Here is a 128,164-nt window from a genome sequence, read left to right as displayed (position 1 = left end):
TCTAACCTCCCTTTTTCTGTTCGTTGTACTACCAGTCGCCCACGCTCAAACCTCCGGTGTCCTCTTTGATTCCTTCGCTCCCTGGGTCCCCAGTCCAATTAGGCAGCGAACCTCATCCATTCTTTCTTAACAGTGCCTCTTGCAGCTGGCCCTTTCCGTTTCTGCTGCCCCTGTGCTCATTTGCACCCTTATCAACTCACATAGGACCACTGCAACAGCCTAATTCATCTCGCAGCTTCCTAATTGTCGCCGCGCTTCCAGACTTTCCAGTTCATCCCGCACGTTCTCTTCAAATTCATCTTCCTGAAACACCTGTTTGATCATTTCATTCCCCTGATCACTTCCTTAGCCTGACATTTAAAGCCCTCCACAATCTGGCCCCAAGCGAGCCTTCTCCTCCCAGATCCTCGGGCCCAGCCAGGGCGGGCTGCCGCTTGCTGGGCTCTCTGTGCGCTTCCTCCCGCTTGTCCCCCTCACTCTCTGGGGAACCCCCAGAGCGGCCTGCCCCTGCCTTGAGACTTCACTCTGATTAAACCTGCTATTTTTTGGAGCTAGTCCTGGCCACTCCAGCTGGCAGTCATTTCTCCCCCCAGGGTGATTGGATCCGTGCCCCTTTTCTGGCACTCAGCAGCCATATGAATAGATTCAGAAGTGACTTTTGGTCTAACGGTGCGTCCTCGTATCTTTTCTCATCTGCCGAAAAGAACGGAGTTTTTTACTAGTCTGAGCTGTCCTGCTGTTCGGGACGACTTGACAATGGCTAAAGCCACCTTCTGGGAAAGGCTTGCATTCTCCTCTTTGAAGGACGCCTCTTGAGCAGCCAGGCACCCTGGCCTCCCCTCTGTGTTAGGCCTGAGGAGAAGGAAGCAGCCCCGGGACCGGACAGCAACAGGGGGGCTGCCCGAGTGAGGTGTGAGGAAAATGCCACAACCGGGTCCCTGCACCCCAAAGGTCTTCCTCAGTGAGCTGGGTGAGGCCCTGCGCCTTAGCACGCTGTTCCAAATGCCACAGCGTCCACGGGAAGGGGCGCGGGGTGCACCCATCCCTCGGTGACTCCGGTCCCGGCCGCCTCCAGACCATGGGTAGTGGCCGAAGGCAAAAACGCGTGACTGTGAGCAACAGGGGGCTGGGCTCTCTGGCGGGAAGGCTTCTGAGAAGGATCTGGGGGGGCCTTGTCTGCACACTTAAAATGAGAGGGGTTTGCACAACGAGCACCTGTGCTTCCTGGTGCCTGGTGACGTTGCCACATCTCACTGGGTGTGCCAGTGGCTTTCTGCTGAGTCTAGAGGGTTGTTAGGTGTTGCTTCTGAGCCACATCTTTAATTCGAGCCCTGGAAGGTCATCCAGGATTCCATTTCCACACTGACTGAGCTGTACTCACCTCGGGGACAGGTCGTGGGTTCCACAGTCAGGGTTAGGAAGAGGAGTCCGATACAGCAGAATGGGGCTGCAGAGGAAGCAGGACCCCGTCCACCCAGGGATGTTTCGCCGCAATGTCCCCTGCAGGCAGTCCCCAGCTGCTGCCGTGGGTGCCGTAATGACAGTTCAGAGCCTGGAGCCTGCTTTGGATTCTGTGTCTCCCTCTCTGCCCCTCTCCCGCTCGCTCTCTCTTTCAAAAATAAATAATAAACATTAAAAAAAAATTTTTAATACAATAAAGCTATAGTTACATCCTTTCATGTCCCCAAAGCAAAATGAATACTCCAAAACCAGTCTGGCTAGAAGAGCCACTGGCCTGAATGGGCTGAGGCTTGGGAGGACTGAGCTCTTTTCCCTGACTGGTGCAGGGTAATCACTTTTTACGCTGATTCTGATTCAGAGATCACTGAGAAGCTACAAGCTAAAATAACAGATGACAGTGCTTTTAGGTAGGGAAAAAACTGGCTTTGCAAAGTCCCCAAACAGCCTATTAGCATAAACGTAAGAAATGGCCCCTTTGGCATTGTGAAGCCACTATCTCCTTCATGGACCAGGAGATCTTCATGGCCTTGACAGGCCCTTGCCCCACCCCAACTGCTCTTGCCCGGCTGGATCTGCCCCCTGCTCCCTCCTTCCTCCCCCCACCCCAGATCTGGCCCTTCCCCAGCATAGACAGTGCTACCTTTGTACCTTGAAGGCTGGGCTTTCTGGTCTACCAAGAAAACACCGTCTCCTTCCTTTCCCATTTCTAAACTAGAAGGAAAAAATAACAACCCTGAATCAGACTCTGCTTTCATGAACTGCATCCCATAGGGGGAAAGTCAGAAGGTGGTGATCTGCTCCGTTGGGGGCAAGACTTGTTTTCTCAGGCAGCGGCCAGGCACGATTCTTCCTCAGACACATGGTGTGTAGACTGGAACCGGGCAGCTCTGTGATAGTTTTGGCCCAGACTACAGGCATCAGCGTCCTGAGCTCCAGCTCCACAGAAAGGCCCCTTGTGCTCGTAATGGGGAGGGGCATCATCCACTGGACAGCCTGCGGGGCAGAGCAGGCCGGCTAACTCGTGGAAGGAAGACTTGGCAGAAGAAAGATCTAAAGCCCTCAGCCCCCAAACCTGGTGGTTTGAAAAGGTGTTAACGTGGCATCCGTCTCAAGTTAGTTAACCACTCTTAAAAGTAAATTCAGTAAGGGGCGCCTGGGTGGCTCAGTCGGTTGAGCGTTCGGCTCAGGTCATGATGTCGCGGTTTGTGGGTTCGAGCCCCACGTCGGGCTCTATGCTGACAGGTCAGAGCCTGGAGCCTGCTTCGGATTCTGTGTCTCCTTCGCTCTCTGCCCCTCCCCGACTTGTGCTCTGTCTCTCTCTGTCTCTCAACAATAAATAAATGGAAAAAAAAATTTTTTTGAAAAAAAAAGTAAATTCTGTACGATGTTCTGCTTCCAGTTCAAAGTTCTGCATGAGTTCTTTAAAGTCTTTTTTAAGCCATCTTGAAAATTCCTGGAGCTAACTACCTTAAAGTTGTGGTTAGACTGTACTTAGAACTCGGAGCTAACGTCCACATCCCAGAATTATGGATTCTCTTAAATGAGACACAACGTATTTTCTATGCAGCCAGAGAAATGATCTTTCATTGAAACTATCTCTGAGTAAGTTGCTACTTTTTCCCACCTCAAGACTCTGTTTCCCCACACATACGCCCTCCCCTCTCACCTACCCGCAGTAGTTTTCTGCTGGTGAGGGATTTGCAGCTCTCACCGGCTTGCCCTTCTGACCCTGTCCCGGCAGGTGCAACAATGGGGCAGTGCTAGAACAAATACCGAGGAAAACTAGAGACCCTGCAGGCAGTGGAACTCCTGTAAACGCTGGAGCTTCTGTGAGACTCTGGCTTCCTTCAGGTCCTTGAGGGCAGGTGCATGTGAGATACTCAGGAACTATTTGTTGTATTACCAAGTGGATTGAGCAGAAATTCACTTGAAAAGCAATCCTTTTCTTGTTCTGGACTGGAATTTTCAGTGTGCTTTCCATGCTGAAGACCGTAGAGAGCTCTCTGGCTGGTGAGCAGAAGGGTGGCAGAGAGGAAAAAAAAAAGCTAGGAATCGGCAGTTGGCTGTAAACTTGTAGAGAAGAAGGTCAGAGGACCCACTCTACATTTCCATGCATCCTTCCTTATTGGGCTCTATGGAAATTAATTCAATAGTAAGGAGTACGTATACGCCTGGGAGTGGGTGGAGCCATCTAGATGCACACCTGCCAGCAGTTTCTCAATTGGGTGCAAAATTGGTGGCATCCTGCAAGCTGACACAGCCGGAGCTGTGTTAGGATAGGTGCGAGGTGTGAGAGCTGGGAACCCCGTGATCCGGTCCCGGGATACCATCAGCCCGTTCCCTGGCACACTGCAGAGTTTTCTCCAAGTATGTGTCTCATTGGCCCAGAAGATGTACTTCCTGAGCTGCTTCTCTGGAACATGCTTTCTCCGGGGATAGCGTCCGTCCGTTCCACAGTTAGAGTCTGTGCCCCCCCCCCCCCCCCGGCCACACCAGGATCGGCCACACTCCTCCACTGCTGGTGGCCCTGGAAATTAGTACAGCCTTTTCGGAACATAACACCTGCACGTATATCTCTGTCACTCCTGCTGCATAACAAACTATTCCCCCAAAGCATCATTCAGTATCACTTTTTCCCGGGGAGCTGGAAGACTGACTCGTCTTTAAGGCTCGTTCATTCACATGGCTCGTGGTCGACGCTGGCTATTGGCCGGGGGCCTAACTGGGAATGTGGGCGGAATGCCCACACAGGGCTTCCACATGCGGCCTGAGCCACCTCCTAATTCCAAGAGCAAGTATCTTGAGAAAGGAGGGGGGAGATGGGGACAGAAGCATATTACTTTTTATAACCTAGACTCGAAAGTTGCACGTTTCTTCCACTGCATCCTGTCGATCGAGGCGGCTACAAAGAACGGACCATTTTCAAAGGGAGGGAGCCTAGATCCCACCTCTCAGTGGAGAGAGTATGTGGGATGGGTCATATGTTGATGTGGCCGTTTTTGAAAAATACGATCTACCACAAAGTGCAATGCCCACCTCCTGCGATATTAATACTCTTTGGCTCATCGATCCCAGGAAAATGTGTCCTAGGAAAATATTCAACAGGAAAAAAATAAGTTATGCCTAAAGATATTCATTGTGAGCATTTGCCTATTGATTTATCCATCCCCCCAGTAAATATTGTTTAAATTCTTTTGCTAGGTGCTAGGAATACAGAGGAGACTTAATATACCCGTTCTCCCCTCCCATGGTTTCTAGTCTACAATAGCTAAAAACAAAATCCATCCAAATGTCTAGTGATAGAACGGTTTAATCAATTATTGTACCTCAATTCTGTGAGATCTATCCTTGAATGAGATACTTACAGACTTATTTTGACCTCTTTCTAAAATTCCTACAACTCTAACAAGACTATGTAAAAAGATGGGGGAAATGTCGGGTAGAAGTGAAAGCAAATCGAAGTCGTACGTCTACTGTGGTTACAATTATGTAAAAATATGCATGCGGATCGCCAACTACAACAGAATATCCAAATGTGAACTCACTTGCTGAAACGGGAACGTGGATGATTGTTTTTCCATTTTCAATTCCCTCTCAATGGTATGTCGCTTTTACAATAAAAAAAAAAAAAAAAAAGTCCAGAAAGGGGGGTGGGGTGGGGGAAAGTGGTGCAAAATAGAATTTTACAGGTCAAAGGAAGAGAAGGCTCTGCTGAGTGAGAAGGTGAGGTGGGACAGGTGGCTTCAGCAGGAGAAAGCAGCAGGGATCTAGCCATGAAGACAGGAGCAGGGGAGCTGACTTTGGAAAACTGCAAAGCATCCCACCCGAGCCGTGTTTACCAGAGCCTGGGAAGTTGGGGCTCGAAGGAAAGGTTCACCTAAGGCTGCAGAGTTGACCGAAGAGACTCCGCCACTTTCTGAGCAGAGATTGAAGTCAAAGGTGTGCCCAAGGAAGATGCCCCTGCCCGCTGTCCCGAGGATGACAGAAGCAGGCAGGGAGGCCTGGGGGGAGGCTGCTGCCGAAGTCCAGGTGGGGCAGGAAAGCTTGGAGAGCGTTTGTGAAAGCAGGAACGGTCACAACGTGGTACCTTGGTAGACACAGCCCCCGAGACTTCGGCCTGTGTGGTTATGACGATTGCAGCGCTAATCGCGGAAATTGGAGGAAGAAGAACCGGTTGGCAGAAGAGAGATTTTCAACACGCTGAGTTCGAGCTGTTAACTGGGACATCCAGATGGGATGACAACAGATAGCTGGAAACATGAAGTCTGAATCTTAGGGAAGAGATCCCCTTTTTGGCAAAATAGCCTGAACCTCCCACTCGGCCCAGAAGGCTCTTCCCCCAGCTGTGTGTAACATCTGCTTCCTGTCTTCAGGAAGAGCTCTGCTCAAATGCCACCTCCCTGGACGCTTTCTTGCCACCCTAAAATGGCACTGCTGTCACCATCTCCCTTACCCCGCTCAGCTCTTCTTCATTGCACATACGTGAGATTTTACTTACCCCCACCAGCGCCCCCCTTTAGAGATGGGACGCCTGCGTCATCGTCCTGTGTTAAGAACTGCACGTTAATGGGCAACAGGGCGCCGATTCGCTCTTATGTGAATTTCCGTTATGAAATGATAATAACACATGGCATATATTCTTCTGACTCCAGAGCTCAGTCTAAAGATTGAAAACTTCTCTGCTCAAAAATACAACTTAGAAGAAAGGACACCCACCAACTGGTTTTTAAGAATGTCTCCTGCATAGCGGCAGGTACTTCCAGGCCTATCCCATTGGCCAGCCCTTAATCACAGGGACACATCAAGCTGCAGGGGAATCTGAGGAAAGTAGGTTCTGTCTGCCATGATCATGGCCATGGCCAGCTAATAATCCTAGCACTACAGACGAAGGGGAGGGGTTGGATGTTGGACAGCAGCAGCAGTCACTGAGGAGATGTCTATACAAACCCACAGAGCCTTGGCTGTGCCTGCCTCCAAGGGCCGTGAACATGGTACAGAGTCCATTGTCCCCTGGAACGGTGTTAACTCACCAAGGGTTTCCTAACCCTCTCCCTGGTCCCCAGGCACCGAAGATAAGGAAATGTTCAACATTTCTGTGTTCCGGATGCCAAGATCTGTAGAGCAAAACATTGCAGGGACGTCTACAATGCTTCTGCTTAACACTCTACGTATTTTTAGCCAGCACCAGCTACGTAATTTGTGGGACCCAGTGCAAAATTAAAATTGGTGGTGGGGGGGGGGGGGGGGGGCGGGGGACACGCCTGGGTGGATCAGTTGGCCTGACTCTTGATTCTGGCGTGGGTCATGATCTCAAGGTTCACAGGTTCAAGCCCCGCGATGGGCTCTGAGCTGACATCATGGAGCCTGCTTGGGATTCTCTCTCTCTGCCCCTCCCCTGCCCAAGTGCTCTCTGTCTCTGTCTCTCTCAAAATAAATTAAAAAAAAAAAAAATGAAAATGTGGGGTCTCTTGTTAAAAATTACCAAGAATTTCAAGACAGCCACGACAGAGCATTAAACCAATCACAAGGCCCTTCTAAGTGTGGGGTCCTGGGTGGCTGTCCAGGTGGCAGTCCTTTGACACCACTTCTGTGTTTAGCCTAGTAAAAGAAAGGGTGTGTGTGTGTGTGTGTGTGTGTGTGTGTGTATCTTTTTTAAGTTTGTTTATTTTGAAAGAGAGTGTGTGAGCGGGGAGGGGGAGAGAATCCCAAGCAGAGGCCGCACTGCCGGCAAAGAGCCTGATGTGGGGCTCAATCCCGCGAACCGTGAGATCGTGACCTGAGGCGAAATCAAGAGTCAGATCAACTGACTGAGCCACCCGGGCGCCCCAAGGAGCTCTTTAGATTGTGTGAAACACCACAGGCAAGCAGTGTTGGCTTTGGGGGCCGCTTCAGTTTTGGGGTGAGATGTTTTTCCTTGTCATAGCTTAGAAAGCCTGGAAGTGGCCTTGGGGATCAAGCAGCTGGACCGTCTCATTGTACAGAAGACCCAGAAGCCCAAAGAGGGGCTGCCCCTGCCCAGGGTCCTGCTTGGGCCACTCTAGAAGTCCGGCCTTCAGACTCCGCGGTGCCGCAGGAGGTAGTCGTTTGTCCCCATCAGGCCGGCTCTGTGGCGCCAGGCCACAAGGCATCGTTGACACTCCTGGGACCTCCCAGCGCCCACTTGGGCTAGATTCTTCCTCCAGCCTGTACGGTCAAAGCAGACAAAACCAGGAGGCTCTCTGTCCTTGGCTCCTTCTAGGGGATGTGCCACGAGTCCTCGGGAGCTGAATGGTGGCTTGAAGAGCTTGGCCACTGCGCTCTGATACTTACTTCCTCTCCACAGATGCCTCCGGGCTGGGCATCCGCGGCCTTGGTGTGGAGGTGGGCACAGAGGTAAGGGCGGGACGCGGCGCACCTGCCAGGTAGGTGCTGAGGGCTCGCCCCGAGGGCACTGGCCGGGGTAGAGGCCAGGCACGCCCTCCTGGTGGAAGCGGGAGCGGGAGGCGGGGGCCGGGGAGGGCGGCCGTGTGGGAGTCGCGCCGAGCCGGGGCAGGCGCAAGGGCAGATGAATGTGTCACGGGGAGCGGGGCGGGCGGGGTGTCAGATGGGCACGCTTGTCTCCGGGGGGGGGGGGGGGGGGGGGGGGAAGAAGGCTGCGCGAGACGCGAGGCGGAGGAGAGGGGAGCGATTAGCGAGCGGGCGTGAGTCACGCATCCAGTCCCCGGGCAGCGGCGCGCGCCGCGGGCTCCCCTGGGTGCGGACTCGGTGCCAGGCGGCGCAGCTGGCGCCGGGAAAGGTGCCAGCTTTCCTGCGGGGGCCTCGCGGGGTGGGGGCCGGAGCCGGGGATCTGATGGCCACCTGCTCCTGGCGTGAATCCAGAGGGCGCTGGTATCCGTGCCTGCGGGGCCCTGCCGGTCCCGGCGCCGCCACCACCCCCATCCCGTCGCGCCCCCCCACCCCCCGCGGCGGGAGGACAAAGCGGGGCCGCCCGACGGTCGCACGCGGCGGGCCCCGCACCGCAGGAGGGAAGGGCGCCCTGCCTGTGCCGGCGGAGGCCCTCCCGGCCAGGACAGATGCTGTCCCTGCCTCCCTGCCAGGCCGGGACGCCCAGGCCGGTGACCACCAGCTTCCCTGTGCCGTGCGGGGCCGAGGGCCAAAGAAATCAAGTGGTTTTCATCCCCGCCGTAGGCCGCAGGGCTGCCAGTGGCTCAGGCCTTCATCCTGAAGGCACCTGGGTCCCCACTGTGGCCCGAGTTTCTAGAAGGCTCTGTTCAGAGTCGACCGCTTCTCCCTCCCCGACGTGGGCCCTGAGAGGGGTGGCCGTGGGTCCGAGGGAGCCTGCCTCAGAAAAGGCACTAGGAAGGGAGGCCCGGGTGGCTCAGTCAGTTAAGCTTCCGGCTTCTGCTCAGGTCATGATGTGGCGGTCGGTGAGTTCGAGCCCCACCTCGGGCTGTGCTGACAGCTCAGAGCCTGGAGCCTGCTTCAGATTCTGTGTCTCCCTCTCCCTCAAAAATAAATAAACATTAAGCAAGAAAGGGCACTAGGAAGCCCCCCTTCTCCAGGAAGCTGCAGCAGCCCCAGCTGCAGGCCTGGAAGGAGCTTCTGTTCCTAACCTCTGCCCTCTAACTAGGCTGCTGCCCGGGAGAGGGGGGTAGGGAAACAACGGCCTCTCCTCCTGAAGGTCCCTGTGGCTATTCAGGCACCAGCTCCACTGGCTTCTCTCTGTATCCACGGGGTTACTCGGGGGTGTCACAGGCCGGATGTCGGCCTTTCCAAAACTGTACCTGTGGCTGCTGAGGAGGAGGGGGTCTCTTACACCCGCGTGGTCACGTGAGTTGGCTCCTCTCCTGAGAAGCTCCTCTGCCCTGGTTGGGGAGAAGAGTGGGGGGCACTGGCGTGTGTCCGGAAAGCTGAAGGTCACTGCCCTGCTTGGCCAGACCTAAGAGAGGGACGGGCCAGGCCGGTCTCACCCTGGCCTCTGTCGCCACTGCCTGACCGCCACACAAGGCCTCGGAAGAAGGGATCTGGCTACAAGACTTCGGTGTCATTTCCCCGCCTTCAATGTCAGTCAGCAAATTTATTGAGCTCTTAATATGCTCAGGGCCTCGCCGCTCTCACCTGCGGCTGATCGCTGCCCTTCCCTGTATCCATTTTCTCTGCAAAAATGAGATCAATACATCTCAGCTGAGACGTAAGAGGTTCTTTCACGGCAGAGGCCAGAACAATAGCCAGAGGCCTTCACCTTCCCGCGCAGCCCGACCAGCGTGAGGCAATGACTGAGGAGTGCACAGGAATCCCCCACCTGGAGGGAGCGCGGTGTGGGCAGGCTTCCTTCACACCCGCTGAGGTGCGGGGACGTGTGAAGGTTGGCCCATCTTCACACTTGGTAGCAGATGCCTCCCTGGGTCACAGTCATCCCCTGCGTGCGCGTGTTTTTGAACTTAAAAAAATTTTAATTTTACTTTTTTAAAGTTTATTTATGGATTTTGACAGTGGGAGGGGCAGAGAGAGAGGGAGAGAGAGCATCCCAAACAGGCCCCGCGCCGTCAGCACAGAGCCCGATGCGGGGCTCGAACTCACAAACCGTGAGATCGTACGTAACCTGAGCCAAAACCAGGAGCCAGACGCTTAACCAACTGAGCCACCCAGGTGCCCCGAGTGGTATTGAACTTTTCACGTCACCTCTGATTAGCCCCCTCTGCCTCAGCGTTTGAAACCTCATGGTTTATGTACCATAAATACGTATGCACAGCCGCTGGGGTGGTTTAGTCCTCGGGCCATTTTGTCGGTATATTTGTGTTTCCTGACCTTTTTAGAATATCCTTGAGAAACAGAACACAGTTCCTGTTTCTTTTGTTTCCTTTTTGCTCACCAGGGTCTACCGTGGGGTTCTGTACACAGCCGGTGCTGAACTGCTTGCTAAATAGTGACAGCTTAGAGACGGTCCAGAGAGACTCAGTTGGTTGAGCGTCCGACTTCAGCTCAGGTCATGATCTCACAGTTTGTGAGCTCGAGCCCCGCATCAGGCTCTGTACTAACAGAGAGACTCTTAAGAGGCCCGTGGCGGTTACTGGAGATGTAGTGTGCCCCTCTCTGCAAGGCCCTGTCTCCTCAGCACCCACACCTGGCTGAGGTGACCTGCCTGGGCCACCCGCCCTCCCTCACCCCCTTCACGACGTGAATGTGAGGGTGGGCCAGCTCCTGGCAGACCCACAGCAGAGCTGGGTGCAGCTGAGGCAGCCCAGCCGGCGGCCATCTTGCATCTGCGTGGTTGAGAGCTAGGTTGGATGGGCTCAGGCCCTTCCATCCCCACAGAACGGGGGGCACTGCTGTTGGGCTGCTCAAAGCTTATCCGGAGGACGCCAGACCTGAGTCTGCACCTTAGCTCCCAGGCAGCAGGATCGAGGGGAGGGAGCAGCACATCCTCAGAGCCCCCACCATACTCGTAGGCCAAGCGGCCCCCAACCCCCCAGGGAGCAAGAGGATTTGGGGGCTTTAAGGGTCCAAAGTCTTGGCAGGCTTCTTCGTCTCCCCACCTCCCAAGCTGGAGTCAAATTTTAATTGAAGCCTGCGAAGCACAAAGTCCTACAGAAACCATTAGGAGAGTCTTCTGGAAAATAGAGACTGACAAGAATCCCTGCAGGGAAGAGGATGAAAGAAATCACAGCTCACCAAGCCCTCTGGGCAACCAGTCCCCGGGGCACCCAGCAGACGGCTTCTCCATCTCTGTCGTGCCCAAGTCCTCTCCCAACCCTGATCTCATTAAAAGGAAACCAAAAGAGCTATATTATTTGGCTTCCATCTGGTCTCTTGAGACTCAAGGACTTTAATCAGTAAAATGTTAAAGAATAAAATAACTCTACAATAACAAGAAAGCCGCCAGCTGGCCCTTCCAGTGACCTTGCCAGAGTGCCTGGGAAATGGATCACACCATCTGGGCTTGACTTCCCTCCTGGGGAAGAGTGAGCAATTATGCCATTTTAGGATCCAAGTTTACAAAAAATTTATTTCCCCAAATAAGAAAATGTGTGCCCCCCAAACAGCTTGTATCTAATATATCATCTGCTTCCTGCATCCCACTGCCCCCACCCCAAACCAGCCCTCCTCTCTTCCCTATTCCAGGCCCAGAATTCCAACATGGCATCTTCGGGAAGGGTTGACAGTTCAAGGCACCACAGAGGGCTCCCTGTGAAGAAACGTGGACAAGTCTAAGAGCAGGAAATAAATTACACTGGTTGAAAAGATAAGAAAATTGGTTGAATTCCTCCTCCAGGTCCAAGTGTAGGACTTACCAGACCTCTTCCTGGGGCCATCTTGCTCTCATGGGGAGAACCTAAACTCAAATCTATGAAGGAAAGACAGAGTGGGCAAGGTGCCCAGCAGGTGACAGTTGAGAGAGAAGAGTGCTGGTGGTTCAGGCTGGGTCTCCCTTTTTCAAGGAGCCCCTGAGAGGGAGCTTCAGGGTGTAGACCTGGGAGGCAGCCTTTAAATTCCCACATAGCTTCCTCTGGCAATGGCCGACTAGCCCTTAACCCATCTGGTGTGTCCCTGGGAAAAAGAGGCAAAGGGGAGCGGGAAGGACTCCACCACAGTAGGCAGGGTTGAACCTGGAGCCTGGGGCTCAGGCTCTGTGCTCTGAAGTGCCGTGAGGAAGGGGCTCAGGCTCTTCCTCCCCAAGAGGGACAAGGAAGAGGAAACAGTCTGAGGTAAATCTCCCCATCGAAGGATATATTTTCAGCCTTGAGCCACTTGGCTGGCTCCCCCTCTCACCCCACTCCCCTCCTCAGACTCCTTTTCCACAGCCTGTGGAAGCCCATAGAAGCTTCTTTCATAGCCATGGAAGCTTTGCCCGGTTCAAAGGGTTAGGCACCACAAGCAGGCCCCGGGGGTCATTGTCATCTTGGTCTTTAGGGCCCTTTCTGAAAGAACTGGCCATCATCCTCCCAGGAGCACCCCAGACCGCAAAGGTTGGTGTGGCCCGAATGCAGTGGAAGAAGCTACCTCCCTGAAGGGTGACCTCTGAAGTCAGACCCCAGAGAGACACCCTCGTAAGGTCAACAAGGGGCTTTCAGGGTGAACAGGGCCAGTGAGTGGCACCTGGGTGGGGATGGGGGGATCCTGAGTCTGGGACGAGAGCTGCTTCCAGGCTGTTAAGTGTGGTGTCAGTTGCTCAGGAAGCATCTAACCATGGAGCTGTGGATATTCTGGCACTTTCCAGGTCACCCTGAGTTTCTTCTTATGTCTCATCTTCACAACTTTTGAGGGCAGGTTTTCTCATTTATTTTTTTTTATTTTTATTTTTTAACGTTTATTCATTTTTGAGACAGAGAGAGACAGAGCATGAACAGGGGAGGAGCAGAGAGAGAGGGAGACACAGAATCTGAAACAGGCTCCAGGCTCTGAGCTGTCAGCACAGAGCCCGACGCGGGGCTCGAACCCACAAACCGTGAGATCATGACCTGAGCTGAAGTCGGACGCTTAACCGACTGAGCCACCCAGGCGCCCCAGGTTTTCTCATTTAAAAAACTTTTTTAATGTTTATTTTTGAGAGAGAGAGAGAGAGAGAGAGAGACAGAGCGTGAGCGGGGGAGGGGCAGAGAGAGGGAGGCACAGAATCCGAAGCAGGATCCAGGCTCTGAGCTGTCAGCACAGAGCCCGACGCGGGGCTCGAACTCACGGACCGCAAGATTATGGCCTGAACCGAAGTCGGCCGCTTAACCGACTGAACCACCCAGGTGCCCCTTAAATAATAGGTGGAACATTTTTAGGGCGGTGAGAACACCATGTATGAGACCGTACAATGGTGGATACGTGTCATTACTCATCATCAGTCCAAACCCACAGAATGGGCCCCACCGAGAGTGGACCCCGAGGTAAACCACGGACTCTGGGTGATAACCACGTGTCCGTGTGGGTTCATCAGTCGCCACCAAGGTACAGCTCTGATGCTGGATGTTGTTGGAGGGGAAGGCTGGGGTGGGGGAGGGGAGGCACATGGGAAAATCTCTGGACCTTCTCAATTTTGCTATGAACCTAAAACTGCTAAAAAAAAAAAATGAAGTCTCTTAAAAACACACAGAAATACAATTATTAAGAACGATGACACCCAAGTCTCCACGATGCCCCCCCAACCCCCCGAGCTAGTTTCCCAATTCAGCCTCAACAAAGTACCACAAACTGAGACGCTTCAACCACGGGGAACGTATTCTCACACAGTGGTGGAGGCTCGAAGTCCGAGGTCAAGGCGTCCGCAGGATCGGTTCCTTCTGGGGGCGGGGGGGGGGGGGGGGGGGGGGGGGGGGGGGCGTGTTCCATTCCCTGCTTCTCCCCCAGCTCCGGTGGTTGGCTGGCAATCTCTGGTCTTACAGACGCATCACCCCATTCTCCGCCTCCGTGCTCACGTGCTGTCCTCCCTACACGTGTGTGTCTGTTCTCAGATACCCTCTTGTTATAGGGACACCAGTCATACTGGATGGGGACCCGTCCTAATGACCTCATTTTAACTCGATTACCTCTGAAAAGACCCCGTCTCTGAATATGATCACATTCTGAGATACCAGGGGGTTAGGACTGCAACCTACGTTTTAGGAGGTGGCGGGGGGCGGGGGGGACCCATTAACACCCACTGAAGACACAGCCTTGCCCTGACCTGTGGCGGCCGAGTGAGCGCCACATGGCTGTGTCGCTGTTCGGACTGCGTGTGTCCCTGGCGGTATTCCGGCTCGGAATTCTCACGGGTGATTTCACAAGCAGGCTGCAACTCACACCTGGCTCTCCCCATCTAGAGCAGCCTGTCAACGCACGGCGGGGTTAGACACATTTTCCAGGTGTCACGGGACGATGCAACACGTGGCAGGGTGGCCTTCACTCGGCAGGTGCAGCCAAGCCTCAGCCCGGCACATCCAAAAGGTGTCCCGGAGACTTGGGCGCTCCCAGCGCTTTTCTTCTCTTACGACGTCTCTGAGCCGCAGAACCCATATGCCAGACATTCCGCGGAGGCAATTCCGAGGCGAAGTGTCTCAAGATCTATCGCCCAAAACACACTTACTGTCTGACACAGCCATTTCTATTCCTCTTAGAGTCCCTTTTTGCATTGCTGACTCCCGAGAAAGCTAATTAATTATTGGAGACACCACTATGAAATTGACACGGTGATTAATCTGATAATCCCTTTTATGAAATTACCTCTGAAATGCTAACTTTTCATCTTTTGAAACTCACTGTGTAAATTACCCTGAAGATTACATTGTACCGGCTTTTGGCTCTGTAAATCTTAACGGCGTTTTTTTTGCCAAAAGCAATAAAAGCTGTCCCGAATTTTATCAGGTCAATCAGGAAAGAGGCAGGCAGGCAGGAAATTGAAGGTGACACACTGCAAGTGGGGGGTTTGCCTGACGGATTGGTAGAACCTGCTGTTGCCAGTTGGCTACAGGAGACTTTGCGCCGAGGAGAGGCACAGCGGTAGCCTCCTGAGGCAGAGGGACAGGAGCCCCTGGTCGCAGGTGTCGAGGCTCCTCGACACAAGAGCCAGTGTGGTTCTAAGCGGTGGTCCCTTCCCCGCTTCTCTGCACCACCATCCCTACGTCCCCTCCCAATGCACCTCCTGCAGTGGTGGAGACCTCTTGGTGCATGACAGAGACAATGCCTGCCCTCCTGGTGCTTCCATTCTAACAGAGGCAGTCAGACAATAAACAAGATAAATGACAAGTGACAGGGTGTGAAGAGGATAAGGGAGACCTGGGGGGGGGGGGGTTGGAAATACTTTTTAAAATATTTTTTTCATGTTTTATTTATTTTTGAGAGCGAGAGACAGAGGGCCAGCAGGGGAGAGGCAGAGAGAGAGGGAGACACAGAATCTGAAGCAGGCTCCAGGCTCTGAACTGTCAGCACAGAGCCCGACGCGGGGCTCGAACCCATGAACTGTGAGATCATGACCTGAGCTGAAGTTGGACGTTTAAGTGACTGAGCCACTCAGGAGCCCCTGGAAACATACAATTTTAAACCAAGGGTCAGGGAAGACCGTGTTGCCTCGTTTACCTCACCCTGGTCCTGCCTCGTTGAGATGACATTTGAATAAAGAACTGAAGGCGAGAGATTGGCCATGTGGATGCTGGAGAAAGAGCTTTCCAGGGCACAGCCAGTGCCATGGACCTGGCATGGAAACCTGACTGGTCAAGGAACAGCAAAGGGGAGCTGGAATAGAACGAGCAAAGGGGCAGTGGCAGGAGTTAAGGTCACAGAAATTTGGAATCCATGAGCCATGGAAAGAGCTGAGTAAACCTGGCACTCTGGGGTGTTTCGCAAGGGAAAAGCAAGTCTGTCGATCCTGTTCTCTGCAGGTGTTCCCTCCCAGCCCTGGGTCCTGTCCTGAAGGCGTCTTCCAGGCAGACCCCAGCGTCTAAGGGCCCACTCAAGAAGGGTGTGGACTGCACGACGTGTAGGTGAGCACTTCCCAGGCCTGTAGTCCCGCCGCCAGGGTTCTCGATGCATCTGCCCCGGGAAACTGAGGCACCTCCCTCCAGCTTCCCACAAAGCATCCACCTTCTTTCTGCTTTGCGGGGGCAGGAAGCTTACTGCCTCCCACCTCCTTCTCTCCCAGGTTTTCTCCCATTTCTGCCTACACAGGTGACAGCCGAACAGTGAACCCCCCACCCCACCCCCGCCCCCGCCCCCAGCCAGGAAGGCCCATGCCTGAGGTGGAGCCAGTTTCTGATGAATCTCTTATGAAGCCTGGAAACCAGAAGAGGTTTCTGATGCCCTCAGCGTGCAGGAGTTGTGGTCAGCAGCTGGAGTGACGTGGCGACAAATGGAAAGCACCTGTCCCCTGGAGGGGGGAGGGTGGGCACCTCCAGCTCACTCCGCAGCAGAACTGTGGGCTTCTCTGTTTCAGACAAAACCCATCTATGGCCTTGAGGCTCTGGATCCAGCCTCTGTGGCTGCCCTCCGGCTGAGCTGCCCCACGGAAGGATTTTTCTGGAAAGGGACAGCCAGGTGCACACTTGGGGAGGCTCTGAGATCTCCGCCATCCCTGTTTTCTGCCCCCTAGGTGTGGGGATGGAGCCACTGACCGACAGCTGTCACAGTAGCATGTGTGGTTGCTTTTTTGGTGTGTCCCTGGCCCTCCCCTGCTCATCTGCCACTGCACGGATGGTGCCTGACTCCTCTCCCCCGCTCCTCCCTCCATCCAGGCCCACACCGCGTTCCAGAACAATCCCCCACCGTGCGTCTGTGGAAGGGGCCGGTCTCCCTGTTGCTTTTCCAGTGAGCCTTTTCTTCCCCTGAAGCACATCCAAGAGAGCCGCACCGACTGCCCTCTGGGTTGCCATGGAAACGAAGCATTCTTCCCACTTCCCTCTTCTGTTTACCTTGGTCAGGGACTGCGGCAAAAACCAGCCAGTCGCTGTAAGGGGAGGGAGGGCGGCTGGGGGAGAGGGAGGGAGGAGGGGAAGGCAGCCGCTCTAAACCAGATCAATCCGGTTCGGAGCGGTTCCCCGCTCTACCCCCGAGAGGCTCTCCAACTAGGCGTGGGCCGCGGACGGCGGCTCCGCGCCCTGAGATCAGTGGAGAGGGTCTGGAGGCTACTCCGCACCCCCCGCCCCGGGCTCCCCGTCCGCCTGCGCTCTGCCTGCCCCGGCTTCCTCCCCGCCGGTGCGGGGGGTTGGCGGAGCCTTTGTCGTGCCGCCCGGGCTCGCCGGCCTCTGCTCGGCGGTGGTCGGTCGGTCACGACACCAGGGCGCCCGGCGGAGGGTGGGGGAGCGACGGGAGCCGACGTCCAGCCCCGCTCTGTGACCTGGCCCGAAGCACCCTCACCCTGCCCGCACCACTGCCGTGGCCTCCCGACCGAGGGCCCCGCTTCCTCTGGCACCCTCCCTCGGCAGCGGGGGGGACCGGTTCGTCCTCTCTCTGCCTTCCAGCTTCCAGTTGATCTTAGAATGAAAACCACACGATTTGCCCGGCTCTTCCATCATCTGCCCTGCCTGCCTCTCCTTGCTTCCCTGGCCTCCCTCCCGGGTTCCCGTCCTCCGGCTACGCGGCTTCTTCCCCTTCCAGAAGACGCCAGGGGCCGGGTTTTTGTCTTTGGAATGCTCTGGCCCCTTGATGTAGTGACATTCTCCCTCATGTGCTTTCTAGCTCCTGGCGCGCAGTCATTGCATCCTCGGGGAGGCTCTCCCTAACTTGTCCGCGTCCGGCCGCTCGTGCTTCTTCACAGCAGCTGTCTCCCTGCTCCCCGCCTCCCGTGGAAGCTCCCTGAAGGCAGGCGTGCTCCCCGCCGCCTGGCCCGGCCGGCTCCCGGCCCCGCGCGGGCGCGTACTAGGTGCTCAGTTAGTGAGCGGTCCGAGCGGGCGCGCGCCGGCGCCGACCCCGGCCTGCGCACCGCGCGCTCCCGCCTTCGGGCCGGGGGTCGGGCGCCCCCTCCCGGCCGAGCTCCGCCGGCTGCCGCTGCCCGCCAGGGGGAGGCAGAGAAGCCCCGGGACCCGAGGTCGCCGGCCCGAGGCCGGCGCGCCGCAGGGGGAGAAACCGGCTGCGGGCCTCGCTCGCGCGGGGGAGGCGGCGGCGGCCGGGCCGCCCTCGCCGCCGGCCCAGGGCTCCAGGGCCCCGGAGGGCGACCGTTGTGGGGCGGGGGATTGCAGGCAAGGCCACCCCTTCTCCGGGCTTTGCGGATCTGGGTAACTCTCTCTGCAGGCACGTCACTGCGCTTGGCTTGCCACCAAGTGGGGGTCAGCCCTCCAGGCTTAACATTCCAGTACCGCTTTGGCGGGGAGAAACGAAGCAGGGAAAGGCGCGGCTGGCGCTTGAAGGAGGCACAGGCTGGGTGGGCTCCGAGGTGGTGAGGTTGGCGGTGGGGGAGCAGGGCTGGAGTTCCAGTCCTGGGCGCCCCGGTGCACCCCTAGGTACATGTCACTCCGTGCAACGTCCGCGTTACCGTTCTTACGGATCACCTCTCTGTGGGTGGCAAGTGGGCCTCTTCCTTTGGGGGGGGGAGGGGGCAAGGGCAGTTGCTAGCATCCTGAGCCACGATCTGACCTTGGCTGTTGCAGTGCACGCTACCTTTTCCTCCAGGGTGAGGCTCAGGGAGTAAATGAGACCCCAGATGCCTGGCGGAGGCCGGAGCAAGTTCGCTCACTTCAAGTGGAGGAGCTCTTGTAGACATCCTTGGCCGTCGCAGGGAGAGCCACCTCGGCTCCGGTAGCCAGGCAGCTTTCGGTGGAAGGTGCAAGAGGGACGAACTGACCGGTGTGGTCTAAGGTGACGAGGACTAACAGCGGCTTTCTCTTTGCACAGTTGCCATGGGCACAGCCACCCTACAGCTCCAGGCCGGGTGCGGGCTCCTGAAATAGCAAGTGGCCGGAGCTCCCAGCTGTCTCTGTCCTTCTCTCCTTCACAGCCCTGGGCTGGGCTGGGCTGGTCACTGCCCCGTCTGCCTGAGCTGAGCTCGGTGCCTTCCTTCCTAGGAGCGCTGCGGAGGCCCTCCTGTTAGGCGGACCATTGGAAAGGAACTCAGACACACTCGTGTGTTTGAGGATTTGAGAAAAGTGTCTCCCTCTTCCACCGGAGACTTCGAGGCCAGACCCCAAGGCCTGTGCAGGATGGGTGGGTTTGCCGGGTCTGCTTTGTGTATCGCTCAGAAGCCTTCCACCTCCCCTCCCCTCACTGTGGAGTGGATGACAGAAAAAGCCTCTAAAATAATGTATTATCTTGCTTGATTTTATGAAGGGACAGGATGGTGAGGAATGGTCTTCGGGCAACAATTAAATCTTGAGACTTTTTTTTTTTTTTCCTCTCCCTCTCCTGGATTTTTTTTTCTCCTACCGGCTTCCAAGATGGGCTTTTAAATCGAAGATTTCCAAATACCAGTCAGGCTACCTCTTAATCAATGAAGAACTTAAAAATACTAATACTCCAGCCCTACCCTTTGAATCACCCAATTTTTTACAGCCTGATTTGGTCAGAACGGACCCAGATTCACAGTATCCTGAAAAAGGGCTAAATCGAAAGAGTCATGAAGGGTTCTGATTTATAAAGGAGAGAAAAGGGGGAAAAAATGAACAAAAACCGTGAACATACTTAAAAAAGCCAGCAGTCCCTGCTGTGGCCCTCTACACCTCCCGGGCCACCTGACCACTGTTAGCTCTTCTGGCTGTTTTTGTTTGTGTTTTCTGATACCTTCCTTTATGCCTCTAGTCAATATGCTTTCCTGGTTAGTGCTTAATTTGAGACATTCTGTATATTACCTTCCTGCCATGGAACATGAGGATTTAGCTCTCACCTATGTCACCCCACTTCCCTTGTCTCGTCCTCTTAGTTTCTTTGTTGGTTAATTTTGTAACTTTTGGTAAATACTTCGTCTTCATTCCCTGTGCCATCAACTGTAGAGAGCGAGAACGGTAAATACCTAGATCCTGCTTACTATGTGCCAGGCATGCTTCAAAGCACCTCACACATTATTGCAGCCACACGATAACAAGGACTGAGCCGAGAGCCGAGAGCCAAGAGCTAACCAAGCCTTGGTTCTCCAGCTCTCCAGGCCATCTCCTTCCAGCACTGTATTGAGGTAGCCGCTAGCTACGCGTAACAGCTTATACTTACAGAAATGAAAATTAAATGGAATGAAAATTGTAGTTCTTCGGTCACACTAACCACATCTGAAGTGCTGAATAGCCAGTGGCTACCACATACTGGACAGCGCAAATATAGAACATTTCCATCACCGCAGGAAACCATTGGTTTTGCGCTGGTCTGGAAGCTGGGCCTTTTATCTGAAGGTAAGTATGGAAACTGGATGGTTTTACCAAAGTCGTCTCCCATCAAGCAGTTACTACCGAAGATTAACTGCAAGAGAACTGTGGTCCTACTGTTCAGTTATCAGAGCTTCGTAATAGCATTTTGACAAACTAGAATCTTACACGTGTAACTGGAAGAACAAAACCACCCAAACCAACTAAGCCACTGAAACCTCTTCCCACCCAAGCTGAGACGGGGCTTAACTAAGAACCGAATTAGATACCAACAAGAGTTCATTTCAAAGCTCTGGCTGGTCTAAAGTCTAAAAGGCACAGGGTCCATTTCTTGCCCCTGATGGGCCTCAGCGGAGTATACTTCAGAAGACGTAGGAGAAATAAAGCAAAGGAAACGAGACTGCTCTGCGTAATGAATGTGCTCTGCGTACTAACTGTAACGTGGGCTGGGAAGCCCTATAAATCAGGGGGTAGAAATTGTCATGTTTTCCTCTGGTCGATTTATGGCAGAATATCGAAGATTACTTGTCCCAGGAAGGTATATTTGATCCAACAGTTTGTCGATGGAAACACTGAAAACTAAGAGGCATATGTGCGATTCTGGATGAGAGACCTTAAAAGTGACCAGACTTGGGAGTGTCCACACCTACACCGGACTTCAGAGCCTGAAGAAAAGCACTGCTGGGAGAGGGATCCTAGCAGAGGGTGAAGCGATACAAAGCAGAGGTTTTGGAGAAAGAAGCATCTGGAAGACCGAGGCAAGAACCAGGAACTGTGGTTTCATCCCCAAAGGACCCCCTGGGAAGGGCTCAGCTCCTCCTGGGGTTTTTTCCTTGACTCAGAGACAGTTGTGACTCTGTATGTAAAGATTCACACCTTCCCTTTGAATTCCCTGTAGCTCCTCCAACTCTTCAGAAAAGCCTTGACACATCCGTACAGACTCGGCTAGTGGGAGTTTGGGGAATATACAGAACGGGACAGGAAAAGGGAGTGTGGTCTGCCCCAGTCACTCGCTCCCTTGCTGGTGTCCTGAGGGGAAGAGCGTTCTGTTGAGGGGACGGTTGTAGGTCCAGGAGTCCCGGATGGTGAACAGAGAGAGGGACCCACGGCAGGCGGCGGTGGAAGGCAGATGACTCACAGATATTAATTACAGAGAAAAGTGCACCCTGGTGGGTGGGAAAGGGGTGGCGGAGGCGGGCAGACTGATGCTTACGTCATAGAGGTGAGCTCGCGTACACGCAAATCACCGCCCCACAATCAAGGTCGCCTTGAGCCAAATAGATTTGGATAAGATTTATTGATCAGATTGTTTTAGAAAACCAACAGCAAAACACTGACAAGGTACATAAATACAGATTGGACATTTTAGGGTAAATTCACTATTTTTCCTACTTGCTCGTAGGAGACCAAATAAGGTGGAAAAGCTGTCCTGATCATATGGCATGCACACCAGACTGCAAAAGGACTTCCACACTATTTAACAGGACTGTGGCAAATAGCTTTACAGTAAGGCAAGCATCGTGTGTGGCCTAAGCACACCCTGTACAAAGAGCCAAGCCCAGGCCTGCCCTCAGAGACTGCGTGAGAGGTTCCCCTTTCTTGCCTAGGTTCTTCCAGTCAGATCCTCACCGGCAGGTGCCTTTACAGGGAAATGCCTGGCGCTGTCCCTGCTCAGACTCTGTGTACAAGGAAGTGGCTTCAGAGAAAGTGTGTTTCTGATGCCTCCTTTGTATTCTAAATGTGCAACTAGTAAAACAGCAATCACTACAGCTCGGCGAGACTGCCTCTGACTCACGCTGCGCACTGACTAAGCAGGGCCTTTCAAAAACTTCTATAAAGTGAAAAAAAAATAAAATCATGAAAATTACAACGAAAAAGATGGTACCGCTTTTGAAGCACAACTCAGAACTTCTTTTTGTAACACCAGGTAAGAGAAGAGGTCGCTTCCCACCAAACCCAGCGACCTCAGAAGGGAAACCGCATCACTGGGCACGACCCGCGGCGGCACACACGGGAGGTACAGAGCTCTACGAAGCCGACCTCGGGCCCTGCCAACGTCCCTAGAGTCCCGAGGAATTTGGGGAACCAAAGCACTTTAAGCTAACAGTGACCAGTTTTTGGAGCTCGTGATCACGGGACCGTAAGCCCTCATCCGTCCTGGAGCTCAATGCCAGAACAATGAAGAGTAAGGAAAACGGCTTCTTGTGCTACATCAGAGTGCTGGCAGGTAGACGATTTATAGTAACGGTGCCACCTGCTAAACATCTGTAAGACCACATAAAAACAAACTGGTTTTACAGAATTAAGACCAACACGGACTTACAGGGTAATTCAACCTTTTCCCACATGCCAAGCTATATGGCTGGAAAAGGTACTCCCAAAGGAAAAAATAAGGCTCCTGCAAGAACAGAGGAAAAGCAAGTATTTGTCAAGAGCCAAAGAAATGTGTTCAAACGATGGGATTCCTTCTGCATCACACACAGCAGCTTTTTCTTCCTCTAGGTGCTAAGAGTTCTTTGGTGGTTACAGGAGAGACAGCCTAGAACTCGGGGCAGGAAAACCGTGCCGAAGCAGAGGAGTGAAGAGTTAACATCTCAACTCAGGATTACCACCCGTGGGTCCTAATTTCAGCATTCAACAGCTGTCGTCAAATTGACAATTACAGCTAATAGGGCTGCCTATATGCTTGCTGGTTTCTAGCCCTCCGTGACTCTTCGTTTTCATTTCTAACTACTTATTAGCCCTGCTCCACTGAAAAGGAGGTGCTTGTGGGAAAGGGGTAAGGAGGAGGAAGAATATAAATGGATCAATTGTTTGATAGAAAAGTTGAAACGCTGATTATCTATGAGTTTCAATTATCTGTGCTTTACTCTTGCTACTCTGGGTAACCGAAGGTCACCGTTAATAAACCTTTTGCTTAGAAATGTTAATGTTTATCATCATATGTTTAAATCTAGCTATGTGATGGACATGAATAATTTAGAGCAAATTTTTACACCATGTCACGAGGGCCCTGAAAACAGATTCTGCCAGTGGAAAGGATTTCAGTTTGGCCCCTGAAGAACAGTGAAAATTTCATTCTATTCTATATTGGTTAATAAGATTTTCCAGAATGTGGAAAATATTTTATTAAATGAAGAAAGCATCATTTTCTTCGTTTAACAAAGTCTTATATTCACAGATAAATTAGTATGTACATGGGAAAGCTGACAGTATTAAATATTAGATTTTAATTCTCCATTTAGAAATTCCTTACAGGTAGACTTCCTTTTTTCGTGGGCAAGAAATGTAGTAAGATAGGCAAGCGTGAGATAGTACAAAAGATGACTGGGGGAAAGTCTCAACTCTAACAAACCCAAGGAATAAGAAGTCTTTAAGAACTGGGGGAAGAAGACAAGGATTTGAAAATCCAGATTGACCAAGAGTTGGCTTACGCTAGCTGGTCACATCTCAAATTCTTGGTATAAGCTGACTCTAAAGGAATGAGCTGGCTTTCCCCAAGGCAGATTTCAAAAAAAAAAAAAAAAAAAAAAAGTAGTCTACCTGCTTTATAGTTACACCCTATATATAATCTGTATATATCCATATGTGTTTCTATATATTGCACTTGAATTTACAGGACTGCAGTAAGATGGCAGGGAGTACCTCAAAGAGGCAGAGAAGCAGCAGGCATAAACTTTCCTAAACCAAGTAACAGTGTCGGGAATTCAGGGTGCTGGTTATAGGGATACTAAATGGTCGGGGACCCCCTGTATAAAATTCTGCTCATCTACATTTAAGTCATCATACACACAGTCTCATTTGGCATCCAGAACATGTGCATATGTGTGGTTCTATAGCACTCAGAGCTGGTCATGCTACATCGCTTTCACTAGTGTTATATGAAAAGAAGACACTTTAGACCAAGGATATGTACTTTTATAAAAATGTCACACACAAGGTCTTGGATGTCGGGCCTCCAAAGTCTACCTCAAAGAAGACTGCCCTCAGAAGGCTTAAATCCTTTTTGCTAGCAAGTGTGGACTGAACTAGATGCTCTTTCTAGCTCTCCAGTGTAGCAAAGCTAGAGACCTGCTTATTTCCCAAGGAGCACGGAAGGGTAAGCACAGAGGCTGAGCACTGAGGCTTTGGTCCCTACGTAAATCCATGACCAAATACCCTTTCACCACCCTAGACCGCACAGCTTATTTAACTGGATATAGTCCACCGAATATCCAGAGACCAGGCTGGAGTCGTGCGGTAAAGCTTTGTTTTGAACTCATGGGGCTGTTCGACCTGACTTGCTCCGGAGAGAGCTCCTCACTGGAGTAAGCTTAGCAGTGGGCGGTAAGAGGTTAAATGTCAAACAGACTTGGTCATGGCAAGATGGGGGTGGGACCTCTAGAGGAGTTGCTCCTTGTCCTGCCTCTGCCCCACACCCATCATTCCCCCAAAAGGACCCAAACTCACAGGTGAGTGGTATCATAAGACCTTGCAGAATTTGGGCTCCATGAACTCAACCCAACATGGATGGGATGTTCTAATAAGGCATGGAAGTTAAGAGTCCAAGTCTAGAGACCACAGTTTTCTCTTCCCCAGAACTCAACACTGGAGGGTGACTTTTTAGCCATAACTCAAAGGTGATTTTAAATCCACACATGAGCTAAAGAGATCCCTTCTGGGATGAAGGAAAAAAGAAGAGTAACTTTAAAAGCTAAGTGAAAAAGAGGCACTTAAAGGAAAAATGTGTCCCAAATCTCCCGTCTGAGTCTCCTGTTGTGAGGTGACCAACGGGATGATCAGCACTGTGCCTTCTTGCATGCCTTCCGCACCTTTCGCACACCTGAGGACTTCCAAATGTTCACGTCTCAGTGACTTGCTCAACTACTCTAGCAGCCTGATGGCAAAGAAGTGAAAATTCAGGTCACTCCTTTTTTTAGAGTTAAAATACAAAACAAACCAGAACTAAAATGTCACACCAAAAAGCTAATGATCTTCAGCTTCATTCCTTCCTCATGCTAGTTTTGAAAACAATAGTTCTTTGGGAAGGATGGCCTGTGGCTTTTCCCCCAAGACCTTTTATCCAATAACTAGACAATTACTCACAGCACCATGCACATTAAAGCAGACAAAAAAGAGGCAATAAGCTAAGGGAAAAATCAAGGGCCAGTTGGCTTTCTAGAGATAAAACCCACTGCCTGAGAAAATGGCAGGTGCATGGCCCAGTGTTCAAGTTCTGAAAAGGAAACGGCCAATATGATGGTCAAAGCTCACAGCCTGGAGCTGAAGCCCTCCCCGCCTTGCTCTTTTCTGGCCTCTCACAAGCTTACTTTTACGCCCCATGGCATTTATGCCACATATTTAGGGTCTACAAGTCCCCCCACGAAGAAGTCAGAGATACTTGAAACCAGTTATAAGCACAAGGGAATTTCAAAACTGCCCAGAACAAAGAACTTTGACCACCATCAATTCCTTGATTTGAAACGTTCTTGGTGCCATAATTTCTAAGAGCAACAATAAACAGCACAACTACAACACACACACACAAGCTTTTTGACGGCCAAATCTAACCATTGCTGGCACCAGAAGAATGTGGAAAGAAATCACTGATCAAGAGTTGCTGAGCCGCCTGACTTTCCTCCAAAGTCAAAGGATGGGTTTGGGTATCGATGCAGCAAGATGTCAACCGGTGCTGCCATCAGATCCAGCCACGCAATTAGAGGCGTCTTGGAAAACAGTAAGGTTGACATCTAGGTTGGCATGTAACCTGCACAATTCTCAAGGTCAGCCTTCTTGTTGTTGTTATTGTTGTTGCTGGATTTACATTTTTTAAAATTTTATTTGTTTTTGTCAATGATGCTGCTTTAATTTGTGGAGCACTGGCTGACATGGTCATAGTTTCAGAGATCCTTTAAAAAATTCTTTATCTGATCATGATTCATAACATTGTTAAGGTACTTTCAGACTTTCCCTCAAGTCCATCCAGGAAGAGGGAGTATGGGAGTATGTGTGTGTGTTGAGGCAGGAGGGAGAAGAAGCAAAGAAAGAAGCACGAGGGAAAGTGAGATTGCCATAAACTTAAAACCAATTTACAGAAAGGCATCTGATGTATTTTCTGAATAAGGCCTTGATCAGGGTAACCAATTCTACACTGCCCATAAATAAAGGAGTCTCTTTAAATTAACATTTCCAGTATCAATGAACAGTCCAGAAATCCTCATTTCAAGCGCTCGATGAGTCCCTGTGTGAGTCCAAGGTGCAGAAGCTGTGTGCGGGAGAGGTTTGCTAGGTTGGGGAAGGCTGCAAGCAGCTTCTCCCATGCCAGTTCCAGCAGGCTCGGCACCACCAGCCAGATCTTAAACAGTGACCCAGTCCGTTTGTTTTCATGGATGTTCACCACTCCTCCATGAATGTACATGCAACCAGCCTATGAACAGACGGCAGTCAAAAGAGGACAAATTCAAATGGGAGAGAAGCAGATAACTTAGGCTGAAGAGTCAGCGACAAAATGCACAGTAGGCCAAATGGAGACGGGGCAAAACAAAAAGAATTTCTCACTGATCCCAACATAGTGCAGAGATCAAGAGGCGTTTAAATAATAAATGAGTTTACTAGGGGAAATCTGTAGCTTTTTTCTTTGTTTTTTTTTTTACTTCAACGAACATTAAAGTAACATTATATTAAGTATTCATTGTGCCAAATACTAGGAACACAAAGATGAAAATAAAGGTCTTTGCCTTGAGAAACTGGTGGGATCTTTAAGAACAAGGCATCGGGGGGATAGAGCTATCCTGCCCTTCCAGAAAACACCTTTTATGTCACTGCAGGGGCCTAAATGCCATGCACAGCATTTCTTCTATATTTATGCTGCTCTTTTAAACTGTGTATGATGGCTTTTCTCCCCTCTTCTCAGAAGAAGGGCTGGCTTTGTCTTGAAGAAAGTTTTAGAAACACATTCTTTATCCAAGGTTGGTAACATCAGAATCTTTTTTTCTCGCTAATATCACTGTAAAGACTTATCATCTGCAACTATGTAAGGAAGATATGAAAACAAGAACTTACTGGTGTAACAGCTGCACAGTGAAAATAAACTGGCTCTGGCATGGTAGCTGGGAGCTTCACCCATTGAAAAGTCTGCAGATTCAGCTTCCAGATGTCTCCCAGGATCACTTCTCCATTATAGCCCCCACAAATAAACACGTCTATCAAGAAGAGAGAGACCCATGATCACACCAAAGAAAAGAGTCACGGCCACAGCGTGTTTTGTAGATCACCTGGCAGGCTGACAGGGGACAAGTTCAGTGGATTCCCCCCTACTACAGACGGCTCTAGCCGGGTGGTCCTCCCCTGCTGCTGTCTTGTCCCTTGCTAAAGTATGGATACTATGCTGGGATCTTTGCTAAGGCTAAGGATGCAGCAAGCCTCTATGCAGGCCTCGTGTCTGGGTCCTCAAATTCAAATACCTGTAGGCACAGGAAGTGAATGAATGAGAAGGTCCAGGGAAAATACACAAACAGGAGATCCAGGGAAACAAATAAGAAGAGTGCACATGCCCTGCACCAGCTGACTGACACCATGTAGAGCTTAAGGTCAGCAACTGCCAGATCTGTTTTTATAAGAGAAGCTGGAAATCTGGATTTTTTTTTTAAGTGAAACACTTCGATTCTAATCCAAAAAAATTGCATACACATGTGAGCCAGACAAAACATAACTGCAGGTCACCAGTTTACAAATTCTTCTTTTAAATAATGCTCTGGAAAGGATGGACACCTATCTGCCCATAGAGACAGATGTCTTCTATGTAGACATTTAACCTGAGGAGAAACATTCGCTGCAATGTTCAGTTTGGGGCAGAAAAAGTAGTTCTTACAAATTTTCTTTAGCCAAAAGAGGATAGTTTGAAGCCCCATTGGATCTAAACAGTTTTTTAAGTTCTTTAAACCTTCTCCAAAATCAAAGGTCTTTCTTTTTTTTTTTTTTTTTTTTTTTACCGTCGTCATTGCTTTGTTTTTGTAAAATTAGGCAGTTATAACTGGACGACTTGTAACAAAGTCTACATAAACATTCATACTAAATGCCCCAAACTAAGGCTGAACTCCACTAGTATACTGCCTGGCCTCAACGAATCAAATGAATAGATGTCTTAATTCAGGTCTAGATCAGGTTTAAGCCAATACTTAATTAAACTACAAAATACACCGGAAACTTTTTGGCCTAAGATTCAAGAAAAGTTCAGCTCCAAAGCAAGGTACAGCTTTGCTTCTTCCAGAGGCAAAGCCGAACGATGCCACTATCTATAAATCCTACCGAGAAAGCAGGAGCATAATAAAATGTACCTCTGTATTAGAGATGGCAGCATGATCCCAGTGAAATCCAAACAAAACTGCCGAAAGGATACAGGCTATCAAATTCATTTACACACACCTTCCTCCCAGGGAAAATGGAAGGGGGTATACCAAACGATAAAGTAAGTTGTAAATTAAAAGACAGGAGGGTTGTCCAAAGAGGAGTCATTTATCACACTCGGATGAAGTAGCCTCAGCTGCTTTCTGAAGCCACACAATGCCTCTGTTGTAATACGGCCAAAGAATGAGCCAAGAGTCCTATTTGGCATCTGACAGAACACAGAATAAACTTTAGAAAATACCACTCTGAAGGACTCATTGTAATTTTAATACTTTGCCCACCAAGGTGTCCATTTTGTATGTCAAGATTGTTAGTATTACCCACCACAGCCACAGACACTGGTTGGGGGGAGGTGCTGAAAGGTCAGGTGGTGTAATAGAAGCTTACTTATCACCAATTTTTGAGTTCTCTGGTAACTGAGGGAACCCAAACACCCCACTAGGTTACTGGATGAAAACTGCTGAGAGAACCATAATTTTATGGGTTTCCCTTTAAGTTTAAACTATAAGAAGTAGACTCTTCTCAAAGTTATGCCCCCTTTAAGGAGCTATTATTAAGAAATAAGACATTCTCAGAGCACCTGGGTGGCTCAGTCAGTTGAGCACATTGATTCTGGCTGGGGTCACGATCTCACGGTTCAGGAGATTGAGCCCCACATCGGGCTCTGTGCTGACAGCATGGAGCTTGCTTGGGATTCTTCTCTGTCTCTCATCATTTCTCTCTGCCCCTCCCCCACTCACGCACTCTCACTCACCCTCTCAAAATAAATAAATAAACATAAAAAAAAGAAGACGTTCTTGGCATATACGATTACAAAAATGAAACTAGAATGTTCTTTAGAACACTTACCATTTTTTATTTGAACGCAACTGTGACATCTTCGGGCTGCAGGAAAACCTGCCAAACACATGAACACAAATAACCCATTATCCACAGAAAGAATAGAATAACGGTGATGTGCCACGGTGAAAGACATCCTATGAGTCACTTACTTAAAACAACCCCTTTGTTGCATTAAGCAATCATTGATTAGTCCTTCCAACCCTTCCTTTTTTCACATTAAATTAAAGCCATCGGAGTCCCATCATAACTACAATGCTCAGGTGCCAGGGGAACAAAACGGGGTTACTAATGGCCTTCCCAAGCCCTTATGCCCACAAAAAACAAGCGGACCTTGATTCAAAGTGCCTGCTTCCTAACCCATCCACATTTCCCTATTTCCACAGAACTCAACAATCCCCATTAAAAGTCTCTGCACAGTTGCGGAGGAAGCATAATTGGGCTAAGGAATAAAATAAGTTATAATACCAGTACAACAGATATTATACTTGTCATATAACTCAATAAAAGCACTTTTTCTCTTCTAAAATAAGTAAAAATATAAAGCATAGTTATTAAAGAAGAATGAATCAATAATTTAAATTTACCTATTTTTTCGTGGGGTTTTGTGGCAATTTCCTCCCATGCATTCGTTTCAAGGTTGTATGCATGGATCTTGGGGAGAAAAAGAGAAGATACACACACATAAATAACTTTAGCTAGCCTGAAAACTGAAATTTTTTAAATTTATTTTTTATTTTTTTAGAGAAAGAGTGTGTAAGCGGAGGAGAGGGGCAAAGGGAGAGAGCGAGAATCTTAAGAAGGCTCTGTGCTAAGCACAGAGCCTGATGTGGGGCTCGATCCTGGGATCATGACCTGAGCTGAAATGAAGAGTCAGACACTTAACCGACTGAGCCACCCAGGCACCCCTGAAAACTGAATTTTTAACAACAACCTGTAATAAACATGTATTCTTGGTTGAAAAGTCTTCGTTTCTTTTGCTTTTCTCTGATTTTCCCTAATATTAAGGCAAAAAACATTAAATGAAGCAGTTGAAAACTAGCAGATATAGGACTCCAATTTTTTAAAATCACAGAAAAAAAACGAAGTAAAAAAGTTGGAATTCTACAACTACCACATTTTTCACAACGAACGTGTGTATCATTTTTTTATACCAGAAAAAAGCAACTGTTCATAAGAAAATATGAGAATGCAGTTTTGACAAAACTTGAAAAAGATCAATAAGGTTCCAAAGCAGAGCAGGAGCTCTGTAGCCTAATCTAGATCTTCCCTGGGAGATGTGCATTTAGAAATGCCATAGGAATGGATGAATAAAAACCTTCAGAGTACAGCTTTCTAAAGTGAGTGATGCAGAGCCCTAAAAATACTGTTCTTTTTAGACATCTCACTGATGATGAGAGACATTCTGTGGGACATTCTGAGCAACGTGGCTCCAGTTCTCATCGGTTTCTCCATTTAAGCTACTGTGTCCTCCTTTTGGTCTCTTTCCTCATCCAGTTTGTGCCAGGATTCATTTTCATGTGTTTTTAGTGTGTGATCACTACAACTGTCGACTGGAAAGTGTAACAGAGGCATAGTTCGGCCTTCTGTTAACGACGAGCAGGTAACACACAACAGGTGTTAATGAAGAACCTGTCCAGAAATCTAAATATCTACAGTAACAGAATTATCTTGCTTGGTATGAAACATGCCTCTTCCTATCCTTCTCTCTCTGTCTCTCATTATTATTATTTTTAAATATACCTTGTTTAAGGAATAAGCTGTCCAGGAAGTGCCACCTCCCAAGATGTAAATCCTCTGCCCATCATGTGCAATTTCATGTCTGTATCTGAAAATACACAATAAAATCCATTTATAATAAAGTGAAAAATTATCTACCTAAGATTTAGCTACAGGATATTTTTATTGGATAATTATTCACAGTAAATTATAGAATATATATACAATGGATTAGTATGCTCCAATAAGAAAGTAGGTGTAGACGATGGTTAATATATTGGAAACTTCTTTTCGTGTCATTAACTAAAAAAAAAATGCTCTCATGTAAGAGCAGATAGGCTATAATCTCATTAAAAATTTATAGTTACACAAATACGCACAGAAAAGGACTACAGAGATACATCCAAAATGTTAACCCTGGTTATCCCTAGATTTAGGTTTTGCTTTTTTATTTTCTTCATTTTGCTTATCTGTATTTTCCAGATTTTCTAAAAAGTGATCTGTCTACATTTCATTAGAAACCCTAGACTATGCGCTTTTAAATGAAGATACTTATTTAATAGATACAAAGATATCAGAAAAATTACGCTACTCAGAACTGTGAATATGATGTGAAACACCTACCAGAACTTTCATCCAAGCAGTCTAGCTAGAAGCTGAAACAATTTATAATATGTCCATAAAATGATTCAAGAAGGCAACCATGTGAAAATGCTTTGAAAACTTAATCTATTTCCTCCTTTCCCTGAAGGCCCCGGTGCTGATAAAATAAATTACATCAAAATTATTCCAGTAGCGGTCCACCTCCCAAGTCCTCACACGGTAGTTCTACAATCATCAGCCCACTGACATACTGCAATAAAGTCTTCCTTAGCACCTCTATGCTATTTTGTTTAAAGGAAACAGAGTTAACTGCATTCATCTGAACAGAGTGAATAAAAAAATGTTTACTGTCTTTGCATTTAATATGTATTTTTTTAAGTTTATTCATGTAAGTAATCACTACACCCAACATGGGGCTTGTACGCACAGCCCTAAGACCAAGACTTGTGTGCTCTTCTGAGCCAGCCACGTGCCCCCACTGTCTTTACTTTTAAACAGGAGGGGAAGAAATTAAGTTTTTCATAGAGCTTACTGCTAAGAGGCAACTCCTATCAGGAAAGAAAAGTGAAAGGCCTACACCTGTTCCTAGAAGGCAACTAGGAGCACCATGTGATGTTTGCGTGCTTAACAGGGCACTTAAAATCAGTGGCCTCCCTCCTCCTTTCCACCCATCCATCCGATCAATATTCATTGAGTATTACTATGGGAACTGATGCCACGGGCACTGCGCCTTCTTCTGGGTATACAGCTGCGAGCAAATGAGCCAAAGAACCCTAATATGCAAGTTAAGAAGGGAAATCAAAAAAAGTAACTAGAAAGTAATTGTTTTGTCTGTAATATGGTATTTAATTACAATTGCTACCATTGGTTTCTTCTTCAAAGTGTTACTATCTTCTTAATGCAGAAAAACTGAGGTATAAAAGAAAATAACATGAGGAAAAAATCTATAGTTAATGGAGAAATAGCACTCCTTAACCAGAAGACCTTTCTTTAATGCTGAACTGGGATCTACCAGCCAGTTAGCTATTTTAACTAGGCTTTAAGAATTTTCTTTAAACCATATATTACCAATATTCTGAATAAAGTCAAATCTTAGCAAGAAAGAATAAATATGCTTTAATCCTAGAACCTTACCTCTCTTCTGGCAGATCACAGGATAGGTTGTTTGGTTTCAGTTGTGTCCACTCTCTGGTATTGAGATCTAATTTGTGCAGATCTGTGCTATAAATATAGCCAGTTGTCCCTCCAAAAACATAAAGGGAGCCATTGATGATCGCCATGGCCTGGAAAACAAGGAAATGTGAACACCACTGACTCATGAACACTTTGTTAAAGAATGTAAACTTACTAAATACCCCAAAATCAGACTTTATGAAATTCTTTTGTACTTTTTAACCTTCTAGAATATCAGACGTTTAAAGGATTAAAGATTTTAGAGAACCCAGAGATTACTTTTAGAAAGGTAGAGCTTTGCTCAACTGGAAAGCAGTCCTACCTAGATAGGCAAGAGGACTGGATGTTCCTTACGGGTCTTAGCCAACCCAAGAATGTATACATCGGGGGCATTAGCATTTCCATGCAAAGCTGCTTCTCTTTCTAAGCAGTATGAAGAAAACTGCTCTAAGAAGAAGAAGCAGATATGAAAATAAGCCACCAGAGCTCCTTAAGTAAAATGTCTAGAGTTAGCAGTCATAAAACTTCACATTTTCCACCAGATTCTTCTTTAGCATAAGCTCAGCTTTTGTTACGATCATGTTATCAGAGTTTAAATGCCTCCTGTGGTGGGACAGAGTTATCTAGGGTGTGCCTCTACACATAGCTCAGAAGGAAGGTATTTACCAGTACGAAAGCTGGCCAGCTAAACAAGAAGCCAAAGCTTAGCTGTTTTAAGCTTAGTCCATTACTTTCAAAGGGTCTCTGATGCTGGTAGGTCGCACCCTATCTTTTTGGATATAACTTTTCAAACCTAGGATTTGAAGCACGGCAATGTAACTAGAAACTCATCTCCACATAATCTGTGTTTTAGCTCAGATTAGTCTTATAAAAGTCTTGTACCAAAGTGCGGAGATCACCTCCTCTACTAACTTAGGTTAGAAAGCTCTCCACAGAATCGCATTGTTCTAAAGGTGGCAGCGTGCAGACCATACGTAGAGCCCAATCTCTCACTGGAGGTGGAGGTGGGGATGTGGTGGGTCCTGACACTGAAAAATACTTCCGTATAGATCTAGATCACGATGCCCAATTGGACTAGAAACAAAGAGTGAGGGAAAAAAAGGAAGGGAGAAGGCGAGCAACCAGATTTATAAATTACAGCTTTGTATCACAACTGAAAAATCAAGTATTAACCCCAGTGAATTTATTCTCTGTTAAAAACATGGAAATAATTATTCTGACATTGTCCCCCAAACTAGAAAAATCTGCAGAAATACATCCACCGTGACTGGCCACAGATTGGTACCTGTCCATATATACGACTGGGTTTCTTCCCACGACAGCTAAGTAAAGCCCATCTCTTATACTTCACGTTACACACGTGGACATCATTGCCGTTGCTCTCGCCAAATGGGATGCCTGTACCTCCGAATACCAACAGGTTGTTTCCATGCAGCACAACTGGGGAAGGAGAAGCACAAATTCCATTTACGTACTGGCTACCTGTAGTATGTTCCCACATAAACCCAGAATCGCTGAGAAACTGGGGGGGAAAAAAAAAAGCCTGCTTTAATGCTCTCAGAAGATAGTCCAAACCACTGACATCTAACTAATACAAAGTACTGCAGAAAAAGGTTTAATTCACACTCTATGGACTGTGTCATGTAGCCAGCTCATTGTTAGGTGTGTGACACGTATTCAATGCGTATTTGTGGAGTTCATGAAACACTGTGGATAATAATACTAAATGACACGAACCACTGCGGCTCAAGGCGGTTCAAGTACGCAGCAAAGCAGAGGAACATGAAGTATTATCTTTGTCTTAGCAAAGGCCCAGCAGGGCTCTGGATGAAGGGATAAAATGATCATTCTGTTTTTGCCAGGGGAATGAACGATCTCTACATTTTAAATTATGGTTTCTGTCACCTTAATCCTCCACCAGATAAAAAGAAACACCAATATCCTGCTGGTAACTTTGGTGTTCTTCTCTATATCTCTTCTGTTCCTGCCGCCACCACACACACACACACACACACACACACACACACACACACACACACACTCTTTCTCTCTGATGACAAATGCTCCCAAAATAGTGCTACTGTATTATTTCAATGGCATTTCTTTTCTAAAATCAATTATTCAGTTAATATAGAATAAGAATCAGCATGGGCTCTGAAGCCAGCTAGAGCTAGGTTTCAATTCTCATGTGACCTCAGGAAAGTTATTTAATCTCCAAATTAATCCTCACAACAGCCCTATGAGGTGGGAACTAATCTTATCTTCTCCATTTTTATAGCTGATGAAACAAGTGGAGAGTGGTTTAACCTTGTTGAACGTTTCCCAAAAAGAATCTTGCCAAGCTAGGATTCAATTCCAGGCAATCTAACTCCAGAGCCTGCACTCTTAGCCATTTCCTTAGGGCATCTCTGTAGCCTCAGTTTCTCTTTTTTTTTTCCCTTCCAAATTTTGATTTAAATTCTAGTTAGTTAACATATAGTATAATACTGGTTTTGGAATAGGATTTAGTGGTTCATCACTCACATATAACACCCAGTGCTCATCTCAACAAGTGCCCTCCTTAGTACCCATCACCCATCTAGTCCACCCTCCCACTCACCTCCCTCCATCAACCCTGTTTGTTTTCTATCATTAGGAGTCTCTTGTGATTTACTTCCCTCTTTTCCCCCACTTGCCATATGTTCATCTGTTTTGCTTCCTAAATTCTACATGAGTGAAATCATATGGTATCTGTCTTTCTCTGACTTATTTCATTTAGTATAATATACTCTAGCTCCATCCACGTCATTGCAAATGACAAGATTTCATTCTTTTTGATGGCTGAGTGATATTCCAGTGTGTGTGTGTGTGTGTGTGTGTGTGTGTGTGTGTGTGTATACCACATCTTGTTTACCCATTTATCAGTCGATGGACATACCTGGGCTCTTTCCACTCAGTTTCTCATTTGTACAATGGCAGTAATTCTAGTTTGTGCATTACGTAGACGTCGTTAGGTAAACAGATACTACACGTGAAGTACTTTGTTCAGAAGCTATCATTGCCATTATAAGCCCCATCTGTTGATCTTCTACTACATTGTGCTTAGCATACATACATATATATGAAACTTTATAGTGAACCCTCTGAGATATTACTAATCCCAGTTTACAGGTAAGGAACTTGACGCTAAAACTCATCAAGCAAGCAAATGGTACACAGCTAGATTTAAACTCAGGACTATCCAACTGCCAAGTGATTCTGAATCACCATGCTATAGTATTACCATAGTGAAAAGTCTACCCATTAACAGGGTTTAATCATATTACAGTATTATTATAAATTATGAACAAAAAACACGCGGCACTGAACCTGTTCTCACAGACATTGCTTAATTATGAAAGAGTCAAAAGTTCAGGACGGCTTGCACTCACGTGACATAGATGCCAATTCCCGGGGCATGTAGCCATCTGTGCCCATCTGGTGCCAGACTCCTGTAGCAAAATGATACCTCCAAAGCTCCCTGAAGAGAGGATAGTCTTCATTATCTGGCCCTCCAGATTCATCGTAATCTGGGTTATAACCTCCAAACACATAGAGGTTGGTATTATCTGCCACACAACGATGTCCACTTCGTGCTGGTGGAGGTCTGTGGCCTAGGAAAGAAGAGGACAGTCTTCCACAGATGGCCAAGCAGATTAAAAACACAAACAAAATTTGGTCATAATCATTTTAGCTTTAAGAGGGGATGGGGAAGATTTATAACGTGGATTTACTTTTTATTTGCTTAGGTTATTTTAGACATTCGCACATACTACTTAAGATAATTTTAAGGAGCTAGTCTCCATTTCTATTTCATACAACTACTTTCAGATTTTGGAAACTGTAAAAAAATTTTTTTCCAAGGGAGGAAAAATAGCATTATAAACTCAAGAAAATGGCTGACAACTTGAAATTTGCAAGAGAAGGAGGAGGGGTTTAATAATCCAAAAGCTAACAGGACAAATTTTCTTATTGCCTTAGAGGAGAACAAAAACACAGGCCAACTAAATTAAACTGAAAATATTAGAGAACTACATAAATATAATCACAAATGTGAATGAGTCATGTATAAATAAAAATACACACACATAAAACCTATGATTTGTCCACAGTATATAATTACACACTTAAAAAGAAAACTGGCTTTCAAAGAGTTATAGCAAAATTTAGAATTTAAATCCCACTCCAGACATTATGGCAGTCAACAAAAAATATCCTTATACTTATCTCAAAGAGCATCTTTCACCCTATTAAGAGCTTTACTAAGGAAAGCTATTTCTACAATTGATATTTGAAAGCTTTCTGAAGCTTTCTGTAATTTCTGAAATTATATCACCTAGTTCACTAAAAACGACTTCACAATTATTTTAGAGTAAAAAAAACCTAAAATTTTATATGGTTTCTATTATCCTTACAATTGTTTATACAAGTCTACACAAACCCTTACATAGCTATAGAACCAAAGATGCTTAAATAACATATTGGATAGAATAAGAAGCTACTATAGTTGTCTGTTACCTTAAGGACTTATCTAATTTCTTATATTAGGAACAGGCACTAGTATAATGTTAATTAATATTTAGGACGATGCTAGGCACCTAACAAACTTCTGTCATATAAAAAAACATTTATCAACCTAATATAAGCCTTATATATATATATTCTTAATCAAAATCCCACTTCCTAAGGTATAGTTTTAAATAAGAACTGAAAAGAAATTGCACAGATCTAAGAGAAACTAAAAACTAATGAACCATGAATCACCGAATCACTCAACTCCGACCTGTTAGTCCTGCTTGAGAATCTTTGATGGTTCCTTCCTGTTCAAGTACGGAGTGTTCAACTAGTGATTTAGGGCCTCTGATGACCTCACTTTGTCCTGATCTCTCACACTCCTGCCTGTTTAAGTTTGTCTCCCTGCTTGGAAAGGCGAGTGCTTCCCTTAGACCTTGGCCTGGCCTCCTACCCTTCAATGCCTACTTGTGGAAATGCCTCCAAGTCCAGCCCTTACAGCTTTCTCACCAATAAAACCCTAGGGCCCTTACAGTTCAGCACCCTACAACTCAAATGATAGGATATGCACTTTCTATAAGATTATGTAAACACATGAATATATTAGGCAATCTAGAATCAGTTAGAAAATTGACTCATGAGCCGTGATTTACCTCAAGTGAAGAACTCAATTTCTCGTTCTAGGAATCTTGAAATACAGAAAGTGTGGTGTGGAAGAAACAGCAAAGGCTCCTACAAATATCTAGATTTGAATCCAGGTTTTTTTCTAACTGCTACCTTGAGCAAGTCACTGACCCTCACTGAGTCTCAGCTTCCTCATCTGCATAAGGGGATATTATTCTTGTACCTCACAGATTTTTCATACTGCTATTAAAATGTTTATTAATAAAGTTTTATTTTAATGTTTATTTATTTTTGAGAGAGAGAGAGAGACAGAACGCACACGAGCAGGGGAGGGGCAGAGAGAGAGGGAGACACGGAACCTGAAGCAGGCTCCAGGCTCCAAGCTGTCAGCACAGAGCTTGACGTGGGGCTCGAACTCATGAACTGTGAAATCATGACCTGAAGTCGGGCACAACTGACTGAGCCACCCCGGTCCCCCTAAAATGTTTATTGGTTTAGATATGAATCTTCAACGTATCTGCAAGCTATTTGAAGAGAGAGAAATGTACTTGTATTCATCTTTCTAGCACCAAGCCTAAGGCACACAGAAAACACTAAACAAAAACTTACAAATTTAATTCTTCTCTACTCATTTTGTTAATGGTTTTTCTCCTCCAAATAGGTTATAAGCTCCTCAAGGGGAAAGGTCATGTGTAACAATTATTCCGTACTACCTCCAACACCTAAAACAGCTGGAGATATTTAAGGTACTAGAAGTTTCACTGATTTTAAGTCAGAGTAAACAATGACAGGGACGCTCAAAACAGTCCAGCTCTCAGTGGACTTTGATATAATTATACTTAAGAGATATATGATTTGGGGGGCAGGAGTTGGGTTACACAACGGTCTTCTCAAAATATAAATGTTTCTAAAAATTAGTGAGACAAATTTAGGGGCACCTGGGTGGCTCAGTCGCCCGAAGTCCGACTTCGGCTCAGATCGTGATCTCACAGTTCATGAGTTCAAGCCCCACACTGGGCTCACAGCTGTCGGCACAGAGCCAGCCTCAGGTCCTCTGTTCCCTTCTGTCTCTGCCCCTCCCCTGCTTGTTCTCTCTCTCTGTCTCAAAAATAAATAGTATTTATTAAAAATAAATATTTATTGAAAATATGTATATTTTAAAAATATATAAATAAATAAAAATTAGTGAGGCAAATTTAAAGAAAAAACAGAATTGCCGTGGTCAGCAGATGGGAACTCTAAGAATCTCTATAACGTCACTCACTTTATTACCTGCAGTCAACAGACAATTTTTTAAAACTGCTTTTGGACAGAAAGGACATACAGTCTATTCTAGGATTTTCTCTAAATGGCTGTACAGCAGATACTCCATTATAAGTTTATTGGCAACTATTTTTGTGACAACTATAACTCAAATGTATGAAAGGTTGAGGAGTTAGTGAAAAGACAGTTTTAGATTTATCCACTCGTTCATTAAGCCAAAAATATTATCAGATACTTGCTATGTACCAGGTACTGTGTAAGATGCTGGGGATACAGTGATAGAGAATGGAGACACCATAACCATTTCTGTCCTTTAGAGCTTGTAAAGGCTAGTCCTACACTGTCCAATGCAGTAGCCACTAGTCATATATTAATGTTGAGCATTAATTAAATCAATCAATCAATTAATTAATTAATCAATCAACATTAATGTTGAAATGAGGATGGTCCAAACTGAGATATGTTCTAAATGTAAAATGCCCACTGGATTTCAAAGACTTAATACCCATAAATGAATGTAAAATTACAAATTTTCGTATTGAATACATGTTGAAAAATTTTTTATATCCTGAGTTAAATAAAAGTATTATTAAAATTAATGTTGCCTGCCTTTTACATTTTTTTTTTGCTTTGAAATTTAGAAACAAATTTTATTTAAGATCTGAAATACAATTCCTAAAATATCAACTTCTCCAGAAAACTGTGGCTACACAATAATGCATTGCCTCTATCATGTTAGAACGTGCATTAGACTCAAATACAAAAACCATGAAACAAACCACCATCCTTCAACAATTTGAGCAGAGAGAGAATGCCTAAGGAACAACATCGATGGACTTGCAGAGGATGGGCTGTTTTACTTCAAGCACCATAAAGAAAAAAATTAAAAAAAAATTAAAAAAAAAAGAGCACAAATGGCCTTTTACATTTTTAATGTGGCTACTAGAAATTTTTAAATGTTGTGGTTCACGTAACATTTCTATTGAACAGGGCTGGTCTAACTCAATTGCTGGCTTTTGTAAGTAATTTCATTATCTATGCAAATTAAACTGTTGGGTAAAGAGCATCTGATCAATTTTTGATAAATATTAAACATCCTGTCAAGAAGTCTGATAGCCGGGAGTGAAGAGGTTACTCTTCTTTCTCTTTGGTCAGTAACTAGAGATTTCTTTGTACATATTTATAGCCCAAGAGTGACTAACATATCAGAAAGTCAAATTTTATTTTGAATAAATCATGGGAGTTTGTCAGGGATAATGTCATGGAGACTAAGCATTGATTTTCATTATGTGGGATATAGCATAGGCTCATCAACTTGACCGAAATAAAATCAGGTTTTAGATTGTTAAATAGTTCTCTGAATCCTCCCCCAAATTCTCCACGTGTAAATCCCACCTTCCTAAAAATGACCTGCTACTATTAAAATCACCCAGAGAACTAGGTTACCTGATTCAGGAACTTCCACTAGAAAATGTAAAAAACTCCAACGTGAACTTGTGTGCAGAGGTGAACTTCTAATATCCAGAAGGCAACCTCCAGCTAAGGCAGTGTGCACCTACGATGTCCGAGCCATCTTCTCTTCTGTGTGCTCACCCTGTCACAACAACTTGCTGTTTACCCCAGAGACTAAGCAGGAGCTTATGGTAACCAGGGAAATGGGCTTTAGTTTCCAGCCTAGAGGAAGGAAGAAGCTAGCTGTCCCCCATGAGGGGATAGATGATTAGGTTGCTGCTGTTTTCACCATTACAATATTGTAACAAAGCTTCCGTTATGTATATTGAGATGCAAATGTCCCAGTATTTCTGGGTCAAAGGAATATATGCTTTGATCTGTTACAGACGCAATGTTGTCATAGAGCCATACTGCTCTCCAAAAAGACTGGAACAATTTACACTCCAGCAATGATTTCTGGAAGTGCCTATTCATGCTGTCTTCAACCTCTTTCATTTGTGCCCATCAGAATGGTGCAAATTGGTGTCAGGTAATTTGTATTTCCCTGATTTTTACTAGTTCACATGTTTATCAGCCCATTTTATTTCTTCTTTGGGGAACTGCCTGATCACATCCCTTGCCTACTTTTCCATCTACTGAGTTTTCTTCTCACAGGTTTATAGAGATTATTATATTTCTTTCTTCCAGCCTGCTACTTGTCTCAATTTTGTTTATGGTATCTTTTAACAGATGGAAGTTTTCGTCTGAATCTTTCAATCTTTTCTTCTAAGGTTTCTTTGCAAAAAGAAACAAGGCTGCTCTGTATCTCATTTATTTCTAAATCATTATAAAATTATAAAAAATTCCCACTTACTTCTAGTAATTTTATAGTTTTGGCTTTTTATATTCAGAACCTGAATACATCCAGAACTTATTTTTGTGTATTATATGAGGTAGGGCTCTAACTGTTCCTCTCAAATGGATAGGCTGTTGCCCCCAAACCATTTATGGAAAGCCACCTCTTCTATACTGAATCAAAATATCACCTTTATCAGACACGAAATTGACATGTTCTAGAGTAGAATCAGGAAAATCCCAATTATCCAGGTCTAATCACAAATTTAGACACAAAATCGATTACTCTTTAAGAATGCACACAATCAATACAAAGCAAAACCACAAAATCTTAATGGCAAAAGCTTACAAATAAAATAGCATATTAACATTTATTGCTTAATAAGTCTATTACTTACAAGATGTAGCCACCTCTAAATGTTCTATCAAATATGTGTGGGGAGGCCATTAAAAAAATAAGAACTTTTACCGCTAAAAGTATTAGCTGGTTATAAATATCAAATAGCTAAAGGATAAATTGTTTAACTGGTCACTTTTTTCCAAATGTGAAGCTTTCCATTACCTCTGCCGGAGAAGACAGGTCTTCTGTTGTACACCTGGAAACCTGACAGGAAATCCAAGGAAGACTGAGCCAGCTAGCTCCCGCCCCTGACCAGCAACCAGACCTTTTTACTACTCCCAGAGTCCAAGCTGCTCAGGCAAAAGCAACCCATTCATATCAGCATGCAATATCACTTAGTTGTGTAAGCATTTCCTACCAAAGAGACTCTATGCCCTATACGAGATGTGTATGTAAATATTTGGCTTCTCAGGGCAGAGTAATCTTTAGCGTCTAAGATGGCAGCAATAAAATAAATTCGCTTTGACAGGTTCTGGTGTTATCATGAGTTAGTTTCAAGTGCTGAGCACAGCATACTTGAGACAGCAGTCACACTGTTCTAGGGATCAGTGGCCATGGGCTTCTGGGATCTGTTCAATTCCACTGTCTATTCCTATACCATTATCACACTGTCTTAATTATGTTAGCTTTGAAGTATCAATCGACATCTAGTAGGAAATTCCCTTTTGTGTTACTTTTTCATAAACCTCTTGGCTGTTCTTCTCCATTACTCATGTAATGAATTTTGAAATCAGTTTGTTAAAAACCTATAAGAAGTTCTTTGGTATAAGACACCATCTTATACAGATGATCAAAGTTAACGGGGTCATAATGGGACAAATCAACACCATGTGCAATGAGACGAGCACAGCATGACTTCAGAGTATTCCTACCAAAAATGCATTAAGCTGAATGTAAGGGACACTGCACAATATAACTAGTGTTTACTGTTCAAAAATATCAACATCAAGGCTGAAGATGAGAACTGAACGCAACACGTGATCTGGGATTTTCTTTTACTAAAAAGGATATCATCGGAATAATTGGCAAAATCTGAAAATAAGGTCTGTAAATTAGATACTAGTGTTAATTTTATCCATTACTTATAGTTTCCTATTTTGTGTACGAGTCTGCAAAGAGACTACTTGTTTTTTAGGAAAAGACACAAGTATTTAGGGGCAAAGGGGCATGATGTCTGTAGCTTACCCTCAAAAACGGTTCAAACAAACAATATGCATGTATATGTATACATGTGTTATACATATAGAAAGGGGGGGGGGATGGGCGAGGAGAGGAGAGAGAGAGAAGAGAGGGAATAGGATAAAGCAAATGTGATCAAATATTAACATTTGGAGAATCTGGGCAAAAGGGATAGAATTTTTTACCATTCTTGTAGCATCTCTGTTGAATCTGAAATTATGTCATGAAGGAACATAATCTCTAGCCTTTTATCCTCATCTTTTTTGATAGTCATCAGTAGTTTCATTGTTTTTATTTCTAAGTACTTTACAAATTTCCATATAATTGTGACTAGATATCTCTTTTATTTTCTAATTTGTTGCTGTTACTATATAGGAAAGTAATTTATCTTTGCAAGTTTAAATTTTATCCAGCCAACTGTCTGAACTCTAGTATTAGTTATCATTAATTATCTTGAATTTTACAGTAGACAATGATATATATGTTATTAATGACAACTTTCTGCTTTCTTTCCAATATATGTACCTTTTATTTTTTTCCTTGTCTTCTATTTTATTGGCTGAAACCTCCAGAATAAGGTTGAAGAGTGGAGATGATAGTAAGCATTTTTGTCTTATTTTTACTTTTTTTTTTCAGTATATGAAGTTTATTGTCAAATTGGTGTCCATTATTTTTACTTTAATGAAGATATTGGTAATGTTTCACCATTATATATATTTGCGGCTGGTTTCTTTTTTAACAATTTTTTTGAGAGAGCATGAGTGGGGGAGGAGCAGAGAGAGAGGGAGACAGAGGATCCAAAGTAGGCTCTGCACTGGCAGCAGAGAGCCTGATGTGGGGCTCGAACTTGCAAACTGCAAGATGATGACCTGAGCTGAACGAAGTCTGATGCTTAACTGACTGAGTGGGCCACCCAAGGTGCCCCTACAATTAACTGGGTTCTTATAGATAGCCTATCAATAAAATAAATTTTCCTTTTTTCTTGGATGCCTGCAAATGTTCCCTGCCAGGAATGGGTATGATTTTTTTAAATAAAATTTTTACTGAAATGTAACATAGAGAAAATTGCATAGGAGGGTACAGCTTGGTGCATTTAACATTTAACAAAATGAACACACTGAGAATCAAAGTTTATAAAATGCTTTTTTTGATATCAAGAAAAGCTTGTTTTCCCACTTTTCTGATTTTATTGAAATAGTTAAGCTTTCTTATTTTCCTTTCCTTTTTTCCTAGGCAGATCTTCATCCTATAACCTCTAATAATTTTTAAAACCCACAAACTTTGGTTTTTCTAACAATATTAAGAATAAACCACATATGGAAAGGAAGCTGGCTATTAACAGCGTTTACTTCTGCAGAGGGGAATAAAGTGGAGAATAAAGATATAAAGTAGGACCTTTGCTTTTTTAATTTAATCTCTTTCACTGTGAAATATAACACATGTACAGAACACATAAAACTATAAATGTGTAGCTTAACAAATTATCAAAAAGGCAATATGTAATCATCACCCAGGTCAAACTACTGAATACTGGCAGCGCTGAGACACCCCTTACCTGCTTCTTTTGGTCACAACTCCATCCATCCCACCTCCTTCACTTCTAGAGGAAATATATTTCCCGATTTTTATGGCAACTATTAAACTTGCTTTCTTTTAAAGGCTTTATCATACCTAAGTTTGCATTCCTAAACAGTATTGTTTATTTTGGCCTAAATTTGAATTGTATTTAAAAAAAAATTTTTTTTAATGTTATTTTTGAGACAGAGAGTAAGGAGGGGAGGGGCAGAGAGAGAGGGAGACACAGAATGCGAAGCAGGCTCCAGGCTCCGAGCTGTCAGCACAGAGCCTGATGTGGGGCTCAAACCCACAGACCGTGAGATCATGACCTGAGCCGAGGTTGGACGCCTAACCGACTGAGCCACCCAGGTGCCCCTGAATTGTATTTTAATAGAATGATATATAGTATGTATTCTTTCTGGGCTCTTTCTTTCATAACTAAGTTTCTGAGATTCATGCATGTTGTTGGGGTGAATTAGTCTGTTCATCTCCATTGCCAAATAGTATTACTTTGTGTGAATATATACCATGATTTATCCACTCTATGTTGTGTGAATGGTGATTTGGGTTGTTTCAAATTAGTGGTTCTTAATGCTGCTATAAACATTTTTGTACAAGTTTTCAGGTGCACAGGGGTCAGTTTGTAGGCTATAAATCTAGAAATGTAATTTCTGAGTCACAGTGTAAATCTTTACCTTTACTAGATAAGGCCTAACTGTTTACAAAATAGTTGGTATTGTCAGTCTTTTTAATTTAGCAATTCCTAAAGGTTTGTAGACCTCTTTTCATCATGGTTTTAATATGCATTTGTGTCTGCGGTGCCTAGGTGGCTCAGTGGATCAAGCATCTGACCTCGGCTCAGGTCATGATCTCGCAGTCTATAAGTTCGAGCCCCGCGTCAGACTCTGTGCTGACAGCTCTGAGCCTGGAGCCTGCTTTGGATTCTGAGTCTCCCTCTCTCTATGCCCCTCCCCGCTTACACTCTCTTTCTCAAAACTAAACATTGAAAAAATATGCATTTGTCTCATTACCTTTTTTTATTTATTGACCAACTGGATTTTTCTTTGGGAAATGCCTGCTCAAGCTTTTAATACATTCTTCTATTGAGATGTCTATTTTCTTCTTACTAATCTGTTAAGTTTGTTATATATGCTTGAGATAAGGACGTTCACTTTTCACCCTCCTATGTACTTCCGTATTATTTGAGTTTTAATAAACCCATATTACACCTGTAAATTCTAAAACAAAAAATCAGATGATCTTAAGCAGTTTCACTTTCTCCTTACCCCCAATTTGTTTAAATCACCTGAAATGCCACAGAATGTTATTTACAGGTATATCTATCTATCTATCCACACACACACACATAAACATGCACACATACACATATTATATTATCCTGTTTTTAGTTACAGAATGTTGTATATGTAACATATATACACACACATACATACACATACACGCATTTATATTATACTTCTACATTTTTATAAATCTTTTCTTAAAAATCAAACTAGGCTTCATAGCCCCTTTATCTGGACACAACTTTAAGTTTTACTGGTTTCTTTGCACACTGTTGCTTTCTATATCCAAATCTCCCTCTTTCTTGGATTTGTTTTCATTTTACTGGGAGTATCTCTTCAAAGTAATTTTCCAAAAAGGGTGTGTATGGTAAACTTTCAGAATTCTCATTTATTTTGACCCCCACATAAACATTAGTGAGGCTGGGTGCAGAGTTTCTGTTCAAAATAATTTTCTCTTAGAACACTGAAGCTACTTCTCTTCAAGCAAATCATGTTGCAGGTGAGAAATGCAACACCAGTCTTTCCATGTAAACTATTTTCTGTCTCTGGAATCATAAGGAGTCCACCCATGTACAGATAGAAGCTTTCGTTTGTGTTCTTCCTGCTTGTTCCTTGGTGGCCCCTTCATAGCCTCTTCATTTTAGGGAAATATTCTCCATTTCTTTATTTTCTCCCTTCCATTGTCTGCTCTTTTCTTCTGTAACTCTACAAAATGAATATTGACCACTTAGATTTGTCCCGACAGTATGAGTTTCTCTCATGTATTTTCTCTTTCGGTCTTCTTGCCTTATGGTCTCCACATTTCCTCTTTTATTTTTGTAAAAATTGGTCTTAAGACTATTATTGACCACTCCAACTGCATTTTTATTTCAGCAATCGAGACTTCAACACAGAGGTGCCTGAGTGGCTCAGTCAGGTAAGTGGCCAACTCTTGATTTCAGCTCAGGTCATGATCTCATGGTTCGTGAGATCGAGCCTCATGTCAGGCTCTGTGCTGACAGAGAGTACAGCCTGCTTGGGATTTTCTTTCTCCCTCTTTCTGCCCCATGCTTGCATGTGCTTGCTCTCTCTCTCTCTCTCTCAAAATAAATAAATATAAACATTTTTTTAAAAGACTTCAACACAGAACTAATTCTTTAATCATTCCTTTTTCTCACGGCAGTTGGTTTTTAATTTATGGGCCCAATTCACTCTTGATTCTGAGGAAACCTCCTATGATCAGAACTTCCTAAAGTTCCATTCCGCTTCCTCATTATCTCTGTTTTTCCCACGTCAGCTATTTGTTCATCTTAGTCATCCTCTTTCAAGGTTAGTCTCCTGCAAATGTCTGATGGGCCTGGATCACCTATTTACATTAGTAAGTGAAGGACCACATGGGTTAGTAACTGTAAGAGGCATGGGTTTCCTCAACAGTTGTATTACTCTGTCTCCAAGACTCCAAATGAGAGGTCTCTTTCACTGTGGGTCTCTGCAGGTAAGTGGTGCAGTGGAGGTACACTGACAGACAGGTTTCCCTTTCGAAAGAAGCTGAGAAAAGGTAAGCAGTTTTGCCTTAGGATTGCCAGAATAAGGCCGTATTTTGACGGTAGGGTCCTTCAATGTACGTCAATCCCGGATTGAGTTCCCTTTCTTTTCCTGCTCCTGTTCCACCCTCCTCACCCATCTATTGTGGAGGCACACTACCTAAAGCTCTGCTTTGTGCTCCCACTCTCTCTCCAGTCCAAGTCCATGGGAACAGGGCCTGCTCAACCATCCCCAAAGCAAATCCCCTAACTCCACCTGAAGAGCTGTTCTCGTAGCTTTATCCTAGGAACTAAAGCTGTTGCCAGAGCTCTGTCTATAGAGAGACGGAAGAAGGGAAGTGACTGTTTTGGAGGAAGTCCCTTAATTATTTGCCTTGATGTTCCATTTTTCCTAAACCTGCTCCCTACTGCCACACTTGCAGACTCTAGGCTTGGAGTTTCAGTAAAGAGGCCCTATGGAGAATTCTCTGACTTCAGCATGCAGCCGGAGCACCTATTTTGAGTTCCATGTTACTGTTTTGGTTTCTCGATCAATAAAATTCCAACTGCTTTCTATTACCTCGAAATTCCTTAGACTTTCTGGTATCATCAAATAATAATGAAAGCAGCTAACATTAATTCGACATTGGCTAAATATAAAAACTCCAAGTACTTTGCACACATTACCTCTCTCGGTCCTCACAATAACTCTAGAAGGTAGGCACTGCTATCATCATCCTTATTTTACAGATGAGGAAATTGAGGACAAAAAAAAAAAGAGTAAGGAACTTGCCCAAAGGCACACAGTTGGTAAATGGTGGAGCCTGGATTCAGACATAGATAATTTGGATTCAAAGCCTTTCTTTTCTACAATCACGATTTATTAGTTTTCTTATGTCTGTTTTGTCTTTTGCAATGATATCTAAGAAGTATAGAAAGATAAATGGGTATGTTTAGGCCATCATTTTGTAATGGAAACCCATTGTTTTTATTACACCAATATTGTTTTCACACCACACTTTAATTGGTAGAAATATCTTTCAGAGAAAATGCAGGTTCTAGAGAAGGAATCCAGTGACAGAAAACGAGCCCTTTGAAACTGTTAAATCAGAATCAACAGAGGTAATGCATAGGATTCCCAAAATGAAAGACTTAAAGGTGGCAACTTCAAAAGCATAGATTTTTTTTAATCTAAGAAAACGATAAATGACAGCATTTTTGTGTTCTCAACAACTCTAGTTTACTGCCACATCACCAGAGAGTTGAGAACATACGAAAATTTTAGTCCCATCCTATTTATTCCCTGACAGTGACCTTAATAATTCAATTCAACTGAAATACATATGATATGCCTACCACTTGCACTGTGCTACAAACTGGAGACAGAGAAATGTCAGGCACTGTCCCACCATCCCTGCCCTTGCAGAGCTTACAGTCTAACGGCAGGCACGGACAAGGAAACTGATGACTGTAATTCAGTGTGATAAGTGCTATGACACAGGCAGGTACACCGAGGGTGCCATCGGGGCAGAGCCAGGCCTTCCCAGGAACTTCCCTGGAAATAACTCTTAACCTGAGGGCTCAAGGATACGTTATTATTGGCTTGGGGAGATTAAACTGAATGTATCATGCTCTCTTCAAATCTGCCCCACTCTCCACCCATTTAACATGAGTAAAGAGCACAAAGGTCCACACAGAAAGCTCCTCTTCAATATTAGTCGAATCAAGTGTCATCAAATTCTACTTCCTTATATTTCAAATCAACTCCCTACTCTCCACTCCTAGTACAACTACCTTCACTGCAGTCTCCATCGTTTCTCACCCCAATAACTGTAATAACCTTGTAATTAATCTTTCAATTAAATATCTTCACTGGTTAAAAACACAAAATGATTCTGAAAACTTCCCTTGGGTTGTGCCCCACTTGATCTGGACCTTCTCCAGCTTCTTCTCTCCTTACTCCTTCCCCCTATGCTGAGCCCCCTATGGTTCTCTGGAGACTATGCTCTGTTTTGCCTAACTGCCTTTCCTTAAGCTATGTGGTCCCCATGGTTTGAGATGTTCTCCCTTGCTAACCCTCCCTTGCTAACTAACACCTACTCAGCGTTTAAGTACATCTCTTCTGAAAAGTCATCCTGATGGCCACTCCTCTGTCTGTGCTCCCCACAAGCTGAGTCAGGAGCCTCTTCTGTGCAATCCCATACCATGCTACCTCACCAGGACACTTATCACAAAGAATTACACTCAAATTATTTTCTGTAATTGTTTATCTGATTCTCTGTTATTTAGATACTGAGCTGATACACTGCCTGCTACACAGGAGGCAATCAAGAAATACTAAAAGAATGAAAGAATGAACGAACGAACGGAGAGAGTTAAGTCTGTGAAAGCTGATGAGAGAACCAAAGGAGATAATGGAGAGAAGGACAGAACGCTGGAGAAATGCCCACCTGTAGTGGGTAGGAAGAAAGAAGCTAGTGAAGGAAACAGAATGAACAATCAAAGAGAAGAAGAAAACATCTAGGATTGTACAGGAAAGTAACCCAAAAGAAGAGAAATATTTAAGAAGGTGCAGGTGGTCAACAGCATCAAACACTACAAACAGGTCAAAGAAAGCGAGAACTAAGACAAGACCACTGATTTAGAGGCAGTCACTGGTGACTGATGATGGTGATGCTGGTTTTACTCCCACCTCCCTCTCAGCACAGGCAGAGGCCATCTTCCTAGGCCATTCATTGTTGGAGGCAATTTAGGGCTTACAAAAGAACCGAAGATATGCAACTTACCTGTACTAATCTCTTTTTTCCATGACTGAAGAATGGAAAAACAGAATATTCAAAAGGAAATAAAATCTCACCCTCCAGATATAATGTTGGTTCAGTTTCCTTTGGTTTTTTTTTATGTTTACATTTGTACAAAACTGTATTATATTAAATTCTATATCCTAATTAAACAATTTCTTAATTGTGCTTAGTCAGCCCAAGTTAGCCTTCTCATTGTAAATCAATAAATTGGCATTTTAATTTATAAATAGAAAAAAGAAAAAAATGTTATAGAATTAGATGTGCCACTTGTTTGGCCACATATGCAAAAATGGTTTTGTCATATAATATTAAAATTATCTCTTAGTCTGTATCAATAAAATCATTATTCATTCTAAAAGGGAGCATAACACCCTAAGTATCTTATTTTGACCATTAAGTCCAGATTTCATTCTTTCCATGCTGTGGAACATGGCTGCTAAAAATAGATTAGGTACTAGATATAGAAACATCTATAGCAGCTGCAGGATTTTTTTTTTTTTTGGTAATAATCTTCAGTCAAAATTAGATATACTGGCTTATAAATAATTTAATAAAGTCTAAATCATCACATTAAGTATGCTTGTCTGACAATTTGCTATACCTAGAAAAACAGTGTGAACCAGTTTTCAACCCTCTTCTGAGATTCTTTTTCAGTATGGAGTATGTTCTGGTAGAAAAAATAAGAAATAGAAGGAATGCAACACTTCTAAAAGTAAGAATTACTAGGTCAAAGGATGTCAACATTTTTAAGGTTTTTTATATCATATAGCCAAACTGAATCCAGATAGGCTGTGTTAACTTTACACTTCCCTCAATATATGAGCTTCACGTCCCCATACTTTTGCCAACACTGGGCATTCTTATTTTCAGCCTTTAGCCAACCTCATACGTGAAAATGAGATCTTATTATTTTAATTATCATGTTTATGTAACAATAGTGAAAATAAGTATTTGTTCATATTTACTGATGCTTCCTTTTTCTGAATTGATTATTCATGTTCTTTTATCTATTTTTCTAGCGGGCATTTGCTTTTAAACTATTGATTTATAAGAGCTCTTTATATATTCATGGTAGTAACCATTTGTTACAAATATTTCCCCCTTTTAATCTATCTTGTTATTTATGGTTTTTGACATAGAGGTTTTTAATTTTTATACTGTCACATAAGTTAATCTTTATTTATTCCTCAGATGATATTTAGAAAGTTCTTTCCCACGCCCATATTTTATAGATTATTCACTCAAAGTTCTCTCTCATATGGCTACAGTGGAATAATACTGATATCAGTTAGATGATTTATTTCTACCACCTAGTACACATTAAGTGTTTCTAACTCCCTAAAACTTACAATTCCAACTCCAACAGTGGTCAATATGAGACACAGGTTTAAAATTAAGTTCTAGACTTTTCTTACTGCAATTTTAGCTGTTTAGACAATTTTTAAAAACCAGAGTTTTGACTTTAGAAAATTCAAAGTTCCCTTTAACCCATATGAAGCACAGATCTCTTGCTAGTTATCACCCACCTCTCAAAAACCTGTTAGGGATCCTTATGATGGGACAGGACTGAATGAAGCGCCTCCTAACTGGGTCCCATCGTATTTTCTTCTTACCTGTTACCACAATCATCAGCAATAAGTCAGACACATACAACACATGGCAAATAATACATAGTTACTGTAGCTATAAAGACAGAAAAACAGGAAACAAAACAATACTTGAATACAGAAAGAAGTGATGTAAAGTAGCATTTAACCCTGTTTTGGAAGTCAAAACAAAATTAAATTAATATACAAGCAGTGATGAAGGTATTCAACTCACCCCCAAAGAATACAAACAATATGTGCACCATTTTTCAGAATTCTGGTTCAACAGAACATGCATTCAATAATCACCAATGCCATCTTGTGGCAAAAATTCACCAGTAGCTTTACAAACAAATTAGAAATTATGACATTTTAAAAAATCAGTGAATGTCAAAAAAGGAGCACTGACTAAAATTAATTCGGCATAATGCAGGCTCCTGTTCTCTTCCGGGTTTGGTATTCTTTTATCGGTTATATGGTTAAGAGGATAAAGCAATGGGCACCATTCTTTGAATATGAAATAAGCAGATCTTGCTATAATTAAAATGTCATGGTGACAACCAAATAAAGCAAACATTTAATATCTTGGCACTTCCACTGGGAGAGAGAAAAAAGGAAATTCATCTGCCTTCCAAGGAAGCAAACCAGTTCCATATTAACCCCAATTAAAGCTTGTTTTCTTGTAATATAGTAGAGAAATACAAAGCATTATTGAACTGTTAAAGGAATAATTTTGTCTCTTTCCAAAGTTTTGATAGCTCCCAAAGATGGCTTTTACTGGCAATACAAAAAGTTAACATTTGTATAGAATTTAAAGTTTCTAAAGAGCTTCCACGCATGTTACCTCATTTGATCCTCACAACAATCCTGTACGGCTTCAACAGTTATTTCATGAGGCATCTGCTATGCCTTGAGCCCTCGGCCAGGCTCTAGCGTAGTGCAAGGATATGTCCCCTACCCTCAACAGCTCTTGGTCTTATGAGGAAGGCAGATGTCTAAACAAACAATTACATTACAGTGAAGTAACTGCCATAACAGTGGCCGTAAAGACATTTTGAGAAAGATGTTATCATCTTAATTTTACAAGCCAGGTAGCAAAGCGACTTAACGCCTCACCCAGGATCCAAGCTCAGCCTGACTTTAAAACCTGCCTTCTTTCCACTACACCACACTTCCCTGTCTCATATTCATTAGAAAGCGTATAGGTTTTGGGTTTGGCAGTTGCAAATATACTTAGATGGTCGTCAGCAAGGTTCTGGTACACAAATCCTGTGCGATGAAAAGGCATTACTGGTGCGTGCGTTACGCACTTCATACTGTGGAGTAGACAGACTCCTTGGCAAGGGGAAGAATTCTTTGTTTTGCAAAAGGGGTTATCTTTTAATTGTTTAAGTCTTTTAAATCAGCAATGCCCAAATCTTGGTCTACAGACCACTGCTAGGCTAAGGTGAAGATTCACCAGTCCAAAACAAAATGAGAAAAAAGCGGACAAGGTAGTGATTTTTTTTTTTTTTAAAAAGGAAAATGTTCCATTTAAGTAAATGGCCTGTCCTTTTTTCAGAGATTAGAAATTTTTTTTGATCAAATATGCTTCATTTTATGAGATGAAGGTTAGAGGAAATGGTTAGTTGGTTTTGGTTGAATTATTCTTTCTTAGAAAAACAGAAAATTTTCAAGTCTATGTGTATCCCCAAAATATACATATACATATATATACATATATATGTATGTATGTGTATATACATATATATATGTATATATATATTTTTTAATTACAAATTTATGACATCCAAAAGTCTGGAGAATCACAGGTTAAATCAATACAATTTTTGTTGATGACTCAGAAGTCCAACATTATAAACCACACTGTCAAAGGATACATAAGATGTATAAGAAACTTCCCTTGCCCTCAAGAAGCTTATATTCTAATTAGGGAGACAAGACAGACACATAAAACAATTAGATAGCAATACAAGACAGAATATAACAAGTGATTAGCTTAAAATTTGACATTTTTATGTATCAAAAGTGTTAAAATGTACATACCCTTTGACCCAGCTATTCCACTTCTAGGAATTTATTCCTAAAGAAACAATCACAGATGCATGGAAAGATGTATGGACAAAGATACTCACTATGATATTATTCATAATGGCAAAAAATTAGAAACACTTTCAATGTCCAGTGATAGGGGGATGGTTAAGTAAGTATGCTAAATAAACATACTTAAATATGTTCATATTTCACACACCACTAAAAAGTATATACAAGAATATTTACTAACATGGGAAAACATTCACAATATATTGCAAACAAAAAAATGCAAGTACAAAATAGTACTAGAGTCTGATACCACATTAGTAAAGAAAAAAGTGCTTGTATAGATTCACGAAAAATACAGGAAGGATGTACATCAAATTTTAATTGTGGTTAACTTTGGGTGGTTATTATGAATGATTTTTGGATTTTTCTCCTTAATGCTGGTCTTTATTTTCCAAGCTTTCCCATTGAGTAGGCATTACTTTTGGACTGGAAGAAAAATAATACCATATTACTTTAATTTATTTATGCTATGTTAAAAAAATACTGTAAAGAAACATACCAAAGCGTTAACAGTGGTTATGATTAGGGTTGAGGGTTATCATCTCTTTTATATTATCCAAATTTCTAGGACATATTTTATAATGGAAAAACACAAGCAAATTTAGAATGACACTGAGGGAATAACATTGAAAATGACTGAATCAAAGTTATAATAAAAAATGCTTTTGATGTTTTCTCAGAGCTCTGCCAAACATCTTTGGCCTCACTCAGCCGCCAACATGAAGTCTGTCATAGGCATAAGCTAATGTTGAGGTTATTCACACAAGGTAGGCACTGACTTCAGAACCCACGTTTTCTTCCTTCACTCAAAGATCAGAAAAAGAGAGAAACCAGCAATAGAGCAAATATATGCCGTTCCAAATTCATATAGATATGTTCCTGGTCTGAAGTTTTGCTCGTTAAAGCTTTCATTTGTATAAATTCAAACTGCCAATCTTCCTTCGTGATTGCTTCTACTCTTCAAAACAAAAACAAAAAGGATAATTTCTTCAATGATTTCATCAATATTTTATTTTTGCTGATTTTTGTTATTTTTTTAAAGTAATCTCTTCACCCAACATGGAGCTCAAACTCACCACCCCAAGATCAAGAGTCACATGCTCTACCGACTGAGCTAGCCAGGCACCCCTATTTTTTGCTTTTAAATGTTTTTTTTTATTAAATTTATTTCATTATAAAAATGACATAGTCATTGACTGAAATAGGCTATTAGGCCAAGCACATTCTCCTTTCTCCAAAGCCCAGCAAATAACACAAAAGCCATTTTAAATCTTTTTTAATTTTTGAATTTTTTACAAATCCATAATCAAAAGAAAGCAAGAAATGTCTTCGGTGGACTAACACTATCAGGAATCACTGCAACGTGAAAAACATAGTCCGATACACCCAGAGGAGAGGGCTACTGCAAGTGGTCAGAGCAGACCTCGCAGTAAATGAAGCCCAGAGGTGGAAAACAGCAGGAAGAACTGACACAATTTACAGAATTTACAGGTTGGGGGCCAGCACAGAAGTTACAAAGCAGATCAGCCTCTCCCGCTCATTTACCTCTTTGGGTCAACCATTACAGAACAGAGGTATTTGCTCCAGAGGGAAACGGTGGCATCAAAGGAGAGGTGTCCCTCCCCTCCCCGGGTAGGAACAATGACTATAAACACCGGGTCAGACAGACAGGACAGAGCCCTGGGTGGATACTAACTCCCAGGTAGAAGAGGGGACGCTCACACTAAAGAAGACCCTGGCAATGGTGGCTCCATCCTACTTAACATTTCATCTCTCCCCACAACCATTAAAGATCTGCTGCAGCAACAGATGTAATATTCACAGGAAGGCTAACTAGGACTCTCAAATAAAGATGAATAAGCAAAAAACCAAGACTCAGACATGAAAAAGACTCAGGCATGAATGCAACAAACAGAGGAACTCAGACTAAAGAGAGTTAACAAGTTAAATAGAGTAAGACCTTATATCAAGTATAATAATATCCTCAGAGATATGCAAAGTAATAATACATTTATTAAAAAAAAATCAATTGGAACTCTCAGAAATTAAATTTTGATCACCAAACTAAAAAACCTAGGAACCGAAAAGACACAGTTAAACAGCAAACTAAATTACTACAATGAAAGATGGGGCCAAGAAATTCACCAGAATATAGTATAGAAGGAAAAAGAAGTAGAAAGTATTTTCAAAAGTTAAGATATAAAAGAGAACTGAGCAATCTCTACCAAAATTCCAACTGCCCTTTTTCCAGAAATGGACAAGCTAACTGTAAACTTCATATTGAAATGTAAGAAACCGAGAAAACCAAAGCAATCTTGAGAAAGAACTAAATTAGAAGACTCACACTTCCTGACTTCAAAACTTACTACAAAAATACTGTATTCAAAACAACTTAGTACTAGCATAGGATGGACATAGAGATCAGTGGAATAGAATTGAAAGTCCACAAGTAAACCCGTACATCTATGGTCAACTGACTTTTGACAAAGGTGACAAGACCACTCAATGGGGAAGAACAGTCTTTTCAACAGATGGTCCAGAATTCTATATCTACTCAAACTCTCAATTGTGAGACTGAAATTAAGACATTTTTTAATGTACTAGGAAACAAAAATTTTGCTTCTTTCAGACTTCTGGCAAAAGAATTACTCAAAGATATATACTTGGGGCACCTGGGCAGCTCAGTTGGTTAAGTGTCCGACTCTTGATTTCGGTTCAAGGTCATGATCTCACGCTCCATGAGACTAAGCCCTGTGTTGAGCTTAGCATGTAGTACAAAGCCTACTTGGGATTCTCCCTCTCTCAAATAAATAAACTTAAAAACTTTACTTGGAGCTAAAAAAAATTAATCCAAAAACAACAAACAAGGTACAAGAAAAGAGTAAGGGGAGAAACCAGTAAGATCTTGAAGTTAAGTGCTGATTGGGAAAAGAACAAAACACAAAAGTTTACTAACATTCAAAACTCCAATCTTAGATGATATTGACAGGAATCACTGTGAGGGTAAGAAGGGGGTTGAGAGGAGGGAAAGCAGAAGAATAAAGTCTTTGCCTTGTTTAGAAGAAAGATGCAGAAAGTGATTAATACAGATATTGATAGAAAAACACAAATTTAGGTATTGTGCAAAAAAATTAGTAGGAGTACTAGATGGCTTCACTCCGAACATTTAAGGAAGATATATAACACCCATCTTACACAAATGCTGTCAGAGAATAGAGAAACTCACTTAGGAGACTAATAGAACCTTGGTATCAAAATCTGATAAAAACATTAAAAGTAATTACAGGTCAAAATCCCTTATAAACAGGCACAAAAATTCCAAACAAAATATTACCAAATAAAATCAAGCTATATAAAAGGATAATACATCATGATCAAGTAAAATTTCTTCCAAGAATGTAAGAATGATTTAACATTAAAAAATCAGTATAATTCGCTATATTAACAAAATAAGGAGAAAAACCACAACATCATTTCAATCGGTGCAAAAAAACCTTTGGATAAAATACCAAACTGCAAAAAAAAAGAAACTTAAGCTCACACAAAAACCTGTACACAAATGTTCATAGTAGCTCCATCAATAATAGCCAAAACCTGGAAACAACCTTCTAATGAATGAGTAATTTAACTGTGGTACATCCATACCATGGCATAAGGTTCAGTATTAATGAACTACTGATATGTGTAACAACTTAGATGGCTCCCAAGGGAATTGTGCTGAATGAAAAAAGCCAATGCCAAAAGTCAATGCCAAAAAGTCAATGCCAAAACTGTAGGACTCCATTTATATAACGTTCTTAAAGTGACAAAATTATAGAGATGGAGACAGATTAGTGGTTGTCAGGGGCTTACCAGGGGAGATGGCTGTGGCTATACAAGGGTAACATGAGGAGTCACTGTGATGGATCTGTTCTATATCTTGACTAGGTGGTCACACAAATCTACACATGGGATAAAACTGCCTAGAACTCAATACAAACACACACACAAATGAACACGTGCAAAACTAATGAAATCAAAGTAAGGTCAAACAAGCAGTATCAACGCTGACTTCCTGGTTGTGTTATTACACAATAGTAACACAATGTTATCGTTTGGGGAAACTAAACGAAGGGTGTATGGAGCATTCCACATTCTTTCTTACAGTTGCATGTAAATCTACAATATCTCAAAGGAAAAAGTATTAAAAACATGACAAAAACTGATTACGTTGATATGGGGCAGACTGCATTCAAAATGCTATGTCTGAAACAATTATAAATATTTTAATAAACCAAACTATTTAACATGATCTAAGAATTCTGATTTAGGTGGCTATGCCATGTGGCATGATCCTATTGCTTTATACAATTCAGTGTCTATAAAGAATTTCAGAAGAGAAGCAAATTAATACTGTATTCAGAATCACTGCACCGTTGTGTAGGTTGCACACTGCACAAGAGCTCCAGGCCAAGTGGCTAAGTGAGGCTAAAATCCAGCCAACACTCTACTCCCCAGTGTACTAACAGGACTATGCTTACCTGGAAAAGGCTTTATTTATTTATTTATTTATTTATTTATTTATTTATTTATTTTAAGATATTTTGAGAGAGAGAAAGTGCATGAGTGGAGGAGAGGGGGAGATGGAGGGGGAGACGGAGGGAGAGATGGAGAGAGGGGGAGGGGTGAGAGACAGAGAGAGAGAGAGAGAGAGAGAGAGAGAGAGAGAGAGAATTCAAGCAAGCTCCATGCTCAGCCTAGAGGCCGATGCGGGGCTCAATCCCATGATCCTGGGATCATGACCCGAGCCAAAATCAAGACTCGCAACTAAATAAGCCACCCAGGTACCCCTATTTTTTTTTAAGTATACACTCAACGTGGGACTTGAACTCACAACCCCAAGATCAAGACTCACATGCTCAACCGACTAAGCCAGCCAGGCACCCCTGGAAGAGGCATTTTTAAGTAATTTGCATAACAGCACACTTTGGGCTGGCAGTGACCACTTTTTCAAGTAAATGACTTTCTTTTACACTTAGAATTAACATTTATCCAGTGTCTACTCTACTCCTAGCGGTTAAATACACTCATTTTTAAGTTTCTGTCTTTTGCCTCTCAAAGCAAGAAGATCTGAACCCATAATCTTAATTCTGTTGTGTTAGTTGAATACAGGGTATTCTTTTGGAGGCTTTGGATCGGTCTCAAATCCTTTTGGAGACAAAGAGGTATGTAAATCAACACAAACTAAAATATAAATTGGAGTGCTATATTGTACTGTGTATGGCTTAGTCATGGCAGCATTTTACATATACATGTTTGTGTGTGTTTGTGTGTGTGTGTGTGTGTGTGTGTGTGTGTATAAAAACAACTGAATTCCCTTTAATAACAATACTGTTCCAGGACTCATTTAATCCTCACCACATCTGTATGAGACAGATACTATTATGATTCCCAACTTACAGAGGAGGAAACCAAGACAGAGAAATTAAGTAATTTTCCCAAGGTCACTTGGGCAGGCAAATGAAAAATCTGGGATTCAAACCCATGCAGTTTAGATCCAAACCACTCTTAACGACTCTATGATAATGCTCTTAGTCACAATTCAATTCAGCACCTAAGAAATGTGTCTAATAGAGGCATTTGCTAAATACTTGTTGAACAAACGAATGAACAAATGAAAGAACATTAAGGCAAGGACTCTCAACTAAAGGTACATTCTCCCAACCCCTCCAAAGAAGTTGTTCTCCTCTCCCAAGAGTCTGGTGTTACCCGCACCACCCCCCCCCACCATATACCATCATATTGCCACCCTTATTAAAATAAAAGCCATAGTAAGTCATCGTAATGAATGAAACAATGTAGTGTTTCTCATCCCTTAGGCTTTTAGGAAACAAGAAGCATGCACTCTGGTTCAAGGGCCTTCGAGCTAGGGGTAAGCAGCTATTGACTACTTACTCGCCTTCCCTAATACATACACAGGAAATGTATCTTTAGGGAGTTACAATATTGAGGCAAAAGCAGCTGTCTACCCCCCAGATACCAGATATGATATATCATCTGTCTTCAACTACACCATTTACTTATTTACCTACTTATAAAAAACATTCTATTTTCAGATATATCTCTGTTTATAAGCTAACTCAGGTACTTTTGACACTAAGAGAGGGATAAATGGTAAATGAATGAAAATTGCTGGTTCTTGCCATCTCTGTTGCTTGTCATTGCTGTTTATTAAAACATGTTCATTTCCCCTGCTGTGCTGCATTTTTCTGTTTTCTTTCACATTAGTCTCTTGTCTCTTCTGACTTTACTCCTCTGACATTTGTTGCAAAAAGTAGGCCTATCATGCACAGACTTCTAGAAAAGTGAAGTAATCATAGCACACTGAAAGACATCTTCAAATCTTAAGATGCTTTTTGTCATTCGGTTTACATTATTAGTTATTCAAGTATTACTTTACTGGAGAAAAGAAAAAAGCCTCGTTGGTTGAGTTTTGTCTTTGGGAAAGGGAGGTAGGCACAGGAGGAGTTGTACTAGGCTCAAACTGTTCTAAAAGGTACATGGAATATTTGAAACTAGTGCCCCTAAGTGAATCCTAAGCTATACTGTCCTTCCTTCGGAATAGTAAGAATAAAATAGGCTAACATCTTTACAGATTAAAAATTAATAAAAAAGTATAACTCATAAACCTGTGTTAGATTAAAATATTAAGTCTAACAAAAAAAATCTTGGGAACACTCCTGATTTAAAATAGCGCTACCACATTCTTTTTTTTTTTTTTTTTTTTTTTTTAATTTTTTTTTTTTTTTTCAACGTTTATTCATTTTTGGGACAGAGAGAGACAGAGCATGAACGGGGGAGGGACAGAGAGAGAGGGAGACACAGAATCGGAAACAGGCTCCAGGCTCCGAGCCATCAGCCCAGAGCCTGACGCGGGGCTCGAACTCACGGACCGTGAGATCGTGACCTGGCTGAAGTCGGACGCTTAACCGACTGCGCCACCCAGGCGCCCCAGCACTACCACATTCTTAATGTTTATGAATGGCTGCCAAGGTTTTCAAATAAATTTTTAAATAAAAACCTTACTCCTTTGGATCAGCTTAATCTTTTGATAGAAAGAATTAACTATAAATATACCATAAACTATATATAAACTAAATGGTCTCTAAAGCTCTAAAAATTCTACAATTCTCAATGGAGTTGGAAATGCTCTAAGCATCTCAGAAATTACCTAGTGCGATAGTTCCTGAGATGCTAGACTAGCCGCTCATTGCAAACTTACTAAAAATAATAAAAATAAAAACAAAACCAAAAAGCAGATTACCAGGTCTACCCCGGTAGGTCTGGCATATTAATTTTGGCGGGGAATCAGGTTCTATTGAGGCTAATAAAAATTACTGGCTCCCTTCCCAGAAAAATGCACATATACAATTTTACATATGATATAATCCCCTGAAGACCCATCCCCTGAAGACAGACTCATGAACTGATGGCCCCCAGGTTAAAAAGTAAAACAGAATTCAGACCCAGAATGTTATCAATGTTTTCCAAAGGGTGGTTAAATGGAAGAAAGAACAGATTCATTCTATAACCTGTAAGAAGATACAACTGGGAGAAAGTCATAGAATTTGTAGCTGCACTTAAGGCAAGTCTTTGTAATAATTAGAGCCAACACATAATTTGACAGCTTTCTCCACAATGTAATAGGTAGTCCACTAGTCTAAGAGGTCAAAATAAGGAGACATCTTTAAAATAGAGATTTAGGAACACCAGGCTGGCTCAGTTAGTAGAGCATGTGACTCTTGATCTTGGGGTCATGAGTTCAAGCCCCACATTGTGCATAGAGCTTACGTAAAAAAAACAAAAAAACAAAAAACAACAATATTAAAATAGAGATTTTATAAAAAGATTAGAACTATTGTGGAATGGATTCTCATATTGTGTAGAAGCTAGGGGAAGATAATTAATTTCTAAGGTCTTTTTCAATTTTAACATTTTATGGCTCTAAAGAGTTTTAGAAGAGAGGACAAAGGAAAAAGATAAAAAGTTAATTTTAAAACTTTTTTTTTTTACTACTTATATTTTCTGTGTTTAAGATTTAAAAAAATAAACAAGAGCCTAAATGTCCATCAACTGATGAATGGATAAAGAAACTGTGGTTTATATACACAATGGAATACTATGTGGCAATGAGAAAGAATGAAATATGGCCCTTTGTAGCAACGTGGATGGATCTGGAGAGTGTTATGCTAAGTGAAATAAGTCATACAGAGAAGGACAGATTCCATATATTTTCACCCCTATGTGGATCCTGAGAAACTTAACAGAAGACCATGGGGGAGGAGAAGGAAAAAAAAATGGTTAGAGAGGGAGGGAGCCAAAACATAAGAGACTTCTAAAAACTGGGAACAAACTGAGGGTTTATGGGGGGTGGGAGGGACGGGTGGGTGGGTGATGGGTATTGAGGAGGGCACCTGTTGGGATGTTGTATGGAAACCAATTTGATAACAAATTTCATATTAAAAATAAATTAATTAATTAATTAATTAATCAATATAAATAAAACTGCCTGCATTTGTATTCTAGGAGTATCTGTGTTAATGTGACCATCCTGAAATGTAAACCATAGCCAGAGAGTCTGCTTTCCTTCTTTCTTTTATTTTTCTTTTTAGAGATGGAGGGGATGAGAGAGAGAGAGAGAGAGAGAGAGAGAGAGAGAGAGAATCCCAAGCAGGTTCCACGCTCAGCTCAGAGCCCAATGCGGGGCTCAATCCCACAACCCTGGGATCATGAGCCAATACCAAGAGTTGGACGTTCAACCAACTGAGTCACCCAGGAACCCCAAGAGTCTGTTTTTCTTAATTTAATATTATCTCCTTTTGTATCTCCAGCAAAACTTTGTTTAAAAAAAAAAAGAGGGCCACCTGGGTGGCTCAGTCAGTTAAGCATCTGATTCTTGGTTTCAGCCCAGGTCATGACCTCTGGACTCTGTGAGTTTGGGGACTGCATCGGGCTCTGCACTAGCAGCATGGAGGCTGGCTGGGATTCTCTCTCTCTCTCCCTCTCTCTCTACCTCTCCCCCTACTCACACTGTGTCTTTCTCAAAATAAATATACACTTAAAAAAATAGTTTAAAAAAATGAGTATGGTATACATCCTACTACCCTAGAAAATAACTTAGCCAGTTTCTTTACTAACAACTATGTATGTGAATCCTAATATACTGAAATAAAAATGTATAGTAATAACCTACTCAGGAGTCAAACTACATGATTTGGTCTTTTCATATTCCTGGATTTCCTGCACTCTGATGAGTATCCAGAGAATAAACTTTCTCCCCAAAAACATCCTTGAGGGAGAGATAGAAACACTATGTACTCAGTGAGTGTAGATATAAGAGACTGAATAGGAAAAACAGATCTTTCAATCAATACATTTTGACAGTGCCTGATGAACTAAAATTTTGCAAACTCCCTCCTTTAAGAGGCACCAAAGGCAGTTAGCTCTTCAGAGACACAGAACACTCCCTATTTCTGCAAGTAAAACTGAGAAATCAAGTAGAAGGAAATTCACAAATTCTATTAAATGATTGTATCCAGAAATGTCATTTAATACTTTGCTACTCATTCTGTTCCTTGATTAAAATTAGAAAAGTAATCAATTTTGAAGTGAAGACAATTATTTTTTGTTATTTTTGAGAGAGCGAGAGACAGAGTAGGGGAGAGCAGAGAGAGAGGGGGACAAGAGGATCTGAAGCAGGCTCTGTGCTGACAGCACACAGCCTGATGCGGGCTTGAACTCACAAACCGTAAGATCATGACCGGAGCCGAAGTTGAACGCTTAACCGACTGAACCACCCAGGCACCCTAAGACACGGCTGTTCTTTATGAATTCACTTTCCCTTCTCTCAAGTCACCATTTTCTGTTGGCAAATGCAATGTCTTCAAAGAAAATATCTACACTTGACCAAAAGCAATAAAAGTTGTCTTGGACCAAACCTGGCAAAAAAAGCAACAAAACAGTCACCAAATAATAAATGTTTGCTATCTTATACAAAACTGTTTTTAAAAGTTCAATATTTAAAATGAAGCTATTTTGAAAAATTGGTGACAATCCTGTCATGTAACAAGCAGAAAGCCAATAAGAACTTAAATGCAAAACTAAAAAATGTCAGATTGAATACTGCTAAAGCAGACATGACTTCTAGTAAGATACTTGCATGAAGCATCATATTAAAAAAGAAGAGCTATTCTAAAAAATAAAATAATAGCTATTCCTTCCTTAAAAATAAAAATTTCAAAAGATACATTTCACAAGAACATTTGCATTGCAGTACTTTTTCCATAAATGCAGAGTGAAGTTTTGTACTTAAAATTATAACTGAGCAGAAAAAAATCTGATGTAGCTTTAAAAAGTTATTTTTCTTCCGAAATGGTTTTCTCAATGTTTGGTTTAGTATATGCATGTGCATTTAATGCTAAATATGTTACCTCTTTCTAAAGTACCCAGTTTGGAACGCACATTAGAAATTCCGTATTCTGGGGTGCCTGGCTGGCTCAGTTGGTAGAGCATGCAACTCTTGATCTTGAGATTGTAAGTTCGAGCCCCCCATGATGGCTGTAGAGATTACTTAAAAATAAAATCTTTAAAAAAAAAAAAAAAAGGTGCACGTGGGTGGCTCATTTGGTGAAGCGTCCAACTTCAGCTCAGGTCATTCGTGGTTTTGAACCCTGTGCGGGGCTCTGTGCTGACAGCTCAGAGCCTGGAGCCTGCTTTGAGATTCTGTGTCTCCCCCTCCCTCTCTGCACCTCCCCCTCTTGGACTCACTCACTCTGTCTCTCTCAAAACTAAATAAACATTAAAAAAAAATTTTTTTTATCTTAAAAAAAAAGAAAAAGAAATTCCATGTTCTTGCATGAGGTTTGCATGTTTGTATTTTGAGGAATTTGTTTTATGTGACACCAAGATGTTTGTGGTTAGCAGTTTTTGATCAATTACACATCTGATTCAAATTAACTGAGTTGAGAGTTTGTTGATAAAACCATATGGTAGGAGCTACTGTGGGTAAAAAGGGAAATAACTCAAAGAAAAAGCACTATTCAACTCCAAAGACTATTTATTCCTTTTTTTTTTTTTTGGTAAGTGAGGGAGAACGTGCACACGTGAGCCAGAATAACAGGGAAGGGGTAGAGGGAGAGGGAAAGAGAGAACCTTAAGCAGGTTCCATGCCTAGTGCAGAGCCCGATCTCATGACGTGAGCCGAATCAAGAGTCAGATGCGTAACTGACTGAGCCAACCAGACACCCCTAATTTCACTGTCTAATCTTATAGACAAATCAATGCTATCTTAGATAAAGCTTGAAGTAAATTCACTGACCGTATAGCAAATATAGTAAGAACATGATATCAGGTTGGATTCTAAATGTAGCAGGAAGCAACTGAAGGATTTTGGTCTGGGAAGCACATCCTAAAAACCATAGTTTTGCTTTAGGAAGATTAATCCTGTTTCAGTATATAGAATAGAATACGAGAAGAAGACAGGAAATGACAGAAACATTAATTAGTATAATCCAGTTATAAGGCAGTGAAGGCCTGAATTACATTAGTAAGAGAAAGAAGTGGGAAGGACAGGCAGCAGAGAATACAGCACAGAGTTAAGAGCATGGACTTTAGAACCACATTGATTGTTCCAAATTCTGGCTCTGTCTCTAGTTAGCTAATGGCCTTAGACAAGAAATGCTGGGTCTCAGCTTCCTTCTCTGTGAAAAGGGAACAATAACAGTACCTACTCCTCACTGGGTTATGTTTATAAAAGTTCCTAGTGTTATTATTATGAGGATTAAACCTAAACACTCCCAGACAAAATGGATGGGAAAGTTGAATAAAATAAAGGGATAAATAGAAGCATGAGTTTTTAGTTCCATAACTTGAAGAAAACTTTAAAAACAGACATTATATGGGTAAGTTGGTAATATTTATCACTATCCATTGCAGGAATGTTTTCTCTCTCTTTAAATTTTTTTTAATATTTATTTTTGAGAGACAGAGCATGAGTGGGGGAGGGGCAGAGAGAGAGACACACACACAGAATCCAAAGCAGGCTCCAGGCTCCGAGCTGTCAGCACAGAGCCCGATGCAGGGCTTGAACTCATGAACCGTGAAATCACAATCTGAGCCAAAGTCACTCAACCAACCAAGCCGTCCAGGCGCCCCAGCAATATTTTCAAATTGTAGATGAGGAACAGTTTAAATAAGTATCTATTGCATGAATGGTAAATTACTGTACATCCATATAACACAATAGTTTCAGCCACGAAGAAGACTCAGATCAATCAGATCAATCAAAATCTAAATAGTAATATAGAACTACCCCCAAAATATTTTTTTAGTTAAAAAAAAGGATAGGTTCATAAAGAATACTTTATATTGTACTCTAATTGCTTAAAAATGAAGATACAATGTATCTATATGCATACATATGCAAATTCTATTTCTGGAAAGGTACACCAGAAACTCTTAACAGATGATTCCCCTGGAGACAGTCTAGAGAACTAGGGATCTAGGGCAGAAGGGAAATTTTGTCTCCTTTGTATACTATTTGATTTTACCATATTTATGTAGTGCTTTTTAGTTAAAAAAGTTATGAAAAGATATTAGGGGATAGGCTAGGATGAGTCCAACAACAGGAAATCATATTTACATATTTTAGCCTGAGCATAACTTTTATTCATTCTACAAGTTTGCTCAGTATAGACAACTGGTAATCTGGTCTAGTGATCTTAGGGTTCAAAACCACTAAAAAACTGCTTTGAAAAAGGTCTTAAAAATAGTTCAGGAAGGAAAAACAAAGTGAACCTTAAAAAGTATAGAGGCTATTAAAAATTAGGCTGTGCTTCAAAATTCTAAATTTATATCTCGGTTTGTGATATGAACTGTGTTATAAACAGTTCATAGGTCCGTAGGCCAGCCCACCAAAGCCTACCACACCGACAATGGTAACTAGAGCACCATAGTATTAGAGTCCATCATTTTAGAGCCTTGAACGAGATGACCTCTCCCTCCTTCTTGAAAGGCTTTCTTCTCTTGGCTTGTGTGAAATCAAGTAGTCCCAGTTTTCCTCTTATTTTACGGACCTTCTTTGCTTGCTTCTCCTTTCCTTCCCACCTTCAAGTTAGTCCTCTGTCCTTATTTCTATTTACTCTTCCTTGGTGATCTCATCCAGCCCAGCAGCTTTAAAATACCATCTATATGCTAATAATTCCAAAATTTATATATTGACCCTCTACCTCTCCCTTAAGTTTGATTTATATATGAAAATTGCCTACCCCATATTCTCCACGTGGAGGTCATATAGGCATCACATGCTTAACATAGCCAAAACAAAATTCTTGACTTACCCCCACAATCCTGCTCCTTCCCGTCTGTTCCATCTCATTTAATGACACCATCATCCATCCAGTTGCTCAAGACAGAAACATATGATTCCTCTCTTCATACCTCACAGTAAATCCCGTTAATGCTATTTTCAAGGGGCACCTGGTGACTCGGTAGGTTAAGCATCCGACTCTTGATTTTGGCTCGGGTCATGATTTCATGGTTCGTGAGATCAAGCCCTGAGTCGGGCTCTGCACTGAAAGCACGGAGCCTGCTTAGGATTCTTTCTCTCCCTCCTCTACCCTTCCCCTGCTTACACACACACACACACACACACACACACACACACACACACGTGTGGTCTCTCTCACAAAATTAATAAACTTTAAAAAAATGCTACTTTCAAAATACATCTCATATTCAATCACTTCTCACCACCTATACCACTATACCCTAGTCCAAGCCACCATAATCCTTTGAGGAGACAACTACAAGTCTTCTACATGGCTTTTATGCTTCACTTTAGCCAATTCCCACACTCCATTCTCCATCCAGCAGCTAGAGGGAGTTTTAAAAAATATAAATTGCTGGGGCACCTGGGTGGCTCAGTCAGTTGAGCCTCCAACTTCGGCTGAAGGTCACGATCTCACAGTTCGTGAGTTTGAGCCCCGTGTCGGGCTCTGTGCTGACAGCTCAGAGTCTGGAGCCTGCTTCGCATTCTGTGTCTCCCCCTCTCTCTGTCCCTCCCCTGCTCATGTTCTATCTCCATCTCTGAAAAATAAACTTAAAAAAATTTTTTTAGATGTAAATTGCTGACTGACTTATTTCGCTTAGCATACTATTCTCTAGCTCCACGTCATTTCCAATGGCAAAATTTCATTCTTTTTTATGACTGAGTAATATTCCAGTGTGTGTGTGTGTGTGTGTGTGTGTGTGTACACATATACATACCACATCTTTATCCATTCATCAGTCAACAGACACTTGGACTGTTAAGCCAGTCAGAGAAAGACAAATACCATATGATTTCACTCATATGTGGCATTTAAGAAACAAAACAAATGAGCAAAGGGGAAAAAAGAGAGGGAGAGACAAACCAAGAACAGATTCTTAACTATAGAGAACAACCCGATGGTTACCAGAATGGAGGTAGGTGGGGGGATGGGTTAAATAGGTGATGAGGTTTAAGGAGCACACTTGTAATGAGCATCAGGTATTATATGGTAGCGTTGAATCACTATATTGTATACCTGAAACTAATATTATACTGTATGTTAACTGGAATTTAAATAAAAAACATTAAAAAAATGTAAATCACATCTTATCAATCCCTTGCTTAAAACTGCCCAATAGCTTCCCTTCACCTTTAGAATAAGGAAAGGTCACAAATTCAGTTTCAGACAGGCAGAACTTGAAGGATATAAGGCAGGTAAGTGAAGACGTGAAGACAGTAAGTATACGGCCCTCAAGAGAGATTTGGGCAGAGGTTAGAAAGTGGCCTTACTTATTGGCATATGGATAGAAATTGAAAACCATGGATTTGGAAGAGAATACTTAAAATTAAGTTTGGAAAAAAAAAAAAGGGTGGAGGCATAGGATCATGACTTGAGAACTCACATTAAGGCCTGGTCGAAAAGGAAGAGTTGACAAAATTAAGACTGGGTATGAGAGGCCAGACTCATAATAAGAAGAGCAGATCCGACACCTAGAAAGCTGACGGAAAAGGATGTTTTAAAATGAAGAGAGATCAAATAAAATGGAGATTGAAAAACATTCATTTGATTTGATAACACATTAGTCATTCTGTGACTTTAACGAGACCTACTTCAAAGATGTGATGGGGAGGTATGGCGATTAAGACAGCAACTCTAGTCAATGCTTTCACAAACTTCGCCATCAAAGGAGAAGGAGAGGGGCACCTGAGTGGCTCTGTGGGTTAAGTGTCTGACTCTTGATTTTGGCTCAAGTCATCACCTCACAGCTCGTGGGTTCGAGACCCACATTGGGCTCTGGGCTCACAGCACAGAGCCTGCTTGAGATTCTCTCTCCCCCTCTCTCTCTCTGCCCCTCTCCTGCTCACACTCTCTGTTTCTCTCTAAATAAATAAATAAACTTAAAAACAAAAAAGGAAAAGGAGAGATTAGAAGACATAAAACTTAAAGCTATAACGCTATAGGAATGATTTGACGGAGAGAAAAAGGTTGACGACACAGGACATAATGTACATTTTCTGGAAAGGCAGGAGGGGACAGAATCAAGGTACAGATGGAAGCGTGGTACAACTATTTATGATAACGTTCAACATAAAAGTGTACTCGGAAAAAAAGAATATTTAGAAAAGCCATACAACTCTTGTATGTGCTAAATGCCTCAGTAAAGAAAATCTATTTTAGACCATGTAATGTAAAATAACTCTCTCGCATCAATACCTGCAGACATTGACAATGACCAACTCATTCAATAAACATTTACTAAAAGCATAGTAATGAGCTGGACAGTGTTCTAATCTCTGCAGAATACGGTAAAGAGTAAGACATTCCTTTTGCCTTTAAGGAACCCATAGTTAGCAAGCAGGTAAGTTGAGAATTGCAATTCAGTATACATCAGTACTGTGATACACACTTTGTATATATATACAAAGGAAGGTGGTGACACAAAGAAGGGGCACAACAGCATGGGCTTTGAAGTCCAACAGACTGGTCTGAATCTGAACTCTGACATTTATTAGCTATATACCTTTGGGCAAGTTATGTAGCTTCTCTCTAAGCCTCAGTTCCTCATCAGAGAAGAAGATGCAAAAGTTATTTTCCTCACAAGGTTATGAGGATTAAATAAGTTAATGGTATAAAACACCTTGAACAGGGCCAGACACATAGTACCTACTCATTACAAACAACCTATTTGTATTAAAAAAGAGATTTTAAAAAAAGAGAGAATTTTAAAAAGTTGTATAAAGTACACTTGAATGGGTCTTAGAAGACAATTAGGAGAATGGCACTCTAGAAAGAAGAAATAAAATGTACTGTAGTATTACAGTAAATTACACATTTTTTAAAATCTCTCTCTCCAACCTACCTTTTGCCAAGAATGTAAGGCAACTAACTACAAATACTTCTATACAGCTGAAATATAAAATCAAAGACATCAGTGGTGAGGTTAGAGAGATAGAAAGGGACAAACTGAAGAGTTAGGGTAAGGAGGAGAAAATGAGAAGACTGTGACCAATTGGGTAAGAGGTGAGCAAAAGGAAGGAATCTACCGTGATTCCCAGGTTTCTGGCTTGGGTCACTAAATGGATGAATTAGCCATGAAACTAGTTAGGATAAGGAGCAAAGAAGAAAGAACAGGTTTGGCAGGAAGATGATGAAATTATTTTTAGACACTGAATTTAAGGTACTCTTCAGTAACTTGGGTGGTAATGTCTGGTAGCCACAGGCAAACAGTCCAACAGGAAAGTAGGTCTGGGTTGGAGACAGATTTAGGCATTGTCAGGAAATTAATAACATCACCCAGGGAGAATACAAGAGTAGGAAGGGAAAACAAATAAACAGACAGATATATTCTTGGATACTAATATTAAGGGGCAGATAAAGGAAAACTAATGAGAAGTTCAAGAGCTAAAAGGATAACTAAGTGCTTTTCAGGAATAGAGACTTTGTCTAATTATGGATTCCTAGGCTCTAGTACAGGAGGTAGTCAAAATAAAAATCTAGAGAAGTTGGGTAGGATGAAGACTAAGAGGTATCCAATGGGTTGAACAATTAGGAAGTTATTACCTTAACAAGAGCACTTGAGTGGAATGAAGGAGGCAGAAGCAAGACTGCAACAGATTGAAGAGAAAAAAAAGAAATTAAAATAAATAACAGAGTCTATTCTTTTTGAAAGCTTGGCTGTAACTGAGAGAAATAAAACAGGACATGGGGTGCCTGGTGGCTCAGTCAGTTAAGCATCTGACTTTGGCTCAGGTCACGATCTCGCAGTTTGTGAGTTCGAGCCCTGCATCGGGCTCTGTGCTGACAACTCGGAGCCTGGAGCGTGTTTCAGATTCTTTGTCTCCCTCTCTCTCTACCCCTCCCCTGTTCATGTGTTTTCTCTGTCTCTGTCTCTCTCTCTCAAAAAATAAGCACTAAAAATTTTTTTAAAAAATTTTTAAAATTTAAAAAAAAATTTTTTTTAAAAGAAATAAAATAGGACATCAGCTAGAAGAAAACCTAAAAGTTATTCATATAATAAATTGAGAAACAAATTCTTCCTAATAATAGAAAATATAAATGAGTGTTTATGACTAAAATATTTAAACATACGACAGCTTTTGGGTTATTTTTTTGTTGTTTTTTTTTTTAAGTTTATTTATTTATTTTGAGAGAGAGTGCATACATGCAGGGGAAGGGCACAGAGAGAGGGAAAGAGAGAATTCTAAGCAGGCTCCATGCTGTCAGCACAGAGCCCAGCACCGGGCTTGACCCTGTGAATTGCGAGATCATGACCTGAGTCGAAACCAAGAGTTGGACATTCAACCAACGGGACCACCGAGGCGCCCCTAAATACACAACAGTTTTAACAGAATCCAAGTTGCTGCTAGTGATATGTAATTACTTACATAGTATTAAAGAAAAAACAATTCACTGATAACTAAAAGGAAAGCAAATATCAAAATGTTGATATAGTGGTTTTTAAGCAGAATTACAATGGATGATTTTCAAGTGCTCACTCAATACTTACCAAATTTTACTAATGAGCTTCTATTCCTTTTATAATTGTGGTGGTAAGAAGTGGAAGGCAATAAACCATACTGAACCAAAATTAATGATGTTTCAAAGGCAGAAAAAATTTAAGAGATTCTAACTCAAAGAAGATAGACCATAGAAGAGATGAAATATAAGCAGGTTGAAAGCAGGAAAGAAATGGAAGGAAAAAATAAAACCGACACAGAAATGAAATCTTCATTGAATATAACACAAAGGAGTACAAACACTGCTGAAAACATAGTAAAGGACACGGACAAGAGGACTGAGAAAGGCAAGCAAGATATAAGTGAACTCTGAAAACCATAAAACATTGTTGAAAGAATTAAAGAAGATCTAAATAAATTAAAAACATCCCATGTTCGAGATTGGAAGACTTAATGTTATTAATATGGTAATACTCCCCAAACTGATATGCAGATTCAACACAAATCTCTATAAGAATCTCAGTTGAGTTCATATAAACTGACAAGCTGATTCTCAAATTTATATGGAATTGCAAGGTACCTAGAATAGTCAAAACAATCTTGGAAAAGAATAAAGTAAGAGGACTCATACTTTCTGATTTCAAAACTTGCTACAGAGCAAAAGCATGGGAGGCAGTGAGGTAACAGCACATGGACAGACATATAGATCAATAGAATAGAATCAAGTGTCCAGAAATAAACCTGAATGTTTACGGTCAACTGATTTTTGACAGAAATGCCAAGGCTATTCCATGGGCAAAGAGCAGTCTTTCCAACAAATGGTGCTGGGACAACAGGGCAGCCAACTGAGACAATCTCTACCCTACACCAAACATGAAAACTTACGCAAAAAGAATCAAACATAAATGTAAAAGTGAAGCTATATAAAACTCTTAGAAAAAACATAGGGATAAGTTTTCATGACCCTGGATTTGGCAAGAGTTTTAGATATGATAAACTGGACTTCATTAAAATTTATTTATTTATTTTTGGACTTCACCAAAATTTAAAGCTTTTGCACTTCAAATAACACAATTAAAAAAGTGAAAAGGCAGGGGCCACCTGGGTAGCTCTGTGAGTTGAGCATCAACTCTTGATTTAGGCTCAGGTCGTGATCTCAGAGTCATGGGATCAAGCCCCTGTCGGGCTCCATGATGAGTGTGAAGCTTGCTTTGGATTCTCCCTCTCTCCCTTTGCCCCACTCCCCTGTTCACATGTGTGCACTCTTTCTTTCTCTCTAAAAATAAATTTTTAAAAATTTGGTGGGGGGCGCCTGGGTGGGTTAGTCGGTTAAGCGTCCAGCTCTTGATTTTGCCTTAGGTCATGATCTCGCAGTTGGGTTCGAGCCCCATATCAGGCTCTGTGCTGATAGTGCAGAGCCTACTTGGGATTCTGTCTCCCTCTCTCTCCACCTCTCCTCACTCTTTCTCTCTCAAAATAAATAAATACACTTAAAAAAATAAAAATAAATAAATACAAATAAAAAGTCAGATAACAACAAGTGTTGATGAGAGCATGTGGACGCAATTGGAACCCTCATACGCTACTAGTAGGAATGTAAAATTCCAGCCACTTTGGAAAAGTTTGGCAGTTAATCAAAATATTAAACATAGAGCACAGAGCTACTATACGACCTAACAATTTCACTCCTAGGTATATACCCAGGAGAATGAAAACATATGTTCACTCAGACATCTCTACACAATATAGCAGTCTTATTCTTAACAGCCAAAAAGTAGAAATAGCCTAAATGCTCATGAGTGGATAAATGGATAGACAAAATGTGGTTTATCCATACAACGGAATATTATTTATCCATAAAAAGGAATGGAGTACTGATATCCACCAATTTAACATGGATGAACTTTGAAAAAATTATGCAAAGTAAAAAAAGGCAGTCACAAAAGACCACATATTATATGATTCCATTCATATGAGACAGTCTACAGTAGGGAAATCTATAGAGACAAAAGGTAGAGTAGCGGTTGCTTAGGGTGGGGGTGGGGTGGGGAATGGAAGCAAGAGGATAAGGGAGGTGCAGCTAAAAAATATGAGGTTTCTTCTTGAGGTGATGAAAACGCTCTAAAATCAACTGTGATAATAACTGCACATATCTGGCTATATTTAAAAACCCTGGTATTTAAATGGTGAATTGTTTGTTTGACATGTGAAGTGTATCTCAAGCTATTGAAAACAGAAATGGAAATGTTAAGAAAGAGTTTAAAAGGATTAACTAGGGAGTTGGGGGCTAAAAAAAAATAATAATAAAGGGATTAACTACTCTTGTACTAAAGAAAATAAATAAAAATGGAATTGATGGAATTGCAAGATATTTAGAAAATAACTACAACAGGAAGCCTATAACCTACAGAACACAACTAAAGCAGTATTTAGAGGCATTCTTATGATTTAAACACTTAGAATGAAAAGAGCATTAAGCATCCAACATAAAAAGACAGAAATACAACCACAAAATAAAACCTAAGAAAAGCTAAAGGAAGGATTTAAAGCAATGAAAGAAAAAAGTAATAAATAAGAAAATAGTAGAACTAACTTAAATAAATCCAAGAGCTGGTTCTAAAATCCAAGAACCAAGAAAAAAACACAGGAAAATTTTTTTTAATCATAAAAGAGTATCTGTTCAACATCACACAAAATAATTTTAAAAACTTAGATGAAATGGGTTATTTTCTAGGATAATAAAATTATCAAAGCTTCCCCTAAAAGATGTATATTGTAAGCAGCCAAATTATCATAAAAGTAGACATTATTTGTCAAATAGTTTTTCTTCCCCTCAAATACTCAAGGTCCAAAGATTTCACAGGCAATTGAATCAAACCTTTAACTTCAATGCCATTTAGCCAGAGATAGAAAGAACACAAATTTAAAAGCACAAAAAACCAAAACTTTGAAATAACTTTTATGAAAGTGGCATAATCCAACAAAGATAAACCAAAAACTACGGAGCAATTTAGCTTATGAGGAGTGATACAAAATTTCTAAATAAAGTTTAGCAAACAGAACCCAACAGCACATTTAAAATAGTAATACATTGTGACAAAGTGAATTGATTCAGGAATGCAAGGATGGTCCAGTAGTACAATTCACCACAAAAGTAGATCAAAGGATAAGAATTATGTAATTTTCAAAGAAGCTATAGATGAAGGCTTTAGATGAAATTTACTTCTGTATTAAAAAATCTTAATAAAATGGTAATAGTGGACTACTTTAACATGATTAAATACGTACACTTCAATCTGAAGTCAGCTCACATTCCAACAGGAAAGCACCAAAAACACCCAATGAACTTAGGAATAAGACAAAGATCCACTGTCTTACTGTTTCATATTTTTTGGAAAGTACTTGCCAAAATAATGTGACAAAAGAAAGAAAGAAGTACAAAAACTGGAAAGAAGCAGATAAAATTATCTTTATTTGGTAATGATAGGATTATTTAACCCCACAACTCTAAAAAGACAACTGGGAAACTAGCTAGTATTAGAATTCTAAAAGTGGCTAGATACAAAATTAACATCAGAAATTAACAGCATTCCCACATTCAAACAAGATAAAAGATATAATGAAACTATAAACTCCATTTACAATAGCAACAAAAAAGATAAAATACCAAGGGCTAAACATAAGAAATGTGAAAGGTCTTTATGAAAAAATGTTTAAATGTTATTGAGAGATGCAAAAGAAAACTTGAACAAGAAATGAATATATTCCCTGCTCTTGGAACAGAAGAATGAACCGCAAAAAGACAGCAAATATCTCTAAATCAATCTATAATGTTCTATCAATAAAAATATCAACAGCATGGGGGAGAGGAGCTATACAAGCAAGACTATCCAGGAAATCCCTGGCAAGTAGAGTAAGAGCAGACTATAATCAAAGAATGGGGTCATTAAGGTATAAATAGGTGAACTGATCAATGAAACAGGATAAAAGCCCAGTAAGAACCTCAAATTATATGTAGGAATCAAGTACACCTATAGACAGTATTTTAATACTGCAATAACTTGTAGCCACCTAGAAAAAAGTCGGATTCTTACCTTAACACTTTACATAATTTATATTTTATATAGATAAGTACATTTAACTTAAAGTAAAATTATAAAAGTACCTAGAAAAAACAAGAATTTTCATTTTAATCAGAAATAATAGTTAAACAGGAAAGGCCTTTCTTATGATAGAAAATCTAAAATCCAAAAAAGAATGATAATTACAACTACAAAAGAATTTTAATTTCTGCTGAAAAACTGTACCATAAACAAGGTCAAAAGCCAAATGATGAGCTATGAAAAATACCTTCAACACACAGCAAAGACAACTAATTTCCTTAAAACACAGAGTTCCTATAAACAATATTAAACATCCTGATAGAAAATGAACAAAAAATATAACCAGATGAATAAAACCTATAAGCAGATGTTATAAATAAAGTTAACAAATATGGTTCTCATACCTATTGAAAAGATGAAGAAAAATACACCTATTAAATAGGCAATTTTAGAAAGTTTGATAACCCACTCTATTATCAAGGGTCTGGGATGCAAGCACTCCAACACCAACAGTGAAAACAAAACTGGTACAATCTTTATGGAAGGCAATTTCACAATATCTATGAAAATCTAAATAGTACATATCCTTTGACCCAGCAATTGCACTTCTAGGAATTTATTCTAAAGACAGACTCACTCATGTGCAAAAATATATAGAAAGATATTCATCATATCATCATTTATATTAGCAAGACTGTAAACATTTTACAAAGAAATGCTACCATTTCTTTCCACATGCATGTGCACACACACACACACACACACGCACGTGCACTCAAAATTTATCATTGCTTGCTTCTAGGGAAAGAAGCCAATTAGCTGGGGTCAAAGGTAGAAGGAAAATTTGCCTTTTATCATATGCTCTTTTGTACCATTTGGATTTTATATCAGCAACATATATCACATTTCACACTTTTAAGTTATCAGTACTGTTTTTGCCCAGCTTTACCAGTTGTTACATATTTCCTTCTCTTTGTCAGTTTTTCAGTTCTTTCATTAGCAGCAATGTCTAACTGTCATCGCAGGTAATACATTTAATCAAACTGACACCGTGAAATCACAATAGTAACTTGCACTCTATTATCTCCATGATCTGGGTGCCCCTGAGCTCTACCTCTGCATACCTATTCTACAAAAATGTTCCCTGGTCTTTCTTTACCATGTGTATAGAGATTATGAATTAGAAATCCAGGACCAACAAGCTATGAATGTCTTGGCCTATGGGACAAACACAAACTCACGACTGCATTTTAGGAGACAGCAAAAAGGCAAGAAGCTGCTCAAACAAGGTTTCACAAAATTATCATTTGTGCTGTCACCATGAATGCAGAGTGTGGTCTACTTTTAAGTGTAAGAACTTGATTTTATCCATTTGTCCAGAGTCAATGGGGCTGTAGAGGATTGACCCACACTAATCAATCAAATTCACAAGAAACTAATTGCTTACATATAATGCCAATGCATCCATCTAGAATTTAAGTACATGTACATATGTACAGACGTATATACACAATTAGTGTGTGTGCATATACGAAGAGTGTCAAATCATGCAAATCAAGGAATCACCCATAAATGATAAGTATGCCCAAGGAGAACCACACGGCACTATAAGTGTGTATAGAGAGAAGAGAATAAATCAGAAGGTCAAAGAAGGCATCCCTGAAAACACAGTGTGATTGAGTTAAGTTCTAATGGAAGAGAAGCTAAAAAACAAAAACAAAAAACCCTAAAAGCCAAAAAACAGAAGTGGAGTTAGACAGTTCTTGGATGATGGGATAGCATGTGAAATGGCCTCGTGGCAGAAAGAGCATGATATGTCTAAGGTAGCAGAAAACGATCTAAGAGCAAGACCGTATGACGTAAAATTAACTCAAGAGTTACACAATGCAGTGCCTTTTAGGTCATGTTAAGGATTTCTGCCTTACGCTAAAAGCAATGAAAAGCTAGTGAAGGGCTGTAAGCAGAGAAGAGAACAGATTTGCGCTTGCAAAGGTGAGTGTGCTATATGTATTGCAGGGCAAGAGGAGAAGCAGGAAGACTGCTTAGAAAACTGCAGGAGACCTAAGTGAGGGATGATGGCAGCATGAGCTGGAGTTATACAGCAGAAATAAAATAGATGGAACTTGGTGATTAATTATACCTGAAATACAAGGGAGAAGCAAATTTCAGGAGGATGCCCAAGTTTCAGGTTGCGTAACTGCGTGCATAAAGATGCCACCACTGAAGGAGAGCGCAAGAACACTCCAGGAAGACCAGAGTGTTGTGTTTTGTTTCATCAGGGACTAGATGGAGGGTCTGCGTGCAAAAAGCAAGAAAGGGTTCTGGGTGCTTAGTATCTGGCAGTCTTGGTAGAGCCGGACAAAAAGTGGAAAATGGGATTAGATGTCAATGGAGAGAGAAAGTTAGCTACAAAAACTTAAAAAAAAGAATCCTTTTTTAACCTCCAGGGTCAGCCATAAAACAGGCGTAGATATTTCTATGCCTCACCAGCACCTAAAATCTTCTTAAACACCTCAATACACAACCTTTCGATGAGTGTGGGGGGAGGGGACGGTCAAAATGCAATGTTGGGGAAAATAATTAATTGGTGTAAAAGAATTTGAAATATATTGAGATGGCAGATGTTCCCAATTCTGATAGTAAAGAAATGACAGAAGCTGCCTACTTGGGGAAGGAAGAATGAAGCACCAATCAAAAGGAAAAGAAAGAGAGAAGAGGCTGATCATCCCATTGCATGAATTCTCACAGTTTAAATTTTTCACGTTTTATCTTTCCCTCTGGACAAATGGCTGTTCGTGGCCTTGTGTGCTAAGGAAACGCAGAAATAGCTCCACACCTAAGCCCCACATCAGAAAGCATGGCTTCCACTGCCATCTGGTGGTGGCAGTGAGGAAGTGCACCAACTAGGTTCTTGGAGCCTGGGAATGCCTATATGAAGTCCATGGTATAATTAATCTGAGATCAAAGACCTAAAGATCGCAGTGGTAGAGGGAAAATCGGTAAAAGTCTTTGGTAAGAGATTTATCTTCTAATCTGTCAATACACAAAAATAGAAGTGTTTGCTGTTAATTTGAGGTAGGTAAAAGGATTTCTCCTTTTTTCTTTTTCATGTTAAAGATCACATATATAGCAGTTCTAAAATACCCAGTCTGATACTACCACCTCAAACTCAACTCCTAGTATATTATATATTTGACTATTTACAACTGCTTCAATGTGAATTTTAATGGCACATATAAATGGTTAATGTGCATTTCTAACACACATCAATAGCCTCATCACCAGCAAGCAACTGTCTCATTGAACGTGCAAAATTCCCTTTGTTGTCTCCAAATTAATCAAATAATTTTTGACTACTTAGAACCACAGGCATGGTACTAAAATGAATTCAAAAACCATCATGTTCTCAAAACTCACCGGCTAAGCAAATATATCACTGATAAAATCAACATTATTCACAAACAATATGGTGAATGATTAACACATCATTCCTGATCGTTCTCTTCAAGGTAAAAAAAAATACGCTTGCCCAATATAATATTTGACATTCTGTGCAATATTTACTTCCCTACCTTCCCTCTACTACACTTCACTTACAAATGTACCTCTTTAAAATTCTCTGCACACACACATCGATTTGATTTGTTTTTTAAAGCATCTGAACTCCAGGATAGGAAATTGTAGGCCAAAACGTAAAATAATCACATTGGATACATTTTTCCAATTCTCAATCAGCTGCTTTTATCATAATTTTGTCACCAAGTATATTCTTGATCTTCATTTTTCTCCCCTTAAAATCTAGACCACGTTATCGATTCTGTCTCTGGACATTGCAAAATATTAATAATTTAACTAGTTTTTCCTAATTCTCTTGGTTCTGTTCCCCATCCACATCCCAACACCCTCTACCCCCCTCCCCGCACCTTTCCTCCTCCTTTCTAGTCTCAGAATGCCTAACTCTTAAACACTCGAGGTGGTTTTTACAAAAACACTCTTTGGAATGTTCCTCCCTCTTCTCTCAACTTAGCACCCTTTAAAAAATAATGTCCCACAGCTAGGCGCCAATACCCTCCTTTTACAGGATCAAACTGCGGAAGAGGATGAGACTGGGAACAGAGTCACCGAAACATTTGGGAATGTCAATGAAACATCGGCCTCTCCTTTGAAAAGAAAACACAACTCTCAGCACAGAGCTTTCAACAAAGCAAAAATGCTTCTTTTCGTTGTGTTCCTGCTCCGTCCCTGACCTCAAAGACACCTTTCCTTTTCTCTAAGCCCCAGTTCCTCTGCTATGCGTGGGGCCTGCCTTTGCTCCTCCCAAGGAAAAGAAAGCCAGGGAGAAAAGAAAAGGTAGCAGTCGCCTTCCCTTCGCGCCCGCAAGCTGGCAGGACCCTGTCCCACGACTCACCTGGCAGGTGCGGCCGCCCGGAGAGTTGCACGAATCTGTTGAGCTGGCCAGTCCCCCGACCCCCGCTGCCCCCGCTGCCCCCGCCGGCCCCGCTACCTCCGCCGCCGCCGCCACTGCCTGCGGCGCCTCCTCCCCGCCGGCGGTTCCTGTCCCAGCCCTGGGCGGCCGACATGACCCGCTAACGATTGCGGCAGCCGGGTTCCGGCAGCCCCTGGCCCGGCGGCACTAGCGGAGCCTCCTTGCTGGGCTCCTCAAGAGACCCGGGAGACTGGGGTAGGGGGAGCGCCCTGTCCTCACCAGCGACCAATGACTGGCTTACTTGGTGACAGGCAGCCAATGGCCAGTCGCCTTCTTGGCAGGTGGAGGGAGGCGGGGAGAGACGTGGTAACCATAGCTATGGCTAAAAAAAAAAAGTGGAGAGAGAGAAAGGCAGAAGCAGCCACTCAACACACGCATCAACCGCGCTAAGCAAGCCCGCGTCGCGAGTCCTGCGGGATCAGGAGGGCCAATCGAAGGCCGAGCAAGAGAGGCCACGCCTGCAGAAAGAGTCCCGGCGATAGTCGGTCCTCCAGCCGCGGTTAGGGTTCAGGAACTCTTCCCATAAGTACTCAAATCAGAACTAGGCTGTGAACATAATACACATGTTTGGGGGCAATACAGTGTTTCGCCGGCTGTGCAGACTGAGACCCCTTTCCCTGACTGTTAACACACACAAAGGGCTCTGTTGGAGGAGGAAAAAAACAGAGGCGGAGTCATAGCTTAAATATAAAAGTGAGGTAGTCTGGGTTTCATTTGTCTCGTCTTTGAATTGAGTGGCTGAGCTCCTCAATTAAACACCAGCCACCTACCAAGCAAGCAATTTTAAACTTGGTTAATAAACATAAAGAAGTGTTGAAGCTAACCAGTAATCCTGGAAATACAAATTAAGACTCCAATGAGAAACCATTTCTGGCTTATTAGGTTAGTAAAGATTTTAAAAATAACACCTATCAGTAAGAAGAGTACCAGGAAAAAGGTAATTTCATGGATGACTGATGGCTATGAAAATGTTTTTGTCCAATCAAACCCTTTTTTGCTAGTAGAAAATCTGAATCACCTGAAACACAGAAATAGGTACGGAAGATGAAGATTGAGGAAAACTGCAGATGTACAGTTCAGAAATTCTTATTGTTAAATAATTGTCAAATTATTACTGTCAAATTATTGTTCCAAAATTAAACAGAAAACTTGGCTATGAACTTACGGGGGGGGGGGCAGTGCAAAGTGGGAAAATACAGATTATTAAAGATGTTTATGAATAAGGGAAAAGCATATATACTCTTCAGAGAAAACAACTTTTCAAGGTTCTTAGGTACGGTGGCTTTTCTTTTTTTTCTGTAAACCTTTACATAGGAGAACCTTATGTGATGCAAGGAAAAAAGAGAAAATCTGCTGTAGCTGAGGTTGCCTACATATGCTTTTGGTCAAATCTCATGTCACCAGTGGTCCTGCCTCCTTATTTTCCTACTTTTAGTCCCTCAAGGTAGGTGTTTTACCTTGTAAGCACTATAAGGCACTGCTTATGAAAATGTTTGAGACTTGAAAAAAAAAAAGTTTATGGCTCTAAAATATGAAAGTCAAAATTAATAAATGTTAATTTTTCTAAAGAAATTGTACCATTTAGTACAATTGTACCATTTAGTACAACCAAATAGTAGATGAAGGAAATTTTCTTTTTATAGGAGTATTCCCTAAATAAAGAATACAATATCACCATTTTTCAACCCTTAATACACTCAGAGATCAACCTATTGAATATTACCCACTGCTAGCATCACAAAATTAAAGATGAGATATATATGCCTCTAGAACATAAACATAAGTATGAAGTAGTCTTGTAGAAAAATTGAACTTGAATCTCATCAGATATCTATATCTATCAATTTATAGGAAATACCGAGGATAGAGGAATATAAAAAACAAAACAAAACTACAGAGACACAAATCGCAAAATCCAGACTATGGAAATTCTACAGAATAATCAAATTTTTCAACAAATAAATTACAAAGGAAAATGAGAGATTTGGAAGGAAAAATCTATATGATAAGAGACCAGTGATAGTGGTATAATTGTGAATATACTAAGAATCACTGAATAGTAATGGTTGCACAACCTTGTTATTATATTAAAAACCACTGCATTGTACACTTGAAAGGGTAAATTTTATGGTGGATTTTATGTGGATTATATCTGAATTAAAAATTTTAAATAATATGGGAAGGGAGGAATGGATGTGGAGCTAGATGAAACACATTAACCATAAGCTGAAGCTGGGTGGTGAAGAAGGACAGAAGAACTGTTCATTATACTGTTGTGCCTACCTTTGTATATGTTAGAAATTCTTCATAATAAAAAGGAAAAAAAAAGGTCTACAAAAACAAGATTATATTAACGAATCAACTGAAAACTATCTCATGTAGTTATTATATATTATGTAGTATATATAATACACATATAATTTGTATGTAATATATATGATAATCAGTTTTAATTCCAGAAACAAAATGAAACTTTTGGGGGCGCCTGGGTGGCGCAGTCGGTTAAGCGTCCGACTTCAGCCAGGTCACGATCTTGCGGTCCGTGAGTTCGAGCCCCGCATCAGGCTCTGGGCTGATGGCTCGGAGCCTGGAGCCTGTTTCCGATTCTGTGTCTCCCTCTCTCTCTGCCCCTCCCCCGTTCATGCTCTGTCTCTCTCTGTCCCAAAATAAATTTAAAAAGTTGAAAAAAATAAAAATAAAAAAAAAATGAAACTTTTGTTCTTAACTAAATTTAAAATATTAAATTATTATTTTTTTAATGCTTATTTATTTTTGAGAGAGAGAGCACATGGGGGAGGGCCAGAAAGAGGAAGACAGAGGATCCGAAGTGGGCCCTGTGCCAACGACAGAGGGCCCAATATGGGGCTCAAACTCTCACACCCTGAGATGGTGACCTGAGCCAAAGTCGGACATTCAACCAACTGAGCCACCCAGGTACCCCAAAATTATTAAATTATTTTGAAAACCTTCTAAAAATTAGGTTGCCATCAAAACTTTTTAATGTGGAATATAGGTACACTTTGATGGGCATTGACATGATTTGGACAGGGGCCTTCAAAAGAAGTGCATGCAGAGGCACATGGCTGGCTCAGTCAGTACTCATGCAACTCTCGATCTTTGGGCCATGAGTTTGAACCTCATGTTAAATGTAGAGATTACTTAAAAAGTTAATAAAGTTAAGTGCATGGAGACAATATGTACCTGCTAACATAACATAACATGAAGTACATGATACCACCTACAAAGTCATCATATCAAAAATATTCACTTGAATCTATTCAAGATTTAACCTCTAACATCCAGTTTACAGAAACTTTCAGGGCACAAAGGAACAAGTTAAATAACATGTGAAACAACTAAATCCAAGGAGACAATCTTCACTATATCTAGCCTGGTTTCGTCAATAAGTCAATGTAATGAAAAACAAAATGAAATAACACAAAAACGAAATGGGAAGGTGGTGACCCCTAACGAAATAATAGAGGTAGGCAATGACAATCAATGGCTGCTAGCATAACAAAAAGGAACAAGCAGACATTACGTGTGTGCTAACAAAAGTATAATCATTGACGGTGAACTATTCTTTTTAAAAAAATTTTTTTAACGTTTATTTATTATTGAGAGAGAGCATGAGCATGAGCACAGGAGGGGCAGAGAGAGGGGGAGACACAGAATCCGAAGCAGGCTCCAGGCTCTGAGCTGTCAGCACAGAGCCTGACGTGAGGCATGAACCCATGAGCCATGAGGTCATGGCCTGAGCTCAAGTCGGATGCTCAACCGACTGAGCCACCCAGTGGCCCCTATGATTAACTATTCTTGCCAAAAAACTGAATCTGAATAAAGTCAAACGTGTAACTCTATCCGTTTACAGGATATAAAAAACAGTACATGTGAAAGTACATGGAAAAGTATGTTTTATATAAATGTAAGGTCATATTCTCATGTTAGCAATCAATCAATGTATAGCAATCCTTTAAAAATAGGGGCACCTGGGTGGCTCAGTCGGTTAAGCATCCGACTTCAGCTCAGGTCACGATCTCGCGGTCTGTGAGTTCGAGCCCCGCGTCGGGCTCTGGGCTGATGGCTCAGAGCCTGGAGCCTGCTTTCGGTTCTGTGTCTCCCTCTCTCTGGCCCTCCCCCGTTCATGCTCTGTCTCTCTCTGTCTCAAAAATAAATAAACGTTAAAAAAATTTTTTTAAATAAAAAATAAAAACGTTTACTTCTTGGATTGTTGGTTAGTTTGTCATAGATTAAACATGACCCAGAATCCTACAAATTCCTTGGTGAATAGTCAAAGGTGACTAACTGTTTGTCATCAGCCCAGATCAAATCAGCATTGATACTGAGAAGCCCAAACTAATGAGTCTGTAGTTTACTTAATTACAAAAATTATAACCATCTACTCATAAACATTACACACATAAGCATCACACATACAGATGTCGTCAAAACGCAAAGTATAAATTGTAGCTAAGGTTAGGTCTGGCTGCCCAGAGAAAAGAAGGAAGAAGGCTCACATTTATTGATTCACCTGTTGTGAACTAGGCACTTTTATGTATATTATGTTTTTTAATAGGCAGATTACCTACCATAGCATTTTTGAAACATTAAGTCATGAAACCAATTCAATGGAACATGACCAGTATTTCCTAAAAAGGAGAATGAAACTGTAAGAGTGCAAGAAAATAAAGGGGTGGGGGGACAAAGTGGTTCAGGAAGGTCTTGAAACACCTTGCCTCTAGGTATTCAAGTTGGAAGGGCCTCCTCTGAAGGGTTATAGAAACCTTAAGCTCCCCTCTCACAATGTTTAGGCAGGCATTTGATCAGCAAAAAGGTAAGCAACCAATGTGTTTACCAAAGTTTTAGGTTCCCAGAAGCCCAGTAACTTCAGCCCTGTCTAAAAAACTTATATGGAAATTTTGAATGCAACTCTTTACCCTTATCCCACCCCCACTTAAAACACACACACACACACACACACACACACACACACACACACATCCCACTGTTTCAAAGCTTCCATGTTTCTTTGTGTAGCTTTAAACATAAAAGCCTGAGTTTGCCTTTGATATGTGGAAAAAAGGCCTTGGACTTTGCAAAGGTAAAACCAAGATTTCATTTTGGATAGGGAAGGTATTAAACAGTTCTGCTTAAGATGACACCGGAAAGACAACTCTCATTAAGGAGCTTAGGCTGAATCCTAATGGAGTGAGGAGTCATTGAAGTCTTTAAGAAAAGAGGTGACATGATCAGATTAGTTTTCAAAGATCACTCCAGAGAACTGGGTTGAGGATTTATATGGGAGGCTGTCCACTGCCGTGGGTGAACCTGCCTATAGGCAGCACCCTCAGGGAAAAGACCTCTGCTCCCAAATATCTTCTCCTGGCCACACTAAGGATCTATCATGTTGGGGCACCAGGGTGGCTCAGTCCATTAAGCGTCCAACTCTGGATTTTGGCTCAGGTCATGATCTCACGGTTCATGGAACCGGGGCCTTGCCCCAAGTGGGGCTCTGCACTGACACTGCGAAGACTGCTTGGGATTTTCTCTCTCCCTCTCTCTCTGCCCTTCCCTTGCTTGTGCTCTCTCTCAAAATAAATAAACTTAAAAAAAAAAAATCTATTCTCACATGCATATTTTTGAGCAGTATCACAAAAGATTGGAATACTTGTTTAGGCTATGACTTAAATGCAATATTGCTCTAGCACTAAGCCATGTAGTCTTATAATCATCAATTATAAAGACAATGCTCTTGCACCTGGCTACCTCAGTAAACTCTTGATCTTGGGGTCGTGAGTTCAAGTTCTACATTGGAACCTGTACATTAAAAAGTATAAATAGGAGTGCCTGGGAGGCTCAGTCAGTTAAACATCAGCTCAGGTCATGATCTCACAGTTTGTGAGTTCAAGCTCCACATCAGGCTCTCTGCTGTCAGCACAGAGCCTGCTTTGTATCCTCTGTCTCCCTCCCTCCCTCTCCCTCTCTCCCTCTCTCAAAAGTAAACAAACATTTAAAAAAAAAAACATTTGGAGCGCCTGGATGGTTCAGTGGGTTAAGCATCGGACTCCTGATTTCAGCTCAGGTCATGATCTCATGGTTCATGGGTTCGAGCCTCACATCGGGCTTTGTGCTTCATAGCACATGGAGCCTGCTTAGAATTCTCTCTCTCCCTCTCTCTGCCTCCACCACTCATTCATGCACTTTCTCTCTCCCTCTCAAAATAAATAAACTAAAAAAAAAAAAAAAGTAGAAATAAATAAATAAACCTAAAAAAAAATAACACTCTTGTAGCGGTGCTTTATAACTGAAAGACTGAAACAGAATTAAACTAGTTTATTGTCTTTTGATAAATTTACTTTTACACTTGACATCAGAAAAATGACATAATGAGATGCAGTAACATATTACTTTAGCTGTTGCAGGCTAATGAGAAGGCGATAAGGACTGCCATATAACATGAAAAAATACGCTCATGGCATATTTGAAGGTTGCATGCCATCACAGAAAGCAATCCAAAAGCGAGTTTCACAGTGCTCCTAATGTTCCAAGTCCAATAAGAAATGTAAGTTTCTACAGAAAACTGAATAATGGTCAATTGTTTTTAAAGTTATGTGTAGAGTCATTTGGATATTTACTTATTTACTTCAGTAATCTAATAGAAAGTTCTGGGCTAAAACCAGACTTTTTTTTTGTAAGTTATTTATTTATTTAAATAATCTCTATACCCTACGTGGGACTCAAACTCATGACCCTGAGATCAAGAGTGGCACACTCTTCCGAATGAGCCAGCCCAGTGCCCCTGGACGGTTTTTTCAACATCTGAAATATTGAACTTGAAGTCCAGATAGGATTTACTGTTACCAATTCCAGTAATAATTGTTTTACATATTCATTTGATTCAGATTTAAGTGACACTAACTTAACTGCAAAGGAACAAGATAATTTTATGAAGATATTAAGTGACATCTCATTAAATTGACTTCAGGAGAATGCTCTCTGGCAAAGATTTGTCAAGTATTAAGTCTCATCCCAAACAAATAAACAAAACCTTGAAACTATTAATATCATTTTGTATTTTTGGTGTGGTAAGCTTATATGAACAGGCACTCCCTGCATATGTTAATACTATTGAAACTAAATCACACACAAGAAGATTAAATAAAGAGCCTAAACCAGGCCATATTTTTCTACTTTTCTCCAACATTGGTGATTATAGTTCAGCAAACATCATTCAGTAATGTGAACTGTTTTGAATATATGGTTATTTAATTTAGAAGTTTATTCTGATTTTGTTTTTAAAGCACTATAAGCATATATAAGAAGCTTATAAATAATGTATGCATTGAACTTCTGATAAAAATAACATGTCAACATTGAGGAGGAGGTTTTCTTCTGTGTAAAACAGGATGAATAAAATCAAAAGGTAGAATGAACATTAATCATTTTAAGAAATACTGTTCTACCAAATGCTCCTTCTTGCTTAAGATAGATTTAATTGAGTTTGTCACGCGAAACCAATATAATCCTAATTAATATACTACCTCTAGAGTTGTAAGAAACAGGTGTAAACCATACAGTATAATACAAATGTGAGGGATTTCCTATGTAACGTAGATTCTTTTTTTAAGTTTATTTATTTCGAGAGAGACAGCCCATGTGGGGGACACAGAGAGAGGGATAGAGAGAGAATGCCAAGCAGGCTTTGCACTGTCAGTGCAGAGCCTGATACAGAGCTTGAACCCACGAAACTGTAAGATCATGACCTGAGCCGAAACCAAGAGCTGGATGCTTAACCGACTGAGTCACCCAGGCACCCTACACAAAGTAGATTCTTAAAAAATGCTTTTTTTTTTTTTTATTTTTTATTTTTTAAATTTTTTTTTCAACGTTTTTTATTTATTTTTGGGACAGAGAGAGACAGAGCATGAACGGGGGAGGGGCAGAGAGAGAGGGAGACACAGAATCGGAAACAAGCTCCAGGCTCCGAGCCATCAGCCCAGAGCCTGACGCGGGGCTCGAACTCACGGGCCGCGAGATCGTGACCTGGCTGAAGTCGGACGCCTAACCGACTGCGCCACCCAGGCGCCCCCTTAAAAAATGCTTTTTAATTAGTCAGCTGGGAGAGGTGAAATAAGATAAAAATACATAAAGTTGTAATAGTCCCAAGATTGGTCCAATAGCCACATGGGAAATGATTTTGAGTCTTTATATCAAACTCTGATTTGTAAAATAATGAATACATCCTTACTGTATAATCTGTAAATAGAAGAAGATATAGAAAAAGTGAAACTCTCCCATCCACTTGCTACCCAATCCTACTCTCCACCCCCAAAAGACCGTTAATGGTTTGATGTCTATTCTTCCAGATCTTTTTCTTTTTTTTTTAAGTTTATTTTTATTTATTTTGAGAGACAGAGAGACAGAGAGAGGAGAGAGAGAGAGAGAGAGAGAGAGAGAGAGAGAGAGAGAGCATGAGCAGGAAAGGGGAGAAGAGAGACAGAATCCCAAGCAGGAGCCCAACATGGGGCTTGATCTCACAACTGTGATATCATGACCCGAGCTGAAATCAAGACTTGGATGTTGGGGGCGCCTGAATTGGTTAAGTGTCCAACTCTTTTTTTTTAATGTTTATTTATTTTGGGGGTGGGGGGGGGACACAGAATTTGAAGCAGATTCCAGGATCTGAGCTGTCAGCACAGAGCCCGATGTGGGAATTGAACTCGTGAACTGCCAGATCATGACCTAAGCCAAAGCCGGACGCTTAAGGGACTGAGCCACCCAGGCACCCCAAGCATCAAACTCTTGATCTCGACTCAGGTCATGATCTCATGGTTCGTGAGTTCGAGCCCAACATGGGGCTCTGAGCTGACAGCACGGACCTGCTTGGGATTCTCTGTTCCCCCACTCCCCACTCTCTCTCCCAAAAATAAATAAACATTAAAAAAAAAAAGAGTTGGATGCTTAACTGAGCCACCCAGATGCCCCTCCAGATCTTTTACACACACATGCAGGTATTCTATTTTAGTTTGTTACACAGATGGGATTACACGGTGTATTCTGCAGGCAGCTTTTGCTCTCCTATACAATATGTCTTGGACACATTCTTATTAGTTTTTAACAGGATTTCGTTATTCTTTTTTAACCGGCAGACATTCTTCTGTCCTTTGGTGGAAACAGGAAGAGTGAAGATCTCTTAGTCCCAAAACAGCACGTTGTCTTTTAGGATGTAAATTTACAAACACAGCAAAAAGCAAACGAAAAGATGTAAAGAAATCCAAGGACTCCAAATAAATTCAAGCAAAGTTGGAATTGCTTTCAGCACCTGAATAATCTTTCACACCGAAAAACAAACAAAGGAATGGGATTTGGGAGGGAGGATTCTTCTAAATGGGAAAGACAATTTGTCAAGGTCTGGGTGGATCTGGGAATACCTTTGGCCATGCTGCATGGTAGGCTGAAAAACTCCACTGACTTTCATTTCCCCTGAGAGATTTCACAAGACTGTATTCTTGTTTCTCCATGCAAATTTCACTGCTTAAATCAAGGATTCTGAAACTCTTTTAGCCTGGTAAGGCCTATGGATACTTTTTTCAGAATGATCTTTTCAATGCATAAAATAAAATGTATAAAATTACCAAGGAGACTAATTATACTAAAAGATAGCTATCAAAATATTAAAAGAATTAATTTTTTGATATAGTAAATCATATGCCACTAACACATGAAATAACAAAGTTGAGTGGGAGTCTCCAGAACTACTATATTTAAAACGGTATAAACAATATTTTAAGGTACTTGCAGTAACTCTAATGGTATATGACAATATCTGGATTTCTATGGGTGACAAAGTGACAGTACAGTTAATACTACTGTGGTTTGAACAGCTGATGGGAATTAAGGAGGCATTTATTGTGATGAGCGCAGGGTATTTTATGGAAGTGTGGAATGACTACATTTTACACCTGAAAATAATATTACACTGTATGTTAACAAACTGGAATTTAAATAAAATTTCAAAAAAAGAAAAGAAAAAAAATACGACTGCAGTTTATTGCCTACATTTCTATTGACAGAAATGCTAAATTTCAGTTAGGGGATTGTGAAAATCACGGGACTTTTCTCCCTAACCATTAGTTTCCTTGGTGTATTGGCTTGCTTGGGCTGCCATTACAACACCCCACTTAGTAGGTGGCTTAAACAATGGAAATGTATTTTCCCGCAATTCTGGAGGCTCGAGGTCTGAGATCAAGGTGTCAGCAGGACTGGTTCCTTCTGGAGGTTCTGGGGGAGAATCTGTTTCATGTCCCTTTCCTAGTTTCTGGTGGTTTCTGGCAATCCTTGGCATTCCTTGGCTTGTAGCTACATCACTCCCATCTTGTGACATGATGCATTCCCTGTGCATCTCTGTGTCCAAATTTCCCTCTTTCTATAAGGACACCAGTCATATTGGATTAGGGCCCACTCAAATCCAGTGTGACCTCATCTTAACTTAATTGCATTTACAAAGACCTCATTTCCAAATAAGGTCATATTCATAGGTTCTAGGGAGACATAACTTTTGGTGGTGGGGGGGGGGGGCACTATTCAACCCAGTATACTATCCAAGTTCACAGATTCCCTGGTTTAAATGGAATCAGTACGAAGTCTGAAAGAGAGAAATGATAAAAAATGCTAATGGTTATTGTGTTGAAGAGTGAAATTATGGATTGTTTTCTCCTTATCTCTAATTTTAGAAAGTTCTAGAATATGACTTTATTACTTTCAGGGTAAAAAATAAAGAAATTATGACATGTTATTGATTTTAATCATTAGCAACTTTTTAGATAATAAAAGTTCTTTGAATTTGGCCTTAGATAATTTTATTGGCATAAAGGCAAAGGGACCTGGATGGGTAAAAGGCTCCTGCTTTTATATATCTGTGAGGTTATAGATTAACCAGAAAAGTTTCTCTCGAGGAAAAATGTACAGTCATGTTTAATTCTTTTAGTATAAAAAGAACATGTACAACGTCTCATAGACTTAAGGAATCCTTGGATAAATACAAACTATAGATACCATATAATGAAGAAATTAAAAAACACTGGTAAACATGCCTCATTAAAAAGAGGTATGGACCCTATATTTGTGGCCAATTTTAGGCAAGGGTGCCAAGTACATTTAATGCAGAAATAACAGTCTTAACAAATGGTGCTCGAACCACTAGATTTCCACACACTAAAGAATCAAGCTGGACCTCTTTCCTCAGACCATATATAAAAATAAATCTAAAATGAATCAATGCCCCGAACATAAGTGCTAGAACCATAAAAGTATTAGAAGAAAAACATAGAGGTGAATCTTCATGATCTTGGATTTGGCAAGGGATTCTTAGGTATGACACCAAAAGCATAAGTAACAAAAGATAAAACAGAAAAATTGGATCTCAACAAAATTTAAAACTTACACATCAGGGGACATTCTCCAGAAAGTGAAAGACAACCTACAGAATAGGAGAACATATCGGCAAAGCATGTATCTGAGAAGAGTTTAATGTCACGAATATATAAAGAATTCCTAAAACTCAACAAAAAGACAACCCAGTTGAAAAATGGGCAAAGGGTCTGAATAGACACTTCTCCAAATAAGAACGGTCAATAACTGGGGCGCCTGGGTGGCTCAGTCGGTTAAGCGTCCGACTTCAGCTCAGGTCACGATCTTGCGGTCCGTGAGTTCGAGCCCCGCGTCAGGCTCTGGGTTGATGGCTCAGAGCCTGGAGCCTGCTTCCGATTCTGTGTCTCCCTCTCTCTCTGGCCCTCCCCCGTTCATGCTCTGTCTCTCTCTGTCTCAAAAATAAACGTTAAAAAAAAAAAAAAAAAAAAAGAACGGTCAATAACCACATGAAAAGATACTTGGGGCACCCGAGTGGCTCAGTCGGTTAAGTGTCCCGACTTCAGCTCAGGTCATGATCTTACAGGGTTCGAGAGTTTGAGCCCGGCATCAGGCTCTGTGTTGACAGCTAGAAGCCTGGAGCCTGCCTCGGATTCTGTGTCTCCCTCTCTCTCTCTCTGCTACCCCCCCCCCCGCCTTCCTGATTTGCACTGTCTCTCTCCCTCTCTCTAAAATAAATGAACATTAAAAAAATTTTTTTAAAGATGCTCACCACTATGATTAAGGAAATGCAAATCAAGAGCACAAAAGATGGCACGTCACATTACCTAGGTTAGCTATCATAAAAAAGATAGACAATAAGTGTTGAGAGGAATGTGCAGAGATTAGAACCCTCATACACTGCTAATGGGATTGTCAAATGGTACAGCCACCTTGGAAAAGTTTAAGAGTTTCCAAAATGTTAGAGTTACCAGCTGACTCAAGTTTTACTCCTTGATATAGACCCTAGAGAAATGAAAACCTATGTCCACACAAAAACTGGTACACAAACATCTACAACAGCATTATTCGTAACAGTCAAAAAATGTAAACAACGCAAACGGCCACCAACAACGGGTAACGGAAAAACAAAATAAGGCATCCATCCGTACAATGGAATATTATCCAGTCATTAAAAAAAAACTGCAGCATGAATGAACCTTGAAGACATTATACGAAAAGCCACATATTGGGGCACCTGCCTGACTCATCCGGTGGAGCGTGCAACTCTTGATCTCGGCATTGTAGGTTTGAGGCCCACGTTGGGTGTAGAGATCACTTAAAAATAAAATCTCTGAAATACATATTGTATGACTCCATTTATATGAAATGCCCAGCGAAAGCAAATCCATAATGACCAAAAAAAAAAAAAAATAGATTAGTGGTTACCTGGGGCTGGGGGAAGGGAGGAATAGGGAATAACTACTAATGAATATGAGGATCCTTCACGGAGTGATGAAATGTTCTGGAATTAGATGGTGGTGATGGTTGCACAGCTCTGTGAGTATACTAAAAACCATGTTATGTTATGTAAGTTACATATCAATAAAAAGTAGCCCATAAGAAATAAAAAATGTTTGACAAATGTATACCCACTTAAGAACTTAGTCATGTTTTATAGAAATTAAATTTTCACTGAAAACGTCAATCTTGCTGTTGGACGCACCTTTGTACTTTATGAAAGAATTGTACTTAGCAAACATAGTATATTTGACTCATTCTCAAGAGGTCCAACACGGCATAAAAAGCTTACTTACATACATGTTTGTATATTCTCACATTAAAAAAACCACACACACACACACACACGGGGGTGCCTGGCTGGCTCAGTCAGAAGAGCATGCGACTCTTGATCTGGGGGTTGTGAGTTCAAGCCCCATGTTGGGTATAGAGATTACTAAAATATAAATAAATAAACAACACCCCACACATACAATAAAGACAGTCTGACAGCTGGAGCTATCAGCAGAACTGTCTGCTTCCCTGGGATAAACAAAGTGGATAAACTGACCCTGAGAGTGAGATTAGCATGCCAGAGGGTTTGGGATCAACACCATGGAAAGGAGGGGAAGGAAGCAGGATAGGGCAGGGAAGAAGCTGGACTGCCATGATGTCTCAAGGTTGGCCCCAGGGGACCCCACAGGAAACTCCAAAGCTGGATGGCCCTTTAGCATTGTCCTGAGTTGGGACAAGGATGCTGGGCCTTTTATATCCCCTTCTTGATTAGTCCCTGGATGCAGGATTCCCTGGGGAAGGCAAATGGCTCTTTTCATTCAAGTAACTCTTCCAGGAACTGACAGCTAAGGGAAGGGCTTCCTGCTGGTGGTAGTCCCAGGAGCTATGAGATTTAGTTCTTTATTCCTAAAGGGGGCCCTCGGTGGTGCAACACCGCCTCCACGACCCTATGCTAAAGGTGGTCCCACTTTTCATCTCGGCCTATTGCTCAGTCACAAGTCTTTTTTGCCAGTTGATCGGATGAGACAAACTCCTTCCAATCTGATCTCTTTCCCCCAATCACATCTATTTTAGCTCCAGCACCTGATTGTCCCGGGACAATTTACAGACTAAATTGGGTCCCTAGTACTTAGTACGTCTTCGGAGCATTTCTAATCATAATCTCAAAACTACAGGAAAACGTATTTGTTGAATGTCTAACTTCACTAACACCTGTCTCCTTTGTTCGCTGTCGTCACTGACAACGCCTAGGACGGCGTCAGTAGGGCACACTCAATAAATACTTGTTAGACAAAGGAGGGAGGGTGTTCAGTGCCAATGCCACAGACGCTCGCTCTCTCTCTCTCTTAGAAACCCACTGTAACTCGGTTTCTAAGAAAAGTTCGAAATGCTTTACTCTCAAGAAACGGTCGCCATTTCTTCCCTTGTAAAAACACGTAACTCAGGAAGGCCCTATCAGTTAATTAATTTAAGACTCAACCTGGCCCCCCATCCCTGTCGAATTTGCAGAAACACCGCTCCAAACACCCCACATCATAAGCCTCAACCTAGGCTTAAACACTAGGAGCTCCCAAGGCGGTTTACCTCGTTCTGTAATGAGGGTTTACCTCGTTCTAAGATGGCCACGAAGGGGTGGGCCCCGCGGTCAGATTCTGCGAGTTGCGTGGGCAAACGCGCCGGACCGCGCCTCCAGAGGAGGATCTTAACCGCGCAGAACGGAAGTTCCTGAGCCTTCAAGCCCGCGGGGAAGCAAGTCGGCAACGGACCAAGATGGCGGCGCCCAGTGAGGGGCAGGCGTTTGCCGCGGGGGTTGAAAAGAATTGGGGTGCGGTTATTCGCTCCCCAGAAGGGACGCCCCAAAAAGTCAGGCAGCTGATAGATGAGGGGATTGCTCCAGAAGAAGGAGGCGCCGAAGCGTGAGTTCACGAGTCCACCCTGGGTCCGGCGCCGGCGGATTGGAGAGGGTTTGGGGAACGCGGGCCCGGGGCGGGGGGTGGGGGGAATCCTCTGGGTCCGCACTTTTGTCTGTAGGGTTGGCAACGTCCCGGGATCTGAAAGAGACCGGGTTTACTACATTTACTCGGTTTTAGTCTCGGGATGTACTGCTTTCAGCACCACGGGCGGCAATGCTATAAAACGGGTTGGGGGCGGAAGGGAAAAAAAAAGACGACTGCTAACTGAATATGCATCTGACATCTGTTAGTGGGGTTTCTTAATCTTTTTTGAGCCTTAGACACCTTTGGCAGCCTGGCAAAGCTTATGAATTCCTTCTCAGAATATTTTTAAATGCATAAAATAAAGTGCATAGGAACATAAAGGGGACCAATTACTTTAGAATGCGGTTATCAAGATAGTAAAAGAAAAAAGTGCAGTAACATGCCTCATTACTGGAAAGTTAAGTAATCTCTAGTAATAAGTCTATTATTTACCATAATTTTGAAGTAATCATGGGCATAAGTGGTATTTCACAACATGTTGAACAACCGTAATGTGACAAAATGCCTGTGATTTCCACTGGTGACAAATTCATAAGTATTGCTGATGCTACTATGTTTTGTGAGGGTTTTTTTAGTACCTTCATTCGTATTTGAAGGAAGTGCTGAATTTCAGCTAGAGGTTAATAAAATAAACATCACTTTTTTCTCATCCAAGTTTATGGATCCTCTGAATTTCTTTCAAGAACAGCACCTCCCTGAGGCTGGCTCTCTGAGAAAGATTCCTAGAATGAGTTTATATCTTTCGCGTTATAATAGCTGCTGTCATCCTGTTTTTATTAAGATGATTTTTGTCCTCAAGGATTCCTCCCTCTACCCCTTCCAGGTGCTGTTGAAATGCCTTTCACTAAAAATAGATAATTGTATTGTCGGGTTTTTTCCTCCCTGAATTTTTTTCATGAAATTGCCCAAAGATCTTTACTTGGATTTGAATTCTGAAACTCTGTTTTGGGAGAGTGGGTATCAATGGTCGACTCAGGTAGAAAACTATCAAAATTCTTTTTCTCTGTGTTTAAAGGAGTTCAGTTTGTAAGGTGGCTCAAATTTGTAATGCATAGAAGCTTTGAGTCTCATTTTGTGTTTACTAAAGTTGTGTTTACTAAATCCTCCACTATAGGATTAGTGGACACCGTGGAGGTAGAAATTACTTGCAGCTTAGATGTGAACGAACAGTAAAGGAATCTGAATGCCAGACTGACGAATTTGGATTCCATTTAATAATTATTGTGAAGCTAATTAATAATTTTAAGCAGAGGAATGACATTACTGAAATGATTTTTAGAAAGGTTAAAATCCAGCGTGGCGTGATGGACGCTGTGATGTGCCGAGAAGCGAGATGCAAAATGTTTAGGGAAAGTGATGCTGTGAAAGATTTCTGAGAGTTCTGCCCCTTTATTTTAGGAAGGACACCTCTGCCACATTCCAGTCAGTTAATGGGTCACCCCAAGCGGAACAGCCGCCATTGGAATCTACAAGCAAAGAAGCCTTCTTTAGCAGGGTGGAAACATTTTCTATATCCTTCTTTATTAGTTCATGTGAGTTGCACTTTCTGCTCCTGGAACGAGGAATAACAGCACTTATTCTGATGTTGTAAATTTAAGAATTAAACTTGGTAAGATATTTTATAGGAAAATTAGCATCATAAAATGTTATTCCTCAAAGGGATATTTGAGATGATCTGGCCTTTGCTTTTTGTTGTTTTGTTAATTATTTTGAGAGAGAGAGAGAGAGAGAGAGAACCCCAAGCAGAACCCCAAGCCCCATATGGGGCTCCAACTCTCGAACCTTGAGATTATGACCTGAGCCGAAATCAAGAGGCAAATGCTCAACCAACTTAGCCACCCAGGTGCCTCTGACCTTTTCTTTTTACAGAAGAAAACACTAAGAGCTTGAGAGGAAAAGGAATAGTAACTAACATTTGTATGTGGTGTGTTTTCATGTACATTATCACATTCAGTCTTCACCGTAAACCCGTGAAAATAGGTATCATTATTATACTCATTTACAGAAGAGGAAACAGTTTCAGGTAGGTTATGTGACTTGCCTATGGTCAGCCTGCTACCTAATGGCAGAGCCAGGATTATAGCATGAGGCTATGTATACTACACTTCCTGTCTCTTTCTGGATTTTCCCCTATATATTAGTTATCTGTTGTATAGCAAATTACACTAAAACTTAGTGGCTGAAAACAACAAACATGGGGCGTGCCTGGGTGGCTCAGTATGTTAAGCGTCCGACTTCAGGTTAGGTCATGATCTCATGATTCATGAGTTTGAGGCCCCCCCCATTGGGCTCCCTGCTGTCAGCACAGAGCCAGCTTTGGATCCTCTGCCTCCCTCTCTCTCTGCCACTTTCCCGCTCACTCACCCTCTCTCAATAAGAAATAAACATTAAAAAAAAAACAACACATTTTTTGTCACCATTTCTGTGGGTCAGGAATCTGGGCATGGCTTACTTGGGTCCTGTGGCTCAGGGTTCCTCACAGGCTGCAGTCATCTCCAGGCTCCGCTAGGAAAAGATGCATTTCGAAGCTCACCCACGTGCTACTGGATTGAGGGCTTCAGCTCTATAGTGGCTCTCGGGTAGAGACCTCCCTGTGCACCTTGCAGCATGGGCCTATTGACAGGGACAGTTCACAAAACGTGGCAGCTGGCTTCCATCGGAGTGTGCAAGTGAAAGAGAGCAAAGACAGAAGCTAAACTCTTTTTGTAACCTAATCTCACAGGTGGCATCCCATCACTTGTGCCCTTTTCTATTCACTAGAGTGATTTTTTAAAAATATAAAATGATTATAGACTTGCAGAAAGGTCGCACAGGTTACAAAGAACTTCCTTTCTAAGCTACCTTTAAGTAAGTTGCCAAAGTGATACCTCATTACCCCCAGATATTTCCTACACACCAGGACTTTTTTCCCTACGTAACTGCAATGCAGCCATCAAAATCAGGAAATTTCGCATAATAAATTACTGCCATCCAACCCTCAGACCCAGTGATTTCATCAGTTGTTGTAATAATATTCTTTTTTTTTTTCTTTTTAGGTTTAAATATTTTGAGAGAGAGAGAGAAAGAAAGTGAGCAGGGCAGAGGCAGAGAGAGAGAGAGAGGGAGAGAGAGTCCCAGGCAGGCTCTGTGCTTTGCTGTCAGCACAGAGCCCAATGTGGGGCTCAAACTCACGAACTATGAGATCATGACCTGAACCAGAATCAAGAGTCGGATGCTCAACTAATTAAGCTACCCAAGTACCCCCTAATAATATTCTTTATAGCGAAAGGATCCAGTTGAGATTCTTGTTTTTCCTTGAATTTCATGATCGTGATACTTTTGAAGATTACAGGCCAGTAGTTTTGTAGAGAGTACCTCAATTCACATCCATCTGATGTTTCCTTATAGTTAGATTCAAGTAGCTTAGGAATATCACAGAATGGTGCTGTGTTCTCACTGTATCCTGTCAGGTGGCACATGAATTTGATTTATCCCTTTCCTGGTGATAATCACTTTGATCACTTGATTAGGGAGTGTCTGCCCATCTTTGCCCGTCTTTTCCATTGTAACACTTCTTTTGTAATTAAAAAGTGGGGTGAGGGCGGGGGGGGCGGGGTACCTCCGAGGCTCAGGTCATAATCTCGCAGTTCGTGTGTTCAAGCCCCGAGTTGGGCCCTGTGCTGACAGCTGGGATCCTAGAGCATGATTCAGATTCTGTCTCCCTCTCTCTCTGCCGCTACCCTGCTCTGGCTCTTTCTCTCTCTGTCTCTCTCTAGCTCTCAAAAATAAACAAACATTAAAAAAAGTGTTTTGTGCAGAGGTGCTTTGAAAATACACAAATATCCCATTCCTCATCAAACTTTATATAATTTATTTGTAGCAGCATGGGCTGCTTTTTCAGTGGATTTTAATCTGTTACTATCATTATATGTTTTGATATTACAGTTATCCCTGATTTGGTGAGTGGGGGCCCTGTGGAGATTCTCTTTACACTCCACTTGACTCCCAACACCTCAAGGTGCAGCCCCTCTTTACCCAACTTGGGTTCTGACACCCTGTGCTGAACTGCCTCCCTCACCTTCCTGGCTGTTCTCCTTGCTCACCACCTGATGGCTCTAGGACTAAATTTCTCAGGAAGAGGAAGGTATTTTAATCATCTACTGCCGTGCCTTGGACTAATTCCTCATTTTCTGCAAAGGAACCTTGTCCTTTGTTCTTTTTTGTTTTCATTGGATATAAATTGACCACCGCTTTGGGTATGATAATCATTTCTTTCACTTAGCCAGTTAAGTAATTCTGTTACTTTTATTTTAGGTGATGCCACCTCCTTTAACATCTGTATCTAAATTCTGTTTTCTAGGCTTCAGTCCTTCTTTTGCTAATATTAGAATGTTTTCAAATTCCTGTATCCCTTATAAAAATATAGAACTTTCCTGCATCTTCTTTCATGTGTTGTGTGTGTGTTGGTGTGTGTGTGCTCTGTAAAATAGAGCTCTTTAGGTAAAATGTTGAGTATTGAGTTTTAAAGATCAATAAATGTTTTAGGACATTTTCCCAAGCGCATGCTTCTAGATGCTCTGGGTACTCTCAGCCTGTTTAACACACATAGACTACGTGCACACATTAGTTCATGATAATCAAATTTTGGGCAGGGGAAATAATGAGGAATATTATTATTATTAATTTTGCTGACTATTCTTTAGAATGTAAAAGCAAACATGGCACAATAAAAGAGCATAGATGAGTGGCAGAAAATATTTCTGCTTGTTTGACTTTTACCATCCTTATTGCTGAGGCCTATCCCTGTACTTTTACAAGTGTTTTTAAATCTCTAGTATTTCACAATAAGTGAAAGGGAATGGCTTCTGTATTCCACCCCACAACCATTAATAACGTCAACATTTTATTTATTTATTTATTTATTTATTTATTTATTTATTTTTAAATTTTTTTTTAACGTTTATTTATTTTTGAGACAGGGAGAGACAGCATGAACAGGGGAGGGTCAGAGAGAGGGAGACACAGAATCTGAAGCAGGCTCCAGGCTCTGAGCTGTCAGCACAGAGCCCGACGCGGGGCTCGAACTCACGGACCGCGAGATCATGGCCTGAACCGAAGTCGGCCGCTTAACCGACTGAACCACCCAGGCGTCCCAGCATCAACATTTTAAACATGTAGAATACATAGGGCTTTGTAGAGGAAAAGTTCAAAATTTTTTTCCCTCTGGTTATTACTCAAATGACTTCCATTGTTCTGTGAAGTATGTGCCTGTGCTTTAAAAAAAAATTTTTTTTAACATTTATTTATTTTTGAGAGACAAAGCACAAGCAGGGGAGGGGCAGAGAGAGAGAGAGGGAGACACAGAATCTGAAGCAGGCTCCAGGCTCTAAGCTGTCAGCTCAGAGCCCGACGTGAGGCATGAATCCATGAGCCATGAGGTCATGACCTGCGCTGAAGTCAGAGGCTTAACCAACTGAGCCACCCAGGCGCCTGCCTGTGCTTTAAAAATAGTTTTTCAGGGTGCCTGGATGGTTCAGTCGGTTGAGCATCCAACTCTTGATTTCGGCTCAGATCATGATCCCAGGTTTTGGAATCGAGCCCCATGTCAGCCTCTGTACTGAGCATGGAGCCTGCTTGGGATTCTCTCTCTCTCTCTCTCTCTCTCTCTCTCTCTCTCTCTCTCCCTCTCTCCCTCCCTCTCTCTCAAAATAATAAAAAATAAAAAAGTAAAAATTAGTTTTCCAAACTTTCCTTACTTGCTTTTCCTCTTAATCTAACATGTTTATTCCTATATATGTAAAGAATGAGTTAAAGTTTTCATTTCTGACTTACTCATCTTAATATACTTGCAGCATTGTTTTTCTTAACATGAATACTCTCTGAAATGGGCAGGTAAGCCCTCTGAGCTGTCTCCACTTGTCTGTGCAAAGTACGGCTGGGTCACAGTTGAATGTGATATGCTCAAGTGTTCCAGCTGTCAGGCTTTTCTCTGTGCCAGTTTACAACCAGCTTTTGATTTTGACAGATGTAAGTATAAAGTACAAATTACGTTTTCCTCCATTTTCAAAGATATATTAGACTCGTTTTGTAAGAAGACCAGTCACTTGTGTTTGATCAAAGAATGTGTACTGTTACATATAGCAAGGCGAATCTGTGATTGTCTTTGTCCTAATCATTAGCTTCAGTTACTACTGTGTTTTAAAACTAAGCTACTTTAGAGTGAACCTGACTTTCTGTATTCTGGGAAACTAACAGCAGAGTATATTTACTTCATGGTTTCAAAATTTATACTTATGCAAAGAGACAAGGCACTTCTATGAAGCCTCGTGCTTTAGAATGCCCTGCCTTATAAGATACATAATACTGTTACTGACCTTAGGATCTTGATTTAGAACTTGTTTTCTGAAAATTATTAAGATGATGCAGTTGCTAGTATTTTCATATCTTCTAAAATTATCTTAGTCATTTTTATTTTTAATTCTATCCACACTCTTAAAGGTTCTTAGTCATTAGATTTTGAATCCATATAGTGTTTTCTAAGGCGCTTCTGCCTGTATGGGTTTCAGATAAGGACCGATGTGCTGAGCTGAAGAAAGCCTTGTGCACCGCCCATGAGAAGTTCTGTTTCTGGCCAGACAGCCCCTCCCCAGGTACTTATTTCCAAGATTTCCCATTGACCATCCCTTCTTGGTTGTTGCATTTCTAATATTGTCTGTTTCTTTGTGAAAATCTAGTCTTTGGAGTTTCATTTTTTCCTTTCTATTTGGGCTTTTAAAGAAGAATTTACATTCATTTACTTGTTAGGTTATTACTTAACTTTATTAAGGGCATTTGACATGACAACAGCTTAGCCATGCATACATTATCCCATTTAATTCTCACAGGGGCCCTGGGAGGTAGATTACCAACACAGTTTTTTAAGTGAGGAAACAGAATCAGAGATCTTTTTTTCCTAACGTTTTTATTTTTGTTTGTTTTATTATTTTATTTTCTAATTTGAGAGCGCACACATGCAAGTAAAGGAGAGGGGTGGAGGGAGGGAGGGGTGGAGTGAGGGAGGGAGGGAGGGAGAGAAAGAGAGAGAGAGAGAGAGAATTTAAAAAAAAAAAAAGAGGCTCAATGTAGAGCCTGACACGGGGCTCGATCCCACGAACCTGGGCTCATGACCCAAGCTGAAGTCAAGAGTCAGTCACTCAACTAACTGAGCCACCCCGGCACCCAGAATCAGAAATCTTAAAACCAACTGGTGAGGAGGCAAAACTGTGGTTTTATCTGCTTTCAAACTCTCTGCTTTGCCCCCCATAGCAAGCAGTCCCATGTTCTCCCCAGGCTTCCTTTGGTGCACTAACCAACCGTGGCAGTTAAATGGAGTTGGGGTTCGGTTCCTAAAACCAACTCACAGGAAGCCAAATGAGAGTGATTACAAATGTATAATTTGTCCCAGTGAAGTGACACAATATAAACAACAGCATTGAAGCCAAAGACCGCCTCTCTAAGGGCCTTGGCAAGGCGCCCTCTCTTGAATCCGGTGAATTTGTGATTGTCTTCACTTGAGTTATTGACTTTAATCATTACTTTTTTAAAAACTAAGCTACTTTAGAGTGAATCTGACTATGTATTCTGGGAAACTAACAGCAGGATATGTTTACTTTATGGTTCCAAAATTTATACTTAGGCAAAGAGACAGGAATTTTATGAAGCCTCATACTCTAGAATGCCCTGCCTTATAAAATATATGATAGCTCCTTTGTTACTGGTCTTAGGATCTTGATTTAGAAGTTGTTTTGTGAAAAATATTAAGGTGATGCAGTTGCTAATATTTTCATATTTTTTTAATTCAATTTTTTTTAACGTTTATTTATTTTTGAGACAGAGGCAGAGCACAAGCAAGGTGGGGGGGACAGAGAAAGAGAGGGAGGCACAGAATCCGAAGTAGGCTCTAGACTCCGAGCTCTTAGCTCAGAGCCTGACACAGGGCTCAAACTCACAAACCGGGGATCATGATCTGAGCCGAAGTCAGATGCTCAACCTACTCAGCCACCCAGGCATCCCAATATTTTCATGTCTTTTAAAGTTCTTTTAGTTCTTTTTCTTTTTAATTGTATCTATACTCTTTTTTTTTTTTTTTTTTAAGTAGGTTCCATGCCCAATGTGGGGCTTGAACTCATGACCCTGTGATCAAGAGCCGTGTATTCTACCAACTGAGCCAGCCAGGTGCCCCAATAGTATCTTGGAATCTTAAAGACTCTTAAGTGTTGTATGCACAAAATGCTTCAGAATGAGGGAGCCCAAAATGTAGTCACAAGTGGGAGTTTTAAATATTTTACTGGTCACATGGGCATATTCCTGCTGAGTGAGTAACTTCTACAGCAGAGCCTTCTGGAGGGCTCACCAAGACCAGGTGCAAAACTTAATGCTTGACCAGACATTAGTGCCAAAAAGTAGGTATACTTTTTATTACTTCAGTGGGACAACTCAGGCTAATTCCAGGGTCACTGCCACCTGGGAATATTCCATGAATAACCACTAAGAAGAAAAAAAAAATAGATTGAAAATGTTCATAGAGTGCCATCTACTGATAGATGAACAGGTGATAGAAAGGGACTATTAGGAAATGATTTTTTAAAAAGTTTTTAGGTTTTTATTTATTTTGAGAGAGCGAGTGAGCAGGGGAGAGGCAGGGAGAATCCCAAGCAGGCTCCGCTCCTGATGCAGGGCTTGAACCCACAGACTGTGAGACTGTGACCTGAGCCGAAAGGAAGAGTAAGATGCTTAACCGACTGAGCCACCCAGGTGCCCCGAGAAATAACAGGTTTTTTTTTTAAAAAAACATTTATTTATTGTTGAGAGACAAAGACAGACAGAGCATGAGCAGGGGAGGGGCAGAGAGAGAGGGAGACACAGAATCCGAAGCAGGCTTCAGACTCTGAGCTGCCAGCACAGAGCCCGACGTGGGGTTTGAACCCATGAACCGGGAGATCGTGACCTGAGCCGAAGTCGGATGCTCAGCCAGCTGAGCCACCCAGGCACCCCAAGAAATAACATTTAAAAAAAATTTTTTTTTAACGTTTATTTATTACTGAGAGATGGAGAGACACAGAGCATGAGCAGGGGAGGGGTAGAGAGAGGGAGAGACACAGAATCCGAAGTAGGCTCCAGGCTCTGAGCTGTCAGCACAGAGCCCGATGTGGGGCTCGAACTCACAAACTGCGAGATCATGACCTGAGCCGCAGTCGGTCGCTTAACCAACTGACCACTCAGGTGACCCAAGAAATAACATTGTAAAGTGAAGGTCATGGTAACGGAAGTTTCTGCTGTCGGCCCAGCTATTTCTCTGGATAGTACAACCACATTCGCTCCTTGAAGATGTGAGTCGTCTCTCCGTGTGCCCTGTCCAGGTTTCTAGGATCCGCCCAGGACCCTGCTGGTGGTTCCTGCCTCTTGGTACTACACACTCAGCTTTCTTGGTCCTATTCATAACTTCAGCTGCCACCTACTTGCATACCTCTAACTCCTATCCAGACCTCTCTTTTGAGCTTGACTCATTTCCAGCTGCCTTCTAAACATTTCCATGTAATATCTGCTGCACAGACCTGGAATTCAACATATACAAAACTGAATGCTTCATTTTATACCTAGAACTTGCTTCTCATCTTCTATGTTCTCCATCTTGGTAAATGGTACTGACACCTCCCCCCGCCCCCCACCAGTTGTCCTAGCCAGAAACCTGGAAGTCACCTTAGATGCTCTTCCCTGTTGTCACCACCTGGTCCTATCCATCCTACCTCCCAAATCTGAAATGTGACCTTTCAGTTACATCATCCCTTGGTTTGGTTCTTTCACATTCAAGAGACTTTAGTGTGAAGAAAGGAACACCGACAGCTCTCTGTACTTTTAGTGCTTTTATTTATTAAGCATATCTAATAAATACAGTTTTGTAGGTAATTTTTTCTAACATTTACCAGTATTTACAAACAAAACTAAATCCCTTTAAACATTTCAAATTATAATAATTATAATTACTAATTTACTAGACTGATTATTTTGAACATATCAAACACTGAAGTAGACCAAATACTCACATATGTTAGTTATAAAACATATTTTAATTCATGTTAAAACATTTACATGATGGGTTTAATTTCTTCTGTTTGCTCTTTTGCCTTCATCAATTTTTACTAGTATTTTCTTAGAATTGTCGGAATCAGACCAAACCCTAAATTGGAAGGTGATCAGAAGGACATTGGGATCTGTTTTTTTCTCCTAAGTTTTGTCAAACGTGAGCCACTGGTCATCAGAACATGTTTTATTTTTATTGTTAAACGTCACTTGATTTTGTAAAGTCCATACCTTTTTTGTTGACCTTAGTTTTTTATAATCAGACATTCCTTGTAAAATGATACATCTTTTTAAATTGATGGCATATATTTTTGACATATTTGGTTACTTGCAACAGGTTTAAATAGTTTGATAATATTTAATAATATTAGAGACCAAAATCTGGTTGTTAATGATACAATAAATGGCGGACAAAAGTGCTATTGTTAACTACTTTTGTATCTCTCTCTTTTTTTTTTAAGTTTTTATTATTTATTTTGACAGAGGGTGGTGGGGGAGAGAGAAAATCCCACGCAGGCTCTGCACTGTCAGCACACAGCCCGACGTGGAGCTTGAACTCATGAACCGTGAAATCATGACCTGAGCCAAAATCAAGAGTCAGACACTCAACCAACTGAGCCACCCAGGTGCCCCTGTACCTCTTAGTAATAAAACTGGAAAAGAGATTTTTTCTTCCTTTTTTTTTTTTTTTTTTTTTAATGTTTATTTTTGAGAGAGAGAGTTTACCCAGGGGAGAAGCAGAGAGAGAGACAGAGGATCCAAAGCAGGTTCTGTACTGTCAGCACAAAGCCTGATGCGGGGCTCGAACTCACAAACTGAGATCATGACCTGAGCCAAAGTTGGACGCTTAACTGAGCCACCTGGGTGCCCTTTCTTTTCTTTTTTCTGTTTCTGTTTATTTTTTTGAGAGAGCAGGAACACGCATATATGTGGGCAAGCGGGGCAGGGGCAGAGGGCGAGTGAGAGAATCTTAAGCAGGCTCCGTGCCCAGCTCAGAGTCTGACCCAGCACAGAGCCCCACATGGAGCTCGATCTCACAGCTGTGAGATCGTTGACCTGAGCCAGAATCAAGATTTGGACCCTCAACTGAGTGAGCCACCCAGAACCCCCCCCCCCCCATTTTTTAAACAGCCTTATTGAGGAAAAATTGACATAAAATGTGCATATTTAGGTATACAGTTTGGTAAGTTGTGACATACTTGTGGGCTTGTGAAACCATCACTGCTAGATTTCTATTTAACATCAGGAGTTGATATCATTATCCCAATTTAACACTATATATTACTATGCCCTGTTTTTCTTACAGTATGAAGTGTCATTGATCATTAAGAGTTTTATAACATTGATGCTCCTTCTCTCCATCTTTATGCCACCAGTATCTTGCAGGGATTATTACCTTAGGTCACTTTAATGTCTGCTAAGCTTATTTTTTTTTTTTTTTTGCATCCCAGCTGGCCCTTTAGGATCTCTACTCTAAACTACTGCATATTATCTATAATATCACTTCCTCCTTTAAAAAAATCTTTTCGGTAATTTCTCTTCACATACATTAGTAAAATCATGGTCTAGTTACTCTCTACACTTCAACCCTGTCTCCTACTACTTTCCCCACAGGCGCACTGGGTTCCAGTCCCGTGAAACTGTTGAGAAACTCCGCACCTGTCCCATCCTTTGGGCCTTCGCTTTTACACACTGTTGTTGGTCTCAAATTCAGCTTAGACCTGACTGCTTCTGAGAAACCTTTCTCGAGAAATCTACTTTTTTAAACATATTCACAAAAACATCACAGCTCTGTCAAAAAAAGTCAGTGATTCTTAATATCTTCAAGTACTTGATCAGTTTTATCAGTACCTGTCCCCTGTCGTTCCATACACGTCTTTGACTTTTCACCATTTACACCAATATGATCTTCCAGTTTACCTTGTCCGCAGATCGATTTGGGATGTTGCCGTTGGATGAGCCTGCTGTTCTTGTTAGCGAATTCCTAGATCGTTTTCAAAGCCTTTGTCACTTGGACCTTCAGCTTCCTTCCCTGAGGCCAGAGGACTTGAAAACTATGGTGAGTTTTTCTTAGCGAGCCTACAGCGGCCTTCAGTTGTCACTAGCGATTGTACGTGAAGCATTTCCTTAAATGACCAGAGGATTCAGATTGCTGTGAAGAGAGCTAGTTGTTTGCCCCTCAACTGAACTTTTTCAGTCTCTGCTAGAAGGGCAGCTATTGACAGTTAAGTAAATGGTTCCCTCGAAACTTCTAGATATTCTTTAAATGGCATACATTCAATTTTATCTTGAGTTGTTACTTAAACTATTTAACAGAAGATACTGAAATGTGACTTCATATGGTTTATTGCTTATCATTTCCCAAAGAAAATACTCCAGGAGAAGTTATAAACTCCCTTCTGCCCTGTGCGTAGAAATTAGAAATGCTCTGCCCTATCTTTAGTGTCCCTATCTAGTGTCCTGTTTCATCACCCTGCACACACTCTGGAGACAAGCTTTACTGTAGGAAATAGTAGCTATTATTTTGCTTCCTCAAGTTGCGAGGCCATTTGGATTTTAACTGAAGTGTTACCCTCTGTGCCTATTATAAATGTCCCTTGTCCCTAGCCAAGGCAGCTTTTTTGTTCACCCTGTCAGTTCTTTATACAAAAATAAAGACCTTGGTAAGTTCTCATTTTGTCAAGAAGTAAATTTAGTGTCAGGTCAAGATATAAATAGTAATCTGTTTTTCCTATTTTGGTTTGAAGTGTACAGGTTTGAGAGAAAATCCGCAATTGGTAAATATCTTTTTTTGGGAGAGAGAGTGCACGTGCAGGGGAAGGGCAGAGAGAGGGGGAGAAAGAGAATCCCAAGGAGGCTTCTCACTGTCAGCGCAGAACCCAATCTCCCCAACGGTCAGATCATGATCTGAGCTGAAATCAAGAGTCAGGTGCTTAAAGGACTGAGCCACCAAGGCACTCTTGTAAATTGATTTTTTTTAAGTTAATTTATTTTGAGAGAGCGAGGTGGGGGGGGGCTGAAAGGAGAGAGAATCCCAAGCAGGCTCCTCACGTCAGCTTGGAGCCCAGCGGGGAACTCAGTCCCATGAATCGTGAAATCATGACCTGAGCCAAAATCAAGACTTGGGCGCCCAACTGACTGAGCTACCCATGTGCCCCTGCAATCGGTAAGTTGAAAACAAATTAGTACTAAGAAAAGATTTAGTAGTTCTAGGAAAACTGCTCCCTTTCTCAGTCAGTAGATCCGGAGCAATTCAGAAAGGTTTGTAATACCTTAGCCCTGTCCTAGAAGTAAGCCTTCCGTAATGAAGAGAATTGTCTTCGTGTTTGGCACTTCTTTCATGATTTTTGCGTTGTACCATCTAAGTACATCATTATATGTCATTTTTGTGGTCGGACGTTTAATTTAAGGAACCTTGGTTCCTTTATAGTGCTTGACAGAAGACAAGATCAGTCTTCTCCTGCACCTGCTTGAAGACGAACTTGATCACCGAACGGATGAGAGAAAAGCTGTAAGCAAATTAGGCTCAGACATCCAAGTCCACGTCACTGCCTGTGTCCTCTCTCTGTGCGGCTGGGCATGCAGGTCAGTCAGTGAGTTTGCAGGGTGCCATGAACTTTGACATCGTCATACCCTGGTTTACATCAGTCACTGATAGTATTTGTAGATCACGTGGTGTTTTCCTGTCAGAAAAGCAGACAAAGAAGACCTAAGAGGGTGGTGAGGGGATGATAAGAATCAGTAACAGTTCCAGAATTAGAACGCGGGAATTCTTGGACACACCTGAACTTTGGTTTTTTTTTGTTGTTTTTTTTTTACTGTCGCTTCCCAGCTGGGAATTTGTGCTCCTGTGAGCAGTGAAGCTCCTTTCTGTTTATAGAAAGGAAGAAAAGTCAGTTGAGTTCATAAAAACTACCAAAGGAAACGTCAGCCAGAGTCCTCTGAGCCTCCATGTTGGTGTTTGTATTCCAGCTGCTCAATTTAGCATAGACTCCCTCTGAGATAGAAAACTGTTGGAACTGGGACACCTGGCTGGCTCAGTCGGTACAACATTCAACTCTTGATCTCAGGATTATGAGTTCCAGCCCTGGTAGGTATAGAGATGACTTAAAATATTAAAAAAACAAAAAACTGTTTGAACCAATCTGGATTTACCTTAACTATGCATTCTTTGATAGATCAAGGGATATTTTTTATTTAATTTAAGGTTGGTTTGTTTGTTTATTTTAAAGTTTATTTAAGTTGAGCGTCTTGTAGACTTGAGCGTCTACACCCATTGTGGGGCTTGAACTCAAGACCCCGAGATCAAAAATTACATGCTCTTCCGACTGACCCAGCCAGGTGCCCCGGGGATATTTTCATTTAAAAGGAACAGAAGAAATTTATAAAATAAGCTTTAATGTAGTCTTGCCTTCGAGATGACACCAAGACCATTAGATCTTTCTGTAGGAACTTTGTGAACGACACTGCAGTTGGGGTCCCGAGATCAGAGGACAGGGGCCTCGAGATGCCATGATTCCCAATCCACTGGACTGTTCCAGAGACTTACTTGATGAGATAAAGCATTCTCACAAATGATTACACTTAGTCCCTTGGAAGTGTTACCTTTTGAGAAAACTCTCTTTTCTGTTCCTACCTAGTTCTTCTCTGGAACCCATGCAGCTCTCCTTGATAAGCTGTTCACAGTGTACGAGGAAGGTGGGGCTCTGGGGCTTCCAGCAGATGGAGTCTTCCATGACTGAACTGGACGCATCGTTTGGCCTGACCAGCTCCCCCATCCAAGGCCCTGAGGGGCGGGCAGAGCGCTTCCCTCTGGTGCCTGAATCTCCTCGGAGGATGATGACTCGGAGTCAGGATGCCACATTTTCCCCTGGCTCCGAGCAGGTATAGACTTACTTGGCTTGTTGGGGTGGCCTTTTTAAAGGCGGCATTCTTGGGGGCGCCTCGGTGGCTCGGTCCAACTTAAGCGTCTGACTTCGGCTCAGGTCATGATCTCAGGATTCATGAGTTCGAGCCCCGTGTCGGGCTCTGTGCTGACAGCTCAGAGCCTGGAGCCTGCTTCCGATTCTGTGTCTCCCTCTCTCTCTGCCCCTCCCCTGCTCGTGCTCTGTCCCTCAAAAATAAATAAACATTTAAAATAATAAAGCAAGTAAGCAAGCGTTCTTGGGGTGCCTGGATGTCTCAGTTGGTTAAGCTTCCGACTCTTGATTTTGGCTCAGGTCATGTTCTCAGTGGTTCTTGAGACCAAGCCCCACGTCAGGCTCTGTTCTGACAGCGAGGAACCTGCTTGGGATTCTCTCCTCCTCTTTCTCTGCCTCTCCCCCTGCTCATGCATGCTTTCTCTCTCACACTTTCTCAAAATAAATAAATGAACATTAAAAAAAAAAAGCATTCTTGCCAAAAGTGTTGTGGTGGAAAAGTTGGAGATTAACTTAGGTGGGGAAGCTTTAGTTCTGACCACAGTGATCAAAATACCGCATGTTTTTATTCACCAGTTGCAACGCAGAAGCTAAATTCATGATTTTGCATAAAAATCGATTATTTTTTGAAGAGTTTAGATATGTCGACAGTTCAGAAAGTAAATTCTCACAGTTTAAACTGTGAAGTATTTGTTTTCACCTGCTTCTAGAAATACGTCTTCTGACCATAGTCATTTCCATCGTCGGTGTACTTCTCTTCCCTCTCCTTTCCTTCAGGCTGAAAGGAGCCCAGGCCCTGTCGTCTCCCGAACTCGGAGCTGGGACTCTTCTAGTCCCGTTGACCGTCCTGAGCCAGAGGCTGCAAGCCCCACCACCAGAACTCGTCCTGTGACCCGAAGCATGGGAACAGGAGACGGCACTGGCCTGGAAGTGCCATCGAGCCCTCTCCGGAGAGCCAAACGGGCTCGCCTCTGCTCTTCTAGCAGCTCGGTGAGTCCACCTGCGTGTAGAGGTCATGGAGCGCAGACAGCACGCGAGACCCTCACCGCGTAGTACAGAGAAGCAGGTGTGGTCCTGTGGCTGTGAGAAGACAATAAGTTTCAAGATGGGATAGTTGGGTGACCAAAAGGAAAAAACTTGAAGAGGTTTGTCATTTCAGTTCTTTGGAATGGATTCTGCAGAGGTAGTAACTATTTCAAGCACATGGGGATGGCAAGGGGATGGGAGGACATACCCGATCAGGTGCTGTTGATTTAACACAAAGGGAATGAAAGAATTTGGAAAGAGAGTGGGCACTACATAGGCAGTGTTCAAATTTTTTTTTTTTAAGTGTATTTATTTTGAGAGAGAGCATGAGCTGGGGAGGGACAGAGAGTGAGGGAGACAGGATCCCAAGCAGGCTCTGCACTGACAGCAGCAAGCCTGATGCGGGGCTTGAACTCATGAACCGTGAGATCACGACCTGAGCCAAAGTCAGATGCTTAACCAGCTGAGCCACCCAGGTGCCCCGACATAGGCAGTGTTTAAAGGAGACATCAAATCGGAAATGTGGGCAGTTGTGAGATTCTGAACTGGACAAGTCACAGCAGTGCCTCTCTGGATTGACATGGCCTCTGCCCTTCATCAGCACTGTTTCTTTTCCTCCTCTCAGGACACATCTTCCCGAAGCTTCTTTGATCCCACCTCTCAGCACAGAGACTGGTGCCCTTGGGTGAATGTCGCATTTGGCCAGGATACCAGGGAGGATGGCAGAACTGAGACAGATGCCAGTGCCGCGGCAGAGCCAGGCTGGAAGGCCGTGCTGAACATCCTCTTGGCCCACAAGCAGTCCAGCCAGCCAGCTGACACAGACTCCATGGTGAGATAAGCCGTTGCCTCTGTGTGTGCAGCACTCGCTGTTTACGGGATGAGGAACAGGGGCTGGTCCTATAATTAGCACCCTGCCTGCCCTCAGCTCTCCTAAGTCAGGTTAGACTGAGTCCGGGTTCGTCCTGGAGAACAGGCGTGGAACTGATTCAGTCTTCCTGCAGTTTAGCATTTGGCGTTCCATCAAATTCTGGTAAATTCTTTGTCTTCTCAACTAAAGTGATTCAAAGTAGAAAAGGAATACAGAACCAGAACTAGATGATGAGGCGGCTGTTCCGGCCTCATGTTGCACAACAGCTGCTTTTTCTATCAGTTGCCGTCACTTGCATTTGGAGCCTGGCCAGTTAGCTTAGCCGTCTGAGTACTGTGCCCTGACCCCACGATTGCGATTTCATTCCTCACGGTGGGCACGTTACTTGGCTCTGTTCCACAGCCCCAGACTTGGGCACCGAGCCTCAGCAAGCCACGGCAGTAGTGATTGCTGCTACCGCACATGTGGGCAAATGCAAATCCGTCATGACAGCTGAGAAGACAGGTCACGTGTTTACTGTGTGTAAAGGATGGAAGTGATAGGAGGGTAAGCATTAAGGAATCACGGAAACTGGGTTCGCTTTCCTTTGCTGGCTCATTGGCAAATTTGCCTCTTAGCACGGTGTAAGTAGAATAATTTCTGATTTCCGTAACCTCCAAGGACAAAGTAAAATAATACTTGCCGGTACACGTTTAAAAGAAGTGGTCCCAGGCTCGTGGTTCAGTAGGATCATGGGATTCTACTGGGGGCAACGATAGCGAGCCCGAGAATGTACATCTGTACCCTTAAAATACACAAATGAAGGCTTTCCAGGTTTTCCCGCAGGTAGAAAATCTACGTTTTTCTAATTTAAAACTTTTGAAAATACATAAAGCTATCTGAAGACAAATGTCTGCACGTAAATTCTTCTGCCTACATCTTCATGAAATAGTGTACTGGAAGTTTTTATTGACTCCCCTCTGTCACTATCTTACTAACAAGAAATCCCACAGGGTTTTTACGGGGTTTTTTGTTTTTGTAGTGGGAAAAGTTGGCCTCACAATTGACCCTGGTTTCCAGGACTTTTAAGATCCTTTTTGGTGGTTTGTCTTTTAACCTTCCCACAGCTGCTGTGACTGGGAAGTTCAGAGCTTAATGAGGCTACACAAAGGATCCTCATGTTAGAAAAAAGCTTATGTTGTTTTTCAACTTAAGTTCCTTTTAACGTTGTCACCGTATTAACTAAATTCCCCTCGATCATTAGTAAGAGCTCAAACTCCCCCCACCCTCACCTCCCACCCCGGGACTTTTATTTTATTGAAACATTCATCCACAAAGAGGATGAGAAAACAGTGAAAATGTCATCTGATGTCAGAAACTGGAGATAACTTTATGGATTATCTGCTAGATTATTATTTATGTTCTCATTGAGACCCTGTGCTCTTTATTGTGCCTCTCAAAGGCTGAGAGAGCAGCGTGTTCTGATTCTCTGAGAACTTTTATCTTTTAGTGAATTGTTTTGTCTCCCTGTAACACCATTTCTCAGAATCTCAGATCACTTCATAGGCATGATCAAGTGGCAGTGAGAGTCTTCCTATTATTAGCTCTGCTGGCTAAAAATGAAGCTGAGAAGGCCAGGGTCATAGTTTAAGCTCCAAAGAGTCATTTATTTTACTCCTTGGCCTTGAATTATACTGTTAACCCCACCGAAGCATCACATGAATGTGAATCTTTGTTCACAAGAAATAACGAACTAGGGCCAATTCGGAAACCGGTGTGGTATGTGCACTGCACTGATGGTGGGTCAGGAGTGTCAGCCTCACAAAGATGAGGACAGATGCAGATACTTGGAGGGAGGACATGAGCCATGTGTTAGAGGCTCAGAGTGTGTTAGCAGTCTTGTGACAGAACGCAGCTTTTTAGTCTGGTTTTAGGTGTGTGTTATGTATACAATATAAAGTAATACGAAATATAAAATGGGTTTTATTCAATTCTAGATGTACCTAGATCCCTGTGGGAGGAATTTATAGACGAAGCCTTAACGCCGTTACCCGTCTTTCACCTCTATAAAAGAATTTAATCTCTAACAATGAGCTTTTCTACCTATAGAGTCTCTCTGAGAAATCAAGGAAGGTATTCCGAATATTCCGGCAGTGGGAATCCTTATGCTCATCCTGAAGATCTTCCAGCCCTTCCTGGAGAGAAGCGGAATGAGTGACTTGGAGAAACAAGAGTCTGAATTCCCTTTTGGTCGGCTGATTTCTCCATCCCGGTTTAACCACAAGGATCCCCCGTCTTTGTAAAAGGCAGCGTCACTGTCTGCGTCTGCCTGAGGGGAAGCCTGTTTCCGTGCCGGGATTGGACAGGTGAAGTACGCCAAGCCTGGCTCTGTTAAGGGAGTGCGGGGTTGTTAAACTAGATGGAGGACCGAGCACTTGAGCTCTTCTGGTGTCTGTCAGTACGGGCTGGTGTTGTGAAGACTCTTGTGTCCCAGGAATGTGACCGAATGTGTTAATAAAATACTTGTTAGGATTCTTACTGCCGGCGAGTTGTGTTCCTCCTTGCCTCTGGGCTGTTATAAACAAGGCAGACACTGAGCACACGTCAGGGGAGCAGTAGGCAGAATCAAAATTTTCGTTTTCAGATTGGCCGCAAAGCCTGAAATTTGCTTGTGATTCTCATCAAAGAGGTATTTCTGAACCAGAGAGTGTTCGTTATGTCACCAGGAGGTCTCCTGATGTGTTACAGTGAATGGTAGGCTGTTCGTGTTCTCTGTTCACTTTGACAACAATAGGCTAGGTGAGGGAGGAAGGTCCTTCAGGAGAGACACCCTCCACATGCCTTCCGGTACATGGCTCCCCCGAGGGGGACTCCCCCAGGCTCCTTCACTGCTGCTGGTGAGCATCAGTCTCTGTGGTGAAGATTGACCCTGACCTGCCCCGTCTAAATAAGACTGCCCTCTGATAAAGGGACCGTGAAAGCTGATAAAGGGACACTGATAAAGAGACATTTCTCTGAAATGTCGTATTTTCTTTGAGTAACTGTAGTTTTATGACTCACTTTTTAAAAAAAAATTTTTTAGCGTTTATTTTTGAGAGACAGAGAGTGAGCAGGGGAGGGGCAGAATGAGGAGGAGACACAGAATCCGAAGCAGGCTCCAGGCTTGAGCTGTCAGCACAGAGCCCGACGTGGGGCTTGAACCCACGAACCACGAGATCATGACCTGAGCCGAAGTCAGACGCTTAACCAATTAGGACTCACTTTTATACTCCAGTATCTTAAAGAAAATAAGACATCATAATATTCTGCCCCTGCTAAAACTTCAGTTTCCATCTCTAAATACATTTTTTCTATTTTCTTTACCCAACGAAAATTAACGATCTCTTAACATCATCTAATACCCAGTCCGTATGCAAAATTCCTGGGTATTCCGAATGTTTTTACATTTGATTTGTCTAAACCAGGATCCAATTCAAGATCATGGGTTACGTAAATCTCTTTAGTTTGAAGGAGAGTCCCTTTTTTTAATGCATGTCAGATTTTCTAATTTGTCATTTTTCAATCCTAATTTTTAAAAGGGTAAATAGTGTTGATATCTCTTCCGAATGAAGCCCCTGTCAGTGGCTGAGGCCAGGAGAGGCTGCTTCCAGGTTATTTTGTAGGGGTGCTCTTTTGCCTTCAGCATGAGCGTGCGTTGTCAGGCCCCGTGGTCTCCTTAGAGGGGCACACTGCCGGGCAGCTCTCTGATGTTCGTGGACATGAGCCTTTGGGCCCAGGGGGTAAGCCCTTTGCTGACTGGTGACTAAGTGAGTTTGAAGTCTGCTCTCTGGAAGCTCCTGTCTAGGTCACCACTTTAGGAGTGGTGTAGAATCATTAACACAAGGTCTTCAAAAGGACTGCAACCCTAATTCCAGGTTATAATAATGTGGGTAAATTTTTAAAAGTCTTTCCACTGCATTTTTTTTTTTTTTTTTTTTTTTTGAGAGAGAGAGAGTGCACACACTTGTGATCTAGAGAGTGGTAGAGGGAGAGAGAGATTTTTTTTTTAAATCTTTCTAAGTTTATTTTGAGAGAGAGAGTGCACACAGCGGGGAAGGAGCAGAGAGAGAGAGAGGGAGAGAGAGAATCCCAAGCACTGTCAGCACAAGCCCTATGTGGGGCTTGAACTCTTGAACCATGAGATCATGACCTGAGCCAAGAGCATCAAGAGTTGGATGCTCAACTGACTGAGCCATCCATGTGCCCTTCCACTGCAATTTTTAATTTATACCTCCCTCCAGGGAAAATAGTCACATTTCTTTAAAAAAGACAAAACTCCACAAGTTTTGTTTATGTGTGTGTGTTTAAAGTATAAATGGAAGCAGTTTGGGATGGGCTTTGTGTAATTCAAGAAACATTCAGTCTCTTCCGTGTGCAAGGCCCTGTACAAGCCCTTGGGTAATGCAAAGGTCCTTCACCCTCAAGGAGTCTGTCTCCCAGGCTGAAAGTCACGTTTATAGACACTTGTTGCACAAGACAGAGTGCTCAATACTCTGGAAGAATTAGTATAACAAAAGAAACGAGGGCCGCCTGGCTGGCTCTGTTGGTAGAGCATGCGACCCTTTGATCTCAGGGTTGTGAGTTCAAGCCCCACGTTGGGCATAGAGCCTATTTAAGAAAAATAAACATCAACTCTCATGTATGGAATTGGAGAGAATTTTCAGGAAGGTATAGATTTGAGCTGGACCTGGAGATGAGTGGGAGATGTAGGCTCTGTGAGAACTGGGACCTTGTCCCTCTTTTTTTTTTTTTTTTTTTTAAATCTACCCCCACACATGGGGCTCAAACTCCTGACCCCAAGATCAAGAGTCCTATGCCCCACCAGCCAAGCCAGCCAGGTGCCCCCTTGTCTGTCTTATTTATAACGTCAGCACTTGAAACTGCCTGGCTCACGATAGACACTTAATCAAATAAGGACATTTGAGGCTAAAGGAGTGTTGTGAGCAAATGAGCAGAATTTCACGTGTTCCTGAAAGAGCAGGTGTTCTGCTGTGGCTAGACCTTTGCGCTGAGGAATAGAAGAGAGAGGAAAAGAAAATAAAAGTTGGGCCAGATAGGAATCTTGTATGTTCTGCTGAGGAGTGTGGTCTCGATTCTGTTGGAAAACGGAAACCATTGAAGAGTTTTTGAGCGGGGAAGTGACATTAGTGCTTCGGAAGATAATTCTGGTGTGTGTGGATAGCACGCATTAGGGGAGACAGGAAGGCTCTAAGGGAGGTACGATGGCAAGGACAGAGGATGGCTTGAGAATAATGTCAGGACAACTTCAACACGAACAGTCTGGGCATGAAGAAAAAGGAGCAATCGGGTGACCTCGAGGTCTCTGGCCAGCCATTCAAGATCAAGAATCCAGGTGGGGAGGGAAGAAAGTAGTTGTATTGTTTAACATTTTGGGGTTAGTGTCTGTCTAGAAATGATGTTCCAGAGGATCGGAGAAGAGGATCCAGTATGTTCAAGTCAAGGCTCATTGTTTCAAATGTCTGCCATCTAGAGAGCTGCATGGAGGTGAAGCCATCCACCTTATCGTCAGCCTGTGTCACCGCGTACCTGAGGCTTGAGGCTACCGGTTTCAAGTTTCTGGTACATACTCCGCTAGGCCGTACTGAGTATACTTTCAAATGATAATGGGTGTTCTCAGAGGGCGTGATGATTGACTTAAAAAAATTTTTTTTAAACGTTTATTTATTTTTGAGAGAGAAACAGAATGTGAGTGGGTTAGGGGCAGAGAGAGGGAGACAAAGAATCCGAAGCAGCCTCCAGGCTTCAAGCCATCAGCACAGCCCGATGCGGGGCTCGAACCCACGAGCCGTGAGATCATGATCCGAGCCGAAGTCGGACTCTCAACCCACTGAGCCACCCAGGCGCCCCATGATGATTAATTTTATGTGTCAGCTTAACTGGGCTGAGGGATGCCCAGATAGCAGGCAAAACATTATTGCTGGACATATCTGTGAGGATGTTTCGGGGAGAGATTAGCTTTTGAGTTGGTGAAGGAGTAAAGATCACCCTCACCAGTGCGAGTGGGGATCATCCAATCCATTGAGGGCTTGAACAGAACAAATACAGAGGAAGGGTGAATGCTTTTTTCCCTTGAGCTGTGACATTTCATCTTCTATTCTTGGACCTCGGACCTCCTGGTTCTCGGGCCTTCAGGCTTGGATTGGAACCGTACCACCAGCTTGCCTCCAGCTTGCGTGAGACAGAGGGGACTCCTCAGCTTCTGTCATTGTGTGGGCCAGTTCCCATAATAAATCTCTTCGTATGTGTCTATATATATTCTACCTGTTCTGTTTTCCTAGAGAACCCTGACCGATAACGATGGCATTGAGTTCATGAATTTCTTCCTAAAGGTGCTGGTCTCTTCCACGCATTAGGACATCACTTCAGCCCTGGGCTATTGTTCTTCTTGTGAGTTCTTCCTATAACTCTTTCTGGCATGGCCTCTCTAGAAACCCACTTTTCCTGATTTAAGTTTTTTTAATGTTTATTCATTTTTGAGACAGAGACAGAGCATTGGGGGGGGGGTGCAGAGAGCGAGGGAGGTGGACACAGAATCCGAAGCAGGCTCCAGGCTCCGAGCTGTCAGCACAGAGCCTGATGGGGGGCTCAAACTCACGAACCGTGAGACCATGACCTGAGCTGAAGTCAGACGCTTAATTGACTGAGTCATCCAGGTGCCCCTTTTAAAATTTTTATAAAGTTTATTTTGAGACAGAGAGAGACAGTGTGAGCAGGGGAGGGACAGGGAGAGAGAGAGAATCCCAAGGAGGCTCCACACGGCCAGTGCAGAGCCCGACTCAGGTCTCGAACCGACAAACCACAAGATCACGAGCTGAGCATAAATCACGAGTCCAGACGCTTAACCAACTGAGCCACCCAGCCCACCCCCACCGTGATTTGATTTTTTTATCTGAAAATACAATTTTTCGGGGCACCTGGCTGGCTCAGTCGGTAGAGCATGCAACTTGACCTTGGGGTTCTAAGTTTGAGCCCCATGTTGGGTGTACGGATTACTTAAAATCTTGGAAATACAGCTTTCTTTCGGCAGGCCCTTTTAAAAGAGATAATTGCCTAAGGACACGTGGGTGGCTCAGTCGGTTAAGCGTCCAAACTCCTGATACCAGCTCAGCTTGTGATTTCGCAGTCGTGAGGTTGGTAGAGTCTGCTCAGCTCGGAGCCTGCTTGGGATTCTCTCTTCCCCTCTCTGCCCCTCTCCTGCTTGCATGTGCGTGCTCTCTCTCTCAAGATAAATAAAAGTCGTTTTTTTTTTTTTTTAAAGATAACTGCCTAAAATTTCATTTTTGCTACTTTACCATCCTCCAAGGTGGCATTATAAGCCATCATTGTAGGGAATTTTCCTACTTTCGTTAGCCACACTAGGCAGCCTATGGGGATGCTGTGGAATCTCTGTGTTCATCATCTGCCAGCAAATGGAACTTCCAATGCCTTCCTATCTACTGCGCAGGTGAGAACCTTCTTTTGCAGTCTTGGTCCCAGCATCAGGGTGGGTGGCTGTATCTTGGAGACCTCCTGCTATTCTGGGTCATTTAGACTCCCTCATTTGGGCAGTCCTCCCTGCCTTCGGCCTCTCCTTTTACTGTTTTGGTCCACCAAGGTCTCAAGGATTCTATGTTTAAAAAAAATTTTTTTAATGTTTTTATTTATTTTGGAGACAGAGACAAAGCATGAGCAGGGGAGGGGCGGAGAGAAAGGGAGACACAGAATCCGAAGCAGGCCCCAGGCTCGGAGCTGTCAGCACAGAGCCCAAAGTGGGACTCGAACCCACAGACCGTGAGATTATGACCTGAGCTCAACCGACTGAGCCACCCAGGTGCCCCTCAAGGATTCTGTTTTAGCAAAGGTTGCACTTCCCATCCAAGTAGCTTTGGGAAAGATTGAAGTTCAATGACATTTAACAATAAGTGCTGTCGTACAGCTAGAATGTGGCAGAGTTGGCAGTTAAATCCGTGTTTCCCACCCTTCTGATCTTTCCATGGTCATACAGCTGGGACTAACTTCCAGCGTGGTGACTCTGTGATCCTCCTTCCCCGAGCACAGAGTTGAGATCTGCCCCTCACAGCTGAAAGGACTATCTTGCAGCTGCCCGTGGGACGCTGGCATCCAGAGGTGAGTCTTTTGCCGGGCTCTTTTTAAGTTTTAGCCAACTTTAATCGATTTAGCGGGTGCAACATGCTGTTTGGGGGCTTTCCTCATTCGTCAAGCCCTTAGACCAGTCGTGGCTCCCTCGGAGCCAGCTTTTAAATCCCTTCCCACCCTATTCCACCCTAGCAACAAAAACAGCTGCACGTACAGCTTGACCAGCAGCAAAAGTACAAACACTTCCTCCTCAGTTTTCCTTGCTATTTTTAGTTTTATTCCTACCCTGGGTTTTCTTTGGCTTTATGTAGCGGTCATCTGGGTCAGCTGACCCATGCCTTCCGAAGTAGATGCCGTGTCTCTAATTAGAGACCACTCATTCCATCTGCCTCCCATTCTCTCTTCTCTCTCATGGCTGTGGCTCAAGTGTTGCTGGTGGCCACTGTTTTTCTTTCCATGGTGCCTCTCTGGTCTGTTGTGGAACTGAAGCCAATTAGGAAGACCAGGAAAGGGGAAGCCAAGTTTGTATGGAGGTCTGTGGGGAGGAACAGTAGGCCGCGGAGACTTGGCGGTTTTATTCAGATTATCCAAAGATTCAGACCACTTTAATAATACACTTTTCAGCTTTCTGACTTCAGTTCTGTCAGCTGCCTATCACTATCGCAGTAGGTAGGGGTGTGGGTGGGGTGGGGTGGGGGGAATGGGCCTGTTGCCCACAGTAGGTGAGGAACAGCCATCGAGAGGATGGGAGTAGGAACATAAAATGTCTGACCAGGAAGGAGGTTTTACCTCCAGGACCCCACCGTTTACATGAGGAAACCAAGGTCCCAGAGATAAGAAGATCATTGTTTAGCTTCGGTGCCCATTTCCTAGCGAGTCTTGTCCAGCCTAACTAGGACCAAAGGAGAAGGAAACACACATGTGAGTGCCTGGGTGGCAGGGTGGGTTTCGAGCCATTTTGAGAGGCAGAGACTGCAGCTGGAGCCCGCCTCTCTCGTGCGACCTGAGCCAGAGAAGAACATTCTGGAACAGGAGAACCCCTGAAAATTGAATTTACTGCTGCTACAGATAGCTGTCATTCCCTGTAAGGGTTATTGATACCCACCTTTCTAAACACCACATGTTTTACCTCACTGAAGCCTCAGAACAAGCCTATGAGGAAGTCACATTACTATCTCTACTTTACAAGTGAGGAAATTAAAGCAGAAGTTCATTGCTTGCCTAACCCTCTGCTATCTGCCTCCTAACCAAGAATATAGTTCAAAAGAGAAAAAGTGATCTACCGGAAGATGTTCAGCACATGCTTACTTATCATAAAAAGTTGAATGTAACTTAACCATCTAACGGTTGAAGAGTGATTAACTCCACAGAGTGCAAATCGGCCGAACACAATTCGAACTCTTAAAACGATCGTTGTAATAAATCCGTTGCGGGGCAGAAAGTTGTTTGTGACGTGTGGGGAAAACGGTGCAAGGGCATGTACCTCCGCTGTGGTTTACATGGCCACGACTAGAAGAAAACTTGAGAGAATAAAAAGCTCATGTATTAAAATGGGACATGTGACGTTCTTTGGATTTTTTTTTTTTTTAATCGTCACCCTACCGCTTGTGTGGCTAATTTAAAAATTGTCTCCTTAACTCTTAAAAACTGAGAACAAACTGAGGGTTGATGGGGGGTGGGAGGGTGGGGGGGGTGGGTGATGGGTATTGAAGAGGGCATCTTTTGGGATGAGCGCTGGGTGTTGTATGGAAACCAATTTGACAATAAATTTCATATATTAAAAAAAAAAATGGTCTCCTTAGTCTTTGTAATTCTACAATCAGTAGTCCGTGGCCTAGCAAAGGTTTCTGGTCACGTTACGTTCTCTAAGTTATCTAAGATAGCCCCAGCTATCTAAGTTTTCGTATTTGTTTGTTTTTCCTGTTCTGTTTTGTATGCCTGTGATAGAAGGTAGGTGAGAAACAATACAAGTAATAGCAGTAAGTGGCAGTGTTCAGACAGAACAATAATAAAGCTTTATCTTGAAAGTTGCCAAGTAATGTATTACCTCATTCTGGTAAATATTTTATATGCAAACAAATATACAAAACCCATCCTTTGTAGCTTACCAGCTCATAGCGGTATCGTTTTTCACAGTTTATAGACTGGGCAGGAGGGTGACCTGTCGTAAATCCTACAGTCAAGGATATAGAGGGAGCTGTGCCCTCCTTCCCTCCCTTCCTTCCGTTCGCCTTCAAGCCACCTTCGCTCCGCTGTGGAGTGTAGCCCGTCCTTTGGCGAGCGGAGTCTCTTCATAGCTGTTAACAAAGAAATGGCCACACACCCGTGTTCACTGCGGCATTATTCACAATTGCCAAGAGTTGGAAGCAAACTGAATGTCCGTGGACAAATGAATAAAGAAAATGTGCTATATGTACAATGGAGTATTATTCAGCCATTTAAAGAGGAGGAATCCTGTCCTACGCGACAACATGGATCAACCTTGAGGACATTATGCCGAAGGAAAGAAGCCGGGACAAAAACCGTGTGATTCCACTGTGATCTAAAAGAGTCAGACTCAGAAACAGAAAGTAGAACGTGGTTACCAGGTGCCGGGAGAAGGGGGAAGTTCAGTGGGTATAGAGTTTCAGTTGTGCAAGATGAAGAAGTTCTAGAGATCTGAGCACGGCAGTATGCATGTAGTCAACACTACTCTAAAAAATGGTTGAGATGATATGTTTTATGTTACGTGTGCTTTTTTGGTGGTGGTGGTGGTGGTGGTGGTTGTTGTTGCCACATTAACGAAGAAAAGAAATGGCCGCTTCTACAGAAGCAAACCACCACTTGAACACTGTCCTTTTAACCCTTACCACCTAGGTTTGGGCCACATTGCCCATCATCCCTTTTCTTTCTATTGACACGTCTTTGCCCTGAGACCCTCCGGCTGTGCCATGGTCTTGGTCTTCCATGGATTTCAGTTACTCCTCTAATAAGGGAAGAAAGTGGACGTGATAGATTCTTTTGTAGATTCGAGGAAATTGCATGTCAAGTGAAAGGCGACTTACCAGATGTTAAGTGACTAGAAGATCTCCCCTCCTTAAACCGTCATGCCGCGTCCCGGAAGAGCTGAGGACTGAGCTGAGGTCCCCTTAGCCTACTTGAGAATCAAGATCAGATGTGAGGCCTCGGTGCTGAGCGGTGGTGCAGCAGTACCTGCCAGGAGCCGCTAGATGGCCCCCATGCTCCGCATCTGACTCCCTTGCAGGCTTTCTGAATTCTAGCAGGAACAGAGAGAGACCAGACAAACCTCGCCTCCCCGCTTTGTATGAACGACTAACAGATCGCCAGTGGCAGACATTACTGCTCTTATTTTCTCAAGTGGCTTATTTTCATTTTCAGCATCAGTCTCCCATTGTCCTTACTTTTTGCTACCGGTCTTCTCTCTTAACCAAACTGATGTTCCTTACAGGCTGAAGCTGCCTTGTTTCTACCATAGGCTTGTACTAGGATGGAAAAAGAGATGGACTGAAAGCACGAGACAGTCAGTAGGGAGAGAGAGAAATAGAATGGATGTTTATTGAGGAGCCAGAGAAGGAAAAAAAAAAACCCAAAACTTAGGGTTAGGACCCCGTGTCCGGGATCAGAGGCGAGAGAGAGGAACACGGTTGAGAAGCAGATTGGAATAGGAATTCAGCTGTAAGAGGAAACCCAGGGGACGATCAGCCACTGGCAGGGACATCAGCACACGTGCGATAGCCCTCCTGAGGGGTCATCTCCTGCCAGTCTCAGCACCAGCACTCGGAGCTGGGTCACCTCAGGGTCAACCCACAAAGCTAGGCAAGCCACTAGTGACGCTTTGAAGACATGCTCCTAGGGGCATGGGCCAGAATGGTGTCTCATCATGACCGCAGTGTGGCCCGGACCTAGCAGATGACCCTTTTCTGGTGAGGATTCCAAAGCCTGTGACTAATGGTAATTAACCATGACTCACTGTAACACTGAGCACAAAGAGGTCATTGTCTCCACTGAGTCCAGTGGGGGGAAACTGAGGTATGGAGTGGGGAAGCAGCTTTGCTCCATTAGTCAGGGGCACCAGGCCGCGAGTTTATCACTGCCCTGCTGAAATGCCCTCGAGGCTGCCCTTGACAATCAGGAGTAAACACTTCCCGTGGGCTGTTCAGAGGAGAAGAGCAGGACCTTTCCTCCGTGCTGTTCTATGTGGACCAGAGCCATAGAACTAGCAACTCCCAGTTGCAAAGACCCTTTGGCTCGATAACCCCTGCACTACCTCTGCTTCTACAGTGAGGAGTCTGGAGGCCAGGGTGACAGCTAAGATCACACCATGGGTGTTGTGAGTGGGCCAGGCCTTGCATCCTGAGGTGCTGTGTGCTACTCCCTGTACACCCGGATGACAGCAGGAGAGAGGCAGGATTGTGCGAGTTACAAGCACGGGCTCGGGCTCGGTAGCCTGGGTTCAGATTCTGGATTCGTTGCTTACCACCTGTGTGCATCCGAGCCAGCTCCTCTGTGCCCCAGTTTCTCCATCTATAAAATGAGGCTAATGCAAGTAGCTAGATCGTCGGGATGTTTTGAGAAGCGAAGTAGATAAATGTAAAAAAAAAAAAAAATGATAACAACAAAAATATGTAGCAGGGGCACCTGGGTGGCTCCGTCGGTTGAGCGTCTGCCTTCGTCTCAGGTCGTGATCTCGCGGTCCGTGAGTTCGAGCCCCGCGTCGGGCTCTAGGCTGACAGCTCAGAGCCTGGAGCCTGCTTCGGATTCTGTGTCTCCCCCTCTCTGTGCCCCTCTCCCCTTCACGCTCTGTCTCTCTCTGTCTCTGAAAAATGGATAAGCCTTTAAAAAATTTTTAAAAATGCATAGCTAATTTTTTGTAGCATTATTTAAACAAGGCAGGTATGAGAATCCTTAGCTCTACACCTGGCCACTCAGCTCCCCTACTGGGTCCAGCCCAGTTGTCTCGCTGGCCATTTCTCCAGTTTGCCTGGCCTTCTGGGTCTCCTGAGAGAAGGGAGCAGTGAAAGAATAGACGTTGGGCTCAGGAGAAAGAGACATCCCGGAATTTCTTCCCCTTTCTCTTACTCCGAGGTAGGCTCTTTTAGCCCAGCAGCCTTCGTGACATCATCAGACAATGCAGGTGCTGCTGGCTCAGCTCCCAGCCCAGCGCTAGAAGCATCAGAAGGCATCTTGGGCAACAAGACACAGACCAAGATAACCACATTCCTGCCCATCTCCTCAGGCCTTGGCTCCGGGCCCGGCAAGCCCACCCTCTGAACGAGGTGGGATAATGACGACAGGAAAGCTAATTACAGTCGTCACCCTGCTGGGTTGAGAATACTGGCTTGTTTGTCTAGCACAACTTACCTGAGTCATCCAGCCCGTAGCCTATAGCCACCTGGGCCTGGACCTGGGCCGGCAGGCTGCCCGGAGTCTGGAACACCTTCTGCATGCTCAACCTGGCGAGTGCCAGCACTTCCTGCCTGTTCTCCCCTCCCGAAAGCAAGCGGAGACCGTTTAGCTCCGGAGACACAGCTCCAGACTGAGCGAAGAGCCCGGCCAGGGCTCATTCTGGGGTGAGCAGAACCAGAGCGAAGGCCTCACAGCCAGCCTTCGGAAGGTCACCTCCATGGATCAGAGATGAAACCAGGCGTTAGAGAACGGCCAGGGCGCCAGCTGCCTCGCCGCTTCCATACCACCCGCCAGCCTCACCGTTGAGCTGCTCCCTGTCCCCCATTCAGGGGTCCTCACGACGCTGCACAGGCCAACCCCGCAGGCCAGCAGCGATCTAGGCTCAACTCCCACTAGTTCCACCCAGGGTTTTCCCGAAGTAAAATGAAGAAAATAGGTGCTGTATTTCACAAAAACATTTTTTTAATTTATTAATTAATTTATTTTGAGAGAGAGAGAGTGCACAGAGGCTGGGGAGAGGGGCAGAGAGAGAGAATCTCAAGCAGGCGCCACGCCCAGTGCGGAGACTGATGCGGGGCTCGATCCCACAGCCCTGAGCTCATGACCTGAGCCAACATCGAGGGTCGGACCCTCAGCCAACTGAGCCACCCAGGCACCCCTCGCAAAAACATTTTAAGATTAGACCTAGAAAGTACTCTCACAGAAAGTATAAACGAAATAAGAATGAGAATCCCCTACTCCCTTTCTGACTCACTGAGTAAGGGAAACTAGAAGGATGTGACAGAGAAGAAAAAGGTGGGCCCCTTCTCTGGGACTGGAGGAAGTTTACAGCCTTGAGGTGATTTCCACCGTCAGGACCATCTGTGGCACGGCTGCTAAAAAGAACCCAACAAGGCCAACTGGGGACACTGTAGGTGGGACAGGAGACACAGGAAGCAATGTTTTAAGGCAGCAATCCCAGAAGCCTAGGGATGTGGCTCTCTCCTCCAAGAAAAGAGCTAGAAAGCCCCATAAAAGCAAGCTCAGGCCAAGAGACCAGCTTCCCCCGGGGGCTGGAGGACCTGATTAGTGGGCTTGCCTCAGGCCCTGCCTCCCCACAGCTGTGGCTGTTGCTTGCATCCGGCTCTCCCTGCAGCTCCCCAAGTAATTGGGGGGCTCAGCAGTAGCGTCTCCTGCTGTGCAATCTGCTCCCCGTGAAAGCCTCAGCATTCCTGGTGCCACCCGTGGCCCCTCACACTTTGTAGTTGGGCAGGAAGTGAGACTGATGACAGACTATCCCTGGAGGGGAGGGAGAGGCAAGGCAGGAGGGTGGAGGGAGACCTAATTCTTCCTTGCTCCCTAGAACGTGACCTCAGCGTCCTCACACCTGGCTTTCCGGTCGACCTGCCGACTGAGGGTGACTCCCGGCCCTGACCTTTACGACGGCCTTATAAAGGCTCCTGGTAGGCAGCGAGCAGCCATCGGCTTCCCCTCACGGAGGCCAGCCAGGCGTGGGCCCCGTGTGCTTCCTCCACTAAACAAGGCCTCACGGCTCCACTCCCTCGGGACGGGGCCTGCGCCCTGTGATGCCAGGAGGCTCTCCATCACCACATATCCTGGGACATGCGGTCCCAGAGCCGGACCGAGTTCGTGAAAATATGACAGTTTGGAACTGCCCTAGAGGACAAGGGACACACCATCTCTGTGCCCGGCACACTTCATGCAGGCGGTACTGTGGTGCAGGGGGCAACTGGGCTGGAAACGGGGAGCCTGGTGGTCCCAGTGCCCCAGCACTGCCTGTCACCCTGATGACCTTGGGCAAGCCAGTCTCCATTTCAGTCTGTCTGTCCAATGGGATAGTAGTAACTATCCAACTTGTTTAGAACTCACTGATGAGGCCAAGGAGCCTCCGGGAAGTTGGAAAGTGTCTGTCTATCTGTCTCTCTCTCTCTCACACACGTGCGCGCACGCTCACAAACACACACACACCACGTGAGCTGCGATGAGTTGGGACTTGATTTGGGGAGGAGGGGCACTACCACAAGAGTGGGGGTGGTGTGCAGACAACGGCTGGTATCTGAGTCAAGAACAGGGAAAGATAAGACGGGAGAGACGGCAGTGAGAAGCCAAGGAGCGAGGACCCACAGAGGTCAAGCTGAGAAGCTTTGGGGCTGTGTCAGGTGATGCCCCAGGCAGAGGGACATTGTTTCCCTTGGCAGCCGCCGAAGTTTCCCCTCCGGAGC

At 42.8% G+C, this 128,164-nt stretch overlaps 2 protein-coding genes across 7 annotated transcripts; one reads left to right on the top strand and one right to left on the bottom strand.

Moving 5' to 3' along the window:
* Positions 1-11,380: 11,380 nt before the first annotated feature.
* Positions 11,381-81,395, bottom strand: KLHDC10 (kelch domain containing 10). 5 transcript variants are annotated; one of them, XM_042924528.1, is made up of 10 exons: positions 80,891-81,395; positions 51,873-51,959; positions 36,308-36,529; positions 34,183-34,337; positions 32,859-33,007; positions 31,146-31,230; positions 29,990-30,056; positions 29,412-29,459; positions 27,219-27,358; positions 11,381-11,626 (listed from the first exon to the last, which is right to left on the bottom strand). In XM_042924528.1, the coding sequence occupies exons 1-10, from the start codon at positions 80,961-80,963 to the stop codon at positions 11,411-11,413; spliced, it is 1,242 nt and encodes a 413-aa protein (XP_042780462.1). In that variant the 5' UTR covers positions 80,964-81,395; the 3' UTR covers positions 11,381-11,410. The 5 variants fall into 5 exon arrangements, with proteins under 5 accessions (XP_042780462.1, XP_042780437.1, XP_042780452.1 ...); XM_042924503.1 differs by lacking the exon at positions 80,891-81,395 and adding an exon at positions 80,572-80,875; XM_042924518.1 differs by lacking the exon at positions 80,891-81,395 and adding an exon at positions 80,668-80,875.
* A 13,789-nt stretch (positions 81,396-95,184) lies between these two features.
* Positions 95,185-114,939, top strand: ZC3HC1 (zinc finger C3HC-type containing 1). 2 transcript variants are annotated; one of them, XM_042924484.1, is made up of 10 exons: positions 95,187-95,426; positions 96,906-97,017; positions 101,363-101,513; positions 102,053-102,136; positions 107,537-107,664; positions 109,036-109,190; positions 110,246-110,489; positions 111,302-111,514; positions 112,176-112,382; positions 114,510-114,939. In XM_042924484.1, the coding sequence occupies exons 1-10, from the start codon at positions 95,281-95,283 to the stop codon at positions 114,576-114,578; spliced, it is 1,509 nt and encodes a 502-aa protein (XP_042780418.1). In that variant the 5' UTR covers positions 95,187-95,280; the 3' UTR covers positions 114,579-114,939. The 2 variants fall into 2 exon arrangements, with proteins under 2 accessions (XP_042780427.1, XP_042780418.1); XM_042924493.1 differs by lacking the exons at positions 101,363-101,513; positions 102,053-102,136 and having other exon boundaries at positions 95,185-95,426; positions 96,906-97,039.
* Positions 114,940-128,164: the final 13,225 nt, after the last annotated feature.

The sequence above is a fragment of the Panthera leo genome, chromosome A2, assembly GCF_018350215.1.
Source record: "Panthera leo isolate Ple1 chromosome A2, P.leo_Ple1_pat1.1, whole genome shotgun sequence".
Lineage (NCBI taxonomy): Eukaryota > Metazoa > Chordata > Mammalia > Carnivora > Felidae > Panthera > Panthera leo.
The sequence above is the reverse complement of the archived record's forward strand: the minus strand, read 5'-3'. Positions and strand labels throughout refer to the sequence as shown.

What these genes read in the sequence shown, in the direction of transcription:
- KLHDC10 (XM_042924503.1), bottom strand. Translation starts at nt 80,743, where the DNA reads ATGTCGGCCGCCCAGGGCTGGGACAGGAACCGCCGGCGGGGAGGAGGC. An exon ending in CCCTAACAGGTTTTTGAGAG is followed by an intron (nt 36,530 to 51,872) that starts GTGGGTGATAAC and finishes CTTCTTTCCTAG; the next exon opens with GCCACAGACCTCCACCAGCA. An exon ending in CAGCTTATTCCTTAAACAAG is followed by an intron (nt 30,057 to 31,145) that starts GTATATTTAAAA and finishes TTTCTCCCCAAG; the next exon opens with ATCCATGCATACAACCTTGA.
- ZC3HC1 (XM_042924484.1), top strand. Translation starts at nt 95,281, where the DNA reads ATGGCGGCGCCCAGTGAGGGGCAGGCGTTTGCCGCGGGGGTTGAAAAG. An exon ending in GAAGAAGGAGGCGCCGAAGC is followed by an intron (nt 95,427 to 96,905) that starts GTGAGTTCACGA and finishes CCTTTATTTTAG; the next exon opens with GAAGGACACCTCTGCCACAT. An exon ending in CAGCTGACACAGACTCCATG is followed by an intron (nt 112,383 to 114,509) that starts GTGAGATAAGCC and finishes TTCTACCTATAG; the next exon opens with AGTCTCTCTGAGAAATCAAG.